This window comes from Podarcis muralis, chromosome 8, assembly GCF_964188315.1.
Source record: "Podarcis muralis chromosome 8, rPodMur119.hap1.1, whole genome shotgun sequence".
NCBI lineage: Eukaryota > Metazoa > Chordata > Lepidosauria > Squamata > Lacertidae > Podarcis > Podarcis muralis.
The window spans coordinates 48,613,746-48,757,924 of record NC_135662.1 but is presented as its reverse complement, the minus strand read 5'-3'; the positions used below and the strand labels follow the sequence as shown (position 1 = coordinate 48,757,924).

The window sequence follows — 144,179 nt, the reverse complement described above, 5'->3', positions numbered from 1 at the left end:
GGAAATGAACAGGAGTTCTGTCTTTCTTTTCATCTGGTCATGCAACATGCAGTTTATCTCCTGTCCCTATTCCATAATTTCCACACCATGCTCTGGCACCACCATTCTTTAATGGGTGCTACTATGCAGCATCTGGCTGTGGGTGGCTGTTACTTGCAGCGAAGAACCATCTCATCATATGCCATGTATAAAATGTGGTGCTTACCACCATTATCAGTTGTTACTGTTAAAAGCTGCTTGTATATATATCCCGTTTCTGGAATTTAAATCCATTGCTATTCATCCTGTTTTTTCTCTGTTTCCTCTGAAAACCACATGAATTCCAAAAAAAACTTTACAGCAGTTAGAGGGGCCTTGTCACTCAGCTGGCACCAGCAGGGTGTACTTTGACAGTTACTGGCATGGATATATGCTTCTACTTTTTAATTTAGAAAAAGTGTAGACTATCAAGACCAGAATTTAGCTAATAATAATAATAATAATTTATTATTTATACCCCGCCCATCTGTCTGGGTTTCCCCAGCCACTCTGGGCAGCTTCCAACAGAATATTAAAATACAATAACATATTAAACATTAAAAGCTTTCCTAAACAAGGCTGCCTTCAGGTGTCTTCTAAAAGTCTGGTAGTTGTTTTTCTCTTTGACATCTGGTGGGAGGGCATTCCACAGGGCAGGTACCACTACCAAAAAGGCCTCTGTCTGCTTCCCTGTAACTTGGCTTCTCGCAGCAAGGGAACCGCCAGAAGGCCCTCAGCACTGGACCTCAGTGTCCGGGCAGAACGATGGGGGTGGAGACGCTCCTTCAGGTATACTGGACCGAGGCCGTTTAGGGCTTTAAAGGTCAGCACCAACACTTTGAATTGTGCTCGGAAACGTACTGGGAGCCAATGTAGGTCTTTCAAGACTGGTGTTATATGGTCTCGGTGGCCGCTCCCAGTCACCAGTCTAGCTGCCACATTCTGGATTAGTTGTAGTTTCCGGATCACCTTCAAAGGTAGCCTCACATAGAGCGCATTGTAGTAGTCCAAGCGAGAGATAACTAGAGCATGCACCACTCTGGCGAGACAGTCCGCAGGCAGTTAGGGTCTCAGCCTGCATACCAGATGGAGCTGATAAACAGCTGCCCTGGACACAGAATTGACCTGCGCCTCCATGGACAGCTGTGAGTCCAAAATGACTCCCAGACTGCGCACCTGGTCCTTCAGGGGCACAGTTGCCCCATTCAGCACCAGGGAGTCCTCCACACCTGCCTGCCTCCTGTCACCCCAAAACAGTACAGTGGTACCTCAGGTTAAGAACTTAATTCGTTCCGGAGGTCCGTTCTCTTCCATGAAACTGTTCTTAACCTGAAGCACCACTTCAGCTAATGCGGCCTCCTGCTGCCGGCGTGCCACCGGAGCACTATTTCTGTTCTCATCCTGAAGCAAAGTTCTTAACCCAAGGTACCATTTCTGGGTTAGCGGAGTTTGTAACCCGAAGCATATGTAACCTGAAGTGTATGTAACCTGAGGTATCATTGTACTTCTTTCTGTCTTGTCAGGATTCAACCTCAATCTGTTAGCTGCCATCTATCCTCCAACCGCCTCCAGACACTCACACAGGACCTTCACCGCCTTCACTGGTTCTGATTTGAAAGAGAGGTAGAGCTGGGTATCATCCGCATACTGATGAACACCCAGCCCAAACCATATAGATCACATGATTTCGCCATTGCCGAAAGAGACAGTGACATTGGAGTGACAGAGGCAAAGGCATTAAGAGGTGTGAAACACAGGTTGTAAATCCACTTACAAGAATAACAAACAAAGCTCCTCTGTGACCCAAGTAACTGATCAAGTACATCAGCTTTTTTGTGGGAATTAACTAAAACTGAGTTTCCCACTGTCCCTTCATGAATAGATAAGAAAAATTCCAGCAGCATTATGTATCCTCTAATAGAAGATTAAAATGGTTTTCTATTTTCTGATGGAGGAGGAGTGCTTTGTTCTAGGTCCGGAAAACATTCAAAATAGTGCTGTTACTTGCTGCCACCTCCTGGATATATAAAAGATTTCTCTTACTCTCTTACAGCATACATGATTAATTCTCCATACAGTCCTGTTCATAGAGTTCTGACAATAAACCCTTGAGCATCAGAGATTCAAATACTCACTCATATATTTGTATAGATTTTGATCACATATTTTAGTATATGTGCTGCTGAAGCGAGCACGATTTTGATCACATATTCAGATATTTGTTTAAATTTGTGTGCACAGACCATGGAGGGTAGTGTCCTAAAAACTAGATGGCAATCACATATTAGGGAGAGATAAAATGCACAAATCTTTAATAAAAACCGTCCCCTAATAGTGTAACACCTAGCTGCTAAGTGATGTCCCATTACAGAAGAGTCTCAGTGCAAATATTTTGGTACTGTCTAAGGGGAAAGGGATTATATTTTAGGGGCAGACACAGGGAATGCCTCTCTACATTCAAAAAGACTATAGAGACGCCGTTATTAAGAACTTTGAGAAGGTGCTCTTTAAGAGGCTTTCGCCTATTTTTAACATGCTAAATGCAAAGCATTCTTTTCTCTATTAATATGCCAATGAACTCATTGACATCCATAGGGAAGATCCAATACCTGGCAAGATAGTGGAGGACATTTTGAGTGACTTCTTAAAGACATGCGAAATATCTTTTCACTATCTTGCCAGGTATGAGCAAAATGGGTCCGCAGTTGCTTTTACCTATGCCTGTGACCAACAGTATTAAACACTGCTCAAATTTCTAATAATAGTATCAAATGGGTGCAATTTTCTTTCCCATCTCCCTGCACAAGTCATCACCAGGGCTACAAGCAAAGCCTGTATATCACAAAGGAGTGTCGAGTCCTTTAAGATGTACTGGAAGAAAACACAGGTTGCACTTGTAAAGGCCAACATTGTTCATCTGGAATAGCTATAAGAAGCAGAGTGAAGACATTTCAAATGATTGTATGGATCTTCCCAATGTTCATTGACCTTTAAATGCTTACAAGGCAGACATGACAGCCTAGCAGGAGGGATTTAGCAAGCTTATTTTTGATGTGTGCACCCTTTCATTATCAGTTAAAGTTCATTCTAGCTGTGTATTGTTAAGCCCTTTACCTACTGGTATATGTTGTATGTTGCAAAAAATATGTTTTAAACCATTTTAGAATTTGGCTTAAGCTGGGAAGAAGAATCCTGTTAAGCTGAACATTAACACCCAACTACTGTATGTCTATTTTATATTTGTTATTATTAAGAAGCAATCATATTCCGTTTTTAAACATTTTGTTCCAACATCTCTCCCAAGTTAAAATAGCCATGCAACTAAATATTTTTGAAAGTAGATGACCAGTATGCTTCATCCCAAGTGAACAGGTTTTATCATCAGGATTAAAACCCATGTGATACTAGGTTATTTCTTTTGAATCTTCCACTAAGGCATTACACTGGCATCTCTGAGTACAAAAAGGAGGTATACACTTTATTTCTGTTAACTTCATATATTGCTTGAAAATAATATGAACCAACCAGGACAAGGTGATCATGATGAGATCATGTGTGCCTTCCCCTTCCCCTGGAGGGGGGTAGCGCAAGAATGGGCCTTTTTTGCAGTGACTCCCCAGTTGTAGAATGCTCTCCCCTGGGAAGTTTGCCTGGTGCCTTCATTACGTATCTTTAAGTGCTAGGCAAAAACGTTTTTCTATAATCAGGCCTTTGATTGATTAACATTCTATGGCTTTCTAAATGTGTTTGTGAAGGGTGGGTATTGGTTTGTGGGGGGGGGGTTGTTTATTGTGTATTTTGTATTCTTATTTTGTATTTTTGTGTTGTGAACTGCCCTGAGATCTTTATAGGTCAAAGCCAGCACTTTGAATTGGGTCCAGAAGCATGCAGACAGCCAATGTAGTTGTAACAGAATTGGTGTCCTAATCTGTTCACCTGAAACTTGCCAGTTTCACCTGAAACTGAAGCTTCTGAACCATTTTCAAGATGGGAGTAAGAAAATGGAAAGGAAAATTCTAGACATGACAATTCTAAATTAAATGTTTGAACTGCAAGATGGTTTATTGTCTATGATTGAGGAATATGCCACTAAAGGCTCAATAAATACTAAATGATGCTCAATAAACTAATAGAGCCCTGTAAATTTCTCTATGAAAAAAGTGGAGGAAAGCAAAACAGTCAATGAGCCATGATTTCCCCCAGCACTTCTGAACTGGAACCCCTGCCTTCCCATCTGGTTATGTTCTTCCTAGAAAGGCAGTTGCTGTTGGGAAAGAGACTGCAATCATCATGGATAATGTTGAAGAAATGAAAACTGAACCTGCAGACTCTGCTGATTCACCGTCTTCTTTTGACTTGAGTTCATCTTGCCCTTCACTGCTTATTGCCTTCACCACAAAATTGACTTCCAAATCCCCCTCCTACTACTTCATCAATTCTTTGTGCTGCACAACCTGGCTTGACTTGTTTTTCATGCTTCTCATGGTTGGTTTGTTTATTATGTAGTGTAATGATGTCGATCATTTTATTATTTCAAGCTAATGCAGTGGAATTTTCCCAGTAGAGATGGAAATTGTGTTCCAAAACACACACACACACACACACACACACACACACACACACACACACAGTCTTTCACACAACACAACATAATTTTTATTTGTCATCTTTTCTATATATATATTTAACTTCGGGAAATGTTTTTTCCTGGTAAATATATTGCAAAGTAGCATTAGGATAATGTTTAGGGTTTTTTGAAAAACAACAACAGTTGGGGTGACCATGTTCTGAGTCAGGAATACACTGGAAGTTTCCCCCACAATAATTGTTCAGATTGTTATATGAACACTTGCCTTACAAACTGTTTTCCGGTAAAGGATTAGGCTCATATAGCAGCACCTGGGTGCATAGGATTGTGCTATATATCATCTATACCAGGGGCACACATGGCTGTGCGCAGTGTATACACACAGTGAAAAAGGCATGCATCTCACACATTACATCACCATTCTTCAGAACTCTGTTCATGTTCCACTGCATCCTAGTCAGTACCAGTAGGTGGCAGTGTTGCAGCCACTTGCTAAATAAACCTAAGTACTGTATAATCTTTACCCTTCAACTTTCCCTGCAGTCAGAAGAGGGTTTATGAAAGTTGCCTAATATGAAAGCAATATTTTCTTGAAACATGTACTAGGCAAACACATCCCTTGGTGATGGGGAATCACAACTGCTGTTAAGTGCATCAATAAATATGAATGTGCAGGCTTGTGGGCTGTGCCCTAAATCTGTGCTTGTAAATTTGCGTTGGTTTACTTCAAAACTTTTAAAAGTGACTGGCGGAGCAGTCCTATATACATGTTCTCAGGAATACATCCTACTGAGTTCAGTCAGAACTTACTCCTAAGTGTGTATGAGGATAGCAGCCTGGATCTCCTTTTATAGGACTTGTTTAGTCGTTTAGTCGTGTCCGACTCTTTGTGACCCCATGGACCAGAGCATGCCAGGCACTTCTGTCTTCCACTGCCTCCCGCAGCTTGGTCAGACTCATGTTTGTAGCTTCGAGAACACCGTCCAACCATCTCATCCTCTGTCGTCCCCTTCTCCTTGTGCCCTCCATCTTTCCCAGCATCAGGGTCTTTTCCAGGGAGTCTTCTCTTCTCATGAGGTGGCCAAAGTCTTGGAGCCTCAGCTTAAGGACCTGTCCTTCCAGGGAGCACTCAGGGCTGGTTTCCTTAAGAATGGAGAGGTTTGATCTTCTTGCAGTCCATGGGACAGTAATGCACTAAACTACCTACTTCCATTTGCTAAGTGTAGTTAGCGGTTCTTTTTTCTACACAGATGCTACATACATGTGTGGCATCCATCTAGGGTGTGCATTCCTCAAGCCTTCCAGAGCAACCCCAGATGCACCACACAGATTTGCACAATTTTCATTTTTTCAAGGTAGTTCATAGGTTCATTCATTTGCCTCATTCCAAGGCACCACATGGAAATAACTGTCTCAGCAACTGCAGTGGCTAGCTATGTGCAGCCATGCCTCAAGATCCATCCTTTGCCCTCTTCCTCACGCTTTAGCTCTGGGTAAAGACCAGTGCTACTGCCTCTCCATCTTCAGAGCAGTGCCTTCTTTTCGCAACAAAGGAACAAACAATTCTCTGCTCAGGGTTGAATGTGTGGTATTAATTCAGTGTTAAACTATCATGGAGAGCAGTAGCATGGTGAGCCTTTATTCATAATGTTCCGAATCTGGATTGGTGACCTACAGAAAGCCTGCGTTTCATATCGCTGCTTTTTTATGTGGCACGAGGCAGTGAAACAATAGAAACAGGGATGATTAGCAACACCAAGGGATTGCAGACAGATTCCAGGTGCACAATCTGCTGAAACACCGGTCCACTAGCAAAATTAATTAGATCAGGGGTTAACCATTCAGCTGAGACATGATAATTTTTAATTTAATTGGTAAGTTCACTTGTACACATGGCTAGGGAGATTCATTAGGCACTGGAGCATATGCAAAGCTGAGCAGTACAAATGAAGAGCCTGTCTGCTACATTTGCATAAATACACATCTTAATATTTCCTGAATGGTTCAAAGGCGTTCGTACTCTTTGTAATTGTCAAGAAATCCTCCTCCGTCCCCATTTGATTTTGTTGAGGTTTTATGTGCGTGACTTACAGATTTTTGGGTAGGGATGCTGGCTCAGGGGGAGAGCACATGACACAGACGTCACAGGATGAGCCCCCCTGGCATTTCCAGTTAAAAGGTTCAAGTAGCAGGTGATGTGGAAAACCTCTGCCTGTGACCCCAGAGAGAGGCTGCCACTGTCAAATTAGAGAGTACTGGTCTAGATGGAGAAATTCAAACTGGTATAAGTCAGCATCCTATGTTCCCTAATTGTTTAGTGTACCCATATCCAGTGCTTTTTTTCTGGTGGTACTCACTGGATCACAGTACCGGCACTCACCCCCAAATCTTGGCTTCTAAAGCGAGCATGTGGGGGTGGGGTGCGCCTTTTCTCCCACGTCCATGGCGGCGTGTCCCTCGGCACTGACAGTCCAAGAGGCAGCGCTTCTTCCTTGTCCTTGTCCTGTGGTGACACAGCTGCAGGAAGCTGCTGGGCTGCTGCTGCACCTCCCGCCACTCGGTCAGCTCAGAGGCTGGTAGAAGATGCTTGGTGGGCAGCACCAAGAAGACTCTGGATTCCTCAAAGACCTCATGGTTGGCACTTACGGTAAGGAGAAGGCCACATTTCCTGGCAGCAGTTAGTGCAGCACCAGGCACTCAATGGGCACTCGCCCCACACTGAGCCCAGCCCACAATGTGCCAGTCAGCCAAGAATTGTACTTCATGGTGAGTACCGGCACCTTTTTTTCCTAGACAAAAGGCGCTGCCCATATACAATGGTATAAGACAGCTTCCAATGTTCTCTAGATTTTTTTTAGTGTTGGTGTTTCTCCCGCTTTTTGCCAAGTCTTTGAGATGGAGGTTAAATTCAAATGCCGGTGTTTGCCAAATGCAAAGTCAGAATTAAGAAAACCCCTAATCCTAAGCATGCTGCAGTTCTAGAAGAGAAAACAAGAGGAGGAGGGGAAAGAACGTGAGGTGGACCAAACTGAAATGAAATGTGACAAGACTGCATCTGAACTTCATCTGCTGACTCCAGTGGAGTAAAGAGAAGTGAAGGAAGAACTCCTGCTAATGAACTTCACATCTAAAAAATCAGGGACAGTGTGATAGAGGGACCTACTTCGCTATTCATGCAGATTCCAAGATACAGTACATGCTTAGATTAGATTGGGACTTGGTCACACTGCACAACCAACGTGGAGACTAAACTCTTGTACTACCTACACAATTGTTGTTGTTGTTGTTTGTATACCACCCTTTATCTGAGGATCCCAGAGAAGTTCACAACAGAAAAATACAAATGAGAATACAGTACATACATGCTAAACAACAACAACAACTCCTCAATAACCCCCTATCCTACAAACACATGTAAAAAGACATAGAAAGTTAATCAGCTGAATGCCTGGCGCAAGAGAAATGTTTTTGCCTGGTATGTAACGAAGTTTGTCAGCATTAAATAGTTCTCCAACTTCACACCCATCAAAAACTACTTGTAAGGAATAAATTGGCAGTTTGCAGGTTAAAAATAATATGTTTACCAATCTGAACTGTATAAACATAAAGGAAAAAGTCGGTTGCACCAAGGTCAGTTTTCAAATCACACTGCTGTGAATAGTGCTGTAGCTAGAGAGAGAGCATTCATAGAAAAATCTCAGCTGCACTCACATTTCAGAAATACTCTGTTTAGGCTCTTAAGTTAACAGTGCAATTGTTTTCTTCCTCAACAGTGTTTTGTTTTTGTTTTACTGCAGTGGCTTTTCAAATCCAGACAATCCAAATCTTGTTGCTATGGCAGCATTAGAAATCCATAGTTAAAGTCCACTTAAAAGGGGTAAATGTTCTATTTATTTTCCTTCTGTTTCCCAAGCTAATATGTGACCAAAGTATATCTTGCAAGGTTATAAGTAATCACTTTTTAAAGCAGGAACACACACAGTCAAAAGGATTAGACTGAGGAAAAGGCCCGTGATTCACAACATTCTAAGTATACAGAGTTGGTCTTCATCTTCAGGATGTCTCAGACAGGACCCCATCTCCTTGTCCTCTTCCCTCCATTCTCACTAAAAATGCTTTCCAAACCTGGAGTTTTCACACTGCCTCATGTTATCCAAGTTGTGGCTTCTATTACTTTCCCCAAGCACCAGGACAGCAAGGAGGGAAAATGTATGCTTAGAACATATATCATGTGAGCTGCAATTGTCTCCAGGTTAAATAAACAAAAAACAAAAACCAAAAAAAACTGCACAGAAATGCAATTTCACACATACCTGTAAAAGTGCTTGTGAGCCTTTGAAAGGGTTTCTGCATAAGAGGTTCACTCAGGCTTCAAGTATACTTGCACCAACCAGCTAACACCTTTGTGTAAGAAAAAACAGGCCTTTCAGTTCTGCAAGTTGGGGGAAAGGGCCATGGGGGAAACAGCTTGTCCAATTCACTCCTAGGAGAGAGAGAGAGAGAGAGAGAGAGAGAGAGAGAGAGAGAACACACACACACACACACACGTTGGTTCTACCAGGCAAGAGAGAACCAAAGGGTAGTAATGATGTGGAGGAAAAGAGGAGATGATTGCCTAATGTTGGGAAGAAACTTCAGCCACTAGTTTCAAGCAATACAGGCATATGTTGTGCATGAATTTATCATTCCTTCTGTCTGTGTGAGATCAGGACAGATCCTTATGAGCCCATTCTGTTAGCATTTGCTGCCTGAGGCTGCTGCCCAATGGCAGGTCAGCCTGGCATGTAAAATATGTTAATGTTGTCCTCCAATTAGACGATTTCAAGTTGAAATTTAGATTTTAATTTGAGTTCGGTGTTATTTTGTATTCATTATTAAATTATGCTGTGAACCACTTTGGGGGCTATGCAAAGCCCTATTAGATGGAACAGAAATTTTAAAAATAAACAAATAAATAAATAAAGGAGTGAAACATATTTAAATCAAATACCATAGTATTGCTCATGTTGTATTGGGGTGTGCTCTGTGGAAAGCTATTGTGTTTGAAATTATGTCAGGTGATAGGAAGGCTCTGGCAGGGGCTTATCTGTGACTGTGCTTCACACATGCAAGTGACGACTTGATGTTGCACTCATCGGTGGCAAACATTCAAATGAACATCTCAAATGAAGGACAGCATTCAGTACACCAGCATAATAAGATAAGGGAAAGCTCATTCTGCCAAAAAAAAAAAAAAAAAAAAGGAAAAGGAAAAAGGAAGAATATAACCAGCTGCCTTGTTATTCTTTCCTGGCTCACGGAACCTTTTTGCAGTTCCAAAAATCAACTCTGTTCCTTTACAGAAGTGGTGGCCAAACTTGGCCCTCCAGATGTTTTGGGACTACAACTCCCATCATCCCTAGCTACCAGAACCAGTGGTCAGGGATAATGGGAATTGTAGTTCCAAAACATCTGGAGGGCCGAGTTTGGCCACCACTGCTATACAGTATTGAATTTCTCACCTGGTATAAGAAGAACTTGTATAGGTATGTATCTAATATATTCATAATATGGCAAACAGATAATTCTTATGTTATTGCAAGGATCCCCTGTGTACCATTATGCTATTCTCTATGCATGAAGTGCATCTATTTTAAATAAGCCATTTCTGCCTAGAAGGTGCATTAGTGGCACCAACTTCATTGATCTCAAGTGAGGAAATTCTTGCTTTCCATTTCCTTTGTTTTGACCATGGGAAGATTGATAGAAACCCTGTTTATGGCCTGAATGAATTCTGAATTCATTCCTTATTAATAAGCACTAGATGAGCTTGGAAATGTTCCAACATCATCTGTGTCTTGCTTGCTGATATGTTGGAATCTGAAAACCCCCCTAAATGAGTGCTTTTGAAGTGGAACAGAGGCACTTTAAACTCACTATTGTTCATTATTAACATGCTGCCAACAGTGTTAAGGATGCACAACAGGCAGCTCTGAGAACAATATTCACAGAGAGAGGCTTGGAAATGCAGCTTCTTAGAGTAATGGTGTTGCTCCGAGTAATCTCCACCCCCCTTCTCTCCTCATTTGTCAACAGCACAATCTACCTTACGGTGGCTGTTTAGAGCCATTTGTCTCCAAGCCCTTTGCTCTCCTACTTTCAATGCTCGCTGGGTTCTGGGAGAAGGGGGGCGGGTTCTGGAATGCTTTCTAGTGATAACATGTCAGCCAGCTGCTCTGGATCTGCCTCCTCCTCCTCCTCCTCCTCCTCTCCCATTATTTCCCAACTTTGCCCCTCATCTGCCTCTGAGCTATGACCTCCCGCAAACCACTGCTGTAAATTTATACTATCTTCCTCTTCCCTGGAAGTAGGTGGTCTCCACCATTCCTTCTATGTCCAGTCCCTGACATTATCCTTTCAAGAAATGTTGTTTTCATTTAATCTGATATTTTGCTTAAGACAAAGTCCTGTTTATTTGAGATTGCCAAAGAGAGAAAACAGGTTGCTGATGGCTATCTTGTACAGCTTACCTTTCCAAATATTTACTCATTCTTCTTATTCATACTGTTTATAATTGATTGTATTAAAAATAGTAGTAAAGCTTCCCAAAGAAACATGATGAAACATCAGCATATTAAAAAACAACAACAGAGACTAGCACTGACCAGACATGCACCTGCGTAGTTTCAGCCAAGTGGATGCATCATTTGCTATCATCTGCCCACAACATAGGTGTATTGCCACTGCAATGCTGGTGCAATTGCATGGTTTGGGATGTTGCACAGGTGAGGTAGGAGATACTTTTTATCTGAAGCAAAGTCGTCACATGGTGGCAATTGAGGAGCAAGTTATTGGTATAACACCTCTGAAATGACTTAACTGCAACAATAATACAGAAAGTTTTCCTTTTGTCTATAAGGCTTGATGAAAAATAATGCTGACTAAACACCCAAATGAAGCCTCCTCTTTCACTTCATAGATCTGCTTTCAAGATACAAGAGAAATCACTTGGAGGAAGCATATTTCCCTTTCTTCCCTGTAGACATTTAATGTGATGAGTGGTTTCAATCTACAGTTGCACTTTAATCTGTTTCACTAGGAATGTTGAAAAAACAACAACCAAATTATTTCTCTTTGTCAGATCCATCATTCATAGATGCTGACATATTTTGTTGCATTAGCCAATGCCTTTGAGCCAGATTCTGTCCCTGTTTACATCTATTGCATTGTGGGAGAATAGCATGTGTATAATTGGAGGAAGACTTTTAAATATTTACATAGAGATGTCTGCACGATGCTAGAAATCTTCCAATAGCAAGTTATGCAATCTTTTGGAATCATATCAGAAAATGATACTGCTTAAACATTCTATGAAAGCTAGGCTGAATACCACAAATTATATCATTGAATTAGTTACTAAAGAGCTAATTCATCCTTCACAGAAGGATGATTTTCTATAGTATTATCAGCTACAAGCACACCAGCTGTCTATGGGAAACCCACAAGCAATAGCCCTCTCCCTGCTGTTGCCCCTCTCTGGAGAGCCACTGCTTGCCAGGCCACTTGCCTGTTTTATTTTCCTCTAAATATTTATATGCTGGGTGGCCACTCTGGGCGGCTTCCAACAAAATATTTGTTTGTTTGTTCCTTTATTGTCGGAAATGAAAATAATTAAAATGAACTTTAAAAAGAAACTTCAATATTCAAAGCAGCTACATTTTTCATCAATGTTCTCATATTTCTCATATGACCCAAATACTTGGCAGTTCATTTATTTGCTGAAATAGCACAATGTAACCAGACTTACTCTCAGGTAACCTCACTGAGCTGCAATTAAGCCACGCTGAATTCAGTAGGCCTTACTTCTGAGTAGACATGATTAGGCTTGCACTGCAAGGCTTACCTGGCAGAAGACTCATTTGCATGGTATTCAGCTACGTTTTACTCAGAGTAGATCCATAGAAATGAATGGCCATAACTAAGTGAGGCCAGTTATTTTCATTGGGTCTGCTCTGGGCAAAACATAACTGAATACTACTCACCGAACATACATCTGAATAGATATGCATAAGATTGCCCATTAGATGTTCTAAAACATTTTCAAGAACCCACCTATGAAATACTTGTTTATCATATGCATTCTCTTTCCAGGGAGTGTATTAATCTTTTGAATTTTGCCAGCAATTTTGCATTCACATTTACAGTATTTTCTACATGTAGCCCAGGAGATGGGAAATACACCTGCTGCAGTTTGACGCAGGAGTGAAAAAGCATGTTGCCTGCTGAATAGCCAATTAAATCAAGCACTGCCTTAATATGCTGCAGTGAAGAGTTTATGGTACTGCAGTCTGAAACCCGCCCCCAATAATAAGACGTAAGTTAATATTGAGAAAAGCAAATATGATGGTGAAAAATCTTTTCTTTTCCCTTCCTTTTATGAAACAGCAATAGAAGCATTCCCCTTTGCTCTAGAAGTGTGTGAAAAGTGAATATGCCTGAAATATAAGGACAAGCAAACAGAAAAGCTGTCCTATTAACATCCTGCCTTATACCTTATAAGCATAACTATGAAACTTATGGGGTTCAAAAGACGGTATATAAATGTTTCCATACATAATAAATGAATACATTTCTTCCCAAGTTGCCAAATAGTCCTATTTCCATCCAAGTGTTTGTTAGTTTTTTAGTGGAAATAACCAAACCTGCAAGTTCTTGATTTTATTTAAATGGTTCCACTGTGATGAGGCCAGAGACATACCTAGGGCCCCTTGTGTCCTTGGCAAGGAGCTGTATCGGCACCCACCCAGGGAAAAATCACTTTATGCCTTTGTGCCATGGTGCGAGAAGGACAGGAAGTTTCTCACGTGTTTGATCTCACCGCGACAGCAGTGGTGCATTGCCACACACATACACGTCATACACTCCCTATTCTGACGGGTGATTTTTGTGTCCCTGGCAGGGGCTGGTTTCAACAACCCCAGATACATCTCTGGATAAAGCCATTTCATCATCTTGAAATGTATGTATGAAATACATTTCCAGAAATAGGGCCCACTACTTACCATATTTTTCGCCCTATAGGGCGCACTTTTCCCCCTCCAAAAATGAAGGGGAAATCTGTGTGCGTCCTATGGGGCGAATGCAGGCTTTCGCTGAAGCGTGGAGAGCGAGAGGGGTCGGTGCGCACCGACCCCTCTCGCTCTCCAGGCTTCAGGAAGCTACCAGCAAGCCTGGGGAGCCCGCGGGAGTTCCCACAGGGCTCCCTAGGCTGCGGATAGCAGCCTGCTGCCCAGAGCGCGGGGAGCGCTGAAGCAGAGCGCCCCGCGCTTCAGGCAGATATCCGCGGCTGGGGAGGAAATTATTCCCCCCCCCAAAAAACTAGGTGCATCCTATGGGCCGGTGCGTCCTATAGGGCGAAAAATACAGTAAACTGCAATGGTTCCTACTAGGCATAAGGGGATAATTCCAGCTCCTGAAAATGAGTTTAGCTACTTGGGAACACTGGAAATACTGCCTCATCTAAAAATGTCAAGTATATAATTGCACACATTTTTAAAATTCCATTTTTAATGACCGGTTTTAAAATCAGAAGCTGCGGCATGAGCTTCAAGTTCCAAGTATAAAATACCAAATGGTGTAGCAAAAGTCAAGGGAAAAGGCTTAGAATGAAGGTCTGATATAGAACATTTACAGTTTCCAGTTTCCAGATATGGACCTTGACTCTTTTGAGACCTAGTGCTGGTAGCTGCTCCCATATTAACTCTTTTGTCTGGAATAGCCATCCTGTGCTGTCATCTCATGTTTTTCATGTGGCCATTCTAAAAAAGGTTTTAAAGCACATTGTGTCTGGTGGACTGCAGTGTATTGTGGACCAATAGCAGAGATCTGTTGAGGATCTTCAAGAGACCTGCACCTTTAATCAAAGCTTCTGGACTGCAAGTTCAACTCTTTTTTTCGGCTGTGTGTTCCACAACTTGTCCTCTCAGCCACTGCTCATCCTGGCTTGTTCATGCGAATCACACAGGGAATGGGCTGACTGGGTAACTAATGCATCCTTGCATGAGGGAGTGGTCCGCACCAACTTGAAGAAGACAGTGTACCTGCTCCTGGGGAAAAAAGACTCCCTTGGACCTCAGGAATTTGACAACTATTCTCCTGTTGCTGATACCTCTTTTTAAGCAAGGTTCTCAAGAAGGTGGTGACAATTCAGCTACAGACACTTTTGGAGGAAACAAATTATCTTGACCTATTCCAGTCTGGGGTCAGGCTTGGTTTGGAACAGTATCAGCTCTGGTTGCCCTGATTGGTGACTTCAGCGGAAAGACAAGAGGAGTGCGACACTGTTGCTCCTGTTGCAGCTCTCAATGTTTTTGGTGCCATTCACCATGGGCTATTTCCATATGTTGGGAATTTGAAGTACTATTTCATGGCACTTCCGTTCTTACCTGCATGGCCAGTCTCCGAGAACACCATTGTGGGACTGTGTGTCTACAATCTGGCAACTTAGTTGAAGTCTGTTACAAGGCACTATTTTGTTGCCAGTGCTGTTTAGCACCCACATGAAGACGTTGGCTCAGTCTTCAGGACGGCTGGGGCACCCAGTTCTATTTCTCCATTAAATTTGAGTCAGGTAAAGCTGTGCACAAGCTGAATCAGTGTCTGGATAGAGTGGTGGGCTGAATCCTGCTAAGACAAAGAGAATATGGGTGAGTGGCTCCGAAATCTTAGAGTTGTGGACTTTGCCTGTTGTAGACATAGTTACACAGGTACACAGTTTAGGGGTGTTAAAGGAATCATCTTTGTCCAAAATGGCCTCCATGGTGAAGAGCACCTATTACCAGATTTGGCTGGGGCATCAGCTGCCCCCTTTTCTGGGCAGGGATCACTTGGCCACTTTGATTCATGAACTGGTAACCTCATGTCTGGAAAATTGTAATGTGCTCTCTATGTGAGGCTTCCATCATGGCTAGTTGGGAGGGGAAGCTGCAACAGATGCAGATTGCTGCAGCCCCAATGGTGAGTGGTGTTTGTCATTGGGCACATATTATGCCAGTGTGAAGGGATCTGCGCTGGCTGCCTCCTAACCAATGAATTGGTTTTAAGGTCCTTCTACTTACATCCAAACCATAAACTCTGAACCAGCTGATCTGAAAGACTTCCCTGCACTATGCAATAAGGACATGAATGGAATCTGGCTAGTTTTGCCATGGCCTGGTGATTTCCAACTTGTGGTGTTTAGAGGCAGCTTTTTCCACTAGTGGAGCCAGTGTTGTGGAATGCCCTCCTTGCTGAAATAGGAGAGGCTCCATCAGCATTGGCATTCCGCTGGCTCTTGAAGCACAGCTGTTCAGACAAGCATTCCTCTGATCTCCTGACCTGGACCTCCTGTTATAATCATGTTTTTAAAACTGTCTTAATTGCTGTGCTGTTTTAATGGGCTTATTTTATTGCACATTTCAATTGTGGGTGCTTATTGTAATGTTTTGATGAAATTGTTTTATTGTGTATTTTAATTAAGTGTGTTTAAATTTGTTGTAATTGGTTCTATACTTGTAAACCTGTAAGAAGCCATTTTGGCAATGAAGCTGTATATAATTAATTAATTAATTAATACATAATGCATGCTTTTCTAATTATTTCCCAGGTTCTCTTGCACTTGCCTACGTCCTTTGGCTAGATTGCTAGGAGATAGCCATGTCCAACAGATTCTTTAGGAAGCATCACTTTCTCTGCAGGTTTTAAATGAATAAACTGACACAGTATACCAAGGAGATCTGTGAGTTTAAAAGACACGGTTTAAAACAAGTCTTTCCTCTGCTCTGCTGAAAGGTTATCTCCAAGATTAGGATGATTGCCAATTATCTTGTCTAAACTGCTGGCACAGCAGTTCAGATCCCTTCAAAGCTGGCTATTATGGCAGGTAGCGACATTTCCAATTGGATTGTCAGCACTTGGATGGTTTCCTCTGGACCATTAGACATGAAGCCTCTTAATGCTCAAGGACTCGACAGGCTTGAGTTGTCATCAGTACTGACTTAGAAAAGGAGGGAGCCAAGAAGCAAATATGGTGAATGGTAACAATAACTTCAGATCTGCCTATCATATAGAGAAGGTGAACCCATGGGCTGAAGCAGGCCCCCCAGCCCCCCACCTTCCTCTTTAATGTGGGGCTGGGCTTTGGGGAGGGCAAACATTGCCTCTGCTTTCCAGAGACCAGAGTTTGAAGAATAAAGAGAGCTATTATTCTCCCCATATTTTTCTCTCCTACAGAAAGTCTAATCTCCTGTATTCAGATGCACAGTTCATACTGCTGTCCTCATATGTGATTCTATCTTGCTTGTATATATCTTCATCCTTTTAATTCCTTTTCACTCTCTGCACAAGACTAATCCAGGGCACTAAGGTGCACAAGGATATCATAACAAGAAGACAAGAACACAGCATAGTGGTACATATTTTCAGTCAGTCCTCCTGTTTTTCGCAGCTTGTCAGATTTGGGGCACTGCTCTGATATTTTGCTTTGCCGTGAGCCTTTAAATCATAACTACATCTTTTCCGTCAGTTTAAAGTGATAGCCTGCGAAAGAGATATAATTTCTCCCTCTGTTCTGTGGCAGCTGTAAAGCTAAAAAGAGGCACATTTAAACAAATGCATATTTTGATAAATTTTTTTGCTTTGCCTGCTTGGCATGATGTAGCACCTGTCACTGACGTTCTTGATATGCCTAACAGCACACACCACAATACGCTGCTCTCTTCAAGAAAACACCTCCTTGTTGATTCTGTGCCTGACTTAAAGGAGTACACTAGCAGGGTGACTCTTCCGCTGATGTGACATGTTTTTGGAAAATGATGCATGGAAATTCTACCACAAAAGATTCCTTCCTCTTATCCTTCAGAAGATGGAAAATCTCTATTAAAGATACAGACTGTGTACACACCATACCTTTCAAGCACATCACCCACCCTGCCCTGTGTTTTACAAGTTACCAAATTCACCATTCCACAATCCAGTTTCAGACTGTGGACCAAGCAATGATCTACAAGAGTCAAGTGCAAGTGAATCCCAATATATAGCAGTGGTGGAAGAGAGTGAGCTTCAGATGAAATATCTCTCCTGCTTATTTCTAGACCTCTTCTGGCACTATTCCAATCCACCACAATTAGCACCATATCCTCTTCCCATGTAACCAATTGGCAGGCTGTCTTGCTAAAAGTGGGGAGATAGGGGAAGGGCACCCTCTTGAGGAATGAATTGCAAAAAGAAACAAAAATATTTACAAAATGCTGGGGGATTTCTGCAAAGGATGACAAAGCCTAGGCAGTGCATGTCTGCCTATCATATGTCTATCTGAGAGTATGTGAGCACTTGTGTACTGGAATGTTACAGTATGAAGTGCACAGCCACTAAACCAAAAGATTAAAAATGTGTTTTTTAAAGGAAAAAACAAAAACAAAATGTCACAAATAAGGGACACTAGCCAACATGTTTCAATGACACAACATTCCAATAACAACACACATATTAACTGGGAGAAGGAGGTTATCACAGGAGCTAGTAAAATATAAATTCCTGCAACATTTGGCTATTCCACAACAACAATGCCACACCTGTACACTCATTGCTAAATAAAATTATCATATTTTTATTTGTGAAAAAAAATGAAGGATTTATAATAAGAGAAAATCCAATTTTTCACTGATTGAAACATTGGGACGACTGCACACAAACAGCTCCTCGCATAAAGAGGAGTTGGTCAGGCATTCTGCTCCATGCAGACTTTACCACTGCTGGTAAGAAAAGGTGTGAATCTCCTGACCTCGTAACAGCACTAACCTATAATCAGGGAGATCAAATGTTGACCTTCTGTGCCAAGGAAGCAGCTATTAACATCCTGTATTAATTCAGATGGATGAACTCCTACAAAGGTGATTTATTGCCAGCTGGCAAAGAGCCATTTGAACTTCATTGGGCTAAAATAGTTCCTTTGTGTGTCTGTCTGGTGAAAAGCTTTCATCGAGGTCACAGTGTCATTGGAAAATACTTACCATTTTTTGTTTTTGCTCAGTGATTGGTCTGTGAAGACAGTTGTCATAGGAGCCTCTGGGCCATAATGTTGGTTTGTCTCTGTAGTAGTGAGGTAAAAGACAGGAAGTAGATAAAAGCAGCTACAACTCTAAGACAGGTGCAAAAACTAGTGCATAAACTTGCAGATATGTTCTCAGTGATGCCATTTACTTTTTAACATAATACCAGTTTGGTTCCGTTGTCACCTTCATACAGTACCTTGGTTCACTCACATATGTCTGGCATACATATAATCTGGATATATATATATATCAATAACAATGAAGCCTATTTTTTTGGGGGGGGGAGCAGTTGCAGGTGCCAGGAAAAGTCTCTTCAGGTACATATGTGCCTGTGAGCACCATATTGGCAATGCCTGCTCTACAGTATTCCACTTGAAGGAAGGAAAGGCAGAAAACAAAATATCTGGCTTATTTAGAATTACAAAAACCCTCATCTACTAGTAGTTATTAGTAATGTTAGTTACCTGCAATGACAAGCAAGTTGTGTAAAGGACTCTCGTCTTTAGAATGAAGAAGTTCAGGGTTAGAAAATATGAAGTTGAAGGTTTGAGAGACAGAGAAAGAGCTCATCTGTTCACCATTAAGAGCAATTTTTCTTCTGCCAAATGCTCCAATTAATGTCCCATCCCTCAATGGGCCAGGACTGGAGCTCTTTCTCCTGACAGACATTTAAAGTTATAATTAAGTAAGAGAAAACAGATGTTGGAGTACACACCAGTAACAGATTTTTGTGTTTTGTTTTTTTTAAATACTACTTAAATATTGCTTTGATGTGGATGTCGATGACAAAGAGCTTCAAGACTGTGGCATGGTAAAGGACAATTGATGAATGCATGGCTTGAGCTATAGCAGCCTAGTAAATAGCTGCTCTGGGAACCGAACACAGAAGACCCACCTCTTGTTTTCCTTGCCTGCTATGCCTCTCTCTCCCAGTCATCATGCTTCTTCTTTTTGTTCTCCTGCTGTGGAGCCATTCCTGCCTGGACCAGAAGCAGGTAGGTACAAATCCACAGGTGCAGCCTTGACTAACCAAAGTTTTCCTTTTCTACCTTGTTATTTCTGGGTGCTTCCAGATGGGAGTTTATTGTGGAATTGTGGACTGCTCATGCAAGCAATTTTCTTGTAGCATCCACGTAACATAGTTTTCATCAAAATGTCGGACCATACTTCTTCTCTTTTTACATTTAATCTGGATTTCCCCTTACAGCAGAATACTAAATAAGTAAAAAACAACACATTATACACCCATAGTCACCACTAGGGTGGGGACTCTTTAGTGCATTTATTTAATTTTTTGTGGGTGGTTTGTCATTTCTGAGGTGACATTTTGGTGGATGACCTCTATTATCACAACCTATCTCAGTTTGCTCCACATCTGAGCGCAACCTATCCATTTTATTTCTGGCAGTGCCACAATACTAAACTAAAACCACCTATTTCCGCAAATTGCTGTATGCTGAAGGCACATCCAGATTTCAACAACCTGGTTCAGAGGACCTGTTCTCTCAAGATCTCCACATGATAATTGTGGGAAATTACCTCACAAATTGTTGCAGTTCAAACAAAAGTATTATTATTATTATTATTATTATTATTATTATACTTTTGTCATGATTTCAGTATTTCATAGCTGCTGTGGTGTTGCTGTTTTGTAGGGGATGCTATTAACAATGATGCTCATTCCTGCCAAATGAAACAACAGGTTGATACAGTGGTACCTCGGGTTAAGTACTTAATTCGTTCCGGAGGTCTGTTCTTAACCTGAAACTGTTCTTAACCTGAAGCACCACTTTAGCTAATGGGGCTCCTGCTGCTGCCGCGCCGCCAGAGCACGATTTCTGTTCTCATCCTGAAGCAAAGTTCTTAACTTGAAGCACTATTTCTGGGTTAGCGGAGTGTGTAACCTGAAGCGTATGTAACCTGAAGCGTATGTAAGCCGAGGTACCACTGTATAGCTAAATGTCAGTGTTTTGTCAGACCACAATATTAAATGTCTTCTTTAAAACCAAATGCAAGGTGGTGATTGGGTCACCTTCCTGGTACATCACACTGAACTATAATTCTTTGAAAAGTCAGAAATGTGGTACTACAGTTGTCTACACTTGTGGAGATTTTTTCTTTTTTTTAAGTCAGACTTTCTGGAGTCTACAAAAGACACAGAATAAATGTAGGGAAAACATAGTGAGTCAATGATTTGATAACAACACCATGTGTTTACCCTTGAAAATGTGTGTGAACAAGGAATGGTAATCCCAGATCTCCCCTGGTAACACTGTTAATTTGCTTTTGCATTCTATAATATTGCAAGTTTCATTACCACCAGATGGCACTATTTCTTCCTAATGAGAAACTACCATGTTAGTTTGGTTTTACGAAAACCTATTAAAAGGATTCACATAAGAACGTGGGAACAACAGCAAGAGGTATTGGCTGATCTTATACCTGAAGACACATCTTGCAACTAAGTCTGCTGAAACTACACATCATGGAAATGATATATTTGAACTTGTTTCTACATTTCTGCTTGCCCAGAAACTTACAGGCTGTCTTTCAAAATGCTTGGAAAGTATCTGTGTCATCTCCATAGAGGCAATGATGACAGGAAGCAATCAACTGAATTCTGGATGAGCAGAGGCAGACAGCTCAGAATGATCTTTCGAACTCACTGGAGGTATTAATCATGGATATGTAATTCAGGCTGATGAGAGATGCCCCTTGCCTGAAGGAAATGCTTCAGTACAAAACCTTTGCCAGAGCAGTCTTCTCTTCCTTCACCAGCCTTTAAAGATAGGGTAGTACCAATGCATTTTTGTATGTTATTTTCACTAATATGTGCATTTTGAAGCATTTATATGCAAACTTTACCTCAGCACACACATTTTTGCACACATTACTAGACTGTAAAACTGCACTGCAAAATTCAGAGAAGTATGAATTTCAAAGGATAGGTGTGTGTTGCTTAACATACTGTTTAGAAAAGTGAGAATTAGGTAAATTTGTCTTTAAACACAATCCAAATAGAATTTCTCCCCTATCCCAGGCTTAGGAAAAAAGAAACAGTAGTCAGTCAGAAAGCGCCTTATGTTTTGGGAAGAGAGGTCATGTTTTTTGTTATGTGTGGGGACATGATGGAATAGAAGCACTGGAGATGGGGATGGAGGTAAGCTTGTGATATTTGACAGAACATAAATGTAGGCCTCATCCACACACTCCACATCTCAGAACTGGTCCTCTGTTTTTAGGGTAGTCTAAGGGAGGGCACTGTGGCTACTATGACAGAAAAGTTTGTTTTTGCTGGGGCAGGTTGGGTCCCCAAGTATTTTCTTTTTCTTTTCCCCATGCCAGAAAAGGGTTAATGTACAGCAGCCTCTTATTGGCTGAGGTTCCAGGAGGGGGAGTTGAAAAGGAGAGGTTTTGGAGAGACAGTGAGTTTGGGAGGAGGTTCTGGAGTAGGTTGGGAGGATAGGTAGGAAGAGAGGGAATGAGAGTTGGCTCTGGGTAGAAGCATCCACTCTGAGGAAAATATCACAAGCTAGAGAAAAGAGTCTCTGAGCTTAGTGTGAAGGGCAGTGTGTGGTGTCCTGTAAGAGTAATTAGGCCAGAATGAACTGGGAGGCTGAGACAGGAGAAGTAAAAGCTGTAAAGAGACAGTCTACTTAGGCTCATTCCAGTCAGGAGGGGAGAGATTCTTCTAGTAAGAGAAGACTCCCAAACCAGTGAAATCTTGGGCCTATTACTTGGAGCAGGGTTGTCAAAGGGGTGTGTAACTGACAGTACCACCTTGTTAAGAACCCAAGTATTAAGTGTGAAATAACCGAGAAAACTTGGAAGTGAAATAACATTGTAAACTGAAGTATCCTAAGTTTTATCCACTCGTGTCATAAACTTCCTTGTTAAATAAAATTGTTATTGTTTATTTGAAGAAATCCTGCCTGAGACTCCTAATTATTAAGTTTTACCTCATGCAAGTCCCCTACAAGATAATCTGAGGTAGTCTGTGGGAATCCATGGGATTGGTGTTCTGTGAGTTGGGTGCACTATATTTAAGTGAGAGGACGGGCCCAACAGTGCCAGGGGGAAAGGGCCATTGCGCACGTCCCACTACACTGTTAATGTTAAGCAACCCTCAGCATAAAACCCTCTTTGGAAGCCCCTTGGAAGCTACCCTGAGCTTCCTAAAGAAAGAGTGGGATACTGTGCAAGTATAATAATTATTTAATTGAATAATTGAATAGGCTTGTAGAAAATAATTACAAAAATAAAATAACTTGGGTGGGTACAAGGGGAGTGTGTAAATCCTTCTGTAACTGCAGGCTTTTATTTTTATTTTATTTTAAAAAACCTTTTAAAACAATGCTTCTAAACAGGAACTGTGGGGATATCTGTTTGGTTTTCTTTTGTTTGCCCTAATTTGCATCTCTTGAACCAATACATGATTTAAAATGCAGCCATCATTCAAAAGATGTACTTATCTGAATTTTGCAATGCATTTCTCCAATTTAAAAACGCATACAAAAATATGTATATTACAGGGAAATGCACACAAAAATGCATATATTCATGAAAATAATGTGCAAAAATGCCTTATACTAGGGACATTATTTGCAAAAATGCATATCTTTGGGAATGTTGTTTTAAAATGCATTTATTAGGGGAAATGTGTGCAAAAATGCACATGACTTTCCTTGTGGACTTTCAGTGTCCATCCCCCCCCCACAGACTAATGTGGAAAGTGGGCAAAGTGCACTTTAGACTAGAAAAATGAAAAGCGAAGATAAATCAAAATTGACAGATTTATCCATCACTACTTCTGAGTAAGCACTTATGTATATACCAATACCCCAAGTGGGAATAAAAAGGAAATAGGATGGATTCATTTCAAATTAAACCAGACTTTTATGACATCTGTTGAAAAGAAGTGAGATTGTATTTCACCCCATTTTGAACACTGGTGTACATACAGGTGTGCACACACACACTTACTCTTACTAGTCGCAGCAGTTACATTGCCATAGTCACCACACAGCCGGAATGAGAGATGGCCACAATAAAACAAGTGCTGCTTTCTTAGAAAGAGCGAGTAAATAATGTTGTTGCTAGAATATGAATTATTTGGCTCACTCAGTAGCTATTAGATAACCAGCATGGTTCACTGCCGATCTGGGATGACAGCAACCACAACATATCTTTTCAATAAAAACTATGGATATTTCATGAAATGAGAAAAAAGGAAAGATTTTTAAATCATTGAAGCACATCAAATTAAACAGCATTTTCAGGTTGAAAATGACACAGTTCCCAACTCCCCATCTCCAATCTGTGCTTCACAAAAGAGGCCTGCAAAAATATATCCGTGGTGAATGAGGCAAGGCACAGACCAGTTATAATAGGATAAAATATGGGTAAACAGTGGTAACTGGCTAATAGGAAGCCAATGACTCAGACAGCTGAATATCTCCCTGGGATCACTAGGTTTGACTCACTGGAAATATTCCAGGGCTGTACTTTGCCAAATGTGTTTACGTGAATGCAGAGATTAATGCGAAGAAAATGCTACAGGAACTAAAGAAAACCCTCCCAGGATACTGGATTAATGATGCTGACTCAGTCTCAAAATAGAATGAAATTAAGCAGCAGGCAGTGAAATATATTGGCTCAGTGCATAATTCCCCTAGATGCATTCAGAAGCAAAATGCCTCATGTAGTAAGCTCAAACAATAGTTCTAGAAATTTATTTGAGAAAATGATAGATCAGTTGGGAGGGAGTATCTTACTTTCTCAAGACCTTAACTTACCAGCATAAACAGGCATATACCTAATTACTTACTTGAAAGAAGCCGGCCTCTGGCAGGAGAAAACTTTTGAACTGAATATGAGGCTCATTTCTTCCACCATGCTGCTATTGATATTGAGTTTCCCATCTTTTCTTCTATTTATGACACTTAGGCCAACCAAAAAAAGGGAATTAAATCTTTTGCTTCCCAGAGTCCTACTTCATTGGGTCGTATTCAGGGCCAGATTTAGGTTTAATGAGACCCTAAGCTATTGAAGGTAATGGGGCCCTTTATATGTCCAACTGTCCTTTGTCAACAACAAATTGTTGCTGGTTTTTGTGTTGAATACATGCTATATGGTAATTTATGGACCTAATAGGTATCTAAAGCTATTTGCACATGCAGAATGTAGGCACACTATATATAGAAATGAGCAAACCAGTGATATTTTAGGGAGCAGGCTAGCAGGCCCGTTACTTACATCACAGGAGCCTACACAACACAAAACACTGTTGCTGTATGTAGGTTTTATTTTATTTGTTTTTTATCTTTTTCCCTTTAAATTCCTTTAAATTTTTTTGGGGCCCCCAAGAGAGTGGGGCCCTAAGCTATAGCTTATACGTAAATCTGGCACTGGTTGTATTGGTGCTGGAACAGGTTCTAAGGTGGGATCTTTTAATCCTACAGCTCTGTGCATGTTTTCTTGTAAGAAAGTCCCACTGTGTTCAGTGGAGCTTACTCTAAAATAAGTGTACATAGGGTCGTAGCCATAGTCAATTAGATCACTAATGCAAGTTCAATGTTTATCCAACTGCTTCTAAAGTACTTGCTTGAGCACAAAGGTCTCCAGGGAGGCTCTAACCATGTTCATCTAAACATAGTTAAAATCCCTCCTTAGATCAGGAATCTTAACTATGCAGAGTTACATATTGTGGGAAAGATTCTCCCCATTTCAAGAATCTCCCTGAGGATCTTCATATTCAACACATTAAAGTTTGGGAGAAGAGGGATATACGGTATGTGGTTTGGTATAACCTGTGCTCTATGTAAGCAAACAATGTGAAAATTACAGACTGAAACAAAATACAGCAGAACGATCACAGCAGAACGATATATACTATATAGTTTTGTCATGTATTATATTGTACTAAAATGAAGCAGGAAATGGTATACCAAATACACAGACATCTAAGTTCTGAACAAGGATAGGTACATTGTTTCTTTTAAAGTACAAAGCAGATAACGTAGAATGAAACAATTCTAAAATGGATTCAATTGTATGAAAGAGAAACTAGCAGGGGGTCAGCAAACTTTTTCAGCAGGGGGCCGGTCCACTGTCCCTCAGACCTGGTGGGGGGCCAGACTATATTTTTTGGGGGAAATGAATGAATTCCTATGCCCCACAAATAACCCAGAGATGCATTTTAAATAAAAGCACACCTTCTACTCATGTAAAAACACCAGGAAGGCCCCACAAATAACCCAGAGATGCATTTTAAAGGAAAGGACACATTCTATTCATGTAAAAGCACACTAATTCCTGAACCGTCCGCGGGCCAGATTTATAAGGCGATTGGGCTGAATCCAGCCCCCAGGCCTTAGTTTGCCTACCCATGAACTAGAGCATACAGGAAAATTAAGTTGCAGATTGCAGGCCAGACTGCACCCGCTGATCTGTTAACTGTTAATAAACAAAACCCTCAAGCACTAACTGCCACTCTGTTAATTACATTCAAGAGATGGGAGTTACAAAGCTCTTTCAAAGTGATGGAGTTTAGTTGGAAAGGATGGACTTTCCAACTTTTTAAAAAACCAATAACTGCTGTGGTTTTTGTGGGATATGGGGTAGCAATATCTCCAGGATGGAAACTTTCTCAAAGAGGACAGAATGAACTTTAGTGAGATTATATTAGTTTTAAAGCACTGAACATCCAGGTCCTGAGAGAGAAAGACAGCAAATGCAGAAACACATACCGTAAATTTATTTCATATAGATCTGTAATAAGATTCTGTATATTGAGGGATAGTTAATATTATTGTATTATTGTGATCGGCAGTTTCTACATGCCATTTCTCCTTATTGTGGTGCCCATGTGAATCTTCTGGATTACACTGGTACCTTGGGTTACATACGCTTCAGGTTACATATGCTTCAGGTTACAGACTCCGCTAACCCAGAAATATTCCCTCGGGTTAAGAACTTTGCTTCAGGATGGGAACAGAAATCGTGCTCCGGCGGTACGGCAGCAGCAGGAGGCCCTATTAGCTAAAGTGGTGCTTCAGGTTAAGAACAGTTTCAGGTTAAGTACGGACCTCCGGAACGAATTAAGTACTTAACCTGAGGTACCACTGTACACAGAAAATGTCTACGCCAACAACATAGATATTTTTGGAAGAGATCTAATACTAGCTTAAGAAAAGCTCCATGTGATCAGCTGGAGTGATAAGAGCCACCACAGGGGCCTCTCCCACCAAGGGGACAACAGGTAGACTGGCTCTGATTAATCCCAAGAGGACAGTGGCATGGCTTAACACTGTTTACTGTACCACTCCCTCTGTTTCTAGTGTTTGGGCTGTGGGTACTGTTGCTTATGTCATCAAAAGTGCACACATACCCCACACGGAAGCAGTGGCGGAGCTACATGCTCTGGCACTGGGAGGCGGAGAGCAAGTGGGGGCAGGGCTGGCGCGTATCCTGGGGGCGTGGCACACCGCCCGTGTCCTGGGGGCATGGCATGCTTCCTGAGGGTGTGGTGTGGCACCCTCAGGGGTGTGGCACCCAGCGTGGGTGGGAGGCAGCTGCGATGGCCCCCTACCGGGATCATGCTGCCGGGGGCAGTGCACTCCTCTTCCTCCGCCAGTGCACGCAAGAGGGAGGTATTATCATGCTTGGGGAGCCCACAATGTTTACAGAAGGACACCTAAAAATTAATTAAATTTCTATACAGCCATTCATCCGAGGATCACAGGGCTACTTACCATATAAAAGCACTAAGATACATAACATAGTAATAAACTAAAACAATACCTCCCCAAATTAAAAAGTCATAGATTGTTTAAGTAGCCAAAGCCCAGGGAGAGGGCATGGCTGGCTACAGGGGTGCCAACTTGAATAAAATATGGGGGGAGGCAGGTTGATCACATGACACAGTACACATACACCATTTGAATGGCAATGCCCATCAACTTCGGGGGGACTCATTCCCCTGAAATATTTTATGGGGGGGGGGGTCGAAGGGACCTCGGCCCCAAGGATTTGGCTCTTATGGCTGGCTGGAACAATGAAAAGCAGCACATCACAATGCAGCATATTGCTTCAGATGCCACTTGTTCTTTCTACTGTTTTGTTAAAAACGGAGAAGCAGAGTAACTATCCCACTTACTCCTTTTATCAACCTTATGCAACAAAGCTGAAAGTATACATATGGCTTTAAATGGCTTACTGCCAATCCACTGGTGTTATCATTGACACCAGCAAATATTACTCACTTTAGTAAGGCAGCATGGTTTGTAATGTTAATCTTTTGATGGCTGTTTAATTAACAAAGGCCAACTGGATGAGTATGTTGGAGGAAACACCACGCCCCCATCAAATGTTGAAGGAGACAAGACCAAACATTACCAACATACATCCAAATTGTGTATAATTCAGCAGAAGCACTTCATTTTAATGTAAACAAAATTAGCTCAAGTTGCAGGGCATATTTTAATGGCCTACAAAAGCATATATAAACATATGCTCTAATCAAGATTTACTCTACAAACAAAAGAGAGCAGTGAGGCCTTTTTGAAACTGGAACATGAATCAACTGACAAAGGATGGAGCAGCAAAGTAGAAACAGAGTTTGCTGAGCTCGTTTCCACATTAAACAAATCCCTGATTTGTTGTGGTCAGTTGTTCTCAGTTACCCCTAGGTCTTCAGTGCATATTTAGAGGTGGAACAGAAAACCTCAGTGGTCCCAAAGTAGACAAGCATGTTTTCTAAATAAATCCTAGTTTAATTTAAAATCACCCCTGCATTTTGTTTTCACCAGACCTTTAACAGGCCTCTTTAGCACAATTATCTTAATATAGCAAAAGTTGGCCACAAACAAACAGAATAAATGATAAAACTAAGATGCAAACAGCAACAATAGGTCCATTTGTTACATTGGTTGATGCTCCTTTTAATATATAATACAAGTTATAAATCCTATCATCTACTGCCCTTTTAGAAAGGAACAATAAGGTGGCATCTGCTAGACTGTCCATTGTCCTGGATATGCGCGTGGAAAATGCAAAAGGTACCATAATCATTTGTGCCACAATGGAACTAAATTGGAATGGGACTTGCTGTTGTTATGGTGATTCTTCCTGCAAACACTCCCTTCTTTTATACCAAAGATCCTGATTCTTTCGAGGATGTCCATCTGGCTATTATACTCCTATGTCTTTGAAATTAGCTTGACTGCTCATTTGTCACTTTGAGGTGCAGTAGCTCAAAACATGTGTGGGACGGACAGGGCAGTGCAGGCAGATGGTACTTAAGAATAAACATGGACAGATGCATTAAATAGGCATCAGATTGCTGGGATAAAATAGTGTCTGGGAGATGATGAATTAGATTTGCCAGTTGTGCAAAAAGGCCCGTATCTTGAAGAGCTGCATAGCTTTTTAATACCCTCTTTGCAAAACTCAAAACAAGTTAATTAGAAAAAGAGCAATCAATTATTTCAGAAAAGAATGTATATATTCCTGAAAACTATATATTTTCCCTTCAGGGATAGGCGTACTTTACAGAATACACTGCATGTGTATTGCACAGTCTTTCTTATCAGCTCTTGCAGTTTATTCGCTTTGAATACAGTTTTAGATTTTGGCAATACATTAAAATGGAAGGAGCCCAACTTTGAGTTGTGAGAGAGAATACAAATACTATTAAAGGGCATTATTTCACTTACAGAGTTGTATATTTGTATTACTATGATATTATTGACACATCCTGCTGTATCTAGATTTTCTAAAGATGCTCAGTGCCAGTTCTACTAAAAGCCAATTGACATTCTGAGAAGCACAGATTTAATGGGATGAGAATCTTATTTCCTGGATCTCCCTAATAAAGAGACACCTTTTAAAGAGAATTGAAATTTATGGCATATGATCTGCTTGCTGGAGAACACACAGAATCAATTATAAACAACAATATAAGCAAGAGGCAAGTTGGGTGAACTAGTGTGTACATTATGTTCTCAAGATCCTTTCTACAGATTAGTTTAAACCAGACATTCCCTCCCTTTTTTTAAAGAGTAAAGCGTTGTAAAAAAAAAGTGTTACAGAACAGATGCAGGGTGGATTTTATTTTCCATGTTTAGCAACTGCATTATTTGCAATTACTTATGTAATATAACATTATCCTGAGACTGATTAATGTTCAGCTGAATGCTAAGGTCACAGCAGCTGATCCCAAAAAGAACATTTCCTTGATGAAAGGTCCAGGATTCTAAGTTTAAAAAACAAGAAGCAAAGTAGATTTTCCAGGATTTCATGCGGGCGGTGGGGGGGGGGGATCTAATGAGAAAGGATTCAAATATTAAGGACAATTCAAATAGATTACAGATATGCATAAGACCAGTTTAGCAAGTTGACAATGATCAATCATCATTAAGAGGGAAAGTCCTAGTTGGCTAGCTTCATAAAGATTTTGCTGGGATTGCCTTATGCCTGCCAATTTTTAGATCATTCTTTATGCCATTGGTCTCATGGCTTGGTTTATAAGAAAACCTCATGTTGCTCTTCTGAGTGCTATTGACCAAACTAGGTGACAGCACCCTTCACCATACTAAAAAGACTATTCTAGAGAACAGGTAGGATATGTGATTGTTTTACTGGTGTGACACAACCATCATTCTTTATGATTATCTGAGATGATCAATAAATGAACAGTAAAACTATTTTGCAAGAGACTATTACGTTTCTTTTCTTTTTAAAAAAATGTTTCTGCCAGCAGAAAGTGGAGAATATTTCCAATTCTCCAGCTTATAGCTAAGATGGATTTATCAAGTAACCAAAATAATAATAATATGTGAGATCCATTGTGCACCCTTTATTCATATTGGGTTAGCTACTTATCGGGAGGAGTCTCATATAATTCAGTAGGATTTACATCTGGGCTGGGAGGCTGTACAACAATGCTGCCTGCACCTAGTCTGGAGTAAAACTCATGCAATTGGACTGCAAGGCTGTATTCCAGTGCTGACCTTATCTACCTCAGAGTAAGCCCCATGCAACTTATTGGGAGCTACTTCCAAGCAAAAGTGACAAGGATCTGCTATTAAAGTTACGGTCTGATGCTGCCCTCTTTCCAGGGACCTCATCACAGATTAAATGATCTCTGCTGCTTTGCTCACCCACTTCCATTTCTGTGAAAACAACATAAAATGCGCAAATGGGGAGGGGGGATTTGTAATTTTATTGTGAAGGATCCAGTATTTGCAGAACAGCTGTATTAAAAATAAGAATAAAACAAACTGTCTGTTTCCTGGCCAAGACAGCATGAGGGGAAATAGCAAATGCCATCTCTCTCTCCACTCCTGCCTTTCCTTCCCAGCCTCTGCCACTTCCTGTTTATATCCTGAAGGGCCAAATTCATTATTTATTTTTAATATAGCAGATTTGTGTAAAGAAAACTGTTAAATTGTGGGTGAACATATCAGACAACACAGCGGTTCTTCAAACAGGTCTTGTTTATTCAAAGACCAGAACAGAACTGAACTGAACTGAAGGGTTCAGCCAGCCTGCTTATATAGAGCTCCACTAGAACGCAACAGTAACCATATTCTGTAACTATCCAATCTCTGAACGTCACTTTCAATCCCTTATTTGCATATGTGGACCTGAGTGAAAACTATCTACGGTATCACCCTGCTGGGCCATGGTGAGAACTTCAGTACATAACAAAAATGTTGCAAACAACTCTGTTTAAAAGCATATATGTGCACCATGAATGCTCTTTCTGTGACAACTGGTGGAAAGAGGCATGCTGCATCCTTTGGACTGATGGGAACAAAATGAGGGGGTTGTGCTCAGGCAAGGGGCAAAGGGAAACGGTGTGTGGTGACATAATGCAACCCTCCCTAAGCTCACCACATGCATAAAGAGCTGGCCATAGAAATGTGAAGGCATAATGTGCTTCAGTGCATCCATAGTCAAGCAACATGCAATTTTCTATTGGATTTCCCCACTTTTCCCAGATTATATGTGATCCACATTAAACTGTCATGTGGATGTTCCTGAAGTACTCAGTGACTGAACACCTCCCCTCAAAGTGTCCCCCAACAGCAGGGCTGGCCCACCTATGAGGCAAGGTAAGGCGACCGCCTCAGGCAGCAAGATCCACATAGGCAGCAGATCTGGCCTCCAAGAAATGCATCACCCAATGCTGCCTCTACAGGGCATAGGAGCAAATAGGAGACACTGCTGGTTTCTTTCCACCCTTAGGGAGGAAATGGCAGGGGCTGCCCTCTGGAGTCTCCTGGTCTCTGCACCCACCTGGCGTGATTCCGAGCAGGCCCCTTCCCCACCCCCCATGACGGCCTTTGATTTCCAGTTCAACCATTGGGAAAGTGTATATCTTTATTCCCCCCTTTGTTCCTGATATAGATCTTCACTCACCCCTTCTTCGCTGATGGGAGAGGCACAATTTTGTGGTTTGCCTCAGGTGCCAAAATGTCTTGGGCTGGCCCTGCCCAACAGACATTGCAAACATTACTTGTATTTAAAAGCATAGCTACTCTCTTCTCTTCCAAGTAGGGATATCCCGCTGAGGGGATATCAGTTCAGTTGTATTGTATCAAGGCACAATTCATGACTGGCCATGCAGAAAAACCCTTTAAAAACACCCCTTTCAACATTTGCCATTGTTAATATAATAATGGGATGAAATATCAGGCTGGAGTTGAATTTTCATGTTTCAAATCCAAGTGCAGCTCCTTTCTCTGGAACACACATGCTTACTTCTGCATTTTAAAACAACGCATTCATATATGAGGGTGTTTCATGCACGACATATACATTTTCATTTCTCAATATGGGATTTTGATAAAGTGCTGCATACCAAAGGGATTTGAATAAATCAGAATGCCTAAAGTAGGTTTAACTGGATAAGACATGGCAAATAAGATCTGGTAGCACTCATACAATGAAAAGGAGTGCAATGAAACAGCAGTAATATAATCATGGTAATGTACTTTATCTTTAGCAGGGGACATGTGGTCTGGTAGGTTCAAGGTCATCTTTAGCAACTAAGGAGCTGCCAAGGCCTATGCCTTACAGATCCTCCTACAGCTTAAGTGTCCTTCTCTTCCTGCTCACATATTCCTTGTCCTACAGCAGCACAGAGTTGCTCAGCTTTACACAAACACTTATTTGTACACAACTTTCTTATCAGCAATGCAACCTACAGTCTCTTGTGGACACACCAGCTTCTATGCTTCCACACCAGGAATTTCATCTTCCATAGTGATGATGATCTCAATTGGTCCAGGCTGGGGATGATCTCCACTTTGTCCACTTGGCCATGTCAGCTGGGGCTGATGAGAATTGTGATCCAAAACATCTGGAGTGTATCAAGCTGGGGAAGGCTAGCTTAAAGTAATTGCTCAGGGCCATCAAAGGAGAGAGATGCAGGGGGTGCAGCTATAATGGGCCTCAGAGTCAGCTGGAAGCTCAGGCTATGAGCTTTTGCTTTAAAAAAGAGAGATCAGGACTCTTCTATCCCTTGTAAAACAACCCTCATGCTGCCTCCCAACTCCTCAGTTCTATGACTCGGTGATTCTAAGTTATGAAGCAGAATGTACAGGCATCATTTGAAGCAATTGCTTTGTGAACTGTGACCTTTCAGTTTTTTGAGCTGATGAGTGAGGCCAGTGTTGTGATGAATGAACACTGAACAGAAATATAGAGTCATAAGACAAGGGGAAGACCCCCAAATGCCTTCAAAATCAATCAATCAATGATGCTTATGTTGAAACACATTTACCAACAAACCATAATGTTAAATAACTCGTGCTTATCTAACCCAATGGTGAAAATGGTAAGTGTCCACAAATTCCATGGATTCCGAGGCAATTCTGAGGTAATTTCTGAGGGGAAAGTGGCAGGATGCAAGTTGCTCTGGAAGAAAGCTTCATTTTCTTATCTTGCTCATAAATCCAAGGGTGGTGACTGACAGCAGCCACTCTCCTATAATATTCCACAGTGTCCCATTTGTTTCCCCCAGATTTTAATCAAAATGTATTAAGGTCTAATATAACATGGACTAAATTTTTGCTCATGGTCTTTGCCATCCCTTTGCAGGCATCACTGTCTGAACATTTTCTACATGGGCTAATAAAATAGATTCATCTGACATTATGCAGGCTCAGGCATTGAAAGATACTGAAGCATCACTGTGGCTTAAAACACTGCACACTGATAATAATGGCTACCAATCAGTTCAGTCTTCTGTGCCAGGTACAGAATGTCACATTGGCTGTGACAGAACAAGCAAACATACCAGTCTGGGCTACTTGTAAAAGTGATATACACTTATACATCATTTCTCTACCACCACTTTGTGCTATAAGCCTTTTCTTTCAGTGAGAACCTCATGCCAAGTATAATTTCCTTTGTCTGTCTGAAACCTAAGATGAGATGATAGCCAAGTGATGTAGTGCACATCTCTGGGGTGGCTTCTACTTTAACATTAGCCTAATCATAACTGTCATACCAGAGGATTGCAGTCAGATCTTTTTTTAATCCTACCAAGATGTACTGGCCATCTTTTTCTTAAAATGTAAGAGGATCTTACTGCCTGAGAGCTGGTGGATGTCACCCAAGAACATAGTTCTGCAAATCCATGCTCAGGCATACAAGCCAACCAAGCCTGGGAGACATTTATTTGTTTTTCAAGCTCCATCTTCAACATTCATTCATTCATTCATTCATTCATTCATTCATTCATTCATTTAAATGGCCCTCTGGCCCTTCACCATTGAACCCTATTGCAGGTTTCTGCAATAAAGCACATGAAACAATAAGCATTAAAAGGCAACAATAGTTTTAACAGTTAAATTCAATACCTTAGACTAAACATCCACTGTCTGTTAGTATTGCTGCACAAGCTAGTCTCTTAAAATTCAAAAGCCAGAAGGAAAAGGCAGGTTTACAGCTGATGCCAGGTGGACCCTGGGTCTGGGTGGCTGTTCCATAACTAAGGTGATCTTGATAAGAAGGCTCTCTGTCAAGTCACAGACCTAAAGTGTAGTAATTGTTCAATGTATTAGTGTTAAAATTGTTTTGGAATATGAAGCCAGAAGCTTTAATGTCATGCACCAAATGCCAGCACTTCCCATATTGCTGAGGGGCATTGCAACCCAACCCCCTACCCTTTGTGCTGGACTGGCAGGGGGTTAAAGTGGGTGGAGGTGTCTCTCTGCTTAGCACTGCCAGCCGCTGCCTGTAGACTGCTGAGAGAGTTACTCCACTGACATGAGAATCCCTGTTCTGCCTGCTGAATAGTTGGGAAAGCAGGGTTTGGATTTTACTGCAAGCCTTTGAACCTGTGTAGCAGTCACCTAGAGGAAGTGACAGCCATCACACAGCTACTGATAAAAGAAGCACTGGGTTGAGAAGCTTTCAATGCTGATTCAAAACATTTAGCACAGGTTCATGTCTTATTCCTTCATTGCCAACAAATTGTCAGTTGACAGACTGGAGGAGACTGAGAATCTAATTCATTCAATGCATTAGTTTCAGGCATTACACCTCTTCCATGACTTGAGCTGCTAGAAATAAGAGAAATGCAGAGAGATGGATTAAACAGGACTAACAATTTGAAATCGATAATTCTTTATCTTCATGCCTAGGTTAGTTGATGTGGTTTTCGCATGAAATTGGCATTCCAATGTAGTGCTTATTGTGATAACCATTTATCAAGATATTATCGTGCACTCCAGTGCTATAGGTTTCTATACATGTCCCAAACATTACCCCACCCAAGAAAAAAGTTATGAGCATGGTGTATGACTGTCTAGAAAATGTACATTAAGCATACAGTGGTACCTCAGGTTAAGTACTTAATTCGTTCTGGAGGTCTGTTCTTAACCTGAAACTGTTCTTAACCTGAAGCACCACTTTAGCTAATGGGGCCTCCTGCTGCTGCTGCGCCACCGGAACACGATTTCTGTTCTCATCCTGAAGCAAAGTTCTTAACCCAAGGTACTGGGTTAGCGGAGTCTGTAATCTGATGCGTATGTAACCTGAAGCATATGTAACCTGAGGTACCACTGTACCAAAATGGAATGGATTCAGCAAAGGCTATACACTAAATGTGACTGATTTTGACATGGGCTCCAAATTCTACTGTGGAAAGAAGAGTTATCTAAAATTATGATAAGGGAAATGGAAGGCTTGTCTGAAATTGTAAACCAGTGTTTTGGGCACATTTCAGCTGAGAAATAGCACAGATTTTCACAGAAGGATATACATGCTTGTCCGTTTGAAGTTCAGTTATTATAGTACCTCTATCTGGTCCTTTCTTTGTCAGAAGTAAAGAAATATAAAATATAGCAGTTAGATCCTGTGCGAGTTTTAAAGCAGAAGCAGCTGTCATTTCAGGATATACTGTGTAAATCAGTTCAGATTATATTGCCCAAACCATAGTAACCTTGAGCACAGCATAGGAGAAATATTGGCAGGAATATCTTGTGCCAATAAATAATAAATGGAATAGAAGGCTTCTGGGTGACTGAAAAACAGAGCAAAGAAAATCCTTTTATAGCATATTTTTAAAAGCTCTAACAAATGGATTCTTCCCTCACAACTTTGGCATCTCTGTGTATGTGAACCAAAAGATTTAAACTCACCACCCAGCTTGACTCTGTGCTGGGGGTGGGAAGAGAACAAGGAACTGAAATGGATGGCTTTGATAAATAAATGATACATGAGCAAGTTGGAATTTTAAGCAAGGAGGCTTCATTCCTGAATTGGCAGTGCAAATAAGAGAAGAATATCCTTTAGTTTTCTTCACTGATAACTATGCCACATACCCTGTGATTTTTCCATTACTTACACTCTCTACAGAGAGCAATGATCACATCAGCAAATTCTCTTTCTCAGTAAGTGAGCAATGTGACTCATTGCATCCATGTTACTACCTGAGCAGGGGGAGAAGAATCAATACAGTGCTTTCTGCTGCCACAGAAGTGTGCATATGAGAGCTCAAACTTAATGGATGTGCTTACCCTGCCAGCAAAATGCATTCTGCATTATTTATTACCAATAGATAATTTGCTAGAACACTTCCTAATGTGCCAGAGATGCATTTATAGCGATGCCTTTGGAGTACAGTTTAAAATGGATTATTAATACATACATCATACACACTTGCTAACCTCTTCATGTAAGTTTGAAAAGAGGTAGAAAGGAAATCTAAATTTAAATTACATGAAACAATATTTGTTACCAGGGAACAACAGTGGGTTTTTTGTGTGTGATGGTAAATCTTCCATTCTTGCTGGCTATGGGAATGCACAGTGCTGTCTCCTAAGATAATTAAATTACATTATCTGCCGAAAGCAAATCTTGACATCCGAGCATATGAGGTAAGACTCCCTACGGAAGCATGAGCTCAGGGAACCAGCCTTTCTTCAAGATTTTGTATCTCTCTTGACTGATCAGAAATCAGAATAGAGACCTTCTCTTCCCCATCACTAGTTATGTACTTCCCTACTTTGACTGATTAGTAGACCTGGGTGATAGCAGAACCATTCCTACTTTTGACGAAGTATTAACTGGGGAGGGGCCATGAGTCTGAGGGAGATACAGTGTGGACAGGTGGATGAGCCAGACACTAGATCTAATATTATATGTATTTATATCTTTATTTTAAAATTTTACATTTCGTCCTTCTTGTTAGATGGTGTTGGTCATGGAATCAGTTTAAATGTTTGCAGATGAAAGGCAGTGGAAGATTGACATCCTAGAGGTAGTTAATGAGTCATTGTGTCACCATCTTGAAAGAGATTAATTGGTAGCCCCTCTTTAAAAAGCCTTCTCTGGACCCACTGCTATGTGATAACTATGGGCCAGCTGAAAAACCTCCCATTTGGGCCAAGGTGCTCAAGGGAGTGATGCCTGGTCAGCTTCAGGCATTCATGGCAGAGCCCCATTTCAGGCTCCAGGTTGGTACCAAAACAGACGTAGTCGCATTGCTTTATGCACTCCTCTGGGAGACAGCAGCTTTTGATACCACCAGCACGGTATTTTACCAGTTCTGTCAGCTGAGAATGGGTTGTGTGTGTGTGTGTGTGTGGGAGGTACAATATTGCAGTGATTCTGCTCCTACCTACAAGGCCGGTTCAGAAGGATGGCATTAGAGGACTTCTGCTTGACTCCATCTATAGCATATTTCAGGATTCCATTCCTCTCCCCATGCTAGTCAACATCTATAAGGATCTACAGAGTGAGGTCCATCAGGCGATTTAGAGTTGACCACTGAATATAAAAATAACAATCTCTAAGCGGTTTAGAAAGGAAAGAAACACATATTATGAATAAAAATCCAGAATCAAAATACTGAACAGTGCAATCTTTAATACATATTTATAGATTGATTATATTGTATTTCATATGTTGTAAACCACCTTGTTATATTTTATGAAAGAGCAGATTATAAATGTTTAAATAAATACATACATAAATTAATACATAAATAAATGATATCTAAAACGCATCATAGTTGACACTTCTAGGACTGAATGGGGAGGGTGCTCCAGACGTTGGGTGCCACTGCAAATAAGGTCCAAGTCTGCTTTGCTCATTATGTAGGTAGAGTTTCTGAAATAGGACCAGTTGTGTTAAAACCTGGTTTAGAAAGTGACAAAAATTCTGCTGGGTTTGTCTCCACACAGTTTACTGACTAGGATAAATGCACTGGGCAAAAATTCAGTAGTCCTTTTTCACATTATCTTTGAAACATGTCAATGCCTCTAAAATGTTCTTCCTAAGGCAGCTTCAGAGCACTTATGTGTCTCCTCTCTGCCTGATGGGTTTATTTCCTTTACAATTCAACAAAGGCAAGGGCCTCAAGCTTTCTTACAATTCTTCGTTCACCAGAAAGAAAAGCATTGGCTTATAGCAACCACACAGTAATATCACTCAAATGGTAAGTGGTGATGGTTATTCTGTTTTGAAGTAATCCTAAAAGCCATCTTTTCTTACTTATTTATTATCTCTTTAACCTTGACTATGATATGATAGCAGGAAAAGGAGAATGTTTGGAGTCTGGCCAGTGCAACAGATGCAGGATCCTATTAACCTACCTCCTCTAAAGATGGACAATCTGTCAATTCCATATTGGGTTCCTAAAAGAAAGTCTGGCCAGGAGGTGTTTTTTTACATATTGATAATGGTTCATTCCTCTTCTTCCTCTTTCAGGGTGTGTGTGTGTGTGTGTGTGTGTGTGTGTGTGTGTGAGATCTGACACAAAAATAGCACGATCCTATGCATTCTTATGTATGTCCTACTTTGTTCAATGAGGCTTACTCCCAAGTATGTATTCATAGACTTTACACCCAAAATTCATAACAAAGGGAAAAAAATTACAATAGTTATTGTCTAAATTATATCTTATATTCATGGGAAAGCCAATAACTAGCAACTATCATTTTTGAAACATTTCTGTTAATTGTGTAGCATCTTTTGAATGCATATTTTCAATCAGTTTGGCAATGCCAACCAACTCCCACTAAAGTTCAATTGAACTCCTTCAATGCAGGAGGTTTAAGATCACCACATTTATTTGTTATTAGTATTCTGGTACCTACCAAAAGGTTTCAAATCAATTTGTAATGTTCAAGCTGTACTGCACCTTCCAGGTATTCAAGCAGAATGTTCAATGGGTTGAAAGATAAAGTCTAATTAATTATCAATGCAGGTGTGTGTGTGTGTAGTTTCAAAAATATTTTTATTTGAGACAATGCTAGTGGTGATGAGAGAGCAACCAATCATTATTTTATTTCTTAGAATATATTTAATTGATAAGGTCTTGTAAAGGTAAAGGTACCCCTGCCCGTACGGGCCAGTCTTGACAGACCCTAGGGTTGTGCGCCGATCTCACTTAAGAGGCCGAGGGCCAGCGCTGTCCGGAGACACTTCCGGGTCACGTGGCCAGCGTGACAAAGCTGCATCTGGCGAGCCAGCGCAGCACACGGAAACGCTGTTTACCTTCCCGCCAGTAAGCAGTCCCTATTTATCTACTTGCACCCGGGGGTGCTTTCGAACTGCTAGGTTGGCAGGCGCTGGGACCGAGCAACGGGAGCGCACCCTGCCGCGGGGATTTGAACCGCCGACCTTTCGATCGGCAAGCCCTAGGCGCTGAGGCTTTTACCCACAGCGCCACCATTTAAAAATCTTATTTCTCATATGCTCAAAAGGGAAATAGTGCTTTTTGTTAGCATCTTTTGCAAACTTCACAATGTGCTCCTACATAAGTCTACTCAGCATTCAGCCCCACTGAGTTCAATGAGACTTGATTCTTATGGCTTGCATGTTACACATGATATAAGCAAGGTCATGCATTCACATCCTTCAAACTCCCTCTTCTCAAATCAGTGTTATGTTGGACCTGGTCAGGATGTTGTCAGCGGCTCCTGGCTGGTTGCCCAGGAAAGTATAAAGACAAGGAAAGGTTTCTTACCGTCCTTTTTTATTCAATATTTACAGAGAGAGGCTATAGAACCCAGCCTCTTGGATAATGGTGTTGTCTTGAGTGGAATCTCCACCCTCCCTCTCTCCCACATCCTCATTCATCACTTCTACGGGTGCTGCTACGTGCCCTCTGTTTTTGAGCTCTTTGCTCTCCTACTTTCAAGGCTCACCGGGTTCTGGGAGATGGAGGGACTGGAATGCAGTCCAATGGCACTATGTCAGTCAGCTGTCACTCCGCTGCCTCCTCCTGTCCCATTATTTCCCAGCTTTCCCCCTCATCTGCCTCTGAGCTGTGACCTCCCACACACCCCTGTTGTAAATCTATACTGTCTTCCTCTTCCTCCTCCCTGGAAGGGTCAGGATGGGGAGGAGGTCTCCACCATTCCTTCTCTGCCCAGTCCCTGACAGACCTCTACATATAACAGGAGCAGAGGAGCAAGTTACTTAAGAGGGGAAAGGGAAGTTTGTCTTTTTTGTCAGTCTTCAATATCTTTTTATGCTGGTTTCTGGATGAAACTGCCATATAGGCACAATTACTTTGAGCTATCCTCAGAATGTCAGCTCTCTGCAAAAACTGAACAAGACTGCGTATAAAGCCAATGCTTGTAGTAAGTTTTGCAATGCAAAGAAACCTGTCCTAAGTCCTGGGTATCTGAACTGGTATAGGAGGAATAGGAGAGCATCTGCTTCTAACATAACAAGACAAACCCATTTATTGAACAAGTGGGACAAAAGCCACTTCATCAGTCACATGACCCCATTGTGATAGATAATTAAAATGAAGTATTCAAAGCCATGACACACCTCCATCTTCCACTATTCACCCAATCCCTGCTGGTTTCTGTAATGTTACCAATATATAGTAGTAGACTCCGTCTCACTAATCCATTCTAGCCTGAATGGATTACTAATTTTCCAAATTATATTACTGCATCCCTGTATTATTATTGTTTAAGAATTCTTTGTCAGCAGAAGAAACACTGCATAAAGAGTGACTGCAATCACAGGGCATAGCTTGTTAAAAGGCATCAAAGCTTAGATTCTATCTACGGTTCTGCTGCTATATTAACATATTTTCCTAAGGCATCAGAGATACTGAAGGAACCAATTTCCAGGAATTGCTTTGAAGACCTCCTTGTTGCAACACCAGACATGAAAGAGGAAATGCAGCCCCCCACCCCCGGCTCCACTTTCTTTCACACTGTGATCACCATATGTCAGCATACAAAGGACGGTGTGGAAGACGTCCAATTCTGATTTTTACACAAAAAATGGAATAATAATCATGATGAATTATGATTGGCAACGACTCTTTCAAACCAGAGGCATAAGGAAACCGAAATCTATGATGCTTCTCTGGTGAAGTGGGGAGGGGAAAGCTGTTCACGAGTAGTATAATGTTGAAAGTAACGTATAATATCCTTTGAACTTGTGGCTATTTTATCTTTATGCTTTATTACCAGTATCATTGTTGTTGTTGTTGTTGTCATCATCATCATCAGATTTCATTGGTCAACCAAATACAGGTTATAGCCAAAACCAACCAAACAAAAATCAGACAGCTCTCAAAAACCTATTATGGGAACATTATAATGCACATCACAGATATATCAAAATGGCAGGAAGGGGTGGAAGACTCAGGGCGCAAGACTCTTGGCCTTTCCTGAGCTGAGAAGCTTTTATTGCAAATACCTTTTACCAGTTTCAAAGTTCGCACTTGTTTATCCTTCAAAAAAGCAAGTAGAAATCTAGAAGGTTCATTTATTGTCATAGCCATACCATTTTGTTTCATACTATTTGTATATTTCTCTAGTTCCTCTTTGTATTTGTTGATGTAATGATCTTAGAGATTCAGAATTTCTGGATTATGGGTTAGTTTATGTCCTTTCCTTATGATATCCAATATACAGTAAGAGCTTTATTTTTCTGTTTAGATTTTCTTTGTTGTTTGATTGTATTCGGTATGAGGACCCCTCTCATATATGCTTTAGCTGCATCCCGTATAGTTGGCCACTCTTCTTCTGAAGTAATGTTATGTTGAAAGTATATTTCCAGATGTTGTTTTCCAGTTTCTCTTATTTCTCCATCTCACAAAATTAGGTTATGCAATCTTTATAATTTATTAGTTTGATTCTCTTGTAATTGTAAAGTGATAGCTTTATTTGGTTGTATGGCCTCTTTTAATGTTAAGGTGTTCAAAGGATCTATTACATCTCAAGGTTTATTTAATATTTTAGCTGTTTTTTTGCCCCATTTCAATACCTTCTGTTGTAGGTATTCAAGGGTATACAGTACCGGTACCTTTTTTCTAAAAGCACAGAGTCTAGTATATGATTATAGTGTTGTACTGGGGCCTGGAAGACCACAGAACAAATCCCCATTCACTCATGAAACTTACCAGGTGACCTTGATCTACTTACTGCCTTTCATCTCATTCCAGAACAATTATTTTGTTTACCTCAGAAACTACACATGGGAATCATAAACTGTAAAGACAGGCCGAACAGTAAAGTTGAAGTCCCAATTTTAAGTGACACACATACCTCTCCCCCTTTTTGCTGCATATATTTCAGCTTCTGCTGTCTTCCAAGGATGGGAAACCTGAGATCTTGCTCTGGTGCCACCATCCCTGACCATTGGTCTTGCTGGCAACATTTGGAAGACCACAGGTTTCCCCATCCCTGTTTTAGTACTTAGAATTTATATTGTGTTGGAAAATCTTCTTAAAGATCCATTGTAATATTGGAATGGAAGAATATGAGACTAGGTTGGCCGCCTCATAGCTGCCTAAGGGGTACTTCTCACTCAGCAGTTGCCAAAGAAATTTCTGTGCATAATGCATTACTCTCCATTAAAATACCTGCTTCTAGGTTGTAATCACACCACCAGCATTTCTATATGCACTAAGTCTAATAACCTTCTCTGCTAGAATTCTCTGTCACTTCTATGCAGTAATAAACTCATTGGAAGTCTGAGGTAATGAATATCAATGTTAAAAAAATGTCACAGGACATTGTCAGATGTGTGCGCAGTTGACATTTTGTAAGCTTTTACAACAGGATCTCACTGTAATGACAGCAGATGTTTAGCAACTTAATTTACCATCACAGCTAGGTCAAAATGAATTTAGGCAACATTTAAAATAGCTCCCATAAGGTTTGGAGTTAAAGGAGTTTCCTTGGCACTACCTACTTTTATATCAGGATCTCCTCTCTTTTGTGGGAAATGTAACGTGTTAAAAATCAGAGCTATGTAACACGTATCTTCATACCACACTGCTATAGTGAACAGTCTTTTTAATTCCTTAGGATGCTGCTTAGGGAACCTGCTCATCATTTTCCTTGCTGCCCTTTTCTCAAGACTTTTCTGATTAGAAGAAATGATTCTACTAAATTATTTAGTTCAGCCTATGAAAGAAGCTCTAATTATTTGCTGCTTAAAAGATAAGCTACATAAGTGCCTGGGTGATTAATGCTGACATGCCATAGTGGAAAGCTGCAGTCTATGTGAATAAATAATGTGCGCTTTTGCTTCCTTGGCCTTAAGCTTAATAATTCAGGAATAATGTCACATTATTTTTTCCTATTACAGTCTAATAACTTTGACCTTTGAGATGGCAACAGCTGGTGGGTCAGTTCTTCACACCAAGAATTCAGAAAATCAGGCTGTACATGTGGCAAGTTGGCAATGATATCTGAGGTCACAACTGCATTTTCTTCAGCAGCTGTGATCAAAGAAAGGCCTGCCAGCTCTTGGCATTTTGAATCACACTGCACTATACATTTAAAGCAGTATCATACCACTTTTTTAATAGTAGTAGTAGTAGTAGTAGTAATATATTATATTATAACAACATGAAACAAAAACCATTATATCCAGGCAACCTTGCTTCTCATGCAGAAAAAGTAAACAAATGAAACAAAAACAAAAAAGACAAGAAGCTGACAGATGAAGAGGGTGGAGTGACAACATAACAGAAACTCTATAGTACCATGAATAAATTAAAATAAGAAATAACATTATTTACACATTCATTCCAGAACTGTAAAAGCAAGGCCCACCTCTCAATGAATTTGTTTTCTTATTATGTATTTCATTGCTTTCATAGGGAAGCTTTCTCATTAAGATAGTTTGGCAAGTTTTCCATAACCAGCCAGTTATGGTAGGATCTTTATTTCTATATTTTTGTGCAATACATTTGTCTCACTGTTGTTAGCAGTGTAGTAACCAGGCATAAATCAGTATTAATGACTTCTGAATGAACTATCAAAAGGAGAGTTATTTAGGGTTTGTTGGGAGATCATAGCCTGTACAAGAGATTTCCAGTTGAACAGCAGCCCAAAATGATTATTATCTGCAAAACTTCTGTTGTATGTGAAAATGCTCAATCTTCATACACATCACACACAGCCACAACAACCCAACAACATCTAACTATTATCTACATCAGGTTTGTAAAGAGAAAATAAAAATAAAACTTATTGGAGGTGAAAAATGATATAACAAAAAAGCAAAGGGAAGTATCATACTGAAAACCTACACCAGTCTATTTATTTGTTTCTATCTAAGCTTCTGCTCAGTCCTTCAGTTTGTAATTCGCCAGCACAATTGCACCCAATGGACATCAAGCTTTCATAAAGCTGAGACAGAAGTTACCTTAAATCTTTTGCAGAACATATCAATGTTGCAGAACATATCAATCATATTAACAAAGAAAATATATTTGTTGAAACAGAAAAATAACACTGTCATAATTAAAACGTGAAAGCCCACATGCTTTTAAAGATCTTGGGCGACATATTTGATACTGTTGTGCTCAAGGATTTGACCGCAGGGAACATAACGTTACATTAATGTGGGTTTCAGATCTTTTGAAGCGCTTTCCTTATGCATTTGGCTCCCTCTCTTCTTTTCTTTTCTGGCTCCTTGGGTTCAGCCAGCCTCTTGTATCAGTCCTTCCTGCAGTTATGTAAGCAGTTTACTTGACAACCCATGGCAAGCTGCTTATCCTGACACACCTTACTATTTCAGGATGGCTAAGGACTAATCCGATGGCTTGGCTGTGTGCACTGATTTCAGAGAGCAAACATCGCTTCTGGGAGTCATTAACTAGTTATGTGTGCCTAGTTATGTGTGACTCTTTCTCTCGTTTTCTCTCTTTTTCTCTCTCTTAAGGAAGATTGATTATGAATATTCAAAGAAGCCCTAGGCTGCACTCCTTATAATCTGTTTTCCCATTTGTATCTTTCTATATAGGAAAAAGAGAGCTTATGTTTCTGGGGTATCAGCTTCATCTTTTTTTAACCTGAGGAAATAAAGAAATGAAATTACATCTCCTGGCCCAATGCATTGGAGTTAATTGGAGAGGAGTGATTACACCACTGCAACTAGTTATTTCTCTTTAATCTGATTGACTATTTATTTAACAAAACGTATACACCTCAACTGTATCAAAACCTCCAGCAGATAACAATATCTATCAAAAGGACTGCACTATCCAAGGAGCTTATTTCATAATTCTCATCTGAGGCAGAATTATCAAATTACTACTGAAATTCACCAGCTGAATCAACCCGTTTCTTTTGAGATTTGAGTTTGAAAAGACTGGAAATATCTAATGGAATCGATCCTTTCTCACTTATCAAACCATTTGAGACATCTCTGGCTGTAAGATTAACAAAGTTTTGCAGTACACATTGAGATACTACTGTATTGCTGATTGGGAAGATAATGTACAGCATTATTCCTTGAACTCAAAAAATTAAAAGAAATGTTGGTATCACAATTAAAGAATTATATGTGTGCCTATTCACAAAAAAAGACACAGAAACTGTAAGTTAGGGCACCTCTCTTAGCTTCTGCACCAACTTAGCACTAAAGATGATCTATAGTCTTATTGTGTTTCCTTGCAACGAAGCCTCTATACACCACATTTCCCCTTTGTCTTTCAGCCCCCATCGTCTTCCTCTTTAGGCCCCACTTTAGGCCCCACTGTCCCTAACAATTAAAAAATGTGGAATACTTGACTAGGGTGCCAAGAGGCACTGAAGGGCAAATATTCAGGAGGCCCCTTTTAAGTGCTCAGAAGTTCTGATGTGGCCTCTGGGAATGCAATAGGAGGCACAGTTGAAAAATGGCTCAAGATCACACAGCCCTAGTCATCCTTGCGTTGCCCTAACTGCCCATAAATGCTTTCAGAGCAAAGATACTTGTAAGAAAAGCAAACGTCTGCCAATTCTTACCTGGTATGATACAAGAATGTGTTAAATCTGGCTTTTAAGTCTGGCTTTTAAATTTTGTCTGTTTTGATAGATGGTATCAGCATATGCTCATGATCAAACACTAAATATCAAAGGAAACATAAAAAAAGAAACTGCCACCCTAGTGAACTAGATTTTTTCTTTCTTTTGCAAACAGCAAAGAACACTCCCAACATAGTTCTTCATACTCTACAAGTTCAGCTTTTTTTTGGGGGGGGGGGAGTTGTACATGTCCATTTGTTCATATTCAAATTCTTCTATATTGTTAAGGATGTTTGCTAGCATTCATGTAATAGATGGGAAACAGGTTTAGGAATATCAAGCTTCAAACAAACTCCAGCATTTTGTAAATACTGAGGAATTTATTTCCACACCACATGGTCTCAAACAGACTCTTAAAACAAGGCCAGTTACAATTTAGTATGCCCAGAGTTCTCAGTGCTTTCCCTCAAACAAGGGAAGTTTTCAATAAACACTGTACATAGTCAGTTGAACTGTTTGAACAATTATTTAAAAATCTTTTTTTGTACAATCAATGCAAGAATACCAACATTAAAAGTACAGTACAGATAAATTCACAACAATATAACAGGGAAAGAAATTGAGACACGGATGTGACAGTGAGAGTACAGTAGCAGTGTGTACATGCACTAAAGTGCTAGGAACCTAATGACATGCAAATCTTTTGTGTGTGTATGTATCGTACAGCTCACTTCATTAAGACTGTCTGAGGTTCCCCCCCCGCCCTTTTCTAAACATTTCATTCCATATTCCCTGCATCCCCCTCTAGTTTATTTAAGACAACTCTAGTCAACTAGTTCAATGGCTTTTTCACTACTTAAAAGTTACTGCTTCAGACATGCTAAAGCACCTCTATGAATTTTCTTTTTCAAACTGATAACCAACATAATTAACTTAAAATTCTAATTTAAAAAAAAAAAAAAAAAAGAGAACCAGAACAAAACCCAAACCTTAACGGTGCAAATATAACAGAAGGCAGTCAGTAGTCAGAGAGCGGGAAAGAGAGAACACATTCAGTTTCCCTTGAAACATAATTCATGTTTTATTTAAAACCTTATCTTTATCTGCATATCTTTTAGATCCTAATATACTGTGTGTAGAAAAGATGGAGGCAAAAATAGTTTTCTGAGCTATGAAAAAAATAAGTTATTACAGGCACATTAACTGTTTCATTCTAGAAACATCTGTTTCTCAGGTACACAAAGCAGCTGCATTCTAGAACATTCTTTAACCTCTGCAACTTGAGCTCTCCTCACTGACAGAGACTGGCCATGGTAATGGTGCTACTATGCAAAAGACAGTGAATTATTCTGTGATAATTCATGCAGGCTTGCATCACTGGTTTGGGTTCTCCAACGGCAGTTCCATGCTTCCATATTCCTCCCCAGTTAACTGAGATAGTGAGGCAGTAGGGGAATGTGAGGCCCATCGGGAAGGTGGGCGTCGATTCGCTGGTCTCTCTGGTCGGGAGAAGCAGGATTCTAAGGATGGAGCAAGTGCGGAACAAGGTAGTTCCTTTTTTGTGAAAAAATGAAGAGGAACAAAATTACCAATTTATATATCACACAATGAAAGAAAGCTAAATCCAAAATCTAAGCATATGTAATTTGGCAAGGAAACCAAAGCAGCAAAAAACACATTTTTGTAGACAGCTCTTAAATTCTTGACTTTTGTCTGTAACCAATGAAGCAAAATATGAAAGGATGAGGCAAGCAGTTTAAGTGAACTGATGTATCTGACCAACATTCACTGACTAGAATTTTGGAAGAAAATAACTGAGATGGCAACTAGAGGAGGCCCAAACAGAGTCCTGCCAGTCTCCTATAATACAAGGCTGGAGGGGGGGGGAGACGAATTTCCAACCCACCCCATTTTTAATACCAGTTTTATCCCAGTGAGGTTTACTTCTGATATTGGAGTCACCTCAAAGGTTACTTAACAACAACAAAGTGCACCCAGGAAGAAGACTGGTTGAATAGGGGAGATTTCTAACACCTCATCTTGTCTACTCATGCTGCTATTCAAATTGCACCTTCCCAATGAGCTAGAGAGATTTGGACCTGATTCTACACAAAATTCTCTTGCTGTCACATGCAGTCTGGCTCAAAATGTTCACATTCAGGAGAAGTCTACTGTTTAAATATGTTCATAATTATAAACACTGCCTGTAGGCATAACTAAAATACTTGATGTGAGGCAGTTCCATCGTGTGACGTGCCCCCAAGTATCTTTAATACGTTTTCAGTGACGCTGGATGTTACATTTGCTAGTGAGAGGACAATTGGTCAGGTTTGTTCAAGTAACATTCTCTATAAAATTATGATATAATCATCAACTGAAGAACTCTCAGAATAGAAAGCATGATTTCCTCTCAGTGTACTTGGATTTAAAAATAATTTGGACCAAAAAGCAATGGTAGGCAATTGCTAAACAATATTACTGACTTAAAACTGACCTTTATAACTGAACTGAAAGTAGTAAAACAGACAAGCAGCTCCAGCTAACACCGGTCACTGATATCTATTTACTTGAAGTAAAAAAATGAAAATCATCCCCCAACCTCTGGCTCCACAGTTCTTAATTGGAGCACCCCTCCCCCTTTTGTAATTGCAAAAAGAGATCGATCAATCCAAGTAGAAGGAAAGAGTGCCACTTTTAGAAATCAGTCACATGAGGTACTACTTCAGGATGCTTCAAGGCCTTGTCAGCCTTGGCCACAGCCCAAATCAATCTGCAACCCAGGACTACTGAAGGAGAAAAGTTAAAGACCAGAAAAGTAAACTTAATGCAAGGCCTGGTTGCATTTGGAGTACACAGCCTTTAACCGTGATGTTTCACACTGACAGTTTATTTATATTTTAGGACTGATGATGGCAGCTAGTAATTACAGACTTTCCTACAGAATGGAGAATTTTGCGTACAATTTGTACAGAGGTGTAAACTTGCCAAAGCACATAATCAGGTTTCCACTGTGTACCTTTAAGAATTTAAAAACAAAAAGTGCTAAGATTATCAACACATAGAAGAAAAAGGTCCACAATGAGGGTGTAAATCACTAAACAGGTGAGAGAGTGATATGTAAGCTATACAAAAATCCAAATCAAAATGTACCCTGGCAGTATACAAAGCTGGAAGTTATATACCACATAGTAAGAGTTATGGAATAAGTTACTGACTAAGAGCCAAAGACACATGTTAAATGGAGTGAGAGATTTACCACACCATGCTATAAAAATGGAACAAAGGCAGTAAAAGACAGGAGGATGCTGAGCCTGGTAACATGATATAAAGCAGACATTGACAGTTAAGTATTTTGCTCCACAATCCCTAGTCATGTAACTCAGAAGTAAGTCCCACAGAATTCAGGGGGGACTTACTCTCAGGTAATTGTGTACAGGATGGTTGCTTCAGAAAAGCAAGGGCAGAAGAGACAGAAACAGACTGAAACAGGATGCACAAAACACAATGTCATGGAATGAAGAGAGGTTGCACTCGTGTTACTGTCTTCAAGCTACCCTTGAAAAAGCCCTTTCCCTATGGAAGGAAAGGACCACAACACTTTATGGGGGAGAGTGCTTTGAAACTGAATAAAGAGGTGGTATACATTGGATACATATTCTGTATGTATCGGGCCTCTAGCAAGTGCCGAATCTCTTTAGCTCCAGCGCTAGAGACAAAATGTTACCCTTCAAGATCCCATTAAATTGAGAATTCCTAGCATTTTAAATCAGTAATAGAGCTTTTGTACTGGAAAGCTATCAAGAAACATCCAGTAATAAGGTGAAGAATACATTCATGCCAATTGGAAAGAAATTATAAGTCTCCACCTTGTTAAAATATGGTACAATACTAAAACCATGCCCAGCGTCTACCATAAGAAAAGATGGACTGAGACTATGTTTTTCTAGATGTAATTATATGCGCAGCTCAGTTGAAATTTGGTTACTCTGACTTATTCTTGCTAAATACATGGCCACATTTATTAATTTATTTCAATGATGTTACTCCTATTTCAGACAACTTTCCATCGCAGCTTTAAGAGAAAGGCAGAATTAGGCCTACATTTATTTCTGAACTCCAATATGTAGAACACACCATTTATAGCTGCTTTCAGTGAATAAAGGACTGGCAGGTTTTGTTTTGCCATACATGGTTATGTTTAAGTCTACTGCTTAGAGTGTCTATAATATGAGACGGGATAAGTAAGATGCTTCAGTGCAACCACTTACTAGTAATGGACAGCACTGGCCTGGTTCACACATAATCCTAAATGCAAATATGCCTCAGTGTGAACAAGCAAATGGGCAGACCCTCAGAGTGGAGATCACAACTGCTTGGCTCCTCTCTAGCTGTTTTGTTGCTGTGCAAAGCTAATCTGTGGTTTGAATAAAACCAGACTTTCTGTTGTTGCTTGGTCAAAGCAATGCAATTTACGCAAGCAACAACATTTCAACATTTGTCCCGTTTCCATTTGCTTCTTTCACAACATATTTCATTCCACAGGGGAAGCCCACCTTTCTCCCACAGTTGCTATGCTATGCCTTTGGCAGGCGTAATAGCAAGTGGCTTGAACTGACCCAGTAATCTATCTTGCTCTTCCTATATGCTTTGTTATTTTGAAGTGTTGCATGCTTATTTAGGTCGCAATGCTAAATGTCTTTACTAGGGTAAAACTCCCACTGAAGTTAATGAGATGATGAACTCAGTGAGATATAAAAATGCATAGGATTGTGCCGATACTCAATTTGTGTCTCTTTTTTTCTTTTTCTTAAAGCAGGACCCATTTTAAAACAGACGAAAAGCTGTGAGGGGAAAAACTCATGCCATCATCCCTTCCAGCCAATCAGTGCTGCGCACAGCCAACTTTTGCTGCAAACACAAAGAATGGTTTTTCATGTGCTTGTTCCTGAGGAAAAGTCTGCATGTCTTGAACATGTAATGAATGTGCACTCCCAGAAGCCCTGCCTCTCAAACTATGTATGTTCAAATACATCTGTAGGACAGACTTGTTCAGTGAGGCAACCATCTCACCTTGCGAAGCTTTCTTCCCCTTTCCTTTCCATCTGAGAGAAAAGGAATGACTCACCGTGCAATGAAAACTTTTGCAATGACAAAGCTATCATGCTGCAATGGCAAATTCCCTATTTATGAAAGTCTGAATGCACCATTAGTCTCGAAACTAGGTATGTAGAGATTCTTTCCATTTTACTCCCAGCCTTCTGTGGGGCTTTTACTGACCTTGTCCTGTGGATTGGTCTTCAGCTGCCACAGCACAAGCAATGGAGCATGTTGCTGCATCTAAAGCATGACCCTAACAAGGCAGCTGCCTCTGCCCTATTTATCTGGAAACTGAAGAATTATATTAACAGGTGAAATAAATGATGGAGAACGACAGAACAAGTAAAAATACCTTCCAAACTGCACTGTGGCCATTGTGGGCGGAATCCTATAGCTAGCAAAGCTGCGTTAAAACTAATTTGGTTCAACTTAGTTCCATGGAATGGACCTGGTTGAAGAGGAAACATGCTGGTTTGAGAGTGTTCATGACAGTGACTAATGAATAATATTTGGTGGGAAATGTTTTAGAAGACAGAGCTATGACTCAAAAGCTTCATTCTCTATTTGGAATCCACTGTCAGCTCATGCCAGTGACAGGGAATGCTGCTGTTTCTTCGGTTTATACTTCTACACCAAGTAAAAGTTGTTGTTGTTTTAAGTAAAGAATTTTGGAAACAAAGGTAGAAAGGACTTACAGCAGTGAGGCAGGCAGGGTTAGGGTCCCCAGGGGGCAGTTAGTAAGACAGTTTGGTTCTGGACATAGACAGACAGAGGGGAAAAAAGAGAGGAAGTAGGTTGGAAAGAATATTTAAACCAGAGAAATGTAGTCAGCATTGAAGAGCTCTCCATATTTCACTGCTAACATTTATTATGCCACAGCCATAACTGGAGAGGCTATGTGAAAGATGCAGTAAACTGCTAACATCACACTGAGAAAATGAGAGACACCCCCAATTTTTAGCATTGTCTTTACATGAGGGTATGGCATTAAAGACTATATCTGATTGGTAAGCATGTATTCCACTTGTTCCAAATGTATTCCAAAGTCCGAATAAGTTTTGAAATTACAAAGCTTCTGTCTATTTTTTTTTAAAGGCAAGGAATGGGTTCATATAGCAAGAATCGGAAAGACTGGGTGACAAATCACATCTAGTGGATATGAATTTGCTGTTTTGTCTTTGCCTTTAAGGAAGGGGAGGAAAAGCAGAAGCAAAAAAAGAGAAAGCATTCTGATGCCATCTGTTCTAGCGCTGGAAACTTGTCAGCAGAGAGGGCAGTATGCAGCAAGGGCCACGCAGTTAGGAACAGAATATGAAGCATGACACAGCACAGCAGCTAGAGTAGTTCTCTTGCCAAATAATGTGGCCTGCTGGACTTTCTTCAGGAACTCTTCTCTTTCCCAGCTTCTTGAATAACAGAACTATGGCGAATGTATGCAAAGTTCTTGGCAGCTCAAGGAAAAACCAGACATTTTGTTTTTTGTGTGACCTAAAGGAGTTTCGTGTATATTGATGCCATGACTTCCTAATCAGATAGACGTTTGGCAGAGGTAGGGTCAGGGCAGATGTAGAGGGCATTTCGAAAACAGCATTTTGAAGATACAAACTTATCATATTGCCCTGGGACAGAGCAATATATATTTACATATATGAAAACCACCAGTGTGTATTTAACATGTGTATACATAATACACATATTCATGTGAATGCACACAAATATTCTATATTTTAGCAAGTATCACAGAAAGCATCCTAAATGGAAAATTTGAAGAAAACAATTGTAAGAAGCACAAATGAAATAGCAACAAGCTTCTAACTGGCATTCCATGCGGGTATTCAAAAATCAGTGATGCATTATTCCTGCAGAGCAGAAATAAATTATTCTTTCAGTATGAGCAGATTGGCTAATTTGGAACAGATTTGTAAGGCACTCCCACTGCCAGAATCAAGAAAGGAGCAATACTGACAGGATGCTTTACTTCACATGGCATGCCATTTTAAGTTCAGCCCAGCCACCAAACGAGCAAAAATGCATTTGGTAATCTGAATAGAAGCCATTAGCAAGTAACTTCCTAAACTGACTTGCTCTAAGTGATCATTCCATAAACTTTTCATCGTGCTATCACATTTTAAACGTCCATCCTTTGGACTTGAGCCTTTCAAAGTTCACCATCCCACATATTTGTGGAGCATTACTCAGAGTGCTTCTAGAAAAGCATTTGCTGTGGGAGTGGTTCTCTTCCTGCATACAACATTTTTGCAGTGTCCCCGCAATGTCACCGCCATAAAAATGCCAGCCTGTATCCTCACTCCCCAAATTAATTTGGATTTACCCTTTTTGAGGAAAATCCAGTAAGTTTTAAAAATAATAATTGTTTACAACGCATTTACAATATTAAGACCTGTCTGGAAGCATCCTCAACGAGACTTGTATCTTTTTGTGGAACTATGGAAGTGAGTTCAAACAACATCCAAGCAACGGACGTCAGTTCCTGTGAAGTAATTGCCATTGTGAAAAGATGATATAACAAGAGTAGTAACATACCACACAATGGCAATATTTCTTTTTCCCTGTATGTGACATTTGGTTATAAAAGTTGCCCACACAACATGTTTGCCTTTATGTAACACTTCTTAATTATTACTTTATGTTAAGAAATTATACAATGTGTATATTTAAGGTTAACTTCAGTTACTAGTTTTGGAAATTGTAGTGCAATTCTATACATGCCTACTTAGAGTTCAGTGGAGCTTACTCCCAAGTAGGTAGGTACAGGATTGCAGTCTTAATGCCACAACTGGTACAGTGAACCAACTTCAAATGGTCATTACAATGAAGATCTATTTAAATAGCATATTCACACATTTTTTTAAAAAAAGAATATAAAATATTTAGAATGCAAATGCAAATACCGCACTTATTCAAGAATAACAAGAGTTACCATGACACCCCCCTAAGTGAATTCATTGCTGAGCTGGAATTTAAACCTAGACCCAAGCCAACTTCTATCCATAAGACCATACTTGATCAGCAATAAACATTTCCTAATCATCTTTATACATAATTTTCACATAGGAGAAAAACCATACAACCTTGGGTGAAAATCACATGTCTATTGTGCTGCTCTGCTTTCAAATACATGTAATCCAAGACGCAACTCTCACATAGTTTTCAAACATGATGGCACAGGTGAACTATCCAGAAAAATATCAACATCTGGAGCAGCTCAAAAAGCAATACAGCAATGTTGCAGGATACTTATGAAGATTGTAGAATACCTAGGGGTTCAAAGATGTAGTAGGAAGATATTTGCCGGGATGCATTATGGACAGTGTATCCTTCTGTAAATCTTCTAAGACCAAAGAAAGAGGCCCTGCTAAATGTTTCCTCCATCCAAAAAGTAAATTTGTTGTAGTCAGTAGCTTCCAAAGCTGTGTCTGGAATTCATTGCTAGCTGACCTCAAGAGTGCTACCACCTTCCAGACTTTCAGAAAGGCTCTGAAAACCTATTTGTCTCAGGAGGCTTTGGATCACAAAACTGGCTAGTTTCAAAGCAATTGTGCATGGATATTCGAGTGTGGCAAATAGTGCCTTTTGTGTATATGAAATCTCCAATTCCTAAAACAAACTTGCTGTGTTCTACTGCATTCAGCAGAACTTACTTTTGATAAATAATCTTGCTTAAGATTGTACTGACATACATTAAAAATTGTCATGGTGTTACTGTATGAAATACAAGTTAATTAATATTTATATTATACCGCATATGAAAACTACTGTGTTATCTTTCAAATATATTACAATGAAACACTCCTTGATATGATCATCTTATGGCTGGATCCATCATCATGGTGCATTCATTTAAAGACCCATTGCTACTTATATCTCTATTAAATACAAATGCCACGTCCCCCCCACAAATGTGTGTGAAGCGTAGAAAAGTGTTGCATTAAAGTTCTTCCAAAATGCAGTCTCAAAGAAGCATAAATTATACAGTCAATTCCCTTTTGCTTAAAAATGTTTGCACATTTATATTTTAATCAACATTCATCATCTAAAAAGGTTTACTATACAAGGATAAAACTCATTACCTCAATGGACCCTGGTTCAACTTTGTTTATTTCTCCTGTGCTGTTCTCATTGCTAAGACTGGGAGGGCTGTATGAAGCTAGCCTCTTCTCCTCCTTTAAGGCATGCTCCATAAGTTTCTTGTTGAGAATTCTGGCAGCATTTTCTGTAAGAGTATATCCCGGAGGAGCTGATAAGTCCTGCCTGATACTTGTCGTTTCAGCTCCTTCATCCTTTTGTAGCTCTGTGCCAAAACGGAGGGGACTGGGTGACCTACCACGGATACTTGTGCACATGTCTTGCATAGGACCCAGTTCTGACCTGGGTTCTGCTGACCTTGATCGGCTGCTGGACCTGGAGCATTTTTGGAGGGTGTCATGAACCACAGGGGTATGGTCAATGATATTGAATAAACTGGAGAGGCCATCATTGATAGTAGTATGAACTGGACTCTCCCTTGTGGTGGTTGATCTGGCCCAAGCAGATTCACTGAACCCTTTCTGAGGTGTGCTTGGTAATGTCCTGTTATTTGGCTGATCAGATTTGGAAAAGGCTTTCTTCTGTAATTTTGGGGAGCCATATTTGGGAGAACAACATGTGCGTTCAAATTTGGCCTGGACCTTTTCAATAGCAGGTGCCACCTGCCTGCTCCTTAAGCTTCTTGATGGTGATGAGACAGGTGTAGTACCCCCCTTTGGTGTCAGACACCTGTGTGGACTGCTTGTGATACTACGCAAAGTTTCTGTCTGTAAGCCCACACTGATAGTTTGAGTGGTCTGTGTGCCCGTAGTTCTCAACCCATTAGTCTGACAAGCTGTGTCTTTGAACTGAAGCTCTGTCGAATTTGAGCGTATTGCATTTCTGACAGAATAAGCTACCTCTTTCATGTCATCACTCATGTTTTTGGACATCTCCAGGCTGTGCAAGGAGGACGCAAAACCTAAAGTAGTGCAAATAGGACGTTCAATAGGATGAATACCACTTTCCAGGAAATCGTTGTGGTGTTTGGAGAGGTCAGAAGACCATCGCCCAAACACTTCTGAAGAAGCACCTTTTGTCTCGCCCCCATTTCCCTTAACTTTGGTCATAGGGAACAAAAAGTCTGGTTCTGATTGACTTTTCCCTTCATTGCTAGCTACCACTGAGGTTTCAAACCTGCGAACAACTGGTGGACTATGAAAGACCTTAACTCCCATTTTTTCTGCAACAACATGACTCCTCAGTGGTTGTTTCTGGCAGTGCTCAGGGCTGGTCATGGTATTAGTTGTCATAGTAACACTGGTGGTGAGGTACCATGAAGGTGGTTGGAATGGATCTGGAACTGAATTATTGATTGCCTTCCCAATCTCTGTCCTCTCTGCCCAAGTATCTCCAGGTCTTTCGACAGCTCCACCATTTTTTCTGGTAGTGTTGTAATCCCAAGTTTTGTTGAATTCCTCAATGTATTTCAGATCATCAGGAGACAGAGGAGGTGTTATCTCCTCCTTGCTGCTGGAAGAAGGCAGAGTCTTTTCAGGAAGAAAAGGAGAAATGTCCATCAAACGCTTGAACTCTGACATAGAGGAGACAGACATTGCCCTGAAGAAGGAAGCACATAGCATCAAATTAACAAAATTGACAGGAAGTCTGTATTGAATTTGTTATATCATTTAGGGTGGTAGTAACCATATAGTGTAAACATTCTTATTTAAAGCAACTTTAACAAAGTGAAGTTAACCATCTAGTTTAAGTAACCATACACATACCATACCACCTGCCAATATCACTATTTTAAAGAAAATGCAATCTGCTTTGTTTTCACTTTATATTTGAATCTCTGTGCTGTTTTGTCCTACACTTAACCACAGCTATTGATGGGTAAACTGAGGAAGAAACTAAATGGCATGCAATATATTAACAAAGGGATTCAAAAAATAAGAAGTCATCACTAAGGGGGGAAATCACATGTGTGACACCTCTCCATAATATTATGTTACAGAATAGTAAGGAGTTTTATTCACAGTAAAATTCTAGAACTGAATCTCTGGTATCTAGTTTTAAGATCTTGAAACCAATTTAGGGTGAGTGTGTTAATATAATTCATGTAATTCATTTTGTGCTATGTTTCACCCCACTTTACTCACCTTTGAAGATTTCCCTTGTGCATTTCTTCTTCCTGAAAGTAAAAAAAACTGTTAATTTTGAGCTTGCATATATGCCTATATTGGGCGCCTGTGGGCTGTATTTGCATTAACTTTATTCAATATATCAAATTCTTGAAAACCCTTTGAAGCGCATATCTGACCTCCCCCATGCTTCCAATATTTGGATAATTAAGAAGGATTTTTTTCTTTATATGCATCTGTGTAAAGTATTCCCAGTTGAACTGACTAGTATAAACAAATAACCCTCACACTGCTAAGACCAGACACACAGATTAATTATCTCTCAATAGAGCACAACTTTTTTTAGTTCTAATGATTATAAAGACAACTAGTACATATCTCGTATTATATTTGCATGTCTGAAGCTGCTTTTCTGTGCTGCTCTCTTTGATATTAGTGACCTTGCAGTGCTGAGATCAGATAAAATCTACTTTTTGACATTATTTCATTATAAATTTACTAGATACCGATAATTAACATCAACTGAAACTCATTATACTATTGCTGTTAAATGTGTGGGCAGACCATTACATTAATCATATGGGGAATACCATAACGATTCCTCACAACATGCAGTGTAGGAACAACCTCCCCCAGTCATAATTTTTATGCCCAGCTTTTAAAAACTTCTATTTTATGGAAAGAGCTTGTTCTACAATTTAAAAAGTTAAATGTTTAGAGTCCTATTAAAAGGACACAAATGATAAACAATGGCAAAAAATGGAAGTTCTCCATAACCAATTCTAATTTTAATAGCCTAGATCAGGGAACACAGTCCCCCACCAAACCTCTCCTTATCCATGGTAGGAATGTGAGATTGTGGCATCTATATCACAATATATGTAGGGCTGACATTCTGGCACCTGAGGTGGACCTCAAAATGGTGCCAGGGAAGAAGCATGTGAGGGAAGAGATACATCAGAAACAAGGCGGGTGGGGGGGGGGGAGAAAGATCAACATCAGCATCGGCTGCCCCGGTAGATCCTGCTGCCTGAGGTAGTCTCCTCAACTTGCCTCATGGGTGCATTGGCCCTGGCTATATGCAGCATAATGTTTGAATAGAGTCACTGCAAGAAAGATCCAATGTGCATCTGGCTAAATCATACAGTCAACTCCCAGAATGAACTGATTCACCAGAAGGCCCTATATAAACAGCAGTGGAAAGCACCCTTTGACAAAATAGCAGGGATGTGGGATTACAACTGAGCTGACAATACAAAGAGCAATGGACGCACCTCGTTTGCACAAGTTAAGAACCTTTCTCGTTCCAGTTTCTGAGGCTGCCGTTCATCAGAATCATCCGGAGAATCAAGGGACAGTGTTTCCAGAAAGAGGTTTTCTGTGGCAGTGCACCTGTCACTTTCCTTCAGTTTCGACAGTGATTGATCTTCAAATTGCATGGTGTCTGAATCAGAGTAGGATCTTGACCCCATTGGGTGAGGCACTTGATTTGAAAATGAATGAAGGCTAGTTTCTTTTGAGTCACAAAGAATGTTGTCTCCTCTTTGTGGATTTGCTTTCTGAAGCTGAGAAAGAAATTAATCATACATCAACTGAATACAGAGCTTTCACACTAGTTGTCTGCTTATTTCATCTTATATTACTTTAGCTATAGATATAGATATATATGAAACTTAAATATAATATTGATGTTTTCAAATAAAAAGGTAGAAAGATTGATTATTTCCATAAAATCGTTTTAACTCAGATGTTTCAGAAAAAGGCAGTTCCTAGTTTGTGTTTCTGATGGTAAGAGCACGCTTACATGGAAACTTCTTGTTCAATGTCTTAGGCTTCAATCCTAAATACATTTAATAGGACAAAATGGGATTTACTTTCATGTAAACATGCACAGGATTGCCCTGTTAGGCTGCATTCAAATGGCAGTATCCTCCAGCTGCTTTAGTGCTATACTTAGGAGGGGAAAGAAATATCAGAGAAGGTTCCAACTTGTCTGTACCATCTGTTCTCACCCTAATATTTTTATTTGGACTAACACAGATCAGTGCAACAACTAGTACAGTGCCTGTGTGGATTATAGGTGTCAGGCACAATTATTTAGCTCATGCTGGGAAGAGTAGAAAGCTGTTGGGGAGACAGGCACCACATTAAGTGGGATTTTAGCATCTTTCCACCTGGTAGACCCTGCTATCAGCACTTAAAATTGTGAACTTCCCCTGTCTGCTGTGCATGGGGTGAATCTGTGGTCAACACAGACACAGGAAGACTTGCAGGGGTGGCATATGCTGAATCACATTTGAATTCTATCACTAGTCTCCAATATATGCACACGTTCAAGGATTTGGCAATGAACTGTCTGTGTGTACATAAATATACTAGAACAGCAAAAGGTTCCTCTTCATAATTAAACAGCAAAAAAAAAAAAAGAGCTGTGAAATAATTAATCTGAAAACCTAAAAGCGTGCAGTCACCATCAGTACAAAATTAGGCTTGATGTTGTGTCTCAAGAGATAACACTGTAGCAGTGAACTTGAAAGAGAGTATTTGGAAGCCTTGAGAAATGTAGGTCAGCATGCTTCTATTTCCACAATTATCCCAAATGATCTATTTCATGCTTCATAAATCTGGGGATGTTTTGCTTCCCTACATTATGGTTAAAGTAAACAGAAAGAAAAATGGTCAGTGATTATGGTGAATACATACTGATTATGCCACAATCCTCTATTTCTGTTTTTAAATGCTTCAGATTATTTGCCTTCTTGTTTTATGTATATATTGCTGTGATGTCTCCAAACACACAGAGTGCCATGCAAAATACCAGAGATAAGTTAATTGCTTCCACAGAAAGTATGATCTGGCTAACTGCTAAGAAGCTATATTGATCCAAAGATGTACAAATTTCTGAAAGTTTCCTAGGTTAAAGAGGAGTGCTGCCGCCTAGGAATTAACATAATGAAAATGAATTTAAACGCAAGAACGTTGTTCTGTTTATAAATTATTTGGTTTGTGAATAGTCATTTCCCCTTCCTCAGCGAACTGAAAGTTTGCTTTATTGAAGCTGGGAGATACAATGTACAGGGTTTTTTCCTCAGTTGGTAGCCTGTCATGAAACAGCTACGCTGATACGGTTACTAAAGAGGTGACTATCTGTCTTGTGAGGTTTTCTGTTATAACAGCTGACAGTAGAATTCAGCTTTTATATGATTCAGTAGTATCCAAAAGATCAACATGAGGTAGGATATTTCATTTGGACTATAAGTAAGGTTCAATGAGACAAAGAGTTTTCAGAGACAGCCTTGCGATTGGTTAGAGGGTTATGGCTTACACATCACAACTACTCACACTAGGAAATCACTAGGAAATCATTCTTGTGTGAGGAAACCACAGGGTTAAAAATGAGAAGTAGACTACAATGTGCAGATCTTGATTTTTTAAGAAGGAAAAGGAATATAATTTTGTGTTCTGAGAACAAGAAAGCTTTGCATTCTAAAGGTCAGAGTGACTTTGCCTTTGTGGCAGAAATGAAATGACAGGAAGTAGCCTTTAACCTTTAACTAATTTCCTAAACACTAGTGAGGCTTCTAAAATTAGTTTTGGAAGCATTCTTCCTTAGGTCCCTTGGGCTTCTGTAATTATCTGCTATGAGAAACAATGAAACAGAGTGTTCACCCTGTTTGTGCAGTTTTTTGTTTTTTATATAAAGAAAGCCGTATAGTTCCTTTTTAATTTTTGCAATATAGTTGTGCAGACACATTCCATCATGACCTGACATCCGAATTACCTGCTCGAGCCTTCTCAGCAGTTCCTTCTTTTGCCTCTCCCACTCCTGCCGGTCCTTGCTGAGCTGCTCCAGAAGCTCTACCTTTTCTTTATTCCAGTTCTTCTCACTGTGCTGGATTTGCCACTGCAAGTCCATAACTAATCGGTGACTGTCAGCCAGGAGCTTCTTGTGCTCCTCCCTCTCTCTCTTGAAAGCTGCCTTTGCTTCAAAACCAGTCTCACTCTGTGCTTTTTCGCTCTTCCCTTCCAGCTATAAATGAAACAAAGGTTGTTAGTGTCAACATCTCTTTTGATGGCAGATGTAAAGGCTGGGCTTTGCTACCCAGTTGACAAGGGGATTCTTACAAACATGCCTTAACATTCTGAAGCACAGCTTTGCTCTAAAAGAGGCAGCTATAGTATAATAGTCATACAAGGACTCCATACTTGCCTAATTGCTAGATTAAGGCTGCAAATCCAATTAGACATGTCACCAAAATTTGTAATTCTTTGGCTCTGAATACAACCTCAGCAACTCATTATACTTGTCTTCAATCTAAGGCAAGTATTACAATCCACAGCTTTTCTTGCAGTTCAAGCTATTATCTGAGCTGGAGGATAGCTGTATTATGAATCAGAGTAAGCCTGTGAAGAGGGTGGGGGTGTTCTCCTATTTCTGTATCCAATGCCCTGTTCCTTGCAAAGATGTCATATTGAAATCACAGAATGTTATGCAGCTCTTCCCAGCCCTATAAACACATCCTGGGAGCTTCCTTGTTCATTATCAATAATTAGGATTACATTCAGCTAAAATATCTTCCAATTGAACCAATACCATGACTCCGGAGCACTTTCAAAGAAGTGATCTGTCTGTATCTATGCAACAAAGCTGTGAAGCAGTCATCTCTGTCTGCTGTTCTAGGCATGTGTCATGAATAGCTTGATGGAGCTCTTACATAGTCTCCCTATTCTTGGTGTCTATGGTGAAGAACTTGTGCAGGGAAAGAATGAAGAATCCCCATTCACTGGCAATCACCAGTTGCAGACACAACTGCATTTCTACCTAAGCTGCAAGATTGCTATGCATGCCCCCCCCCCCACTTAATTTATCATTCATTACATCCAGTAGCTTTCTGACTTTTATCCTCACTGAAATTAGGTAATGCTACCAAACAAATTTTTTTTAGGGCTCTTGTCATTTTTGCTCTCAACACCTGTGCCTGATGTAAAATAATAGCATCAAATAATACATTTGTTATGGCTTAGAACATGCCTGCCACAAACCATCTGCTGTAATTTGCAATTATTTACTGAATAAATGCAATAAAGCACAATTAATAAATTACTCAAACATAAAATTTTTACATTAAATTAAAAATCAAAACCACTTACAACAGGGAGACGCAAAACCACAATTTCTAGGACTTAATAAGATTCTACAATTTAATAAGATTAAATAAAAGCAAAATGTTAATACTGTCTACTCCCATTAAATAGCTATTCCAAACAGCATCACATCAGGGAAACCATCTAGAGAATGAGGCACTAGTTATTTGAGTAAGTGCACCTGAGTCCATCCTACAATTTGATTAAACAATAATAAGAGCTGGTGGTTCATTCAAAGTTGTTGTTTCAGACATATTTGCAGCTACCTTGTTTGTGTTGGTCCATCTAGCTCAGTGGTCTACACCCACTGGCAGCAGGTCTCCAGGATTTGAAAATATGGCCTTTCCCTGCCCTACCTGGAAATGCCAAATATTGGACCTAAGGCCTTCTGCATGCAGAGCAGATCCTGTGCTGCTGAGCTACTGCCCTTCCCCAATGGGAACTGTACCTGCTCCAGCTGACACTTCAGTTTAGTCCATTCCACTTCCCAAGCAGCTTTGTCAGTGGCATACTGCTGCTGGAGGCCATGACGTTCTCGTTCATCATCCCGGAGCTCAGATCGGAAGTCATCCAACAGTATTTTTAGGGCATGTAGAAGCCTGCGGTTTTCTCGTGCCTGCAGAAGCAAAAGCTATTTGTAATTTTAAAACATTAAACTGTCTTTTCAAACATCTTGGGATAAATAAGGGGTGGGTTTTTGTTGTTGTTCTTGTTTTCTACGTTCTTGTCAAGGTGATCAGCTGCATGAAAAACACCCGAATGCTAGCTTCCTACCAAAGAAATAGGAGGAAAAAAGCCTCAGAAGCCTGGGTTGTCTATAGTGCGATTTCCTGGTTTATAAAACAAAACAAAACAAAACAAAACAAAACGATTCAGCCCACAACTTTAAGATACCAAGTCAAAGATGCCCATAATATCAAACTCTGCTGCATCAAAAGTGTATTGGTGTCTGGCACATCCAGAGTGGGAACCCACACCCCTATTACTATGTTTTCAAAACTTTTTCATCTCATCTTCTCTGGAATGCCTAACCCAGTGATTGCAAATCCAGCACCTAAAATGAGAAATTAGTCTGCTATACTGTTTAAGTGTTTTCATTTTCCCCTCACTGACCAGCCCCCAAATCCTGTAGATGCCCATGTCAGTGTGAGAAGGAGAGGCGTACTTGGATAGAGAGAGTGTGTTCATGGGGAGAAATGTTTATATGAAGTGTTTGTGTGTGTAAAATCAATACTGTGATCTCCACTATCAGGACCTGCAAGATGTAGCTGACTTCAGGTTGTCTGGGGCCGGGGGGGGGGGAGCAGTAATGACTCTAAAGCCTCTAATTTTGTATTATGTCACCGCCACTGCCTGCCATGGCAGTCACGTTGTGTTATGGCAAGTCTCCATGACAGTCATTTTGTGACTGAGGCCCACGGCACTTTCTCAAAATTCGAAATATGCCTGCTGGTTCAAACAGGTTGCTGACCCCTGGATTAAAGGAAGCCTGTGCCATAGCTCAGAAGAGAGATGAAAAGAAAGCATAAAAGGATGCTGCTTAACTTCTATGCCTATGAAAAAATGTTATGGAAGAAAGTACATTTTTATGAAAAGCCACAAAATAGAGTCTATCATTGTGTGTAACAGTACTATGATGACTGAGAGGCAATTCTCAGTGTGCTCAAAAATCTAGGTTCCTTGTTCAAAAGTCAAATAGGACCTTTGTTTCACTTCTCTCATGAAGCAGGGCTGTTGCTAGATCTTGCCTCTACAGAGTCACAGAATGATAGAATTGTAGAGTTAGAAGGGATCCTGAGGATTATTTGGCCCACCCCCCTGCAATGCAGGAATATGCTGCTGTCCCATGTGGGGATTGAAGCTTGTATTTATCAACACCATGCTCTAAACAACTGAGCTATCCAGTAGTCTCTGCAAGAATACATTCCTCTGAAGGCAAGGACAACTCTGAGGAAAAACAAGGATATGTGCCCATGTGCTTTGCACTGTGGTGACGCCCTACAAGATAGGCAGAGTGAAAATACACCAAAGCTAGCATCCATGGACACGGGTGGCACTGTGGGTTAAACCACAGAGCCTAGGACTTGCCGATCAGGTCGGCGGTTCGAATCCCCGCGATGGGATGCGCTCCCGTTGCCCAGTCCCTGCTCCTGCCAACTTAGCGGTTCAAAAGCATGTCAAATTGCAAGTAGATAAATAGGTACCGCTCCGGCGGGAAGGTAAACGGCATTTCTGTGCGCTGCTCTGGTTTGCCAGAAGCAGCTTAGTCATGCTGGCCACATGACCCGGAAGCTGTACGCTGGCTCCCTCAGCCAGTAAAGCGAGATGAGCGCCACAACCCCAGAATCAGCCACAACTGGACCTAATGGACAGGGGTCCCTTTACCTTTACCTAGCATCCATGTTTACGTTTTTCTACTTTTGTTGTTTATCCTTTCCATTCACAATGAAACATTCAGCACTGTAGGGGTATGTGAATGAATAAACAGCAACAGTTCACATGGAAGCCAGGACTACCCTGCACTGTGCAGTATAGCTTGATGTTTCTTCTGCTTATAAATTCAGACCAATAGGAATGGTGGTAGGTTCTTCATGAGGTCAAATGATATGGCTTATTTCAAGTCCTGATGAGTCAAAACTTAATGTGTCTGGGCAACCACTGCTGCTCCCCATCCCTCCCTTCTCTCAAATTTATTCTAAAGAAAATGCCCTTTGTGGGCCAGAAGAAGAGAAGCTTCTGCAGATGTTGAAACTGTCAGACAGCCTATAAAAAACAACAACACATGGGCTACTCTAGAGTGGCAGTTACTTCCTTTCTTGTTTTTGATCTACTTTCACAGAAATATCATATACTGTAGTCCATTTGTTCAGAAATGCTATTCTGTGTCTTAATAGTCGCTGGATTACTACTGTCAGGACATCCTTTTATAGGCAGAGGTTCTAAAGACAATGAGTCAGGGAAATATTGCCCAATTTTATTTCCATAATTAAAAATTGCATTAGTAGGTGCTTAATGCAGTACATTCTGGGTAAATAAAGCAACAGCCACCAATTTTACTAAAAATGATGTTACACCTAAAGCAGTTTGAGGATGGGGAATGGTGACTACTCATTAGGATGCCTGAGAAGGCCTTTTTCGTTACAGCCACAAAATTGCAGACCATCTCCCACAAGAAATCCACCAGTTCTGGAAGTATGATCTGTTAAAGCAGGCTTTTTATTTTTAACTTTTTTCCAAATTAGCTTTTGGTTGCTAAATATATCAGTGCTGTAATTGCTGCTTGTCACTGCTGTCTAAAGTAGTTATTTGATTGTCATTATTGTTTGTTTTTATTTGAGTGTTTTATTGAATTTTATTAGTGTCATTGTATTGATAGTATTGTGTTTTTACTGCCTTTGGAATATCTTATTAAACAGTGAGTTACTTCCCCTCTAAATACATAATTCTGGCTTGTATATTCATCCTGAAACAGAGCCTTTTCAAAGGCTTTATATCAAAGAACATTGGATAAACTGCCAATGATTTTTAAAGGCTCTGCATTGCACCCCAAGTCACTGCTGCTATTTTGGAAACCACACTGCTGATTTAATGTATCTATTGGTATTTCCTGAGGCCCCAATGCTGCATATGAATCTAGGTCAGGCTCAAAATAGGTAAACCTCTCAATCCACTTGGGGTGGGGGAGAAGATATTAACATTAAGTAGCTTGTTTTAAAAGCACCCATTGCAGTAAAAGGGTTTTCTTGCACCATATCTATCTTTCATTAAATAAATTAAAGCATACGTCTTCTTCTTTAATTATTTATATGAAATAAAAAGCCCCACACACAAATGGTTAGATGGTACATTCTATGATGCTTAGGTGGTGAGCCTGTAGATATTGCAAACCATCAGACAAATATATATGTTTCTGAGGAATAAGCCATGATAGGAAATGGAATATTTCATTTAAAGTATCAGTCAGAAAGGCACCAGCAATCATATCATTCCTTTTTCTCCTGATTAATATAAACATAATAAGTGAAACACATTAACACCACTATGTAATTAGGATCACTGGCATGCTGTGATCAAATGAGTTTTACATATTGCAGAACATGAGGGATTATAACCAACCAAGTTCTACTCAAAGTAAACCCATTGAAATTAATGAACCTAAGTGAGCAGTGTCCATTAACCTGAGTGGGTCTACACTGAGTATGATTAATGTTGAATACAATCCAAGGAAAGTAAGTATCAGACACAGTAAGCACCTGCCTTGGTACCTGCTTTTGATGCTGCAACAATTCTGCAGTCTGCAGTGGTGGTCCATGGTCCATTATCTCCACGGTGGAATGTTGGGAGTAGTCTGCCAGTCCAAACACTTCCTCCTCTTCCTCTTCGTCCCGTTCATCGTGCTTTTGTTCAGACTGAAAGCTGAATTCTGGCAGGGACTCAAGGTGTTCCAACTAAAATAGCAAGTGAATAAAATCAAGATAACATTGCTGTCTGAATGTTTGGATCCAGAAGTTCCGAACAAGCATGCGTTACACTGTATGTGCAGGGTTTCCTCATTCCCTTCCATGACTTTATTTCATAAGGAATACTTCATGGATACTTTGTGGATTAGGTTTGTTAAGCACTTTTTCAATCTGTTTGCCATAATATCTGCATATATTTTGTAGTCGTTATTTAACAGGGATATTGGCCTATAATTCTTCATATTCAATTTATCTGAGTCTGGTTTAGGGATTAATGTTATAAAAGCTTCCTTCCAGGACTCAGGTATTTTCCCTCCTCTTAAGATATTATTCATAGTGTCGCAGAGCGCTGGTGACAGTTGGTTTCCCAAAACATTATAATATTTAGCCGATAGGCCATCCGGTCCTGGTGCTTTTCCCAATTTCATTTTTTTCATCGCATTTTGAATCTCTTCTATGTTTATGGGTCTATTTAGTTGGCGTCTTTCCTCTTCTGTAACGATCTTTCCTTTACAGCTCTCTAGGTATCTTTCTATCTGGGCTGGGTCTTCTACTCCTTTCTTATATAACTCCTCATAGAATTTAAGAAAGTTTTTTTGTATATTTTTTGGGTCTACTATCAATTCTTCCTCTACCATTATTTTATTTATCAGATTCTGTTTTTGTCTTTTTCTCAGTTGCCAAGCTAAAAATTTTCCCGTTTTGTTTGCTGATTCGAAATATCTTTGCCTCATTGACTTAATTTTCCATTCAATTTCTTGGTTCATTAGCATCGAATATTGTGTTTGTAATATTTTTATTGTTTGTATGCTTTGTTCATCTTTCGGGTGTTCTATTAAATTTTTCTCATGCTTCCTTAGCTGTCTGAGGATTTCTTCCTTCTTTTGCTCTCTTATTTTCTTCTTATAGTTGTTTTGCTGAATAAAAAGGCCTCTTAAAACCGCCTTACTGGCGTCCCATACCACTTCTATATTTGTTCCTGTATTAAGGTTCAGATCAAAATATTCTTTTAGGGTGGCTTTAGCCTTTTCAATGACCTCCTCATTGTCGAGTAGATATTCGTTCAGCCTCCATCTAAAGCCTCCCTGTTTTGCCCCTTTTATTTCCAGTAAAATCGAATTGTGATCCGAGAGGGTTCTCGGTTGAATTTCACATTTTGTGGCTCTTAAAATGAGTTCCCTCGAGGTCCAAATCTGATCTATTCTGCCCCAACTTTTATGTACCTCTGAGAGAGAAACAGTGTCTAGAATCTTGAAGAGATTTTGCTTTGGCATGGTAATATTAAGTGCAGACTAATTTCATTATGGCCATTATGCATACAATAGGCATTGTAAATCATCATTATTAGTGATATGGCCACCACAATAGTGATGGAAATTTTATAGCATATATGGAAGCTTTAAAAATGTAAAATTCCACAGCTCAAACCCTTGTCTCATTCAAAAGGTAACATATTCTTCTCACTTTTGATAATGTAGATATCTAGTTTAGTACAAAGCCAACGAACATGAACGAACATAGCAGACATGATAACCATGTTAGCTACGTGCGAGACTGAATGATTTGGATTCAAAGGGTAATTCCCCCCCTCCTGAGGTGGTTTAGTAGAGTAGTCTCAAAGAGCGATATGCTTTTCTCTTCCTTCCTATTTTCTATAATGCATTATTTAGGAGCTGCATAAGAAAACAGTTCACTCATGATAGAGCCAAATATTTTGGGGGTGGAAAACAGAATGAATGACAACTTCTACTTCCTCACAAAATGCTGTTTTAGGGCTCTTCTGTTAGTTTTCAAACAAAGCGTATTTTCATTATTCAGAGCACATTTTACCTAAAATGCACAATATTGCTATGACCCCCAAACTGATCTGAAACTATTAATAGACTAATTATTGTAAATCTTTTCAGTTCAGTGCCAGCTTCTTGGGACCCTGGGTGTTGGGTGAGGGAGAACGGCCTATAAGGCTATTGATTTCCTTCACAGATTTCTGTCAGACAGGATTGATGTAGAGATAAGTAACAGGTAATTGAGAATAGCTGTACAGCTAGGCCCACACTGCAAATCTCTTTCAAAAAAAAATACCAGAGACAGGTAGCTTCAGATTCCACTTCAGCATTTTTCTGCTCTATAATCAATGTGACACTGATTCCAATACTATAGTTCAGGATGCTCTGAATATATATATCAGATAAATATATATCAGAAGAGGACAGAGTATTGCTGAATAAGGAGATTACAGTAGATGAGGTTAAGGAGGCCATTAGAAGAATGAAGAATGGGAAAGCACCCGGGCCGGAAGGCCTGTCCGTAAGATACTATAAAACATTAGAAGAATACCTAGCCCCGGTCTTAAAAGATGTGATCAATAATATCTTTCAGGGGGGGAAGATCCCGACCTCGTGGAAGGAGGCTTATATAACTTTGATACCAAAAACAGAGAAAGAAAAAACAGATATAAAAAACTATAGACCAATCTCTTTGCTTAACAGCGATTATAAGATCTTCGCGGACATTATGGCCAATAGACTTAAGAAGCTCTTAATGAAGTATATACATAAAGATCAAGTAGGCTTCCTTCCAAACAGACACCAAAAAGAGAATGTCCGCCACATATTAAATATCATTGAATATTTAGATATGAGAATAGATGTCCCCGCTGCACTGATCTTTATAGACGCTGAAAAGGCGTTTGATAACGTCTCATGGGAATTTTTATTACAATGTTTGGGAAAGGCAGGCATCGAAGGTCCTTTTCTGAAAGGTATCAGGGAAATATATTCAGAACAACAGGCCAGGCTGATTATAAATAATAATCTGACGAAATCATTCAAGATTAAGAAGGGTACAAGGCAGGGCTGCCCTCTGTCCCCCCTGTTATTTATAATGGTTTTAGAAGTAATCGCGAATAGAATAAGGGAGGCAGAGAGTGTGAGAGGGATAAAAATTGGGAATAAAGAATTTAAGCTCAAAGCCTATGCGGATGATCTGGTTTTGTCTGTGGAAAACCCAGTGGATAGTGCTAGCAGAGTGGTTGAACTTTTGGAGGATTTTGGTAGGCTGTCCGGTTTTAGATTGAATAGGAAGAAAACAAAAATTCTAACAAAGAATCTGACTGAACAGGAGTTAATTCAATTGGAAGAGAAGACCAGCATTAAAGTAGTGAATAAAGTAAAATATTTGGGAATTTGGCTCTCACCTAAAAATATAAATCTAGTAGAAGACAACTATAGGAAGGTGTGGCAGGATATTAAAAAGGACTTAGATACTTGGTATAGACTAAAACTTTCATGGACAGGGAGGATGTCAGCTATCAAGATGTGCATCCTCCCGAAATTATTATTTCTTTTCCAAAATATACCAATAATTAAAGGCACCTCCCTCCTTAACAACTGGCAAAAAACCCTGACCAAGTTTATCTGGCAGGGGAAGAGGGCCAGAGTAAAATTAAAATATTTAACAGATTCTAGAGATAGGTGTGGATTTGCAGTCCCAAATATTAGGTTATACTATGAAGCAGCCTGTATCTGCTGGATAAAGGAGTGGGCCACCCTTAGAAACTCAGACCTCTTAGATTTGGAGGGATTTAATATAAGATTTGGGTGGCATGCCTACCTTTGGCAAGAGAAAGGGGAGGTCCACAGGGGATTTTCTAATCATATAATCAGAGGTCCATTATTGGAAGTGTGGAAGAGGTATAAAAAATTGATTGAGAAAGGTATTCCATGGTGGCTCTCGCCAACCAACATTATTAAAATAAAAAAAATAAATTTGGCAGATGAAAAATGTACGTATGAGGACATTCTGGAAAAGACAGAAACAGGTTGGAGGGTGAAGCCTTATGAGAAATTGAAAGACAGAATAAAAGACTGGTTCCACTACCATCAGATTTACGCCTTATGGGGTGAGCATAAGAGACTGGGCATGAATGAAAAAAAATCGAGGTTTCAGGTTGAAATTCTGGAAAGTAATGATAAGCTCCTCTCAAAAATGTACAAACAATTACTGGAATGGGACACCAAGGAAGAACGGGTGAAGGGGGTCATGGTAAAATGGGAGAAAGACCTCGGTTACAATATAGATTATAATAAGTGGCAAATACTATGGATGAAAGGTGTAAAATTTACAGCTTGTGTAGCCTTGCGGGAAAATTTAGAGAAAATGGTATACCGCTGGTATTTGACCCCAGCAAAGTTGGGAAAAATGTATAAAACGGTTGATAGCACTTGCTGGAGGTGTAGAGATAAGGTTGGGACCTTCTTCCACATTTGGTGGACTTGTGATGTAATAAAAGAATTTTGGAAGCAAATTCATGACGAGATGAAAAAAATCCTGAAATATAATATCCCAAAAACTCCCGAGCTGTTTCTCTTAGGAATGATTGGCAAAGAAATAAAGAAAATAGATCAAACCTTTTTTCAATATGCTATGGCTGCGGTGAGGATACAAATAGCACAAAAATGGAAATCCCCTGACTTACCCGAGATAGGAGAGTGGCAATTGAGGTTATACCAATATATGGAATTAGCGAGATTAACACAAAAAATAAGACAAAACAACCCAAATAAATTTAAAGATGAATGGAATAAATTTTTAATTTATTATGAAAACACCCAGGGATTAAATAACTTATCAGTAGACGATAGTTGAAATCATCGATGTTTATTTGCTTTATTAAAACTGTAGAAAAATACAAGAATTGGTAACTCCAAGACCGAGCGGGACGGAAGTTTTGTTAATTGTATATGTGTCGTTTGTTTTTTCTTCTTTTTCTTTTTCTTTTTTTTTTTCTTTTGTTTTCTTTTGCGCCTGTTATCTTCATTCTTTTTTTCTTTTTTTATTTATTGTTTATTTCTTATCCTTTAGATGGAACTTGTGCTATTTTAATGGAATTCTTGGTTTTTTTTCTGACGGAATTCTTTTTTTTGTATGTTTGTATTTGTAATACAATGTAATCTGTGTAATTTTCTTAATAAAGCTTTAATTAAAAAAAAAAAAAAGAGAATAGCTGTACAGCTAGGCCCACACTGCAAATCTCTTTCAAAAAAAAATACCAGAGACAGGTAGCTTCAGATTCCACTTCAGCATTTTTCTGCTCTATAATCAATGTGACACTGATTCCAATACTATAGTTCAGGATGCTCTGACACCTGAACTTGAAGCAAGGTTATCTCTTAAAATCTATTTTGTTCCTAGCAGAACTATCCACATCACTTTTCCTTGTAGTTTCACTCCATTAAATGACAAGGGACACTTACCTTAAGAACATCCTCTCCTTGCTCCTCCAATTTCTTGCCTTGTCGCCACTGTTTCAGCAGCCCTTTCAGTTTGGCATAGAGGAGAAAGGTGTTCTGCTTGAAATGCCTGAGTTCTTGATGCATCAGGTTTTTCTCCTGACTCCAGGTCTTCTCTTCCAATTTGTTCTGCAAAGTTAAGCTTTGCACCTCCAAGTCTTTCCTCCGTAGGCTCTGCAGATGGTCCTCTTCCAGCTTTGAACAGAACAACCATGCACAACATCAACAGGATGTCGCCCTTCAGGGTTCATTCTTGTGTGTGTTTTTAAAATCTGGGCAAGATAAACCAAGGTTGCTCATTCTAATTATCATCAGCTATCTGTGTTTGGCAGCGGATCTGATTTTTGAGGAACCTGAAGAACACAGGCTGTAGCCTTAATTTAATTAAGCGTATGTGAATAATCTACTGAGGAAATACACAGCTCATTTACTTTAACAAGCTGCATCAGACTTGTGCAGCATAAACATTTTTATGCTCTATGTTCTCTTCACTGCATCCTTTCAATATGCTCACCATATGATTCTGACCTTGCTACTGCTGTATGTGAATTGTCTTTGCTAAATTTATTTTTGTCTAGTCATTATAAGACACCCAGAGCTTCAGTAATTATAGCTCATTCCTCTCCCTTTCTCCTTTCTGAAATATGGTACTTTCTTTGCCTTAAGAAGGGAGAGCTACTAGCCTTCCAGGACCAATGCTGCTAAAACAATAAAGGAATCATCATTGGAAGCAGAAGAAATCCTATTGATGGAGACTATTGCTACTATTGTATACTATCTTAATATATCTAAATAAATAGCCTGGCGCGACCCAGGCTATTTAACCAGAAAATGAAGAAATAAAACAGCCCACAATCTCAGAGTTGCCATAGTTTTAGAAGATTTATGCTTCAGTGAGAAAGCACACTTGCCACGCAGTCACATCTACTACTTTCACATCTGTTTTATCTCTGCCAAATATTAACAATGAAAAGAACAAAAGAAAACTACTTTGTGGTAAATTTCTGTTTGGGAAAAAAAGTTATTTAAGTCCTATCCTGACTTCTGATCCTGAAGGATTTACTTTTAACAGATATTGACACAATCATGTACATTTTAGTTGGCTGTAAGTAAGGGGGGGAAATGTAACAGAGGCCAAATCTCCATGTCAATTGATTTAGACCCAATAACAAACTAGATAATTTTAATCAACAAAAATAGTTCTAGAACATGCCCTACAAAAATAATAATACTGTTTTCAGAGGCCATTCCTTTCATTAGATTCCTGGGCTATGTGAGTTTTACAACATTTTCAAGAGGTAGAATTGGGCTATAGAGAATATGAAAACTGCAGAGCCTTACAGCATACGATATTTCTGGATCTAGAAAGATCCTTGTAACTTTGAGATTTATCATCTTGGCAATATGACTGAAAGCCAGAATTATAGTTCCTGTTAACACCAATTAATTTTCTCTTAACTGTATTTCCACAAGTCTGCCAATCCACAACAAAACTATCTATGAAACAGTACTGAAACATATTTAAGCAACTTCTAAATTCTTACCACAAACTAAGGAGTTACTGATAGTCAGAAAAACAGACAAAGGTCTCTTCCAACAACCGCATTATGCATTTACCTGAATTATCTTTTCTGTAAATGTTTCTTGCTCCTCTTGGCGAAGTTTCACCTCTTGCTCAAGTTGAGCCTGAAGCTCCTGAATCGATATGTTCTGTACAGGTAAAACATGGCAGTTCCTGAGCTGATCAGCAGGACAAAGGAGTAAGGTTCTAACAGGTGTGACAGAACTACAGGACAGACATCACTGAGACACACAACTACACAGTGAAAAGACACTTCAAATATGCATTGTGTTCATATTCAGTGAGATCTAATTCCAAATGAATGAAAAATCTGCACACAGATTCCGTTGCTGGATCAGGAACTGCACATGTAGACCTGTGCCCTGTGTCCATATTAGGATACACATTAAGACAGAGGGCTTTCAGGCCTTTTCTCATTTGCACTGTCGATAATACCATGCACATCTCAGACTGTGTACATGTTGTGAAAAACTGTATCTGGATCAGAGACTAGGTATCTACTAGTCTGTGTGTCACTTGAAGGTTATGGAGGTCATCAAAAAGTTACTTATGTTCTTAGGGGCTCTATTTTATTTGATAGTAAAATGTCCAATTGTTAAAAAAACAAGATTATCCCTACATCTAGATTTTAATTTGCAGAATTTCAAATAGCCAAATTTGAATTTGCAGAACTTCAAATAGCCAAATTTCTATTTGTCATCAATCACAGCCCAACATCACGTTCGAGGAGCAAAGGTAAAAGTATAATTAAATTTAAAATGTTAAATCAAGTATATATTTAAAGTAAGGATCCTGGCAGCCTTGGGCAAAATCTGTTATCAGCCTGGATCCTTGGCTGCTTCAGATGTGTCAATAATTGGGCAGGAGGAGATACAGAAAATGCAACCCCCTCCACATTTCTTGTTTTCCTGCATTTCTGTGTTGCTTGGGCAGACTGATTGTTGTATTCTGATTTTGGAAAATGCCAAAGGGGAAAAAGCTACATACAGCCAACTTGTAAAAATAATAATAATCAGATGATACTCGTAGTCTGTATCCAGTGCAGCTCTACTGGTGCAAAGGACTTCTGTGCATGTAACAGAACTTCTGCCTCCTCTCCTGTCCCGTCTAGGCCATTACGTGCCCTCAAAATTGGCTTTGGAGGGCGGGGGACTCTCTGTAGCAGATTTTGAGGGGGGAAGGAAAGGAAAAAGATGTCTCACTGTTCCAGTGGAATCCTGTGGGGCGCAATGACTTAAGATTGGGAAAATATTCCAAAAAAACAAAAATCAGAGTTCTCTTAAACTCATGTTAAAACTAGATTATTGTATTTTTGAGACAGCTGAATATGGTTTGAAAGTAGGATGTCTGCTAGTGGTGTGTACACTCATTCTACATTGGCTTTGGTCTACAGGTTTTATATCCCACCACCACAAAAAAAAAAGCCCCCTGTTTGACTGTACAGGTGATGAGGACAAACACGTATGCACAACTGTGAGAAGTGAAACCACTTTTAAATCTCTTTAAAAGTATTTCCTATCTCCAGCTGAAGATCTGACTTAAGCATGTTTACATGGAGGCAAGCTCCACTGAAAACAATGTCTTGCTTCCAAAGGATGTATTAAAAATCTAGAAAGCACAAGTTAATCTACATGAATAAAGGAGCATGCTATACTCACAACACATGAACACTGCTCACCAAAAGTAACTGAAGTATATAAAGCTATGCTAGGGCAACATGTCATGACTATGATGGAGATAACATAAGGTGTACTGTGCTTCCCTATGCAAATGACTCCTATCATGAGAGTTCCATGTCAGCAAAATGTAAAAGTTTCAAATAATGAGGCTAATCTGTGAACTGCTTATGCATAAGTTTATTGCATTTTAAATGAAGTGTTGTTAGCTTCCTTCAATACAGCTTTAATAGACACAAAGTACACGACTAAAATCTTTTAATTAGTAATTCCCGTCTCTAAAGATTTTCTAGAGAGCCTGATCCTCAAGCGCCCTTTAAGCAGAAGGGGAAACATGCATACCAGTCTCCCAGTCTAATAAATAAACAATGAAGAGCTAGTTAATTAATTAATTAAAGTATTTTGCTGAATTTATATTGTTCTGCTCATTTGGAATGGGTTTTGCGTATTTTATAATTGTAATGATTTTATTTGTTTTATAATTGCATTTTCTGTTGTAGTAATCTGCCCTATAACTTTGTAGTGAAAGGCAATTTCACTATAAAAAATAAAATTTATCTTCTAAATAAATATATAACACATCAGTAAGTCTAATATTTGTGGTGTTTACAGTGTTATTGTATACACAACATGATTAGAATCTATACTTCCATGGGTGGAGTTTCATTTAGAGAATGTTGGACTGGAAGAGAGTGTGAGTCACAGTAGGTGTGAGGTGGGAAATGATGGCTGAGAATGACAGATGAAGAGTTGGGATAGTTCTGTAGGGACAGAGAGGAGAGGGAATGAGATGGCAATAAAAATGAAAGTATAAAGACTTAGGATAACTGTAACAGTATGTTAGTTTAGGCTATTAGCACTATTAATATTACTTGTTCCAGATTATTATGTTGCCCAGTTAAATATATGTTTACATTTTAATTATCTGTGTTCTGGCCTGGGTGGATACTAAGATTAGTATACCTCACCCCATATTGTATTGTGTGGACGTATTCACGTAAATGGGAGAGGGCCTTCTGAGTGGCTGCTCTCAGACTTTGGAGCTCCCTTCCTGGAGAATTTAGACTTGCTCCCTCCTTCTTGTCCTTTCACTGGCAGGTGAAGACTTTCTAAGCCACTTGACTCCAGACTTAACATAACAGCTGAGTGATTGACCCCCTAACCATCAGAGGACAGAGTCTTCTAAGGGATCCCAGGAATTTCACACAAATATAAGGTATGTTTCCTGATTTGTCACAAAAGAGCAGTACACTACTGCCTGCTCTCAATCCACCTAACAACATACCAGCACAGCAAGAGGTTTTTACTCTCGTCCCAATCAGCCAAATGGGAATGCTGCTGCACTTGTAGTTCCTAGATTAGGTTCTAATGCACTGAACACTATAGATTCATTTTAGAAAACTCAACATTAATTTACAAATATTTCTTTTTGCATTTGTTGTTCAATTTCAAAGCTTGCTTACTAAAAAAAAAAGTCCTCCCACCTCCTAAATCCATAACAAATGTAAGACAGTCCTTTAACTAGGACAGTTAACTAGGAAGAGGGATTGGTTTCCATGTTTTCACTGCTGAAAAGTCTTTCCCCAGCGCTTTCTGATTATAGAATAACAAGAAAACTTTGGTATGTTTCTTACTCTACAAAAGCTATAGAATTTTGTAAGTTTGCTGCACAGTGAAAATCAAAAGAGATATAAATAAAATCAAGAGAGAGACCCACAAGAAACCGGTGGAAGGTCACTTGGACTCACAAATTAATGTACATTCAAATAATGATGAAGAGTGTTGCCATTTTGGGTTGGGGGGGGGATGGCATCCATTTTTAGCCCATGTGTAACTATTTTGAGAATTGTATTTCACTGATTCAATTTCAAACATACATCAAATAATAAAAAAGAAAAGCTAAGAAAGTATTGGGGGAAAGAAAAAGACATGAGCAGTTCTAATCCCTGTTTGCAAATATAAATAAGTAAACATATTATGCTTTCACTGACATTGTACTGCATACCATGCTCTTATTTTATATTAATGTGATATAGTTTTAGCCTTTAAAAAGTATCAAAATGAATTAAAATGTGCATTTTAAGATAAGATAAAGTATGTTCAGAAATGCACAAAATGCATAAATATTCACACATACTTTTTAAAATAAAAAACACAATATGAAAACAGGGCAGAACATACTTAAGAGTAATCACATCTGAAATTGATACGAATTTATCTTACCATTCAATATTACTTCATAAGTCCAAGTATTATACATAAATTATATTTCATTTAGTTAAAAATAAAGTCCAGATTCTAACTCTAATTTAGAACATTCCACTTTACGAAATATAATAATATAAGTTATTTGGTGCCAACAAGTCTATACCTGAAACGTTTGCTAAAATGATGACCGGGGATGTTGAGCAATATATTATGCACCATTTCCTGAATGTGTTTAGAGTTTGAGTATCAAAAATGATTTTATAATGGGTATTCCAAGACTATTATTTTGTCAGCTTCATGCACACTCTGGCACATATGTAAAGTATTTGTTCTTGCTGTTAGGGTTTTTACTAATGATTGCATAAATGTTTCAAGCTTATCTTGAAAGTGAATTTACAAGATCCACATGCAGCCATTTAATTGGTGAAAACATACAAATACATGCACACACAATCTAACACAAGAAGGGAATGTCTACACAGATTAGCTGATGGTTGTGCAACAATGAAAAGGCTATGGAATTGACAGGAATGTCTAATGAAATATGCCACTGGAAATAAAACATATATTTATATAATACATTCTATGAAAGTTGAAACCATAAAAGAGGGAAATTCAAAAATTTTAGGTTTCAACTCAGTCCAATGTGATCTTTTATACAGAGAATTCCCTGCAGATACAAAATGAAAGTTAACAAAATAACAACTCTGATTTACAGATACTTATGTTCTAGACTGTTACTTACAATACAAGCATATTAAATAACAAAACAATATATTCACCCATTTTGACTAAATGTCTTTACTGTTTCTTATTTAGATAAAAGGCATTTGTGCTTTTCTTTGCTACCACTAAGGTAGGGCAAGGGAAAGGAGTTTCTCATTTCACTATACTTTTCTCCTGCTTGGTTCACAACATGCTACATGCTGTTTCAGCCCACCGGGCTGAATTGAATCTAATGCATAAAGGCCAACCGTTAAGCTTCAACAAAATTCATCCTTGCCCTGTCTAAGCTGCACCTGAGAGACAGAAATTGAAAGCACTTGTATAATGATGAAAGGTGGAACCATGAAAAGCAAGATATTCCCCTTGGTCACAATTCTATCAGATATTTATTGGCAAGACCATAAGAAGAAACAGGATACTAAATTAAAGTATTATAGTTTTGAACAGGATGTCTGTGCAAAATCTCACACAACAGTAGAGCAAAATGTTTACTCCATTTCTTATTTTAGAAAACTAAGGCTCAAACTGGATGCCAAGAGGAGATTTGTGATATTCTTCTCTGCAGTTTTATTTTTTCTTTTTAGAAACCCAAAGCCACCTGGGACAGGCTCTATCTAAGCAAAAGATGGACATGAGTAAAAAGGCTGCTTAACTCTGACTTTCTGGTCCCTTTTCCTAAAGCTAAAAACCACAACCTGCCCAATTTGCTTCCTGTGCAGTGTAAGGAAATTTCTGTTTGAGAAATTTCTGTTTGAGAAAACTGTTTATGTGAAACTCCCTTCAGTTTCAAAAGTAATTAGTCATGCAGAATGGCAGAGGGCTTGTTTAGGAATTCCAAACATCTTAGGGCTTGTGGAACAAGCAACATGCTTGCTCCACATTAATGAACAATGTTATAATAATACTTAGTTCTGTCCCATAAATTAAAGCATTTTCTGAGACAGCAGGTTCACAGTTCAAAAGACACAAAGAAAGAGGAAAAAGCAAGGCGGTGAAAGGACAATTTATGAAGTGGGATGACTGGCTATGGATGCAAAAGTGGTTCCTGTGTTCATATTTGGTATCTGGAGATGGGAAGTATTAAGTGAAGAAATTCAGAACAGTTGGACCTGCACTTCGTTCAGAGTTAGCATTTGACTAGATTAAGGACTATTCACCTTGGCATATAAAACTTACTACTAATCTTTGTCACATTTCTAACAGTTTGAATTTATATTCCATGAGTTGTATCCCAAGTTGTTAAAGGCCTTTCTTGTTTACAAATGGGCTGGTTTACACCTTGTACTAGAGCACTGGGGGGGGGGGGTTGAACCTCCAGATCATGGGCCATTCCCCAACCTCACCCACCTGCCCCATACCTAATATGACACCAGGTATGGGGCAGATAAAGCTGCAGCTTCAAAGGAATAATCAGGAACCTTGAAGTACACTCCCAATTGTTGTTTGGAAGCAAGGGTTGCTGTTAGTGCCAATCAGCCCTGCTGGAGTTGACAGGACTATGGAGTTCCCTGCCCAAAGTGGGGGTTGCTGTGATTGGCAACTAGCTTATCAGCACTTGCTGGAAATGCCTCCTTTGCCCGTATAGCTTGAAATCAAGCCATATGGGCAAGAAACATGTTTCCTAGGGAAACACTTGACCTTTGACATCAGGTAACTGCCAGGTGGGTAGACCCACTGACCTGTCAAAGTGGCCTGTGAGCCACTCTGGGGGTGGGGAGTTGGGACCTGGCCTGCCAGCTGAGCCCCGTTACCCTACTCCTGCACTAGAGTGTTGTAAATGAAACCCAAATGTAATCTTCTGCAAGGAAAAAGATGAGAACTATTACAGAATCCACATCATACAGCACAGTGTATATAAATTCAATAAAGAAGAAGAACTCCTACTCCAGCACTTGGCCAAGGTTTTGTAAACCAGTGCTACTAGCTATTTCCCTTCTGCTTACAGTTCCTTGGAGCCAATAGTTTGTTCCTATTAAAGATTTAGAAATATAGTTCTCTCTCGCACAATAGCAGGGCTCTATTCTATCTGTGAGTAATGAGTTGAAATGTTTCAGTAGGCGTCTGTCTCCTCCCCTGTGCTGAACTAGTTGAATGACTAGCTTTAATGAAGAAAACAAGAAGTCTGCTCTTAATACTTTTTTTTTTTTAAAAAAAGACAAGTTTCTTTCAAAGCATATACTTAACCCAAGAGTTTGCCTACTAATAATACTGTATGCTAATAACTACTGGTGCAGTACAAATAATGCCAGCAATTTAAAGTAACTTAAGACTAGAGGGTGGTTCCAAATTAAAGACAATAGACTTACATTGTCTGCCATCTAACAATTAATCTACCACAACAGTACGTATAAAATAATCTGCAGTGGGAAAACGGACCTAGAAATTGGGGGGGGGGGGGGCGCCTTCTTTTTAAAATTTTTTTATCTTCCATCTATTTTTATTTTATTTGCAAAAAGAAATACGTATCATCAATATTAAGGAAAAAATAGCATCAAATCTATAATTTAATTATACTCAAAAACCAAACTGAGGTTCACTTCCCCCTATCCGTTATTTATAGGCCCTAGCCAACAAGACGAAAAATCTACAGATTTCCTAAGTGGCCAATGCGAAGACATTTATTCCCAGAGCAAAGCAGCTAAAAAGTTCCCTTTTGCCATTTTGATCTGGGAAAGCATCAATGGCACATCTACTTGGGGAAGATAACAAAATAGTGCTATCTTCAACATCATTCTTTAACAGTTTGCTTCCCATTTTATATCTTCAATGTATATAATTTTGCTCAGCTAAAATATATTTCGTATCAACAGATTGGCAAATTACTGAGAACTGGGATATCTTCTATATCCCTGCCAATGAAGAAGAAGTAGGATTAATGAATCTAGAATAAATGAACTCATGGGTCTGTTCTCATAGTCACAAATGCAGATTGGAATAACTGATCCACCGTTCAGGGAAAGTTCTGAAGGAGCACTTAATGCAGATTAGTTAAACTTTAACATCTTGAAGCCACTCTTTTTCAGACTCTTCTGTTAATCCACGTCTTTTATTCTTGTCAAATGCAAGTGGACTATTTTTCCCACAGTCACAAATGACAATCACTGTTCCATGCTTTAAAAACACTTTATATGGATGGCTAGTAAAACTCCAGGGCTTTCCCTTCTGCCCGAATAAACAATGGGCTTCGTCAACTATTTAAGTGTTAATGCCCTCATAGCTTATTGCCCATAGTTATGAACCAAACTATATTAACACAAAATCTAAAATCAACACTAAAAATAATTTTACCACATGCAAATAACCTTGGTTTCCCTATTTTATAATGGCAAAAAAATGGCAAATTAATGCTCTTACTGGGCTCTCTAAACTTTGTGCCATTGTATATAAATTTAATGTCAGCCTGCTATTATAGTACAATATAAAATTTGATCAGTTGTTGACGTGGCCTTAGTTTGACAAAACATAGAAGTGATTGCAAAAAACCCCCCCAAAACTCTTATCTCAGGCAAACAGGTGTGTTTTGTACACTTTTGACCCATGGATTAAAGTACAGGTTTTATTACCTGTAAAGGACTAGCCTGTAACAAAAAATCTTATGTCATCTTGCAGTATTGTGTCATATACATGTCTGAAATAAATGGCTAACATTTACTTCATATTTCTGTTCTCTGGATATTTTTTTTTAATACACTGACCAAATTTATTTATAATATCTATGCCCATCTGCATGTTTGCTCATCCATTAAAGAAGGAATCTGGTACAGAGCTGGCAAGCCTGGGCCCTAAACAGACTGTAAAATAGTATGTCTGTTCAACACAGGCCATTAGAACAAACTATTTAGCATAATACCAACATGCTTCCAAACTCTGTTTATTTCTCATTGCCCTCTTTCATTTCCCTAATTCTGATTATGCCTATTCGTTCTGTGCCTGGCTGAACCACAACAAAAGTTAATACATGTTGTGCACAAACATACATGCAAATTGAGGCTTGCTGCATTGTTCTCTCCTCTACATTTCAAATCTGCCTCCCCACCTGCCAATCTAGGCAATGCATCCGACAGACTTGCTGGACTGTGAATCAAATGCTGATTTAATTGTCTCATATTGCTACTTCCTCCATGCAATCAGCCTTTGGTAATTTTAAAATGCTGCAGGTAAATTTAAGGAATCAAATATACATTCATACCCTCTTTAAAAGGTTTAAAACACTTTAAAACTGCTTTTGGAAGGTTAAGAAAATTGGATTAGTGGCATCACTGCTTTTCAGCCAGTAAGGACTGGGAACAGTTTCCTGTCAACTCAGTCCAGGATGAAAGTCATACATCTAAACAAAATGTAGTGACTGCTATGCTACAGAGATCACCACTCAACATCTGTACATACCCACGATTAAGAATTCAAATTTGGCTAGTTCCAGGACACAGCCAGATGGATTATGATGGAAACTAATGCTTTTGCAACCATTAGCAATGACAGCTCACAATGTATCATCTATGGATAAATATACAAGTCATCATACTTATGATGCTTATGTATGCAAGCTGATTGTTGTTCTAGAGAATGAAAGTGGTTGATGTATACAACAAGAAATAGTTCTATATGTTTAGAGAGATGTTCTTCACAGAAGAAGAAAAAAGGAAGCCCTTCTGTGTGGGGAATTTTGGAGCATGTCCATAAAATCGCAACTATTTATATGCTATCAAGCATGGAAAAAATTACACAGGCTTTCTGAAAGTTTTGTTGGTGAGAAATACAAGGAACATACTACACTGCAACCTTGTAGTGACTATTGCTTGATATAGTGTTGAGGTATATAATTTAACTTCCAATGATTTTTCAAAGCCATCAAGGTGAGCAACACAACCACCACCCACATGGGATTCTGGCTATCTGTTTCTTTCCAAGTCAGTTACAGGTATATCAGGGGTGGCCATTAGGATCACAGAGGTCTAAGGGTGCAGAGGTTTTAAGCAAACATTGTGGGTTGTTGTGGTTGGTTTTAGCTCAAATTCAAGTCATAATAGCCCATATAAATTATTTCCCACCACTTTGCCTTAGCTTCTGTGGCAAACACTTATTGATCCCTTTGAGGGCAGCAAGAGCTTTTTAATAGGCTGTGCTAACCTCTAGACTGAAACAACCCTTGTTTCCTGGCCTGTAGAGTTTAAATTCTCCATCAGCTCTGCAGTGTGGTTCGGTGTTGCCTCGTTGATGATGACTCTCTCTCTCGTCTCCATGGTCTTGGCTGCGCTGCCACTCCATCTGATCCCTCAGTTTGGACTGTTAGGTGCATGGGTGGGGTTGATAACACAAAAAAAAGGACAGGAGGAAATAAAAGAAACAAAAATGGGTAAGGTAGACGACTGAAAAAACTACAAGACAAAGAAAAGCATGAACAGAAAAACCAACTTAAATGCAGTGGCATAAGAAAGTGAAGAGAACAGAACTAAAATGAGGATGAGCAAAATAATGGGCTGAAATATCTGAAAAGCAAAAAAGAGAAAGAGAGGGGAAAGAATGCACACTGGTTATGAGGCGCATGCAATGAGGATGCATGAGTCAAACCAACAGCAAGCATACAAGTTATGGAGGATATGGGGATACAAGGCTCTTCCATCCTTACTTGTGCTGTGCAGAAAAGCCATATCCAGTGTGGCAGCTGTGGCAGTATAGACATGAGCCCAGGGGAAACGGGTTACGAAAGGCAGTCCTTCGCTGGCTACAGTGCTTCTTTGCTCACCCCTTGGTTATGTGAGAGAGCTGCAAGCAGGCTTTGCAAGAATATCTTATTTTATTTTGGATTTTTATGTTTAGCAAGACCTTTTGAGAATACATTTCATTTAAGGAATCAGAATCATAGGAGGGGAAAAGGTAATTTACACATTCATTAGCAAAGCTGCTAATGGCGTATGAAAAGAAAATGTATTGTGATGGTGCCTCTCAGTAACTTTTTTTAAAAGTTTGACATCAGAACAAAATGGCCATGAATATAGCAGATCAAGGACGGAGGAAATGAAAAGATTCAGATGCCTTTAGCTTCTGTTTGCTTTTTTTGCCATGAGGAACAGCCTCTGTAGCAAAGTAGAAGATAAAAACCTAAAAAAAAAGTTTTATCATTTATACTTCAAAATCATAACAAAGCAGCCATGTGTAAAAATAGCACCAGTGCAGCAGGAAAGAATTAAAAAAAAAGTGAGGTGACAAACAAGAAGTCCACCTACCTGAAAATCTGAAATTAGCTCCCTTCCCTGGTTACCAATGGGTGAGTCTCGGGATAAAGATGTCATTGTGGAGAGAAAACTAGAGGATTCTGTAAGGTGAGGGAGAGGGGAAAGGTCTTCCATTTGGTCTTTGAGGCCTTCCCCAATACTGTCAACCTTCTCTAGGAAGGTTTGCAGTTCTTTCTGGAAATTTTTCATTCTTGAATTAATATTATCCAAAAGTTCCGGCTCATTCTTGCTCTCCGGTTTTCCTTCATCTTTTTCCAGACCTTGCTCAGAGGAAGTACTGCTGGTTATGTGCACTTTTGATTCATATATTAAACTATCCGTGTCAATGATGAGACGGTCAACAGATCTTTCAAGCCTTTCAGCCTCACGCCTGATGCTGATCAAAGACTCTGTATCCTCTTTGGCCCTTGTTAGTTCGGTGGAACAAAGATCACTAACTTCTGATGGCTTCCCACTCCCAAAACCTGATGTCTTTTCATATACATCTTCTGAGTCACTTTCGCCCCCAATGGGTCCCTCTCTCTTTGGTTGAGGTAGATGGCCCTCTTCGTTGTCACACTCTTTCTTCCCTGCATCACTCTCAGCATCACTGTCCCTAGGGCTTGAAGTCCTCAGGCCTAGATGTGAGGCAAGATCATAGCGCTGTACATTGGATATCAATACACGATTCTCATACTGGAGTTTCATCACTTTCCCACTCAGTTCATTGATTTGAATTCGAGCAGATTTCAACTCTTCTTGTAAGGATCCACTGCACTTGGAAGCATTTTCATCAAGCCAGCCAGACTCTTGTCCAGGCTCAAATTTGAATTTATTTAATTCATTTGTTAACTGCTTATTATGATCTTCAATTTCAGAGATAGATCTCCTCAGCAGTTCTGCCTCTTCTTCTACAAACTGCAAATGTCGGCGAAGTTCTGCTGCTGACTCCAGAGAGTCACCATAAGGTGAGGTAGGAATGCTTGAAACATGGTCCTGGCTTAAACATGCTCTCTCATACTGGCATCTCATATCCTCCATCTCAGCCTTAATACCTCTGTTTTCTACCTCCAGCTCCACTAATTTTCTCCCCAGAATGTTAGCTTCCTCTTCTACTAGTTTCAGGCGAAGCTTCAGTTCAGCTTCTCTTGTGCTGGGTGGTCCTCCAGCTTCCCCAATAGGGAGAGGACTTTCCACATCTCCGTAGATAGACTTGTACTTTTGAAGTTCTTGTTCCAGTTCATCTTTCTCCCTGCCTAGTTTGGCCATCTTCTTACGCATCAATGCTGTTTCTTCTTTGGCAAACTGAAGCTGGCACTTTAAATCAGCGCTGTCTTCCTGCCAAGAAAAAATCCCAAAAATGAAGAGAGAAAGAGGAAATTGTTTAAAATACAAACACAATGGCTGTAACTCCATAAAGCAGGTGTAGGGACATCTCTCTCTCTCTCTCTCTCTCTCTCACACACACACACACACACACACACACACACACATTCAATGAATACATAGCTGGTTAAGGGTGGAAAAATTGCCACCTTATAGATTCTCAGAAAAATAACAGCTACAAATACAAATGTTTCAGAGACTGCACATGTTTTCAGCTACTGAAAAATGAATAAATCATTAGTTTCTAAGTTTAGAAGCTCTTCCATGAAAAATTATGCATGCCACCCAAAAGAAGGCCCAAAGTTTGCAAGCAACAGTGTAATTCTGCACACACTTTTTCTGTGAGCTGCATAACCCTCACTATGTGAGGCTTTAATCCGTCACACACACTGAAGTGTACATGGCTGTTTTCCAGTGTAGGAAATGGTACAATAAATCATCGCAGCACTGTGTGATACTTAATAAGTATAGAAGTTTTGTTGATTTTATAGGAGTCCAGTATTATTGCCACCTATAACTTAAAATCAGCTGCTACAAAATCCAATATAAAGTATCTTATAGCAAATCCCAATATGTCCCACATGCCAGAGGTTCCCCACACCTGCTTTAGAAGGTCTACAGTGACATGTAAGATTTCAGCTTCTGTCTGATCAAAAGTAATAAAATAAACTATTAACCATAAAATGAGAGATGTTACACACATGTGGAAAAAATTGTGCCCATGGGGAGAGCTTACATTTACTTCAACCTTCAGTGATAAAGTCCTTGTTTGTACATTACTGTACATTTATGGGAGCAATGTAGCTCCCATGCATCTCCTAGTAATGTCTGCTCCATTAAAGAGTGTATTGGCAGAGGGAGTTCCAGATTTCTACAAGGATATAGTAATTTAAGGCAGACATATGAAAGGTACTTAGACTCATAGTGATCAACTCCTGCCCAGAAACCTATGTCCCAACAGTGGAAGGACATGAGGATCCAGAATTGGCCTCCATAGTCACTTACAGACACACTGTTAAGATCGTATTCATGGAAGACAATCTTACTCAGCCACAAGTGATCTCCAAAGAACTTAGACTTAGACTCCCTATCCATGTTAAAAATTATTGTACCTTAATAGTATAAACCTACACATACATGTCTATTAAAAGGTAAGCCTCATTAAGTTCAGTGAGACTGACTTCTGGGTAAGTGTGTACAGAATTGCAGTCTGAGGTTAACTTCCTTAACTAAAACTTCTCAAATGGTATATCCCAATTAGTGCAAAAGTAACCAACTATGATAGATGTAAGTAAGTGTGTGTGTGTTATGTATTCATGTGTGCAGAGAAAAATATATGGTGACATCAGTTAACAAAATCAAAATATTCGACAACATATATCTTATTTCAATTAGAACGATTAGGATTGTTTGTTGACATCTTATGTTAAATCTGGGTAAGGTTAATTTAGCATTTTCCACTTTCTTTTTTTTCATGCACAGAGCCTTAAATATTGTGAGAAATATATAAAGAAATATTAAGTAAGCATATGCTCATTACCAAACGGCATGCTAATTAAGGACCATCTCTGGTAGCAAGGCAGAGCTCTTAAATGCTAAGCAGCAGGAAAATAACAGGATTATAGCACAGAATATGCAAATAAAAGTTCCATGCATTGGCTACATTAGAAATTGAAGTTAGCTCATTTGTTACCAGATAAATCTGTAATGTGAACCAATCTTAAAGTGACAGATTAGCTGCTCTGATCTATTAGACAGTCTCGTTTATCAGATATGAACTTCCACTGGTTGTGGGATCCAGTTTCTCTTAGAAATCATCTACAGCAGCCTTCTCCAACTTGATGACCTACAGATGTTTTGAACTACAACTCCCATCACCCCCATCTAGCTATAAGTGCCATAAACTAGGAAAAGCTGTTCTATTTTCTTATCTGTGATCAACACCATCCCTTCCTTGCCATCAGAATGCCCTGCTTTTTGAGTTTCATTGGCCCCTGCTGGTGGGAATACCACCAGAAGGAATACTGCTCACCCAGCTCCATTTGGTCTGCAGAAGGATGAACAGTGGCAGGCTGGTTGAGCTGGTGGTGGTGGGGACATCTACCTAATCCAACCCCATCCCCCAGCCATAAGCTGTGTTTGCATTGTTTTGCCCCTTATATTGGCCCCAACTCTAGAACTGTTCATGCAAAATTCAGTCAGTGCATCCACGAGAAGGTCATAACATGCCCATTACCACCTCCTCATCCAACCTCTGTATGTTGATGAGGTCTTCTTCACAGAATCTGGGCACATACAGGGTATAGGCATGTCAGCTAAGTTTACACAGTGTACTCTGCATTTTGAAGAGAGTTCTACATACAGATACATTAGCTGCCAAAGAGCTTGCAATAAACACCAGATGCAAAAATGAAGGGGGGGGGCAGAAAGAGGAACATGAACAAATTAGGATTGCAGCGCAGAAGCTGTGATGAAATTGAGGGCTTGCTCATACTGCAAAATGTATATAAATATATATCTGTATCTTTGACCAGTAGGTAGACCTGAAGAGAAAGGGATGGAAATCAAATCTTCCAACTCCTGTCACCACCTTAATGGTCTTTGCCAGGCAGAATATGGCTATGCACTTACTGGGCTGTAAGCTAGATGAGATGGCAGCATAGCTGGTGCCCAGGAAACTGGGCTGGTGCCAATAATCCTACCTTGCGCTGAAGAAACAGTTTTCTTTGTGTCCTGACTGCTGCCTGGCACTTTCCAAGAAGCTCCATTCTGCAGCTCTGCTGAACAGAAACTTTTTTTTTCAATAAAACTAAATGCAGAGAAGTATAGCTAACACTCTCTTTGTTTTCACATTATTGGATTTTTAAAACCTAATATTTGATCCAAAAATTTGAGTACCTTAATGTAAGTGACAAAAAACACTTAGGAACTAAGATCCAGACAAGTATATGTGTTTATACATGGAACAGAAATGCCACTTTCCCTCAGCTGGTCAGATAATGGGGAACATGTTGTCAATCTTTCAAGGAGGAAAGAAAACTTCATTGACACCACAAGCTTTGAGGCTCCAAGTTAAGACATCTTTATTCGTCTAGGCATATTAAATTGGTTTTCTGGCCTCTGTTTGCTTAACAGCTCTGTTGTATGGCTGGCTCTCAGTTGTTTGAAAGTAACTTTATTGTATTTGGAAAAAGGCAAGTGTAGGTGGAAAATATAGTCCAGATACAGTCTGCAGTGAGCAGTAACATGGAGACTCACAGCATCTTTATCTGCCTGTCATTGTCTTCAGCTTCCATTGGCAACAGTCAGATTAATCATTCAGGTGCATGAAACTTGTGCATACAGAGGCTTATTAATTTGAGATTTGATAGTTGAAACACAACCACTGAGTGGAAATCTAATGCATGTGCCCAATCTATATAACAACTAATTGTATAAAAACTGGGGGGTGGGGTTTCTTTACATGATAGGAGTAGAATTCTAAACCAAGAGTACTGAGGAAATCCACACTTTAGGAATTTAATAAAAATTGAATGCAAGCGAGGCAAGTGGATGGCTTTAACTTTTCTATTTTAATCCAGATCTCTTGCTATCACATGCTGTTCAGCTCTCATGAAAAAACAATGCCTCAAACTCTGAGAGAATAACACACTATGTGTTGTTTCAATGTGTGAAGTGCCAAGATGCTCATTAGCACAAAAACCTTGGCACCAAGGATAAATTTAGTGAATGTCCCTGAGCTCTCTTTGCTCCAAATACTTTGAGACAAGGTGCTTTATTTTCCATAAGGAAAGTTTCAGCTTTTGTCTATAGACATGATAGAAGCGGGGGTGCGGGTGGGAATCAAAGGTGCGTATTATATAAAAACTACAAGCAATTCTGAATTGTAAGTTGATTTTAAGGAGGTTCTGACAACTTTAGCATTTCAAAAAATTGTAAATCCTGCTTACCTTTCCCGTGAGGTGTCAGTTGTAGCATGCCATGACACCTCTTCTCTGGCTCCTTAACAACTGGCAGGAGACCTCCCATCCTTTCCTACTAACCATGGGGTTTAAATTTAGCCTGCCTGTGAATCTGGCCATGTCCTTGGCAGCATGTCCTTGGGAGTGGGGCAGACCCAACTGGGGTCTCCCTGGCCGGGGGTGGGTGGTCCTTCACTCAGCTCTGTTCCTTGGACATAAAATGGGTTTGTCTCTTTTTTTGTGCACAGCTCAATCGAATCATGATCTCCCACCCTCTCTCCCTTTTTCGGCAGAGTATCAGGTGATAATTTCTGGTAATCAGAAAACCCAGACAGGTCCAGTTTGCCTGGAGGAAAAATCCCTCACCTTGCATAGCAAGGTGTTCCCGCGGACCCACCTGATACTTTGCCGAAAAAGGGAGAGAGGGTGGGAGATCATGATTCGATTGGATCCCCCCCAACCGTCACAACTTTTGGCGGATAAAGCATTGGGGGGGATCCTTAATCAAGCGGGGGGGGGGGAGAGGGGGGAGTCAGAAGTCTTAGCCTCTCCCTACTCCAAGCTAACAGGGTGTCACACTGAATGGACCATTTGGAGGTCCTTCTGTCCAAATGCCCAGATGAGGCCTGAGGGCCATAGCACTCCCTAGGGTGGCGAACCTGAGGGGTTGTTCCTATTTGATGTATGACATAAGACAATCCTAACTCAGTATCAACCCCAAATTGTAACCAGCCAGCAGATGGATTGGATGATTCAGTATACTCAGTGCCAAAGCCTGAGTCTACGTTCACCTGTAATCAATAAAAGATGTGGCGTGTTTGATGCCAGATCGTTGTACTGTGGCTATTTTGCTTTTCATCCTCCACGCTTTAGGGGTGGCAGGCTCACTGCGCATGGACACACAAAGGAACAGCATCAATTTGCCCGGTCAATCTTCATGTGGACTTTGTAAAACATACTTGGTTGGAAACAGGTACCTGAGCAAATGCCTTCTTTTCTTTGTGAATATCCCTGCTGCCTCTTCTCTTCAGGGAGCTCTAAGAAACACACAATTGTGACCTAATTAATAACACAAAGTTTTATGGAGAGGTCATCAAAGTGAATCAATGCAGTGGATCAGCATTAAGTTCTCTAGTACAGTCATGACATTTTATTTCAACCCCTGAAACCTGAAAAGCTTTTTCTCTCTCTTTCTCCCTTGCAAGCTTTTGACATTAACAAGGAGTTTAAACATTGTACCACGGATTGCCAACCCAGCACATGTGGGCACCATGGCACCTGTGAAGCCTTCGATGCTGCCCCTGGAGTAAACCCCAACCCCCAGATTCCCAGCTTTCATTAAAAAAAAAAAGTTGGTGTCAGATTCAGCTAAACAGTTGCACTAGCAGGAGCTTCACAATATTTTTTTTACTGCAGACACCCATATATATGAAAGGGAGAGATGGACATGTGTTGTGTTTAAGGGGGGAATGTATGAATGTGTGGTCTATGAAAGAGAGGGAGAGATGCAGGTGTGTCTGTGCTCTGTATCTTGTATGCAAAAAAGTGAGTGTGGTGTAGCCATTTTGTATATTTTTCCTGGTACTGGATAATGCTCCCTGTTGTTATAGGTGTGTGTGTAAGGTAAAGGTAAAGGTACCCCTGCCCGTTCGGGCCAGTCTTGCCAGACTCTAGGGTTGTGCGCTCATCTCACTCTATAGGCCGGGAGCCAGCGCTGTCCGCAGACACTTCCGGGTCACGTGGCCAGCGTGACAAGCTGCATATGGCGAGCCAGCGCAGCACACAGAAACGCCGTTTACCTTCCCACTAGTAAGCGGTCCCTATTTATCTACTTGCACCCGGGGGTGCTTTCGAACTGCTAGGTTGGCAGGCGCTGGGACCGAGCAACGGGAGCGCACCCCACCGCGGGGATTCGAACCACCGACCTTGCGATCGGCAAGTCCTAGGCGCTGAGGTTTTACCCACAGCGCCACCCGTGTGTGTGTAGGAGAAATCAATTGTTTGAACTCCCCAGTCAGGACCAGCATGAGGTAGCTAATGTCGCATGGCAAGCATTGTCCCACGGGATAGGGAAACAGCAATGACTATGACTCTAATTTTGTGTTATGCTTTCAATTCAAATTCATAATGAGCAGAATACAACAGCTCTGCCTCCAATGGTAGCTATTTTGTTCACTTGTGCCCATAGCACTTTCTCAAAATTCAAAATTTTGCCCTCTGGTCCAAAACGATTGGTGACCTCTGTTGCAATTTAAGGCCTGTAGCCAATGCTTCTCAGATTAAATTAATGTGATTAAATAAAAATAAATATGATTAAATAAGTTCCATTAATTTCAATGGATCATCTATGTGTAGGAATTAATTGGATACAACGCTGTGTTTTTGCTTAAATACATTGTGAATGTGGTAATAATAAGCATGATTGAGTTGAGAGGGGAGGTGGCGGACAGAAGCCCACATGCTTCTGAATGAGTCTAACTGATATGTTGCACGGATTTTGCAATTACCCTAAACACAGTGTGTGTGTGTTTGTTTGTGTATGTAAATAAAAGCATCATACAGGTCCACTAAAGAATTCAGGAGTTGTGACATTTGCCTGGTTCACACAACACGAGAAGCCAAACTCATGGTTAGTGAGAAGACAGCTTAACAAGGAGTCCACATATGGATGGTAAGCTAAACTAAACCTTTGCTCAGTGGAGGATGGCAACAAAAAGGACCAGGGAGGAACGAAGTGTTTGTGAGATCGTCTCCAGGAGCCTGCACATTTTTGCAGTGCCAGAAAGCCATAAATTGGCTTACTATGTTGTTCACACCAGGTCAATATATTGAACTATGGCTGCATTCCCAATTACCTGGGAATAAATTTCATTGAATTTAATGGGAATTACTTTTGAGTAGGTTGCACTGCAAATAGGCTTGGTTTTGTAAATATGTTCTTAGACTCAAATATGTGAAGATTAGTAGAAACATCTGTGATGTCTGGCCATTAGCTGTAAATAAAATTGTTGCAGTTTTCTTCCTGTCTGTCTGCTTTTTCTAAAGCAAAAATATATTCAAATTAGTTTCAAAATGATCAATTGACATGCCCCCCCCCCCGCCATTGGATGATTTTAGCTGCTCAAATGCTGTGGGATTACAATTAATCCCATTTCCCCTGTGTTCTGACCATCATAGCTATTTACAGTTCACTCATATACAGCAGCATATGCTCAAAATACTCTACAATTTATTTTTATTCTTTGCATGTTCAAAATGTTAATCTGCTTTTAAGATTACTGTGATTTGTTATTGCTGTATGTTGCAAACCCTGTCCAAGACAAGAAGTGTTTTTTGAACACCATACTATTTAGAAACATAATATGTTTTGCAATATTGTGCTAGAAAATTCAGGTCACAAATGGGATTTATACTAGGATGACCATTACTTATTTCTCAGCTTCCATACATAAAAGACTCACAAATATATTTTACCCAGAAAATAAACTGCTTAATGCAATATGAAGCACAATCCAGAATCACATCCAAGACCTTTAAGCACACTGCTAAGAGAAGAGTAGTTGCTATAGGCCTCATTTTAACAGCAATTTTTTTTGTAGTACTTCATCTATTTTATATACTACTCTGCAGCTAGGCTCTTAAATGATTATATTCCTCTTCACATTCTTAGACTTTAATACAGTACACCATAATTAATAGCTTTGCTAAATATATAATCAATACCTTAGGCTACATTTATAGTCAACAGTTTTGGCTAATGCTAAATACAGTCTTAGCGGGAAGGTAAACGGCGTTTCCGTGTGCGGCTCTGGCTCGCCAGAGCAGCGATGTCACGCTGGCCACATGACCCGGAAGTGTCTCCGGACAGCGCTGGCCCCCGGCCTCTTGAGTGAGATGGGCGCACAACCCTAGAGTCTGTCAAGACTGGCCCGTACGGGCAGGGGTACCTTTACCTTTAAATACAGTCTTCATACATGCTAGCGTTCTCATTTAGGCCTTAGGAAAATATTTTTAGCAGCCAATTTAGTAACACGACTTCTCTGAAATCTAGTTCCCAGTACCCAGTAATAACAGGAAGTATGGGGCTACATCTGCTTTATATATTTAAAACACTATTATACCACTTTAACAGTTAACTATTTTAACACTTTAACACTATTATACCACTTTAAATATATAATCAATACCTTAGGCTTTATTATACCACTTTAACAGTGGTATAATCCCCCAAAGAATCCTGGGAACTGTAGTTTGTTAGACAAATCCTATTGCCCTTGGAGAGCTATAATTTCCAAGAATCCCTGGGAAGACGGATTGTTAAGCCACACTGAAAAAGTAGCCTCATAACCTCATTTGTTCTAATTGCATCATAAGTCCAGAGGGTGGCCAAAATCTCCATGGGCTAAGTAAAAGTGGTGGGAATTTCGTGGGAATTTCCAGATCAAGCATCTGGTACCTAATTTAAACGCCTCCTACAGTTAAATCCTTATATACAAGAATCTTTTCCCTTATCTAACAATAAAATGTTAAACTTCAACCGTATGCATATCAAAAAGATGGACTGCCACATCATATTTTTCATTTATCACAAAGCCTATTGCCATCATGTGCTAGCAGCAAGGCCAACACAATGTGATGGTAACAAAGGGACCAAGTGCATCCCAATTTAGGGATTGTAAACGCTTGGTAGAGTAGTGCAGCCATAAGCACATTCACAGCTGCACCACTGGTACCAGCTAAGGAAAAGTGTGAGGGGTGCTCCTTCCCTATGTCAGCTCCCAGGCTGGTGAAGCAGAGAGACCTGGGCCATTTAGGTAACAAAGAAGTGGCTCTATGTCAGCCAGCAAATGGGTAGGTCTCCTTCCCTCAACTCACTGGTAGTTAGAAAGACAAAGGAGTCCTCCTCTGATGGAAAACAACCATCCATTGAAGACTGAGTCTTCAATGGAGATTCAGTCCAATGTGCACAGTCAGTCTGTGAACATCTCCAGTCTGGATACCTCTCCATTTCATTCAGTGAAATTTCTGTAACATCTGACTCTCTTCAAATCATCACAGAAAACGTTAATTTGGCAAATGGTATGAGGTATATTCCATTTTATTACACATCCTGTATTACATTGCAAACCACATTTTATACCTCTTTAATGTGTGAAGGAAACAAAATTACTGACATGGTATTTTCCTTCCTCCTCCATCCAGTTCGGTTAAAATCATGATCTCATATTGATGTGCAATGGGAAGTGTGTCATACTGAGTGCTGCTCCTCTCTTAAATGAAGCAGATGCAAAAATGTGAATTCTCTATAGAGCGTCTGTTCTTTCAGTTCCAACTTTACAGGCATACTTGCTGTAGTTCTTCCTGTTTCGTGGCTTTGCTTCAAGTTCACACATCAAAAGAGGAAATCAAAACCCATGGGCTATTATGGAACTTTAAGTGGCTTTCAAAGAATTGCCTGATTCCAAGATGAGGTGTATGTTGCACTATCAAGTTAATGCAAATGCCATTGCTGTTGCCTACTTCCTTTCCTCCCCCACCACTCTGATATCTCCCTCAGCAGAGCTACCATTACATAAAGGACAATCGTTGGAGCCGGTGACCTTCAACAGATCCTTTATAGTCTGCCCACAGAAAGCTCATTGCAGGGGAAAACAAAGCAGCCTGAAATCCAGATCCTGTATACTCATGCTTACAATAGACAAGTGCCAGGCAAAAACTGATAATGGTTAAGGCTTTCTACATGTAGAATCCTTACATATGAAAAGTAAGTTCACATCAACCAGTCTGACCGCAGGATGTATTAATGCAAAAGGAGCAATGGCTAGCATTGTGATTTACCGTATATAGTGCACAGGACCTTGCAAATCCAACTTTTTATCCCTCTTCTTAATAATCTTGTAAAATAGGCTGTAATTATTAGTATTCCCAATTGCTCTTATCTATTTATTTGCACTTACCCACTGTTTATTTTGATCTCCTCATTCTGTAATGTGGACTATAATCAATTATGCAAATTTGTTATAAAAATAAAATTCAGAAAAAACCCAGGCAGTATTGTTTATTTAATATTTCTCCAAGAAATTCAGAGTGGCAGCTGTTTTTATTTCATAACTGAACATATTGTACCATCACTTTCATAAATCCTTTTAGGTGTAGTACCCTCTAAAAGTTTCTTGTAATAGGATATTCTAGATGCTAATGTGCTATGCCAAAAATCTTTGCCTATTCCTCTAATGATGTAATTTGCTGTCTCTTCCAAGTTCAGAGTTAGTAGATTCGAAAAACATTTCTTTAAAAAAATGATACTCTTGATGTAATTTTCAAATTGTTCATATGATATTCAATATGACTTTCTGAATTCAAGCTCCAGGATCAAAAGGACCTCTACTTTCTATGAAGTATTAGGTAAAATTCTAAGGAGTTGAGAGATTAAACAGGCAGCAACACAATCCCCTCTGCACTGGACATGCCCCAGATAACCTTTATAATCTACTCTTGCCCATCTATCTGCTTACAGTTGTAAAGCACTGTTTACTGCAATAGTGCTTCTGCTGTCTTTCCCATTCTCTCTCTCTCCTATTCCTCATTCTGCCCAAATCTCATAATACAAATGATCAGAATATAAACAGTCACAACTTTCTTACAATGGCATTATTAATAAATCTCAGAAAAGGGGTTTTGAATACTGGTGGGCAGTCTTCAATTCTGTTTTACTCAGAGTAGACTTACTGAAATTAATGAACTTAACTTAGTAATGTTCATTCATATCAGTGAGTTTACTCTGAGTAAATCTTACTGAAACAAAAAAGAATATTGATCAACCTAATAATGTAAGATCTATTGGGTGTTATATGAGGTGCATCCCATAGTCCATTTTCTTTTACAAAAATGGAACAAAAATGTAAAGAAATGTGTTGAGTTATAGAAATATTCTGTAAAGCAGATATAAAACTGTTCCTATGTATTAATTTAATTGAAAACGTAATAGAAAATAAAACAATAATACCAACAAATCACACAATAACATGTACCAGCAATTTGATACCTTTGGCCACAAGTAAACAGCACTGAAATGTGTGATCACTTCTTTAATTGTCAATAAGAGAAACTATAACGTTACTCAGTTGCAGTCAGAAGTGGCAAAATAACAAGCAGTTAAAGAATTCAGTGGTGCAAGCTTTGTCCCCTAAGGAGAGCTGCTGGATAGGATTATGATTAGCCAGGGGCGTCTCTCCGCCAGGCTCTGATGCATTCTCCCGGTGGGAGAGAGGAGCTCTGCTACTGGAGGGCCCTGCTGCACCCTCTGAAGGCATGGAAATTTGAGAAGTTACCACCTGCAGTCTTCTCACCAACAGTAAACAGAATAGTGTTCCAAAAGGGGCCATTACTGGAGCAGGCCATTCGATCCATTCTTGCTATGCTCCCCTTAGAGGGAGCTAGTACTGGACAAAAGAAGGCAAAGGAAATCTGCCCACAGGTTTCAGCTCTACGAATGCAAGCAGCCTGGTTTCAGATGTTTCCCAGCTCCATATAGGAATGCTCAGTAAATTTCCTACAATGGTGAAAAAGAAAAGTCTAGGCATCAGAAGCAGGTCTCAATGTGCCACAATGGCTTATACTTAGGTAAGTGCACCTAAGATTGCAGGCTTTATTTATTTATGTGACTTATTACCTGTTTTACATTAAAATCAATTCCAGGGTGGGGTTCAAGATAAAAATATGTAAGACAATAAAGTAAAGCAATATGCAAAACAAAAAACAACAACAGTCTAGTTATGTTAAAAATAATGACGCATATTTTCAGTCTTCCAGAGGCAAAGCATGAACTGGAATTTTTTTACCTAGGAATGCCCGGTCAGGCCAAAAAGACACCAGACGTAGAGTGCACTTTAAGTAAGTCTACATATGAATTAGATTAGAGGTGGAAAAGACATGTAGTCATCTTTCCTTGGCACCATTATATTTTAATATTTTATTGTATTCTTGAGTGCTTTGCCAGTCCATCTTTTAACTGCTTCAGGCAATCCAACTTTCATTACTTCCTTCCAAACTTGCTTCTAAAAAAGGAGCCCATGGTTTTAAGTGTACAAATCTGTGCAGGTCTAACAATTCAGGATTGTTGCATTTTCCCATCTCTCTTTTCCCAGCATACTCCAACACAGATAGATTACAGCCAGGTTTATAAATCCATATGTTAACATGATCACTGCTATGAAAGCAACAGAGATAGTCAAGGGTCCGATAGCAGAACATACCACTGGAGTCAGCCCGTACTTTAAGAAATACTGTATTTCTCGCTCCATAAGACACACTTTTCTCCTCCTAAAAAGTAAGGGGAAATGTCTGTGCGTCTTATGGAGCGAATGTGTGGTCGATCGCTGGCTCCCTTTCTGGCCGCGCCCCCTTGCCCAGGCCTCCATTGTTGAATGTTCTGCAGACGGAGGCTGTTTGTTTCCCCAGCGACATGTGACTGGCTGATTAGATTATCTGTCTGGAAACTGTAGAAACGGCTCCCTTTCCTTTCCTAAAGAAGCTGCAGAACTGCGAGTTGAACCCCATAAAAACAGGATTTTTTTCCCTTTGCAAAGTAAGCTCAACAACTTTAAGCTGATCCTCAAAAAAATGGGCTTTTCCCCTTTGCAAAAGGAGCTGCACAACTGTGAGCTGATCCCCCCCAAAATGGGGCTTTCCCCCTTTCCACCTCTAAAAACTAGGTGCGTCTTATGGTCAGGTGCATCTTATGGAGCGAAAAAATACGGTAACCCCTATAAGTCAACCCCAGAGGACAGTGTACATTTGTCAATATCATAATGCTGTTATCCAAATATTTGGTGCAACCACATTTGGAATATTGTGCACAGTGCTGGTTACCTCACCTGAAAAGGGATATTAGATAGTTAGGAAAAGTTCAGAAAAGGGCAACGAAAATGAACAAGGGGGTGGAGTGAAGAAAGGTTGCAGCATTTGGGACTTTTCAGTTTAGAGAAGAGGTGACTAAGAAGCGACATGATAAAATAGTACAAACTTATGCATGGGGATAGACACAAAAGGTTTTCTCCCTCTCTCAGAGCACTAGAACACACGGACATCTAAATAAGCTGAAAGTTGGAAGGTTCAGGACAGATAAAAGAAAACACTTCTTCACACAGTGCAGAGTTAAACTATAGAACTCGCTATCACAGGAGGCAGTGATGACATCCAATGTGGATGGCTTGAAAATAGGGTTAACAGCTACTAGCCATCATGCCAATGCTTTACTTCCACTTGTCACAGAAATTGACAGAAGGTGGGCGGTGATCCACTGACAGACGTTTGATCAATTTCCAGCAGACGAAGTGTGCAAGTGATACTTGCAAAGAACCCTAGACTTGGTGGCCATTGGTCTTGACCTAGAAAGCTCTTATGTTCTTAAACACTTTAAAACACATAGATTGTCCATGGAAATTCTAGCAAAAGAAAGACAGGCTCAGGGGTGGGAAAAGCTTAGTGTCAGAGAGTGCATTCTTTGCATGCAAAAAGGCCTTGGTTCACTCCCCAGCACTCCGGGCAAGGCTGGAAAAGACTGTCTGAAACTCAAGATGACAAAACATTTTGTGTGTGTGTGTGTGTGTGTGTGTGTGTGTGTGTGTGTGTACACACACACACACACACACACACCCCTTCCACTTAAACTCACAGCCTCCCCAAGCTGCTTTTGGTTAAAAAGAACAACAACCAGAAGTGATCACATGCTATGTCTAGTCTGCACTAAGTGATGAGGGAGGAAACCCCAGTTACAGATCTTGCTGTTGCTTCCTCCACTCTGGAGCTTGTGTCCACAGAAAGTGCAGAGAGACAAGCGGCTCTTGCTTCAGTTTGCTTTGTGATGCAAATGCAAAACTTGTGTTGACAAGAATGGTCATTTGCATCACAAATGCCTCTGCTCCACATTCTCTTATGCTTTAACCTTCCATGAGCCATTAACATAAATAGTGGAAGAGATGCACAAAAACTATTCTATCCTCAAGTATGAAAGCACTCTAGGAGTTGCCCTGAGAACCAAATTAGGCGAGACATGAGATATTTGTGAGAGGATCTCCTGACATTTTTTTCTAAAAACAGTGTGTCAAAGGAAAGCAGAGGAGCACACAAATAGCCCTCCAATATGCTAGCCATCTTAAGAAAAAGATATGAAGCAAAACATGCAGGTACCCAAGCAATTTCTGTGAAATGAGTCAGCCTGGCTGCCAATGTTTTTAGCCAATGGGTGAACTAAATGGGTGACTGAGACATAAGTTGTTGGACCCTGGCTACAAGAATCCCTAGCATCCTAAAGAGCTATTTCTACCTTCCTTTTAGTGCACCTTTCCTACTTCTATCTTATTTTCTAATTCTTGGATCAACCTATTTGTTGCTCTGTTTGTTTTGTTTTGCTGCCTGCCAGCCACATGGAGCAGTCGGCAGCCAGCTACTTGAGAAGCTTTTTAAATATATGTGTCTTGCAGAAGGAGAATATTTTTGCTTGGTGCCTAATGGTATGTCCCTTAGCATTCCACAAGCAGGGAGCCACCACAGAAAAAGTCTCTTCTCTTGTTGCCACCCTCTGTACCTCTGGTGGAAGAAGCTACATAACAAACATCTTAAAAGGGCTCTGCAACCCCAGAGCATAAATAATACCACTAAAATTTCTGTACTTTTCTTTTGTAAGCAATGGGGAGGAGTTAATGCTGAATATAAATCACTATTCATGACACACTACTTATCAGGAAACAATACACTGCCCAGCAAGGCAACAAATCACCATGCAGCATTTTCTTTAAACTGTACGGAAACAATAAACTGGAATGCGTTTGTCATTATATTTCTTTTGTGCTGTGCTAGGTAATTCTTTCTATTGAAAGCCCATTGTTTTGTGAACTGTTGATTATTTCTACATTTAAAAAGAGGGGTACAGGGATCAGCCAACCTCTTTTCTGGAAATATATTTTGCCTGCACATGTGCAGTTTTGTGTACTCAGTTTTACTGCAGTACGTTTATCTGCAGTAAATTTATTTATATTTTTGTACTGTTATGAAATTAATGAAAAGTTGCTGCAGGTTAAAAATGTGAGTACATTCTACTAGCTGGGTTCTTATGCTTATAGCACATGCTGATATTGCTAGGATTTCTGGCAACTTTCAGGCTTGAAGCATTATTTCTTTATGGTCTGTACTTGGGGTGTATGGGGTGTTAGGGGATGGGTAGTACCTCTGGTGGGGGACATGTTATGCTCCTTCTGGTTTAGTTTGTCCACTTTTGGTCCCTGCCCTGCACTTGGCTCTCCCCTGTGGTTCCTAGAAGTTGTCAGTATGCAACTGCAGCCACGGCCAGGAACAGCTTCAACTGGCCGGCTAAACCAGGTGAGGGTAGCCAATGGGTCTCAAGCTCTCAGTGAGTTAGGGACATCCCCTGCAGACTCTGGTGGATTGAGCCCAATGAGGCCAATAGTGGGTCCTACAGACAAGAAGGTGGTTTCTGTACGTGCTGTAGAGGGAAGTGAGGGGCAGATGGGGCTTGTCAGGCTGGGAAGGTAGTCTATCTAGGAGAAGGAAAACTCTGATCCTAAATCACTGCTGCCTTGAGAGATATCTTCAAGGAGAAGAAAAGGCTAAGGAGTAAACCCTACAGAAATCCAGAGTGGAGTTCCTGAGACGGTCGGATGATGCCTTGTATGCCTCCTTCCAGCAACTGCTGCAGCCAAATGTATTGCTCTGCTTTCCTTTGGACCACATCAGCAAGACTGAGAGGGGGGTATTGCCATCTGGGCAGCCCAGGACCTACACACACACACTGCTCAGGCTTGTTCCCCAAGGAGGTCACTCTGGTGATGCTAATGAAGGGGTTTGACTTCACCCCCAGAGGTGCACCCCATTGTTTCTCAAGACAGATGGGCGCCCCCTCCCAAAAAGTGTATTTGGTTCTCTTTGTCATTTTTTTTAAAAAACCCAAACAACTGACATTTCCTAGTCCTATTGATATGATACAAAGAGCTTACACATTGCATCTATCCCAGTTAGGACAACCTCTGTTTCCCAAAATGTTCATGGCACCAGAAAATTGATGGAAGCCCAATATGATCTAATGCAGCAGCCACTAACTCATAAAGAAAAGAGATATGCCATGCTGGGTTTGCTCTACAGTTCCTTACTCCTGTATATTTATGATGAAGAGAGTTCTAAAACTGCTGAGCAGCCTCAAACACATTGCATGTTCAGCAAAGTTACTGTACACAAGCCAGAAAATGCAGTTCCAGGTGCCTTGCAGCCAAATCCCTAATAAAGAAAATAAAAACTGCAAACCAAAGTATTCATACATTAGGACAGGGGTCGCCAGTGTGGCACTAATAGCCACATAGGAGGTTTACCCTCAGGCTTGGAAGCATTTACATACTGAATTAGGTCAATAGGCACAAGGTCTCCAGACAAACTGGAATAAGGTCATTATGTTTCATACCCTGAAACCTGTTGTTGTTTAGTCGTTTAGTCGTGTCCTACTCTTCATGACACCATGGACCAAAGCACGCCAGCCACTCCTGTCTTCCACTGCCTCCCGCAGTTTGGTCAAACTCATGCTGGTAGCTTCAAGAACACTGTCCAACCATCTCGTACTCTGTCGTCCCCTTCTCCTTGTGCCCTCCATCTTTCCCAACATCAGGGTCTTTTCCAGGGAATCTTCTCTTCTCATGAGGTGGCCAAAGTATTCGAGCCTCAGCTTCACGATCTGTCCTTCCAGTGAATACTCAGGGCTGATTTCCTTAAGAATGGATACGTTTGATCTTCTTGCAGTCCATGGGACTCTCAAGAGGCTCCTCCAGCACCATAATTCAAAAGCATCAATTCTTCGGCGATCAGCCTTCTTTATGGTCCAGCTCTCACTTCCATACATCACTACTGGGAAAACCATAGCTTTAACTATATGGACCTTTGTCGGCAAGGTGATGTCTCTGCTTTTTAAGATACTGTCTAGGTTTCTCATTGCTTTTCTCCCAAGAAGCAGGCGTCTTTTAATTCCGTCACTGCTGTCACCATCTGCAATGATCATAGAGCTCAAGAAAGTAAAATCTCTCACTGCCTCCATTTCTTCCCCTTATATTTGCCAGGAGGTGATGGGCGCAGTGGCCATGATCTTAGTTTTTTTGATGTTGAGCTTCAGACCATATTTTGCGCTCTCCCCTTTCACCCTCATTAAAAGGTTCTTTAATTCCTCCTCACTTTCTGCTATCAAGGTTGTGTCTTCTGCATATCTGAGGTTGTTGATATTTCTTCCGGCAATCTTAATTCCGGCTTGGGATTCATCCAGTCCAGCCTTTCGCATGATGAATTCTGCATATAAGTTAAATAAGCAGGGAAACAATATACAGCCTTATCATACTCCTTTCCCAATTTTGAACCAATCAGTTATTCCATATCCAGTTCTAACTGTAGTTTCTTGTCTCACATAGAGATTTCTCAGGAGACAGATGCGGTGATCAGGCATTCCCATTTTTTTAAGAACTTGCCATAGTTTGCTTTGGATGACACAGTCAAATGCTTTTGTGTAGTCAATGAAACAGAAGTAGATGTTTTTCTGGAACTCTCTAGCTTTCTCCATAATCCAGCGCATGTTTGCAATTTGGTCTCTGGTTCCTCTACCCCTTCTAAATCCAGCTTGCACTTCTGGGAGTTCTCAATCCACATACCGCTTAAGCCTGCCTTGTAGAATTTTAAGTATAACCTTGATAGCATGTGAAATTAGCGTAATTGTACGATAGTTGGAGCGTTCTTTGGCACTGCCCTTCTTTGGGATTGGGATGTAGACTGATCTTCTCCAATCCTCTGGCCACTGCTGAGTTTTCCAAACTTGCTGGCATATTGAATATAGCACCTTAACAGCATCATCTTTTAAAATTTTAAATAGTTCAGCTGGAATATCATCACTTCCACTAGCCTTGTTATTAGCAGTGCTTTCTAAGGCCCATTTGACTTCACTCTCCAGGATGTCTGGCTCAAGGACAGCAACCACACTATCTGGGGTGTACGAGACCTCCATATCTTTCTGGTATAATTCCTCTGTGTATTCTTGCCACCTCTTCTTGATGTCTTCTGCTTCTGTTAGGTCCTTTCCACTTTTGTCCTTTATTATGGTAATCTTTGTACAAAATGTTCCTTTCTTATCTCCAATTTTCTTGAACAGATCTCTGGTTTTTCCCATTCTGTTGTTTTCCTCTATTTCTTTGCATTACTCCAGGTAAAATGGTGAATAATATACAAACTAAAATATGCAGTTTTTGAGCATCCGTTTTGTGAAGAGCTTTCATTAACCCCTAGTGTACCATAACAGTAAACAGAAACGATATATTTTTCAGGGACAATAACATTTTTTTCCACATAGAGCAAATACCAATCACTACAATTATAATTAGTTGTTATAATCAGATGGGAGTCTCAGTACCCAAACTTCAAATTAGGAAAGGCAGATAATCTCATCCCCAGATAATATGGGGAAAGCGTTCTCTTATTCCAGTTTTTTCCCCAAGGCACCTCCATTTTTCTTGTTCTTTGTCTTTTTATTTCTTATTTTCCTAACCTTCCTGGCCTCTTGTTTCCCTCTTTATCTATTATTTTTTTCGCCTCCCCTCCCCTCCTTTCCTTTCTCTTTCTTTGGCTTACTAAAAGTTTGGGGGCTTGAGCAGTTGGGGGAAAAAAGCTTAGAATAAACTCTGCACCTGCTACTGCTGATGTTTGGTCCCAGTCAATTATCCTGCATCCCCAGCTATCATGTTAACATTATTCAGCCTCTGGTCACATTCATAGCAACAAATTTATCAGCCAGAGAGCTGGCAACTAACATATTAAGACTCCAGCACCTACAAATGATCAGTATAATAGTGGTAACAGAGAGTTCAAATCTTCTTCCTTGGTTGCCATTTTTGTTATACTGTACATACATGTGTATTCATTCCCCTTATTGAGCCTCCAATATTATTCACAAACGCCCTACCTGAAAACAACTACAGTATCTGAAATAAGCTAATGATCTCCTGTACGGCACTGATGAAAGCACATAATCTTGGCCTGACCTATAAAATGGACATCACAACAGACTTTCTATCTAATACTTAAAGGACATGGGTGAATAGCAAATGAATGCAAAGTGACCTGAAGATTAAATGTTCTATGTAATATATTGTAGATAGCACAGCTATAACTGCAGCTGCCTGAAAATTATTTAGTTAGCATTGAGGCTGCTACTTTATTTCCTGTAATTACATAAATCCATATTTGACAACATAAGATGTGGTTTTTAAAATTGAATCTAATAGTTAATAGCTCAGAATGACTTTGGTCCCCCGCCCTTTGACTATATAGAACTACTATGTAAAAAGCCACAATATATTAATATATTATCTCAAGATGTTGGAAAGAAGTAAATGGAACAAGTTCCTTAAGGAACAACCTTGGATCCTATTTAATGCCATATACTGGAGAGAGAAATAAAAACGTACTGATGGGATTGTAAAAATAGAAATGGATTAAGAAATGATGAAGGTATAGAGATGACCTCACCAACTGGAATTCAATATTTATATTCTTAAAAGCTGGGGGGGTATTAAATGGAACCTTAGTCAACCACAATTACTATGAACCAATAAGTACTGTGACTGGAAATAATGCCTGTGCATTTCTTGGACTATTAAGAATGACATTTCTATGAAAGATAGGAAATAAAAAACCACTATGAAAGACACCAGTAAGATTTCAGTTAGTACACTCAGTTCAGTTAGGTCTCTCAGGTTCAAAATGATGCTTGTGGATACAGGGATGCTTGTACACTCATATATTGGCTACTAAGCAAACTAGACAATTCCTTGCACCCAAGAGAATGCCACTCTGAAGGTTCACCATAACATCATGAGCAGAGGGTGGAAGAAAGTGGACTTCTTGTTTTCAAAAAGGATCTATTGCTAGAACATCTGGAAACCTTACTAATATTATTTACTACTACATTTAATACCTGCAATTTACACCTACAATGAGGTGAGTGTGGGACAGGCAACAGATAATAGTCAATATAGCATTTCAAAATTTTCTGAGGACACCACGAGACCCTTAAAAGTAGAATCACACAATTGGAGTCCCACCCCCTGCAACGCAGGGCACTCAACTAAATAATACATGACAGGTGGCCATCCATCGTCTGATTAAAAACCTCCAAGGAAGGAGACTCTACAACCTCTCGTGGGAGTCTGTTCCACTGTTGAACACCTCTGTTAGAAAGTTCTTTCTGATGTTTGTCAGAATCCTCTTTCTTGTAACTTGAATCCATTGGTTCAGGTCTAACCTCCAGAACAGGAGAAAACAAGCTTTCTCCATCTTCCATGTCACAGCCCTTTAGAGAGTTGAAAATGGCAATAATATCTCCTCTCAGTCTCCTCTTACCCAGGATAAACATACCCAATTCCCCCAACCATTTATCATACTTGGTTTCCAAACCCTTTATCATCTTGGTCACCCTAATCTGCATACATTCCAACTTGTCAATATCTCTCCTAAATTGTGGTGCCCAGATTTGGACACAGTACTCCAGGTGTGGTCTGACTAAGGCAGAATAGAGCAGGACTTTGACTTCCCTTGATTGGGACACTATACTTCTGTTGCTGCAGTCTAGAATAGCATTGAGGGTTTTTGCTGCTGCATCACACTGTTGACTCATATTAAGCTTGCGGTCTACTAATACCCCTGGATCTTTTTCACATGCACTTCTGGCAAATCAGTGTCCTCCACCTTATATTGATGCTGGACTGCCCAGTAACAGAGAGAATATTTCACCATGGCCAAAATTGTTACTCTAATTGTTTGATCAGAGAAATCAACATTTGTTTATATCTGTGAAAGTAACAATTTGAGGGCTGAGCCTTCCTCATTCCTAGAATGTGTTGCCAGCGTCGAATACTAGAAGAGGTTTGGCTCCCACTCAACAACTATCCTTGTGAGCTGCTCTTTGTTTTTTTCCACATGAGTGAATGACTGATATTTTCTTGAATGGAAGGTCCATCTAGTTCAGCATTCTGTGAATGTGAGATTCCCTGTGCATGCCCATAACGCATTGCTGCAGGTGTTACTTCCTGCAGGGGTGATTGGGTTATATCCAATTAGTGTGCCTTCACTGACAGAAGACTCTGATTCACCAGAGCCTTCTATCAATCCAATGGAACAGGACTCCATGGTGATTTTTCCTTCCAGAATTTCCCACACATTCCCTCCTTAGTGGGATATACTTTAAGAACAAAGTAGGAAGAGTGGAGCTGCAGGGGGAACACTAAAAGGCATCTCAGTGCCTGTTCTGCTTATGGATGGCTGCAGCAGTGGAAGAATATCAGATGGATTCAACTCAATATGGAACTAGAGATAGTAATTATTTCAGATGAAAAAATTGGGGGCAGATTAGACTTTGTGCTAAATGGGCATTTCATGAAGATGATCTGAGGAAAGTGACTACTTTTAAAAAATAAGAAATTAAAAGCAACACTTACCACCTAAGGAAGCGCAGGCTTGAGTTAAAGAACATAAAATAATCTATATGCAAATTATCTAATGTTAAATACTTTGTTGGAGGATTATATTGATTCATTGATAATTATAATGAAACAAAAAATGGGACAAATGGTGCAAATTAGAGATATCATGGATGGGTAAAAGTTGCTGCAGTAAAAGTAAGCCACTTGCCTAAATGTATATTTCTTTTCTTTTTTTAATAACTAGCAATGAAACTACTGAAGAAGCTTAATGCAATTCACTCCCTGATAAATAGTTTCAAATGGAATAAACCTCCAAGCTAAAAATAGGTATAACACAACAAAATGATAAGAAAGGGGAACTATCTTTTCCAAACATGACAAAATATTATCATGCAGCAACTCTAACTGCACTAGGTCATTGCTCTAGAGATAATAATCTCTGTTGGGACTTGGCAGTTCAATCCTATTAAGAGAATGGATTCTAGAAGATAAGAAAGAATCTAGTGATAAAGCCTATTTTTGTTTGTGGCACTGTAGCACAGGTCTAGGATTTTTCTAGACATTGCACCCATCACAGTTATATAGCCTCTGTTCCTTGGTCCATTTCACACAATAATACCAAATAAAATGAGATTGTCTATGGAATGTTCAGGATTGTGTCTTCTGGTTCTACCTAAAAGCTTCTGATTGCTGAGCTCCAGAGCTGTAGCCAGGCCCCCAAACTCTTATCTACATGCTAAGATTAGGGTTGATGCTGAGACTAGGGCTACAGGCACACAGCAGTGCATTCCATTTTCATGTTTCCCTGTTAATTTTAGCATTGTATTGATGTGAAAGCCATTCCCTGAATGACAGTGCAATACCGTACAGTGAAACTATAGTGGAACAGAGTACAATGGTACCTCGGGTTACGAACTTAATTCGTTCTGGAGGTCTGTTCTTAACCTGAAACCATTCTTAACCTGAGGCGTGCTTTCGCTAATGGGGCCTCCCGCTGCTGCTGGCTCGCGATTTCTGTTCTCATCCTGGGGCAAAGTCTGTAACCCGAGGTACTACTTCTGGGTTAGTGGTGTTTCTAACCTGAAGCATTTGTAATCCGAGGTGTTTGTATGTAACCTGGGGTATCACTGTACAGGTTTAGCATTCATTTCCATATTTGCAAATGGATTTGGGGGGGATTTGCTCATGGAAATGTGCACTAAAGTTGCACGACATTCCACTCTAGTTCCATAAGTGGCTTTTAAGCCGTGTGAAAGCACAAATATAACGTGGAACTTAGTTGTGGGTAAGTTGTGACCTGTGGGGGGAAAAGTAGTATAGGGGAAATTCTAGGCCCTGGTGCTTTTATTCCTGATGCTTTTGTTTAATTTACGCCATGTGTTCACAGATTACGTCATACCATGCCTCTCCAACAGTACATTTTCTTGACACCTTTGTTTTCAGTGAAATAGGATTCTTTTTCAAAGTTCTCTAGCATACTTATATTCAGTTTGGCAGGACATAATTACTGCAGGCTTGATCTAATCACCATCTCTCTGTCTTCTATTCAGTAACATTTTCTACTTCAAGCCTACATCCTGTTGTTTAACTGGCTGCATTCTCACACAACATCAAAATACAAGTGGTGGCAGTGTGTGGATTTATAAAAGCAATGTCTAAAAATTGTCGCAGTTTTTCACAGATATCCTATTTAGAAGAGCGAAAATGGGGAAATTAAAAAATGAAACTATTACAGGAAAAATATGTGCCAGTTAATAAACAGGGTGCCATGCTGGTTCTAAGACTAAAAAACCCCTGAATATTTGAGCATAGAGTCAGTGCAGATAATATGTTGGCTCCATCCTTACTGTCCACACAGCTAGCTGGATGTGTGATTGGAGGGTTGTTGTTTTTTTAGGAGGACTTGTGGGGAGTGTTGCTCACCTCTTCAGTTTTTATTTATATGAAGCCAAAAAGAAAAAGAAGCAGCAAACATGCCATAAGGTATACCTCCCTCCCCACCTTATAACATGTTAATAAATATTAATATAGTTCTACAGCGGTACCTCAGGTTACATACACTTCAGGTTACAGACTCCGCTAACCCAGAAATAGTGCTTCAGGTTAAGAACTTTGCTTCAGGATGAGAACAGAAATCATGCTCCGGCAGCGCGGCGGCAGCAGGAGGCCCCATTAGCTAAAGTGGTGCTTCAGGTTAAGAACAGTTTCAGGTTAAGTACGGACCTCCGGAACGAATTAAGTACTTAACCCAAGGTATCACTGTACTTGCCTTTAACGTATTGCCATCTAAACAAGACCAGAATGTATTATATTAATTACTGAATTGCTGTATAGACTATACAATATATAATGAAAACAGCAACTAGTAAAAAAAAAAGTATTCTGTGTGTGTCAGCGAGAATTCGGAGGAGCAAGTGATAGAAGAGGCGGAGCAGGGATGCTGTGGAGCCCTTCAACCGCCCAGAGACAGAGGAAGTGGAAGAGAGGACCAGGGACGCGGACTTATAAAAAATATTGGGGGGGCCCGGGAAAGCTCATGAATAATAAATAAGCTTATGAATATGCAAATAAAGTGGCGCCGCCTCCTCGTGAGCGAATAGGGGAGAGCGTGCTGCGCCTATTAATCAGCTCCAAAGGAAATTGGGTGGAGCTTTTGCTCGGGAGGGAGGGCAGGAGGCATGCAGCCCGCCCCTCCCTGTGCATTTTGGGCTGGGGGAGGGGCGGCGATGGCGCTCTGCTGGAGGGGCGCCGGAGATTATTGGGGGGGCAGAGCCCCCCCAAACGAATTTTTGAGGGGGCTCGGGCCCCCTCAAGCCCCATGGAGTCGGCGCCTATGGAGGACAGAGATTAGCCAGGAGGAGGAAGGGCTCAGGGATGCGCAGGAATCGAAGGAAGCCACTCCCCAAATCTGACTCAACGGGTTCGGACACGTAATCCTGAACTGTACCTGTTTCTTGTACATATGTAATAAAGACTGTAAATGCTGAGCTGATTGTGCTGGGGTGTTAATGCGAAGGGGAGACACCACCTTTACAGTGTGGCATCACGATACCCATATTTGCTGATTCACCAGTGAACACTTGTCTTTCAGTCTTGTTTCATTTGTGTATATGATAAAAGGCTGCCAAATGGCATAGAAAGTGGTTGGTTTCACAGATGCTTTTCAATGCTTTAGCATCATGAGTTTTGAGCCAAGGAATTGTGAAGCTTGGCGACACTTATAGAAAAGGGAGAGCCAATTTTCTCAACTGTCATTACATCTGCAATATATTGTTAAGTGATGTCTTCATATTGTAAAGTTCTAGGATTTTGTGTCTGATTGTGTGACACAAGTCAACATTTTTACACAGAGGCACTTGACAGAATAACCCAAAAGAAGATAAGCTCACATTTTGAGGAACTCATCTGTAATCTTAATAGAATTTTATGTATATATATTAAAAAAAGAATACTGCAGTTCTGTAAATGTCTTATTCTGTGAAGCTCATACTGAGGTAACTGAGTACCGGATTGTAGCCTAAATCATTGAAAGAATGTGTCAATTTCCCCTTTTTATAATTACAGTATGCTAAAAAAAGGAAATTGTGTGTGACAGGGAACTGCAACATTGTGTGTTAATTGAATTCATGGATTTTGTATCTCAAACTCAATTTCATTTGCCTAAAGCAGAAAACAGTGTCTTAAGAATATGGTTCCTGAGGAGAAAGCAATTATTGAGGAATAGGTTCCCTTATCACATTCTTAATGTGCGTGCTAAAAGCAGAGAGAGAAATAAGTTTCGACATACAATTTCATGTATGTACTGTCATACATAGAAAACAGGGATCACACTATATTTATTATGTGTATACATAATGACCACTGAAATAGTGCTTCTATTGACCCATCAGTTTTATCATGTCTGCAATAATCATGTCTCCTGTATGAAATCAGTAACAGAAAATGGATCCTGCGCATTTTTTAAAAATGTCAAAAGGATGGCACATTGCCCACATACACAAATGTAGAATTAGGCCTGCTTGTGGGCTGACAATAAGCTACAGTTGTTCTCTGTAGGAGAGACCATTTCCTTTCCACCCCACATATAATGCCATGGTAGTTTAGAATAAGGAACAAGTGGTTCAAGCAGTGCTTCCTTTCTGCAAGAACCAAAAGTACAGCATCCTGATTCCCATAGTAGTCAACCCATGATGCCCACAAACAGGACACGGAAACAGGCCTTTCCTGCTGTTGTTCCCCCAGCATTTGGCACTTGGAGGTATACAGTCTCTGAATCTGGAGGCTACACACAGCCATCGTGGCTAGCGACCACTGAATATTAATTCAATTTTTAATTCAAAAAATTTAGACACGTTGGCAGTAAAATTGAACGCATTATCGACAAGAAACGGAAGGCCTTTCAGATCTGGCAAAGAGATAGAAACTGCGCCACTAAGAAAAAACCCTATGTCAATGCTAAGGCTGAGGTTCAAGGAAAAACCAGAGAACTAAAGAACACCTGGTGGATAAAAAAAAAGCTCAAGAGATCCAGCACTTAGCCAATACTCATTATGCACAGGGCTTCTTTAAAGCCACAAAGACCTTCTATGGGCCAGTAAACTATGGTATAGTTTCTTCTAAAAAATAAGGAAACTATTGTATTGCATTGTGCTGGAAAGAACATTACCAGCATCTCCTTAACCGCAGCTTCCCCATAGCTGCTGTCACAAATCCCACAAAAACAAGTTAGAGATAAGCTTGCAGTATCTCCAAATCTAGGAGAGTTGTGTACAGCTATTAACCAAACGAAAGACAACAAAGCCAGCAGACCTGATGGGTTACCTGCCGAAGTCTTCAAAGAGGGCGGAATTGAACTTACAAGCTCATTAAAAAAAAAATTGAGAGAGAGAGGAGATCCCAGCAGACTTCAAGGATGCCAAAATCATCAATTATTTTTTTTTAAAAAAAGGTAACAGAACAGACTGTGGAAATTATCAAGAGATCTCTTTATTAGCTGCGGCTGGCAAAATTCTTGCAAGGATCTTAGCAAACCGTCTCCTAACTATATCTGAGGATATCCTTCCTGAATCCCAAAATGGTTTTTGACCTTCTAGAGTGATAGTGCATATGATTTTCACTGCTTGACACCTCCCTAGCGAGACACTTCAGCTCACCAGTGATGCTGCTGGTGTGGTAAGAGGAGACAGATGTGCACCCTCCCACTGCACCAAAGGCTGAAGCAGGGAGGCCAGTCCAGCCATGGCCATGCTGGGGCCACAATTGCAGCTCCTAACAAATCTGATGAGAATGAGCATTAACACAAGGACATTTTAATGACAGTTCTGAGCAGGCCCCACTCAAAGGAATGGAGTCTTTTTTAGGTTATTTCCCACGGTTTTGTAAAGTGAAAAATAAGCCATAAGGTTACAATCTTTCCCATGATGACACTTTTCAAGTCATTAACTTTGGAATACTGCCAAGGAAGCCATGGAACTTTTATTTTAGTCAGCCTATTGCAGGTTAAGTGCTTTAAGGGGTGACATGGGACAGGCAGGCTGAGCCTACAAACAATGATGAATGTGTGAGGCTCTGCATGAGTACAGCTTTATGTACACTAATTTGTAAATACAAATCACATTTCTCCTACGCAACACCAAGATTAGAAAAAAATATTTCCTCTCGAAGCCACAAATGCTTGGTAACCCAGCTGCCTTATTATACTTCCTCCTTTTTGTATTATGTCTTTCTTCATAATTTTTTAATACTTCAAATAAATTTACCTATTTACCTGGGCTAGTTTTTGCTAGATACTTTTACTTTATCCAGAAAAGCTAACCACAATATTTTTAAATTAATATTTTTTTCAGTATTTTCATATTTTAATTTGACTTCCTCAGAAAAGCACTTCAAAGCCACTCTTGTCAACCAATGTCATTATGATGTCAGGTGACTGACAGGTGGATGACCTTATCCACCTGTCAAATGTGGCTTATGGAAGCTTGTGAAGATGAAGATATTTGTTTGCCAGTCTGAAAAGGGTCCTCAACCCTTATGGTAAAGCTGTAAAAGCATTATAACTGACAGTGTTCAAAGCATTGTCTCTGGGAAACCTACATGAAACCAATCCTGGAATTGCTTTTTGACATGTGCATATAACATATAGAAAAATTACCATGTGACCTGCATGGAATTACCCTCAAAGGGAATGAACAACTCCATGAATCCTTTGTATACAAAAAACAAACAAAAAAAACCCTGGTTCTAACTTCATTAAAGACACTTTCCCCACCTGGTCTACCTCCAGATGTTTTGGACCACAACTGCCATCATCCCTGACCACTGGCAATGCTGACTGAGGCCGATGGAATTTTTAGTCCAAAGCATCTCCAAGGTTCTTGTTGAAGAAAACTGAATTAAAGTGATATTGAGGAGTCTATCTTTAAAACATATCCCTACTTTTTCAGGAGGAGGAGGACAACTTTTTCATTTGATTTTTCTTTTTGGCTGAGCAAAACAAACAGTGGTATATCTGAATATAAGAAGCTGCCTTATAATAAGTCAGACCATTGTTCTATCAAGCACAGACTTCCCCAGCCCTACCTGGAGATCCCAGGGATTGGACAGGGCCTTTTGCACACAAAGTGAAGCATGTGCTCTACCTCAGATCTAAAGCCTTAACCTGCTCTCCCTTCTAATGGCCTCAAAGCTGTAGTTTAGCAACAAAACACCCCTGAAATGCAGCTGGTGAAGTTCATGACTGAGTGGAGATTTAAATCTGGATCATGTCCAAATCTAACACACTAGTCTAGGCTCCCTCAAACTCAGCCCTCCAGATGTTTTGAGACTACAATTCCCATCATCCCTGACCACTGGTCCTGCTAGCTAGGAATCATGGGAAGTGTAGGCCAAAAACATCAGGAGGGCCGAGATTGAGGAAGCCTGAGCTAGCCAACAGAAGGCATGCTGATCCACAATATAAACTAGGGAAACACTGGTTATCACACTTTGTTTGGAACTGGTATGCCAACCCCCCCCCCCATTTATAAATGCCCACATGTCTCAGCTGTTCTACTGAGGCTTTCCTGACCTCTGCTTCATCTGTGTTGCAAGTTATTATCTACCTCTCTTCACCTTTGTCTTGTCTGTCTTCTATTGCAAAGGCTTTTCAACAGCAGCGACTGTCTCACTTCTGTGCTATGTAAAACGCCCAACACTAAACAGTAAGTAGCAGGGAAAACTTCATGAAGTTTAGGAGTATAAAAAACACCATATTGGATAACCAGTCCACACCTCATATTTTTCAGATGAGGATGTCAGTATATTACAATATGCACAATGAGATAATGTTTGTCTGTAGGCAAACTCCCTCTTAAACTTGAGCGCTTAGATACTGACTTTAAAGTCTGAGTCATAAGGGCTTAGATCACTTCCAAAACATTTGCAATGTGGAAATTACAATCCAATGGAAGCAGGGAGGAAAAGTAGAGCTGCTATTATTTTGAGAAATTGCCTTACTTTTTCAATTCTGGGTTGCTTTTTGAACAGCATGTGCTTAGTTTAGGGTTGCCATATGTGGAATTTCCAGGACATACCCAGAATACTGTGGTCGAAAGCAGTGTCTGGGTGGAAATAAGCAGAATCCGGACCTATGACAAGCCACGTTGGCAGTGCTGTTTTTACTGATTTTCGTAAATTTGCGGTTTCCAGGGATACTTCCTGGAACCTCCAGTAAGTCCACATATTGCTAAGAGGTCTTTGCTCTTATCAGCCATGACATACAAACCCAAGTGTATTTCCTATGTAAGGGTTTACAGATAAGTTATGGCAGTCGTGCACAAGCGACTATTTTCTCAGAAGATTGGAAGTAAACAAAAAGCATCCTTCTTCATTTCCTGAATAAGGACAAGATAATGTTATTAGAACTGTTATTAGCAATGTGACAAGGAGTCACAAGAAAACTCTTTACATCTTCGAGACATAAGACATGGACAGGAAATGGAGAACACGGTCAAGCCACATTCAGAACTACAGGCTTCTCACTGCAGAAGTACTCCTGAGACTGCAGACATGGAGTTACAGCTAAAATAGAAAAATGTTTGAGGAAAGGATTAGAGAGAAAATAACAGCCTTGCTAGATTTTTCTGCTTTCAAGCAGTTGCCTGCGATGTTCTCATCCCCCTCTGCAGATTAGAACTTTTGTGGGTTCCATTATGCTTGGCTGACATCTATTAATGTCCTCTCAGCCACCCCTCTCAATCGTGTCCCTTGCTTGCTCATCCACCATGCAAATCCTTTGTACTAAAGGCTACCTTACAGACACGCACCAAAGTTACAACCAGTAGAAAAAGCATCTGGTTCCTTCATTTAAAAGGGAAATGAAAATGAATGGAAGTGACAATAACAAATGGTACAAATGCAGTTCTAACAAGTGAACAATGAAGCAATTAATGAAAATGAATGGAGTAACAAAATGACTTTTTTATGCACACATCTAATGGAATTAAGCTTCGTGTTTATCATTCATTATGTAATATTGGCTCATAATTTCCATTTCATTAAAATAAAAAGAAATCTATCAGGCTTATACTGTTTAGAACCACAGACATTATGCCTTTAAACTCTTAAGCATTTCTAGCAAGATACACAAATGGTTTTCCAAGACTGACTTACAAGTTTCACATGTGATACAAAAAGGAGAATGTCTAAAAGCAAATCCAAGTAGTTATTGCCTGTAAGTGACAACTGAATCAAATTTCTCCCCCGTCCCTACTCTTTCCATTGGTGGAAAGGACGGATATGCAGGGCAAGCTATTACTGGAAAAGGGGGGCGGGGACAGCCAATGTCCACTGATTCACTGTAGCCCCCAATACCACCTCCCACAATGTTCTAGAGAGTCCCATAATGGAACAGCTTTTCAAGAGGCTGCAGGATGACAGAGGGTTTAGTGAAGATTGGCTCCAACCTTTCCTCATATGGAAGAATTCCATGAGTAGAGCTCCACTCATGGGAACTCTAGATTTGTACCAGAACAAATATCAATATAGGTGCTAAAAGAATGACTTTGCATTTGCTTTCAACCATCTGGAAAAACCCCTAAGAAGTTTGATATGAGCACCTTTATCCATTCCATTATAAAGTATTCATTTCTTTATAAATCTGGCATCCAAACATATAATGTGGGAGTAGAAAATGCTTAAGAGACTCCGGCAGCTAAGAATGCCAAGTATTTGTTGCCAACTGTGCCTACCCCCCCCCCGAAATAAAGGGCTCCAGCAGACACACTTTTATGTTTATAAAAACATACACTCTCCCCCTCATGTTATTATTTCAGTAACAGAAAAGCAGGTAATAGCTGGTACATACTTTTAAGGCTTTGTGCTGACCTACTGCTTTTCATTCAAGTAACAAGAAGAGGGAAACAATATTCTGCTGCATTTGAAAAACGTGCAAGAAAGCAGAATCAGGCTTATACAGTTAATAATATTTTTTAAATTATTGGAGAGGTAGCAGTTCTCACCACCTTTGACTCAAATCAAAATCATTTTCCCATGAAAAATCTTTTCCAGATGCTTCAGGGATGCAACTGTATAGAAATGTGAAATAAAAGCAATCGCCCCCTCACTTGCTAAAGTTCACTAACTGTGAGAACAAGCCTTTAACAAAAAATGCTCTGCTAAAAACATTGTAAAGCAGATTCCTGAACTGTTGCCTCTGGGTCCTCCATCCCGTCCCCCCCCCCCCCCTTTGGATCTTCAGTTTGAAATGTCCGTGTGGTCTTCAGGTTCCCAGGGCTGGTTTCAGTTAATTAGTCCTAATAACAGAAGACCATGTAAGTGCTTCTGCTAGTGCAATGAGACTTCCTTATTCTCCCCCCACTGCCCCTCAAATGGGCTTAGGGGAGGTTCAGGAGAACCCTAGAACAACATACATAGAGGGAAAAGGGGAGCGTTTAATCTGGCAAGCTGAAGCAAAGCAACATAAAAATGTGATATATATACTTCAACACTCAGAAATAATTTTCAAAGACATATTATTAAAAATATTAAAACTAAGTTTGTGTTGCAAGATAAAAGTCATGTCGTATAGAAGACAGGGCAGCTGTATTTGTTTAGAATGACAGCTTACAATAGCAACAAGTGGCGGTACCATGTTGCACACAGGCAACATCCATCTTCATTAAACTGATTAGTAAAGAGGTTTGTTCTATGGGAACAACACTCCTTCTGTCTGAAGCACTGCTGTTCTAAAAGGGAAAACCTCACACAGGGCTTAGTGCTGCAGCTGGAAAGAGGTGAAAACAAGAGTTTCTACTGTAGCCTCTGATTCCTCAAGACTGTTCACACCTCTTTCTTTTGGTTAATATGACCCGGAGAAAAGTCAACAATGTTCCATGGTGGAAAGTTATTTACTGTGTGTGTGCGTTAATGGTGAGATGAAGTGGAGTGGTGAGCTGCTCAATTTAGATTAAACTTCACTGCTTGTGTTCATCATATTTCACTTCTAAATTGATAATACATAAAAGCATTTACAACAGTTTCTAACCACATAGATTTTTATGCCGCTCTCCTGCTGACCCTTACACTTTCATATCCCCTCCCCCATAAAAGTGGGATCATCAGCTGCTCAATACGGCTGTTGCACATAAAATAAATCCTCCTTTCTTACTAGTTACACAATCTCATTCATTTCTTGCTAAACTGTTTTATAACATTCATGTCAAATCATTCTGCAGCTGCTACCCAATTCCTAATCCTCCCCATGCTTTGTCTCTTTCAACAGGGCTACCCTTTCCAAAGCAGCTTGAACTCTGCCATTGCACTGTTTGCCTTTTTCTCTTTGCTGGCTCAAAGTTTCCAGGCCAGACAAAGAATACACCAACACACACCCTAGGCAGCTGCAAAAAAAAATATAGCAGCTTTACTGAGGAAACAGAAACAAGCTCCAGATATTTTCAGTGCTTTTGTGGAATGCCGAGTAGGAATAGCCCACTTCCACTTTTCATTGGCCAGCAGTATTTGAAGAATGGATTATTGTCAACAATATTCTGTCTCCAACATTATCAGGTTTAACTTGCAACTGTGAGATCCAAATCCAGAATCCCTGAGCATAGATGAGGAGCTAAACTATACAATGGATATATTGTTCTGCCCGGACACTGAGGTCCAGCGCCGAGGACCTTCTGGCAGTTCCCTCTCTGCGAGAAGCCAAGTTACAGGGAACCAGGCAGAGGGCCTTCTCGGTAGTGGCACCCGCCCTGTGGAATGCCCTCCCACCAGATGTCAAAAGAAAAATAACTACCAAACTTTTAGAAGACATCTGAAGGCAGCCCTGTTTAGGGAAGCTTTTAATGTTTAATAGATTACTGTATTTTAGTGTTTTGTTGAAAGCCGCCCAGAGTGGCTGGGGAAACCCAGCCAGATGGGCAGGGTATAAATAATAAATAATTATTATTATCCTTATGGGGTTGATATTTAGAGCATAGGGAATCGCAACAAAGGCATTCATAGACTCCCCAGAAAGTAAAACCCAGTTTACAGATTATTTTCTCTCTGCTGGAGTCTTCTCTTTTATAGGATTTATCTTTTGCATATTCCATCTTCCCGTATCAGTGAGAAATTCATAGGCAGTGCTATACAGTTTTATTTTCTTTTGAATGAACTATCACTGGAGATTTCTGGTGCCTTTTTATTCTGATTTCACAAATGAACGCACGGAGCATGAAAGAACAGACCAGAACTCCAACAGTACCCTAAAACCAACCTGGGTTTTACAGTACCCCAGTACCATGCCTCCTTCTTGTAAATCAAACCAAAGCTGATCTGTATCTTCTATAGCAACATTCCCACCTACACTTCAGCATGCATGGTGTGTCTTGGTTGTACTTGCTACCATTCAATATGCTCTATTTAGATACACCATCCAGATTAGTAGCAAAATTTTGCTGATCAATACTCCCCCTCTCAGAAGGGGTGTAACTGACTGATTAAAGAGTGGAAAGTCAAGTGCCTGTGGGAAGTGGGAAGTTGTACAATTTCATGTAAACTGTGAGGGGGAATATGCTGATGGAAGTAAAAGGTACCATGTCCTAGCTATGCTCTGTCCTAGCTATGCTCATTTGGAACCACACAGTAGGATTTTCCTTGCAATAATTAAAATGGCTCTCAGCCATAAGTTGAATTTTGGAGATCAGTTACTCCCAGAATGAACAGCTGCCTTCTCTAACCTGGTGCTCTCCAGATGTTTTGGGCTACATCATCTATCCATGCTTTTTAACATCTACATGCAGCCGCTGGGAGAGATCATCAGGGGGTTTGGGCTGGGTGTTCATCAGTATGCGGATGATACCCAGCTCTACCTCTCTTTCAAATCAGAACAAGTGAAGGCGGTGAAGGTCCTGTGTGAGTTTCTGGAGGTGGTTTAGGATGGATGGTGGCTAACAGATTAAGGTTGAATCCTGACAAGACAGAAGTACTGTTTTGGGGGGACAGGAGGCGGGCAGGTGTGGAGGATTCCCTGGTCCTGAATGGGGTAACTGTGCCCCTGAAGGACCAGGTGCGAAAGCCTTGGAGTCATTTTGGACTCACAGCTGTCCATGGAGACACAGGTTAATTCTTTGGCCAGGGCAGCTGTTTACCAGCTCCATCTGGAACGCAGGCTGAGACCCTACCTGCCCGTGGACTGTCTCGCCAGAGTGGTGCATGCTCTAGTTACCTCTCACTTGGACTACTGCAATGCGCTCTACTTGGGGCTACCTTTGAAGGTGACCCGGAAACTGCAACTAATCCAGAATGCGGCAGCTAGACTGGTGACTGAAAGCAGCCGCCGAGACCACATAACAGACCTACATTGGTTCCCAGTACGTTTCTGGTCACAATTCAAAGTGTTGGTGCTGACCTTTAAAGCCCTAAACAGCCTCGGTCCAGTATACCTGAAGGAGCATCTCCACCCCCATCATTCTGCCCGGACACTGAGATCCAGCGCCGAGAGCCTTCTGGCAGTTCCCTCACTGTGAGAAGCCAAGTTATAGGGAACCAGGCAGAGGGCCTTCTTGGTAGTGGCACCCGCCCTGTGGAACGCTCTCCCACCAGATGTCAAAGAGAAAAACAACTACCAGACTTTTAGAAGACATCTGAAGGCAGCCCTGTTTAGGGAAGCTTTTAACGTTTAATAGACTACTGTATTTTAATATTCTGTGGGAAGCCACCCAGAGTGGCTGGGGAAACCCAGCCAGATGGGCAGGGTACAAATAAATTGTTGTGGTTGTTGTTGTTATCCCATTCCTGACCACTGGCCATGCTGGTTGATGGACCCTCTGGAGCAGGCTTTGGGAGCACACAGGGAGAGGAGAGGAGAGTCCTGTTATAAGAGCACAATGCGGCTCATGTAGTATATACTGCACAATATTTTTTTTAGAAAAATGAATGAATTGCAAAATGTCGAGTAATTCTGATCACCAAATTCTCATCAGCAAACAGTTACTTGACATCTTGCTTGCCAATTTGTGTTCTCATAAACCTTCTGGTCACAGAATAGAATGCGTTCATCTGTTGGTGAGCTCTGGTGTGCCAACAATATTCAACCATGCAGGCAGCAACTGAGAAATAGCCAGATGCAATATTCCAGAATTGAGATTATCTGCATGGGTAAAAATGCACCAAAAGGAGAGCTGTTTGAAACCAAGTTCAGAGATGGAATTCAGAGAAGCTTGTGTGCAGAGCACACCCAAAAAGAGCTAGAGAGCCTGGAAATAGAGAAGACCTCAGATCACCTTGTAGTGTTGGTGGAATAAACCTTGGAAGGACCCCTTCTTCTTCTTCCTTCCCTTACTACACAGTCAACTAATTCCACTGCATACTGAAAAGGAATTGTTGAATCCTGTGCAAGGTTTCTTGATATCCCATAGCAGGATGCACATTGAAGGGTCCAAATCTACACTGGCACAAATGAAAGAAGGGGTAGTTCAGAACAAAACAAATAAAACAAAAACCAACAAGTGTAAGTATCTCCAACTGACTTGGTAAAACTGCAGGAGAGGGAGCGGGGATAATTGTGGTGTGCTATTTGTTGTTACACTGTATTTTCTTTTCCTTCCTTTGTAAAATTATGTAAATCAAATAAAAATATTTTTTGGGGGGGAGGAAACAACTCACCTCCCTTTTCAGAAGGCAGAAGGACAACCCTTCTTGTTGACGCAACCCTACCTATCACAGGATTGCTGTAGGTATGCATTTTTTCTTTACTTAATAAACTTTGTATACTGTTTAATCATAAAAACTTCTAAACTGTTTTCATCAAAAATGTACATTATTGATTTTTATTACAATACTGATGTGTATCAGTGACTAAACACATAGTAACTTTGAGAGGAATGAATCACCTTTTTATTATAAAAGAAGTATTGGGGCAAATCTATCAAGAGCACCTCTGCATATACTATATACAGCAAAAGTTGAAGGGTTTCTTAATTATTATTATAAAAACATTACTGAATAGTCCTTGAAAGGAATCTTTCTCTGATCCCTCTAAGGCTACAAAATATTAGCTTTCATCCCTGCATGCCTAACATGGTTATTTCACAGCTCTGCATCTCTGAAATAATCCTGGAGGGAAATAGCATCTTTCAATTACAGTGAGTTCCCGATTATCCGGAAACAGTTTATCTGATTTTCAGATTATCTGTGCCCGAAGGTCAGGAACTGGCTGTAAAAATGAGGGTGGAAAGCCCAGCCTCTCTAAAACCTGAGAGAAGTAGGTTGGCTAATGCCAAGTGATGGTTCAGGACTATTTTCATTTGCTGCTCTCCCCTTGCAATTGTGGATGTGTTGGGCACTGGGTTAACTAGGCCATTCTTGTATGTAATCACACATTCTACATTATATGTTCTGCAGAACACATGACTTTGAAAGAAAGAACAAATTTACTCAAAGTTTTTCAATCCCTCTCTCACTAATTCCAACAACAACCCAATGGTGGGAAGAAGTACAGTGGTACCTTGGGTTACATACGCTTCAGGTTACAGACTCCGCTAACCCAGAAATATTACCTCGGGTTAAGAACTTTGCTTCAGGATGAGAAAAGAAATCGTGCTCCGGCGGCGCGGGAGGCCCCATTAGCTAAAGTGGTGCTTCAGGTTAAGAACAGTTTCAGGTTAAGAACGGACCTCCAGAACGAATTAAATACTTAACCCGAGGTACCACTGTACAGTCATTTTTCTTATCCACAAGTTTACAGTACCATGCACAGGAACAGATTCATGTGGCTACTTTCTGCTCCAGCACGTGGCAATGAATTGCTAATTACTATAGAACAAGAATGAGGGCTGGAAATGCCACGTAAAGAGACTCTGCACAATAGGTTCACAACGTTAATTCTGTTCCTGATACCATATGTCAGGCACGTCCAACTCCCAAGAGGCTGCGATTTACTCCCAGTATAAAAAAAACCTGGCAGTGATATACCCATTGTCATTGGAGGGAGGAGGAGCGTGCGTGGGGTGGGTGGGTGGGTGGATTGGCCAGAGTTGTTTAGCTTTTTGGGGGGCAGGATGGCCCAGAGGTCTTCAGTTTTTATTTGTTAAACTTTATTTAATCCCACAATCGGCAAGGGTCCCGCGATCGACTAGGATCAGCTGGGGATCTACCAGTAGATCACGATCTACTGGCTGGACATGCCTGCCATATGTAATTAAAAGTGATTTTTATTATGAAAATATTTTGTAAGCCAATTGGAGAACCTCTCAGGACCATAAAGTGGTATATAAGAATTCTCAAGAAACGTAAGATACAAATTCCTTGTTTACTGTATCTAAACCTAGCGGCTCTACAGCTCACTGCACATCACTCCCCACAGAGATCTCTCCATGTCAATAAGTCATTGTGCTGTCGGAAACCGACAGATTGTGCTTGAACAGTTTTCTGGATCCAACTCCAAGACTACCATCTGGAAACTAAGTAGACGTACAGCCAGTCATGTCACAATGAACATACTGAATTAAGAAAGCTTCACTGTTTTCCAGTTTAACCATGGACATAATTCAACTCACTATATTTTTTTTTAACATTTAAAGCCCCAAACAGTCCAGAGTAAATGTATTTGGAATACTGATTTCTTCCCATACAAACCAGCCCAGCAGCTGAGCTAATTATGGGAAGCCTGTCCTTACATTTCACCACCTTGAGAGGATAAGTAGTGATCTATCTGGGCTACCTCAGCAGTTGGACTCCAACTGTGAAACTCCTTCCCTTGGTAGATGTGCCCAACACGTACTTTATTATTTTATGAGTTGCCAGATGAAGGCTCTCATCTTCACCTGAGCTTTCTCTTCATTGTATTAGTTACTAGGTAATAATGTAAATGTGATTGCTTATTCTGTTATTGTTCTGCTCAGTCAAGCTTTTATAGTTTCATCCATCTATATGTCTAGTTTTCATTTGCTCCTTATTGTTTTTATTGTTGCATTTTTTGCGCTAGATATTTTTACCTTTTGTGAGCAACCTTCAGTGTCACAGCAGGCACAAATGTGCCATGCCAATATAACAACTAAAATAAAGACTGAATAACACTGGTTTCTGTACTTTGTCACTCACCTTCTTTGACAAATGCCTTTGGAAATCAAACATGTAAGTACTATATTTCAGTTCCTCCATTCCCTGGTTTTATATAAGTGCTTCATTTTACAGACTCACATATCTTGCTTTTTACTTTTTTTCCCTTCATTTTATTACTAAGTGAATACAACAATTCTTCTTGTTTTTTCTGTCATACAAGCTGCACAAAGTGTGGTTAATAATAAATATCTTGCTATGGTACAGTAGGCAAACAGTTGACAAAGACATAGAATCATAGAATTTTGGAGTTGGAAGAGACCACCAGGTTCATCTAGTCCAGGGGTCTGCAATGCAGGAATCTTTTGCCCAATGTGGGGCTTGAACCCATGAACCTGAGATCAAGAGTCTCATGCTCTGCCAGCTGAGCTATCAATATGGATTTCATCTGAACCTGCCCTTTATCAAGATCTTCATCAGATGCCTTGTTAAGAATATCCCCACCTTTGAATGTGACATAGGAGGTGACATGATACAGGGCCTTTTCAGTTGTGGTGCCTGAATTATTAAGGGGCTCCCTCTGTCCATAATCATTTTTAATGAATGTCAGCTGAGTTCAGTGCTGTTTATAGAAAATTTTAAGTGTATTTTTACTGGTGTTATAAATATTTGTTCTGCTGTTCTTATGTCTTTTAAAAAGCTTTATTGTGTTGACTGTTTTTAACTGCTGACTCTCCTGTTGTTGGTTTGTTTATTTGGCTTATTATATAGGTTTTAATGATGTTGTACATTCCCTGGAAGTTAAAGTTTAGAGGCAGGATTTTTTTTCAAATAAACTAAGTAAGCATATTCAGGTCTATTGATCAAGAGCTTCAGCAAAACCCAGCTTTTCTTTTAACCATAATGCACAAAGAAATTAAGTATGTTTTGCCCAATTTATAGAATAGAAGACCTGAGCATGCTACTTCTCTTAAGTATTGTTTGAAAGATTAAAATAAATAAGTCACGGCTAGTTTTTGAGTGTGTCTAAATGTCCCATGACAATCTGGTTTTAAAACAACCCAAGACTGTATTTGCCAAAACGATCTGTGCTGGCACAAGAGGAAGGATGCTACACCATACAAGACCATGTAATGACAAGAAACTGTGCTTGGATTTCATTTTCTTTCATCCAGTCATGCAATCATCCCTTTGTACAATTTAATTTAATTATAATAGTTATTTAGATACCAAATAAAAGAACAAGTACTCTATGGCTGGATGTACAATGTAAATAATTTTCTAATACAAACTCTTACTTGTACATAAAGCCAGTTCTCTACTGCTTGGCAGCATCCCCCACCCCACCCCAGATTTCAATGAGGTATTAAACAGAAGCTTAGCCATACATGTCTCAATTAACATCTCTGATTTAAATCCTCCAGATGTATTCAGTCCTCCCACAGGAACATTAAATATGACGAATAACTTTCAAATGTGAGAAAAGCAAGCATTATAGAAACAAATTCCTACATAGTAAGGACAACCCATTCACACAACGCACTAACGGCACCAATAATCTGCTTGGTGGTTGGGAGAAATAAGGTCTCACATGAAGCCAAGAAGCATGTAGCCCTCTGATGCACCAGAGGATCTCTGAGTCAGAAACAATGGATTTCTAGAATACAGAGGCTATTGGACAAAGCAAAAAACCAAGTTGGGGGATGCTGTCACTCACAGGTATAAAGTGACAGGTATTTTGTTGGCTGGAATTATATTATCAGTGAGTTTTGTTTCAAATGCATTTCAGATTTCTTTTACTAGCAAGCCTCTCATTAGTTATCTCTCATCAGTTGCTACTTACCTCTTTCAATCTATCCAGCTCATTTTGCAGTGCCTGTTTCGATATTTCCATCTCAATGATTTGTTGACGAAGGATTTCATTCTCATCCTCTGCTTTAACTCGTTTCTCTTCCACATTCTCCAGTTCATGGTGCAGCCTAACGGATACATCTTTGGCTACCTATTCAAAAAAGAGTATACAAACATATCTTGTAGTAGCAACAGCAGTAGCAGTCTTAAAAACATTTTCCATTAACAAAATTGAAAATATAAATGCATAATAACTTAAGGTGTAAAAGCTTTCCTGACAGCAGAAATGGATGGAGATCAATGGAGGGGCATTTAAACCTGCCAGGACATTCTGCAGCTTACTTTAAATTGGCCATTCTATAATACAGATAGCACATCATCAAGAACTTCAGTGCTATCACTTGTAAAGTGAATTGGCACAATAGATTTTTAACCCACTAGATGTGTTAATTGGTTTACCAATACCAGGATGTCTGTGTTATTAGCATAAACTGTCTTTTTGTGAAAGGCCACTTGCTAATAATGTAATTATCACTGCCTGCACTTTTCTGCATTTCATTACCTTCTGACTCTCACCATTAACAACCCCCCTCACTGCCTCCTGAAGTTGTAGATTATACTCCACAAAATCAGATGCCATTAAAAAAAAGTTAGTCTTTAAGGTACCACAAAAATCTTTATTATTTTTGCTGCAAGAGACTAACAGCTCTGGAAATAATTAATCAGTATCATTAACTAGGGGACGTGGGTGGCACTGTGGTCTAAATCACTGAGCCTAGGGCTTGCCAATTGGAAGGTTGGCGGTTCGAATCCCCGCGACAGGATGAGCTCCCATTGTTTGGTCCCAGCTCCTGCCAACCTAGCAGTTCGAAAGCATGTCAAAGTGCAAGTAGAGAAATAGGTACCACTCCGGCAGGAAGCTAAACGGCGTTTCCGTGCACTGCTCTGGTTTCACCAGAAGCGGCTTGGTCATGCTGGCCACATGACCCGGAAAAACTGTCTGCGGACAAACACCAGCTCCCTCGGCTAGTAAAGCGAAATGAGCACCGCAACCTCAGAGTTGTCCGCGACTGGACTTAACTGTCAGGGGTCCTTTACCTTTTTTTATCATTAACTAAGTCTACGTTATAATACTAGCATACAATTTTAGGGTATTATAGCATTAAATAACAAATAATTTCATTAATTAGATTAAGCATACCTAAAACTCTATCTCCCCCCCTTTTTTTAACAAGCACAGCACAGATATGTATATAAATCTCTTTTTTACAGATCAAGTGTACATACTGAAGACAGAAAGTCTTCTGAAAACCAAGTTGCACACATGATTAGCACAATTTGGAGAATTAGGGAATTTTCAGTTTAGGCAGTGGGAAACATGGCTCAGTTTGGATGCATCTATTGTGTATACATCTTAAATCAGTCCCGTACTTCAGAATGTGAGTGAAGCCTGTTTGATTGCTCCTGAACAACCAAGGCTCCTTTCAGGTGAAAAGTTAGTATTTCATTGGGAGGGTTTCATAGCCTACACCTCCTCATAAAATGCTAGGTTTCCAGATGCAGGGAATATTCAAAGCATATAATTTAGAGTTTTGAGGAATATAGAGTTGAATGTCATCTAGTCCAATTTCCTGCTTAACATAGAAATTTTGTAACTGACAGGTGCCCTCTACTTAAATACCTCTTGTGAAGAAGAACCCAACACCTCCCAAGGCAGTCTCTGTTCCACTGTCATACAACTATTACCATCAGGAAGTTTATCCTGACATTTTAGCCAAAATCTGCTTTCTAACAATTTCCACCTGTTAGTTATAGTCCTGCCCTTTGGATCAGAGGACATGTCTGTTCCATCTTCTGAGAGGCTTCCCTTCAGATATTTTACAGCTCTTTCTCCCCCTTAATGTTCTCTTCTCCAGCTGAACATACCCAGCGCTTTCAACCATTCAACATGGGGCTTGATTTCCAAAATCCCTCACCATCCCAGTCACCCTCCTATGGATGCGCCCTAGCTGATTCCTGTATGTCTTCTTATAGCAAGTGTGATTCTCCTATGTGCACTCTGAAATGCCTTGGTCCTTACTGCCTGACAGTGGGGTTCCTGAGAAGTGAGACAGATAGTTCTTCAGGACAAGGTCTGCTATGCTTCACATAGGAGGTTGGAGGATGGATGGCGGCTAACAGATTGAGGTTGAATCCTGACAACACAGAAGTACTGTTTTTTGAGGACAGGCGGTGGGCGGGTGTGGGGGATTCCCTGGTCCTGAATGGGTCGAAAGGCACAGGTTAATTCTGTGACCAGGGCAGCTGTCTACCAGCTCCACCTGGTACGCAGGCTAAGACCCTACCTGCCCGCAGACTGTCTCGCCAGAGTGGTGCATGCTCTAGTTATCTCCCGCTTGGACTACTGCAACGGGCTCTACCTTTGAAGGTGACCCAACTGCAATTAATCCAGAATGCGGCAGCTAGACTGGTGACTGAAAGCAGCCGCCGAGACCACATAACACCGGTTCTGAGAGATCTACATTGGCTCCCAGTATGTTTCTGAGCACAATTCAAAGTGTTGGTGCTGACCTTTAAAGCCCTAAATGGTCTCGGTCCTGTATACCTGAAGGAGCGTCTCCATCCCCATTGTTCAGCCAGGACACTGAGATCCAGCACCGAGGGCCTTCTGGCGGTACCCTCATTGCGAGAAGTGAGGTTACAGGGAACCAGACAGAGGGCCTTCTCGGTAGTGGCGCCCACCTTGTGGAACACCCTCCCTTCAGATGTGAAGGAAATAAGCAGCAATCCTATCTTTAAAAGACATCTTAAGGCAGCCCTGTTCAGGGTAGTTTTTAATATTTAACGCTGTACTGTTTTTAACACTTGATTGGGAGCCGCCCAGAGTGGGTGGGGAAACTCAGCCAGATGGGCGAGGTATAAATAATAAATTATTATTATTATTATTATTATTATTATTATTATTATTATTATTATTATCAGCAAAAACTTCCATTAGTCTTTAGATCTGCCTGTGCCAGATTGCTTTCACAGAAACCATTCCCCCCACCAAATACTCAGACACAGCTGTGAAATGTGACAGGCTTTTACCAATTACTTATCAAGGATTTTATTGAAGGCAACATAGCAGCCAATTGCACATGGGATTCTGACTTGCCTATAGCAGATAGCATGTGCAGAGCTCCATGACTAACTTGGATGTCTTTATGCATAAAGCCTTCACTCACCTTTAGATCTTGCTCTAAGCTTCTAATTAACTCCCCATCCACTTGACCCGTCTGTGCAACTTTCAAGCTTTTCTGTTCTGCTTTCCTGAGACGATACTGCAAAATGCGACAGTTCTTGTTTGCACGGTCCAGCTCTCGTCGAAGTTCCTGAAGTTGGTAAACATCTTCTTCAAGGTAGCTGTCACGCATCTCTTCCATTTCAGCCCGCAGTTCATCGAGCTCATCCTGCCATGACCCAAAACACTATCAGATATCAAAAAAGTGATTCTGCTCCCTCCCCATCAAGACACACATCAAGATATGATAGGAGTAATCCAGCACTCACAACTGCTGCACAGTGCCTATTTGCTGTGCAACAGACAAGGAGAATCCTGTTGAAATGATCTTGCAAGCAACATCAAGCTCATGTTGATCTTGCAAACTAATACCAGTTGTAACTTACCTCTTCAGAAATAATAGGAACAGCAAAAGTTATATATCAAAGCTGTAAAATCAGTTCATATGAAGTTGAAACTCCTTGTTTATTGTGCTGCTATGTTTCCTTACGGGATGCGGGTGGCGCTGTGGGTTAAACCACAGAGCCTAGGACTTGCCAATCAGAAGGTCGGCGGTTCGAATCCCCGCGACGGGGTGAGCTCCTGTCGCTCAGTCCCTGCTCCTGCCAACCTAGCAGTTCAAAAGCACATCAAAGTGCAAGTAGATAAATAGGTACCGCTCCAGCGGGAAAGTAAACGGCGTTTCCGTGTGCTGTTCTGGTTCGCCAGAAGCGGCTTAGTCATGCTGGCCACATGACCCGGAAGCTGTACGCCGGCTCCCTCGGCCAATAAAGCGAGATGAGCACCGCAACCCCAGAGTCGGCCACGACTGGACCTAATGGTCAGAGGTTCCTTTACTTTTTTATGTTTCCTTACACTAGTGATGGCCAAACTTGGCCCTCCAGCTGTTTTGGGACTACAACTCCCACCATCCCTGACCACTGGTCCTGTTAGCTAGGGATTCTGGGAGTTGTAGTCCCAAAACAACTGGAGGGCCAAGTTTGGCCATCACTGCCTTACATATACACACATACAAGCTTCCAAATTTGAAACTAAAATACTATGCTTTCTAAGAATATATATTTTTTGCTAAAGTTTGCAATACAGTACATTTCTTCTAGAAAAGAATATCCTTTTTTAAAAAAACTCATTCCTATTAATCTAATCTGTATATACCTGAATCTCTCAAGCTAAAACCTTTATAAGCAGGTCTTCAGGCTCAGTGGATAGGCCATTAACTTGCTGGAGGATGACTCCTGGGACACCAACTATTCTATTATTAACCTAGCTCTGTGTTTAAAAAGAAAATGGATGATGGAAAGCAGAAATAAGATTAGTTCTCACATAAAGGCTTCCAACAAAGATTTAGATACCTTCAATTTGCAGTTCATTGGCCTCTTTAAAGAGGAGCAAAACCAAGCAGTTCTGCCTACTGGATATTTTTCAAGTACACGTCTACACCTATAATTCTTTAAGGATAGCATAGGTGCCAACTATAGGGGGCCCTGGGGGCCTGGGCACCCCACAGCACAGGCTCTTACATGACTTCCGGTTTGTACCGGAAGTCGCGTCAGAAGCCAGACGCGACCCCCGAGGAAACATCAGGACGCAACTTCTGGTACAAACCGGAAGTTCTGTCGGAGGTCTCGCGAGACCTCATACGTGATCTCCAAGGTGCCGCAAGACCTCAGAAATGCCGCTGCAGTGCGTTGATGTAATCTTATGTCATGATGTCATGACACTGTTACATCACGGGTGCAATTAGGGAGCCATAATCTGTGGCCTAAGTTGGCGCCCCTGCAGGATAGCATTGTGTGTGTGTGTGTGTGTGTGTGTGTGTGTGTGCTATACACACACATAGGTTTTCACAGTGCTTTTTCCTGGGGGTGCTCAGGGGTACGCATACCGCTAAACATTTTGTGAATCTTTGTACTTTTGTCCATTTACTGTATTTATTTTTCTCAATTTAAACTATAAAACAGTAATTTTCTTGAATTAAAATGAGACTACCCCTAACCTTTTTTTTTTTTTTTTTGAAAAAAAAAAGCACTGGGTTTGCACAAGTGGACTAAAGAACTCTGGCACAACAAATCCACTTAAAAAAAAACCCACTGAGACAGAAGGGGGCAGGGAACTGTCCTTTCCATTAGTACAGTACTTTTAATGCGATAATCAAGAAAGTTATGCTTGGTGAATGCTGAAACGCTCTCAGTAATATTTAAACACCTATCCTTCGAGTGGCTGCAAATTTATAGACTCCCATAGTAACTCAAATAAGGTCTGGTGTAAACCCTTAAATACAGGAGGAATAATTAGCTTTGGCAGTGGGTGCATATGGTTGCTCAGCATCAGTGCAAATAAACAGAAAGTGAAATTAGGTCACTTTTATTTATGTTATTACAGTAGGTGTCAAACTTTGGGATCTATGTTTGGAAATGTCATTAACAGTCATTTTCCACTCACAAGCATTCTTCACAGAGCATGGTTTCTATGACATCAAGATCATCAAAAGATCCCCCTTCAGGATAGCAAATAAGATCCACATTATGTCTGAGATCCTGAATCCACTTGGCAAACACAGAGTGCAACACAACCCTATGCCTGTTACTCAGTAATAAAGCCCAACAAGCTTAGTGAGGCTTAGTCCCTGGTGCTTAGGGATGGCAGCCCCAGTCCCTCTGAAGCATAACTGAGCATAGGACTGCCATCTAAATGCTTAGTACTTTGCGACAATCAACCTGACCATAATGTGAGTGCACAGCTGCCATTCTATTTAATCAGGCTGGGGCTGGGCTGCCCTTCAAGCCCTATTGAACTGAATGGAAACTGCTGAGCAGCAATGCTTGGCAAATTCTTTGCTGTGTTTCCTTGATAAACCCACTGAACCAAGGTCTGCTCAAAGATATTGTGGGAAGGGCAGAAAGAGTGAGGCAAAGTATCCTTACTATTTAATAACAGTCAAACCAGATGGAAGCTTAAAATCGAAAAAAACTAGAAGATCTGTCATGCCTAACACACACACTACTGTTGCAGTACCGCACACACAGTTATTTATGCTCTTTTGTTTTGCAGTGACCTTATTATTAACAAGATTCACCACACTTATGTCAACATAAACAGAAAAAACCAACATGTAAATCTACACTATGGTGAAAATAAACATGCGGTGGGGAAAGTGTGTTGAGATTGTGTCTGCTTTTGAAAAATGCAAAGCTTATAAAAATTCATGAGAGTGACTGTTGTAAAAAAAGAAAGAAGGGCACTGCTGTGATGCAGAAGATGCTATTCATTTCTGCTACTTAAGGGGCTTCAAAGGGTTTGAACCAGTGGCAGCTTCAGCCAGAGCTTATATATTTCTTTTCTTCTCTTTTTAAAGAAGACTCAGTACTATACATTTGCCCTAGGAAACTTCTGAATACTAATCTCTCCATTCTTTAAATTACTCTAATGTTTTTAATCTCGGGGGGGGGGGGGGGATCCAAAATAACTATACACATCAATATTCTCATGCTCATGTCACCATTTGTACCAGTTACAACGTTTATGGTTAGAAGCGTATTTATTTATTATGGATCTTCAGGCTTTTTGGTAATATTGTTTTTGTACAATGAAACCCTCTGAAAGGTCATGCATGTAAAGCCAATAAAAAAAATTCCAGAGCTCTTAAGAGTGTCAATGTGTTTTCAAATTGCTCCCAGTTTTAAACAGTTGGGGGTATATATATATATATATATATTCACTCTGCTTCCTCTGGACAATGCCATGTTTCAGCAGAGCCACAGCTGTGGCTAAGAAGATAGACCCACAGCCATTGTTTACCAGGCTGAATTCTCACTCTAGCAGCTGACTGCCCCAGCATTTGCAGATTGTCGATGTTATTCTGATGCCTAAGGTTAGATTTATCTCCTTTTCCTCATGACTAATACATTTAAGATGCAAGAGAAGGGCAAACCCTTCCCAAAGAAGTAAGGCATAGCCTTTGATATATATGTTTTTAAATAATCACCATCAATTCTAGATATTCTTACTGTGCCAAAAAAAAAAAAAAGACTCTACAATACAGTATACACCAGGTAATATCCACCGTTAGCCACATTCATCAATAAACCCATTGAAATGAATGCATCTACTCTAACTTAGTTGGCTATCACTCAGGATCTTATCTACACTTTGGCAAAAAGGTATATAAATTCAACAAATAAATTTAATAAAATGTATTTGACATTTTATATGCTATTTGGTGATTTCATGGGAAATTTCATATTCTTTATAGCAGAGGTGAGAAACCTCCCCTACTCAATCCGTCAGGGACCATGTGCAAGCAGTGTTATGGGGCCAAAACCAAAAGTGGGTGGGGCCAGAGCCACCCCACTCTCTCTCCCCTTCTCACCCACACATACCCACCCATTCAAATGCATGTCCATTCATGCAATTCTTCCTCCCCAGCTGCCTCTCTTCCTTGCCAACATGCAGAGCAGCTAGTCATAGGGGGTGGAAGAGGGAGTGGCACAAGAGGGAGCACAGTCTAAACAGTGAGGCCCCAGAGACTGTGTCACATCCATGGGCCAGAGGTTTCCCACCCTGCTTTACAGGATGTTAGGAAACCTTGGATACCATTCATATGATATGCCTAAAACTTCTGCTGCATAAATAAAGTCTTGGGGAAAGTGACTTAAGAGTTGAAGGAGACAGCTACTGTGTCATTTTGGACCAGATGAATAATGGTCCAACTAGATATGTCAGGTGCAGCCAATGCTGTTCTTCACAAGCATGAACTGGACTTTTTCCGTGTCTTAACTGTTCTTGATTGGAGGGGCAGTGTCTAATTTCAATACAGAATATGAGGCTGAGGGGAGCTGAACTCTTTGCCCTCCCACCACCTTATTTCACTTGGCAGAAAAGTTTTTCAAAGTGATGGAATGCACTGATGCAAAATGAAGGACCACAGCATAGGGAAAGGACTGTAGCTCAGTGGTACAGCATCTGCCTTGCATGCAGCAGGTCCTTGGCATGCCCAGGTAGGTCTGGGAATGTTCCTTGGCTGAAACCTTGGAAAGCCATTGCCAGCCAGAGTAGACAATATTGAGCCCCATGAACCAATGGTCTTCATAGCAGCTTCCTATTCTCCTATGAAGAAACGTTCGTCTCTCATCCATTTGTATGTGTTACATTACAAATCAAACCCCTTACTTTAAATGCAAATGGGGCTGAGAAGGCTACCCTACCCTGTCTAGGCCTGCAGTAAACTAATCCAACCTTATAAAACAACTGCCAGACTGATGCCCAGCACTACTATACCATGTTGCTTCTATAAATAACAACTCCCTTTTTCAGCTTAATCTTTACCTACATTTAATCCACTCTTTTAGGTCCAGTTCTAACATATTCCCTCTCCAGGCAAAATTCACATAGTCTCTGTAAATAAAAGGCTACAAACTGAAGCATTTGTTAATCTAAACCCCAAATACTATATTCACAAGAAGGGAAGTCAAATGGTACAGTATTTGTGGTTACTCAATCTTCTCAGTTTCTTTTATTTATAGATCTTTCTGAATGTAGCTTCAGTAGTGTGCCAAAAGATCATATTGTAAATACAAACCCTTGTAGAAGTTCCAGCACATAAAAATTCATGCAGCAGCATTTTGAACAGTGACTTCTATTTATGGATGGGAAGACTTAACATAAGAGAAATAATTTTAAGCAGCATCTTTATAAAAACATTTTTTAGGATGGCTGTTCTTTATCCTAGGGGCCTGCTTAATGTGTTAAGGGAACAATCCTAAATATGGGAAGCTGGCATAAAGTACACCAGATCCAAACTCTGTTCAGGACTGTGGCTGCTGTCAGCCTAAGCCTGGAAAATAAGCCTTTAAAATTGAGTTTGACTGACTTATTCCACCCTTTTTTGCCATCATGTTTTCTGCTGGGTTGCCAGGTCATGTGACCAAGCTAAATGGAGTTAGGATCCCCCTGCCCAGACCTGCCACTCTTCCCTACTTGTTAAGGTTCATGCCAGGGTAAGCTCCACTGGTCTCATTATAGTCCTTGCTGAGCCAGGATGAGGAAGTTATGCCCATGGATCTCTGGCTGAGTGAGGGTTGAGGACCTAGAGAGCCTGGCTGAGCAGGGAACTTGATGGCTGACCTGGAGATCTGCCACATCTTCACTCATTCTGGCAGATCTCAGCTTAGTCACTTACTAACAGGATTTGTTATGGAACAAATACATGAATAAGATAACAAATTCTTTGAACCCCAAATTAGGGAAGGGAGAGATCTCATTTTAACTGATAAAGGAAGTGGGGTGCTTTGTTTTTTTCGTTCAAACTTGGTGATGAAAAGAAGCTTGCTCTCCCCTGCTATATTTTCACCCTTACAAAGGCTAAATTAAACAAAAACCTACATACCATAGCACAGACCATACAGTTGGCTAAAATAGATGGGCCTGGCTATACTTTTTCTTTTCTCCCAAAAGAAAAATGCTTAAAGTGAGGATGGGTGAAATGCCACCCACTTCTTTTTAGACAAATAGAGCCTGGCCTAACCATCCTACTTCCCTTTCCTACTTTGAAACCATCCAACCCCCTACAAAACCATTCCATTTTGTGCACTGCACCAAGTCACTAAGTGGTACTCAAACTCAGAATACTGGGAGGGGGCATAGCTGCTTACTGTGGTATGGTATCACTTTAAATGCATAGTGTGGATGGGGTCTGTATTATAGCCCACAGCAGGCATAGACAACATGGTGCCCTGCAGATGTTAATGGACTACAATTCCCAACAACTCCTGCAGGCAGCCATGTTGGCTACCCCTGGTCTCTTGAACATTCCAGGTTTCTTTGAAAAATACAAGTTGTAGTCAGGTAACGATGGGAGCAAAAGTGCCTGATCTCTTCTTTAAGGCCATGCTAAAGAACAGAGCAAGGGGGGAGGAAGTATGGTCAAGGCTCACACAAGCCTTTTGATTTAAAACCCCACACTTCATGTTCTCTCATCCCCTCCCCTGACAAAGTTATTCTCACATGTCTCCAAGGGACTCTCCCCACAATCAGTTTTGTGCATTAAATACACTTTTGTTTCCTATACAGTGCACACAGCAAGGCTGACTATTGAACTTCCCTTACAGGGATATCACATTTCCCCTAACAAAGAAACCATTATATTTTGGAGCTGGGGAAATGCTATCTCCCCCCCCCCCGCCCCCGCCAGGTGGTATATTTGTTTCTTGTGCAATTCTGGCACCTGTGGGATGATCTTTGTGTTCTGGTGGATATGCTTCTGATACAAACTGCCGTTCCACGTACCCACACTATTTTGTGATCTGTTTTAAAACATACAGTACTTCTGATTTTTATTTTTATTTTTTAAAGATCTCTGTAGGCTCCCCCACAATCCAATTTAACTCATCTAGCTTCTTCTTCTTTTAGCTGGCAAATCTGCTATGAAGTTGCATATATACATATACCTGTGTTAGTACACATATACCTGTACAAGTTTTTCAAAATTCTTGGGAACATTTGCCTTTCCTTGCTCCTGTTCTACAGCACACATTTAATCTTTTTTAAAAAATGTAAATGTGAGAGAATGTCAATAAACTGCTGCATTTTCCCCACCCTATTTTGTGTGCATGTGATATCATACTGCTGGCATTGAGAAGACTTGCAGCTAAGTTGTAGTGTTGAAGCAATGATTCTTCAACATCAACTTTGTTGGACTGGTCATGTTGTGCGGATGCCTGGTGATTGTCTTCCAAAGCAACTACCGTACTCTATTCTGAACTTAAAAATGAAAAGCATAATGCTAGTGGTCAACAAAAGAGGTTTAAAGACTGTCTCAAGGCAAATCTTAAAAAATGTAGTATAAACACTGACAACTGGGAAACACTGGCCTACGAGCGCTCCAGGTGGAGAATAGCCTTTACCAAAGGTGTTTTGAAGACACTCGAACTCAGGACGCAAGGGAGAAACGTGCTAAGAGGAAGGCATGCTTGGCAAATCCACACCGTGATCAACTCCTGCCCGGAAACCAATGTCCCCCCTGTGGAAGGACGTGTGGATCCAGAATTGGCCTCCACAGTCACTTACAGACTCATGTTAAAACTGTGTTTATGGAAGACAATCTTACTCGGCTACGAGTGAGTGATCACCAAAGAAGAAGAAGACAGTTGAGGCACACTGCAACTGATTATGCAGACAGGATGGGCAGTTCCTTTCTACTAAAACCCCCTGTGTCTTTATCAGCTGCCCAGCAGACAGAAATCTAGCACAGAGAGACTGCCTATCAATTTCCATGGCAGGAAAAGCCTCTGCTAATTTCGCCCCCTGCCACAGCTGTTAAACACCTACCATAAAAAATGTTGACAACCCTGCATTCAGAGAGCTCTCCATGTGTGATCTCTCACCTGTCATTTCCCTCACAAACAAACTATACTTATATATACTGAATATCAAAACAACTATTTAACTTCTATCTTCGTTCTATTTTTTACCATTTCATTTTATTATGGGGGGGGGGGGGATGTTATTGAAAGCAGGTATTTTATATATCAGTTATCAGAGAGATTAGAATACTGTAAGCCAGGGGTCAGCAAACTTTTTCAGACCTTGTGGGGGGCCGGACTATATTTTGGGGAAAAAATATGAACGAATTCCTACGCCCCACAAATAACCCAGAAATGCATTTTAAATAAAAGGACACATTCTACTCATGTAAAAACTGGATTTAGAAAGCGATTGGGCCGGATCTGGCCCCAGGCCTTTGTTTGCCTACCCCTGCTCTAAGCTATAACCAGCTTTTAGAACACTAGCATTTTAACCAACCAGCTTGCCAGTCAGACTTCCACAGAGAAAAAATTACATATGTTACTGCGTTAGATCATCAAACTACTAGTGGAAGGTCAAATATCTACATGCTTCTACTATGCTGTCTTATGTCTTTAATAATATTTTAACAATAAAAACAAAAACTTTGAAGCTCAAAGGCAACTCAGTCCTCATTTTAAATTGGAAGCAAGTTCCACTTACGTCAACTTTCCAAGTTGCATTACAGTTTTTGGAAAACCACCATGCCAAATGTAAGTTGAGAAAACAATTGTATGATTTGCAACTTATTTACATAACTGAAATCTAACAGAATGCAACATATAGTGGCTTGTAAACAAAGTAAAATATAAAAGTGGGAAACAATTGTTCACAGATTCCAAGAATAAAACATCTATTCTTCCTTATGGATTGTGATTGTGCTTCAGCAGGCTGAATGAGGCTACAGTCATAGACAAACTTCCTTGGAAGTAAATGCCACTGAACCTATTTGGATTTCCTTCCAGACAAACATGCATAGGAACAAACTGCATAAGATTCTTCTCAGAAACTTTCCTACTAAAATGATTTTTTCCCTACGGAATATTACATACTACACACAAACCTGCTTCATGAGTACCATACTTTCCCAAAGATTTAAATCCAAAGTCCTACACTACTTTAAAGTGGGCAGCATCCGACTACTATAAAGAGGAGCTGAAAGGAATTTGGAAAGGAAATTGATGTCAGTACTGTGGTACCTCGGGTTACATACGCTTCAGGTTACATATACTTCAGGTTACAGACTCTGCTAACCCAGAAATAGTGCTCCAGTTTAAGAACTTTGCTTCAGGACAAGAACAGAAATCGTGCTCCGGTGGCACGGCAGCACCAGGAGGCCCCATTAGCTAAAGTGGTGCTTCAGGTTAAGAACAGTTTCAGGTTGGGAACGGACCTCCGGAACAAATTAAGTACTTAACCCGAGGTTCCACTGTAGTATCTAATTCACAAACATCTCGCACAACATCCAAGCATAAATAACTAACTGCTTCTCTCATACACATCCTGGAGGTGAAAAGACTGGCATCCTCCTTCTCCAAGAGCCACACTCCCTTCCAGCCACACAAACATTTTTGGGAACGTGTCTACAGAACTGGTGTCTCTCTTGTGGAATTAAAGTGCCCTGATAGAAGAAGGAATGTCCAGCCCCCTTCGAGGGAGCTGCAAGGTTCTAAACTGGAACCCAGCACAGCAGCACCATTCTGAAGAGCCCACATGCCTAAATGGAAAGAAGAACCAACACAGAGTCTCGCTTAAAAGGCTAACTTTAAGGGGTCACAAGACTCTTTGGGTTGCTTTTGCTGCAGGGGACTTATACACCGCCACCCCTCTGAACGTAAAGAAGTTTGACATTACTGTGCTTCAACTGCAGGACACAAAACGAGCGCATATTTCTGCAGCCATGAGACATGGCGTTTGTATGTCTTTTATAGGAACACCCGTTAGCAGAAAAACTTCAGGAACCACCAAGTTGAACCCCGTTTGCTCTGGAGAAGATGGGGTGAAAGAGGGCATCCATATCTCTCCTCCTCGCTAGAAACTACTACCTCTAGACCAGCACACCAGACACCACTATTATTACATCCTACAATAGCTCAAACTGGGAAGGAAACTTCCCAGCCGTCCAGTCCGGCTTGTCAATGCTCCTTGGCCCAAGGAATCCCCTCCCTCATTGCCAAGAAACTGCCCTTGTTCCAGATGGACGACCCCACCCCCCCACCCCAGTCGGTGTCTGGAGTATCTGCTACTTTTGCGAAGTTGCCCCCAAGTCAGCCAAGCGCTGCCTTTTCTCGGCGCCTCCCCGCCTCGCTGGCTGCCCCCTCAGGCCCTCCTCCTCCCTCTTCCCGCCCTTTACCTTGAGGTAATCGTTCTCGGAGCGCAGCTCTTCGATCTCCCTCAGCAGCTCCTCCTCGTCGACCACCAGCTGCCTCTCGCAGGAGGGAAGCACCACCAGCGGGGCTTTGCCGCCCAGCCTCAGGCTCCCCGCAGGCGGCGCGCTTTTGGCGGGCGCCGCTTTCTCCGGGGCTCTCCCCCAGTTCGCCTCGTCGCCCGGCGGCTGCTCCACGTTGGCGGCTCCCGAGGGAGCCGGGGAGGCAGGTGGCGGCCCTTTGCTGGCGGCGTCCGAAGAAGGCGAGGCAGGCTGATGGGCGACGCCTGGCCCCGGGGGCAGAGCAGGGGGCGCTGGCTGCGGCTGCTCGCGTTCCCGGTCGCTGGAGCCGGTGCCGGACTCCGCGTCGCTGCTGGCGGCCTGAGCCAGCCTCTGCTCGTCGGAGAGCGGCTCGGACGGGCAGTCGGACAGGTCGGAGCTGCTGTCCGTGTGGCTGATCCTGGCGCCGGGTCCGCTGCCCAGCCCAGCGGCCGGGACCAGGGAGCCCGGCGGGGCCAAGGAGGCGCATCGCTTGCCCTTCCTGCCTTTGCTGGGGTCGCCCCCGGGCTGCCTCCCGCCGGCCTTGGCGCCCGCCTGATCCTGGGCCCGGGCTGCCTTCTTGCTCGAGAGGGCGGATTTGGCGCTGCCCGCCTTGCCAGGCGCGCCGGCAGCGAGGCAAGCCGCCGCCGCCGCCTTCGCGCCCTGGGCGCAGCTCCTCCGGGAGAGGCGGCTCTGCGTGGCCAGCAGCCCCGGCGAGTGCGGGCGGGCTCCCGCCTGCGGGGACTGCGGCTTGCCGGAGAGGCTGGGGGATTTGGGGGGCACCGGCGGGGGCTTGGCGGAAGCTGCCCGGGCGTGGAGGTCCTTGAGGAAAGGTCTGGCCGGGGAAGGCGCCCGGTGGAGCCTCTTCTTCTCGGCGAAGGAGTGGTGCGGGCTCTGCGGCGACGGCGGCGGCTTCAGAGCCTCGCCGAGGCTGGTGCCGTTCAAAGTCTCCATGGTCCCGGCTGCCCGAGAAGACGCCGGGGAGGGGCGGACACTTGCGGCTCCTCGAGCCCTTGCCGAGCGCAGGAGTGTGAGTGGCGGAGGCGACAGTCCTCCCGGCAGAGCCCCGCAGCAACAGCGCCTTCCTCTAGTTTTCGCCTTTGCTCTCTCATCACTCCTGCTTCCACCTCGCCCACCACAAAGCTCACACTTTTTCCTCGGTCTGATTCAGCGAGACGGGCTGCTCTCCTCCACCCCTCGGTCAGAAAACAAACACACACGAAGCACAATCGGTGGCAATCTTCCTCCCCCCCCCCCCCAGCTCTTTCCAATCCGCTCGATGCAGCTCACGGTAACGTTGCAGCCTGCAACATCGACTCCTTTTTCATTATGTCCGACGCAGACAAGTGTTTTCCGGATTCCTTCTCCGCTTCGCCAGCTTCGCAAACCGAGACCGTCATTCATTCATCATTCCCGAGCCACCCTCTCCTCGCCGTCCCTCGCTTTCGTCGCCACTGCACCTCCCGATCTCCCCAAGCCAGCTCTTTGCTCCTCGCCTTAGCTCCTGAAATAGAGAAAACTGCAAACGCTGCTGTCTCCCGTACTGACGCTGCCCCTCTGTGCGCATGATCCTCCCCTTCTGTCACCCAGCCAAGCTGCTCTCAGCGCGAGCCACTTTTTCCTAGAGCTCTCTCTTTCTGCATGCGTATTTATTGAGGCTCCTCGGCCAGTTTCAGCCTATGATAAACCTGGATTGCGCGGAGGAGGGGGGCAAGAGATGATGGAAACTTAATTCTGTAGCCATTGGGGTGTATTGTTGCAACCTATACACTTTCCTAATGTTTATTCCTTGGCAAAAACAAGCCCTTTGGTGCTGGGGCTGCAGCCGCAGCAGCAATAGCAATAAATCTGTTCTGCTACCACTGCTTGCCTGTAGCACAGGCTGGCATCAGAACAGGTTTTATTGCCCGGAAGATAAGCAACTCTTGTCCAGAGGATGAGCACTAAGAAAATCTCCAGTAGACTGATGTTGACTGCAATCCCCAAACTGATATCCTTTGCACTTAAACTTGATAAAGCTGTTTCGGTGAGCTGGAATGCCTAGAACTGCAAGTCAAATAGGTTTGGGCCTATTCATCATCATTTTTAGAACCATTAAAATATGAGAAACAGAATGGTTAAAAGCAGAACACAATACAAGATAATCAAATCATTTTTTTAAAAATCCACCCTGCTCCAAAAATATGTCTAACCCCAAAAGGAAGGGGGAAAAGAACATTTTGGAATCCTATCGCTGTGATCTGAGCTAGGTAAGTAGACAACTTCCCCATTCATTTCCGTGGGACCTTTTCAACATACAGAATTCCATGATGCACCAGAGTGTTCATAAACTGTGGTTCAGGATAACTATATAAAAATGAACGAAACAAAGGATTACAACTAAGCTTTACTCAAAGTAGACCCATTTATATTAATGGGCCAATGTTAGATATGTTGGTTAATTTCAATGGGTCTACTCTGAATAGGACTCGCATTGGATACAAACCATGGGGTGGTATTCAACTACATTTTACCCAGTGTAAACCCATTGAAATGAATGAGCATATCTATGGTCCATTAATTTCAATAGACCTATTATCAGTGAAACTTAACTGAAAACCACCCACCATTTTAATTTTTTTTTAAAAAGGTTACATTAAGTGAGCATTGAAAATATTCTGTTAGTCATTGAGAGTATTCTTCTACCACTCTTATCAGGAATTCAGAAGGGTAGTTCATGCAAAGGGCTTCAAGAAGAGAGCTTTTAATTAAAACTAGGCCAGCCAATGAAAAATTCAAAAGTTCGGGGAGGAGGGCAGAATCATGCTGAATGTTGTTTATTATGGTAGAAAAGCTTCTTGCAAGTAAATAAAGAGTGAAAGCATAGGAAATAAGGTAAAAATGAAGGACAATACACTTCAAGCAATATAGTTCAGTTGTGGGCCTTTAGACAAGTGCCATGGTGGTCACAGTTCTTAAGTGACAATGATTCTCATCTCTAATCCTTCACCCCCAGAGGCACACTCCATTGTCCCTTGAGGCAGGCGGATGCCAACAGCAATAACAACTATTCAATGGCACTTCATCATGATCAATATTTCTAGAACTGCCACAGTAATTTATGCAATGTGTAGAAATAGGAAAAACAGAAGATGAGAGTCTTAATAGCACCTGATTAAGCTGGGAGATAAAAAACCTCTATTATTACAAAGTCAAGGTGGTCTCATGAAAGATGATCCCCATCACCATCGTTGAAATGTGGGAGAATCTGATAATCTCACACAATACAAAGTGGGCTTATCATTGGATAACACCTTACTGAGGTCAATAGCTAAAATGCTAGTGTCACTCAAATATCATAAGACATGTTTGCACTGGGTCTTATATTGATACACAAATAATTTCACCAGCCTTGTTCCTACCTTTGGAAGGAGTCTTGTGGCTTGGCAGTTTGCAAATACAGTGGTACCTCGGGTTAAGAACTTAATTCGTTCTGGATGTCCGTTCTTAACCCGAGGTACCACTTTAGCTAGTGGGGCCTCCCGCTGCTGCTGCCGCGCCACCGCACAATTTCTGTTCTCATCCTGAAGTAAAGTTCTTAACCTGAGGTACTATTTCTGGGTTAGCGGAGTCTGTAACCTGAAGCGTCTATAACCTGAAGTGTCTGTAACCCGAGGTACCACTGTAGTGAAGTAAGTGTGTGGTATGGTTATTTGAAAAGAATGAAAGAAAGAAAGAAAGAAAGAAAGAAAGAAAGAAAGAAAGAAAATAAATAAATGTAAGATGCTTTGCCTGTTAGAATAAGTAGTACAAATGTGTTTCTGTTTGATTTTGTAGCACACTAGCAGGATATTATAGCCTAGGGTAAATTGGCAGGACCCTACTATAGGCAGGGTGTGGTAGAATGTCTCCAGCAGCAGATTTTGGGGTACAGATTGCAAACATT

General features: G+C 40.6%; 1 protein-coding gene across 1 annotated transcript; it reads right to left on the bottom strand.

Annotated features, from left to right (window-relative positions):
- Positions 1 to 46,778: 46,778 nt before the first annotated feature.
- MTCL1 (microtubule crosslinking factor 1) lies at positions 46,779 to 141,895 on the bottom strand. Its single transcript, XM_028737314.2, is given in 16 exon segments — positions 46,779 to 47,794; positions 47,796 to 47,972; positions 55,607 to 57,161; positions 57,707 to 57,738; positions 58,963 to 59,253; positions 61,470 to 61,718; positions 63,282 to 63,449; positions 67,099 to 67,281; positions 72,549 to 72,779; positions 74,202 to 74,294; positions 83,904 to 84,059; positions 85,001 to 86,326; positions 91,314 to 91,373; positions 126,220 to 126,378; positions 129,455 to 129,679; positions 140,204 to 141,895. Coding segments are annotated over 16 exon segments (5,961 nt in total). The 5' UTR covers positions 141,209 to 141,895; the 3' UTR covers positions 46,779 to 47,743.
- Between the last annotated feature and the right edge of the window lie 2,284 nt (positions 141,896 to 144,179).